Genomic DNA, 144,179 nt, shown 5'->3' with positions numbered 1-144,179 from the left:
TACATCAAAATTAAAGAAAATAATACACATTAGAAACAAAAGCAGAAAAAAATCCCATAGAACAATTTAAATACATCTAGAAAAGTCAAGTGTAGGGGCCAGTGTTGTGGCAAGGTGTGTAAAAGCCACCGCCTGTGACACAGGCATTCCACATGCACACTGATTCTAGTCCTGACTAGTCCATTTCTGATACAGTTCCCTGCTAATGTGCTTAGAAAACCAATAAAAAATGGCCAAGTCCTTGGGCCCCTGACAGCGAGGTGGGAGACCCAAAAGTTCCTGATTCCTGGCCATTGTGGCTCAAGTGCAGCCATTGTGGTCATTTGGGGAGTGAAGCAGTAGACCAAAGATCTCTGTCTCTCCTTCTCTCTGTAAACTCTGCCTTTCAAATAAAAAGAAAGCTTAAAAAAAATTAGGTGTACGGGTTGGTGCTGTGGTGTAGCAGGTCAAGCCACTGCCCACACTGCCAGCGTCTCATATGGGCATTGGTTTGAGTCCTGGCTGCTCCACTTCCAATCCAGCTCTCTGCTATGGCCTGGGAAAGCATCAGAAGATGACCCAAGTCCTTGGGTTCCTGCACTCACTTGGGAGACCTGGAAGAAGCTCCTGGCTCCTGGCTTCACATCAGCACAGCTCTGGCTGTTGTGGCCATCTGGGGAGTGAACCAGCAGATGGAAGACTTGTCTCTCTCTCTGCCTCTCCTCTCTCTGTATAACTCTGACTCAAATAAATAAATAAAGCTTTTTAAAAAATTAGGTGTAAAGATCAAGTACGCTTATTATCCCTAGTCTCCTAAGATAAATATTTCTCTTTTTTAAGATTAATTTATTTCCAAGGTAGAGTTACAGAGAGAGAGAGAAAAGTCTTCCATTGGCTAGTTCATTAGCCAAATGGCCACTACAACCAGGACTGGGCCAGGCAGAAGCCACTGCCAGGAGTCTCATCCAGGTCTCCTGCATAGGTGCAGGGTCCCAAGGACTTGGGCCAGCCTCTCCTGTTTTCCCAGGTGCATTAGCTAGGAGATGAATCAGAAGTGGGCCATGAGGAATCAAACCAGTGTCCGTATGGGTTGCTGCCATCTTAACCCGCTGTGCCACAATGTCAGCTGTAAGGACAAGCATTTCTCATGATAGGCCATAACTAAACAATAAAGGAGGAGAAAATAGCTTGTAAGAGATGGCTAGTTGTTGGAAAGGAGTCAATCAAATGGAAACTGTAAGAAGCTGCACTTGAGAAGATGGTTGAAAATGTTATTAGAGGGGCCAGGCACTGGCGCGTAGTAGGCTAATCCTAGGAAAGCAGAGCAAGATGTGCTTGAGAATGGGGGACCCACAAGAAGCTCCTGGCGCCTCTTGGATTGGCTCAGCTCCAGCCATTGTGGCCATTTGGGGAGTGAACCCATGGATGGAAGACAGTTCACTCTGCCTCTCCCTTGCTCTCTTTCTCAAAATTTTAGGCACTGTGGTATAGAAGGTTAAGCCTCCTCCTCAGTGCCAGCATCTCATATGGACTTCGGCTCAGTTGAGTCCCAGCTGCTCTACTTCTGATCCAGCTCTCTGCTAATGCACCTGGGAAAAGCAGAGGAAGGTGGCCTAAGTACTTGAGTCCCTGCACCTGTGTGGGAGACTCAGCAGGCGCTCCTAGCTCCTGCTTATGGGCTCCTGCCTGACCCAACCTGCACCCATTGAGGCCATTTGGGTAGTGAGTCATTGGATGGAAGATCTCTTTCTTTTCCTCTTTCTCACTTTGTATCTCTGCCTTTCAGATAAATAAATCTTTTTTAGAAAGTCATTAGACTTTAAAGTCAAATATTAAAAACCTCTAGCAAATACTTATCATTAATATTTATATTTTCTAAAAAAAACTTGATTTAACATAGGGGACTAAATCTTAGTTTTATTTATTTGAAAGACAGAGTTACAGAAAAATAAAGACAATGAGAAAGAGATTGTCTATCTGGTTCACTCCCCAACTGTCTACAACAGCCAGAGCTGGGACAGAAGCCAGAAGCCAGGAAAGTCCAAGTGGTTCTCCTACATGTGTGGCAGGGGTTCCAGCACGTGGACCATCTTCTGCTATTCCAGGCACATTAGCAGGGTGCTGGGTTAGAAGTGGAGCAGCTCGGACTCAAAGAAGCACTCATATGGGATGCAGGTATGATAGACTGCATTTAACCTATGATGCTGTCCCCACTTTGAAAATTTTTAATGTCAAGGCCAATGTTGTGATGTATGGGTAAGGCCACCACCTGTGATGCTGGCATCCCATATGGGTACTGGTTCATACTGCAGCTGCTCTCCTCAGATCAAGCTCCCTGCTAATGGCCTGGGAAGAGCAGAGGAAAATGGCACAAGTGTTTAGGCCCCTGCTACTGATGTAGGAGACCTGAATGGAGCTCCAGGCTCCTGCCTTCAGTCTGGCCCAGTGCTTGCTTATTGTAGACATCTGGGATTGAACCAGTAGATGGAAGATGTTGGTCTCTGTCTCTCTCACTCAGCCTTTCAAATACATAAATAAATCTTTCAAAAATTCTAAACTTTGGGATGTTGACTTAGAATTATTTCTTATTGGGGTTGGTGCTGTGGCATAGTAGGTTAAGCCTCCACCCGCAGTGCTGGAGTGCTGGCATCCCATAAGGGCACTGGTTCAAGTCCTGATTGCTCCACTCCAATCCAGCTCCTTGCTAGTGACCTAGGAAAGTAGTGGAAGGTGGCCCAAAGTCCTTTAGCCCCTGCACCCATGTGGGAGAGTGGGAGGAGGCTCCTGGCTTCTGGCTTGAGATCAGCAAGTTCCAGCCCTCTGGGGATTGAACCAGTGGATGGAAGACTTCTCTCTCTCTCTCTCTCTGTTATTCTGCTTTGCAAACATTTAAGTAAATAAATCTTTAAAAATTATTTCTTATCCTTGGTAACTTACTGTTTAGTGGAAACTTGGCAGGTAATTTTGAATAGTTATATGTTAACAACTTATGAAAATATTTACCAAAAGGCCCAATGCCTTCTATATAATTTAAGAAGCCAAGAGTACATGTATTTAGAAAAATCTATCTTTTACATTTAGCAATTCAAAAAAAGTCATCCTACTGCAGAGTAGCCCTTGGTCTCTCTAGCTGCTACACTGCTTTATCTCTCTTCAGCCACTGTAAGTCAAAGATGCTCTTATCCCTGGCAGGAAAACCTGAGGTTTATTACCTCATGTCAAATTGGATAGGGTCCCAAAATCATTATTCCATCCCATGATCACCTTGAGGAGAGGATCTGGGTTGTGCAAGGCACAAGCATCATGAGCCATCAGGGGTGGGATTCCCTTTGTACCCAGACATCCTCCCCACCTTGCACAGCTTGTACTGGGCATTCTCTTCAGTGTGTATTCAGTTTGTATACCACCTCCAACTCATGTCTGCCACCACGTGGCTTCTGCTGTGATGTAGTAAACGGCAAGATGGCCCCGTGGTGTCAAAGATCGGCAGAAATGCTCACCTGTCAGCTCGATGCTGATGTTTGCTCCATCTCACACATATCCATGAGTCCAGCAAGGCTTGCAGCATCAGTTTGAACCTTGCTGTGGATTCTGACCCAGCACTGCATACATTATCTTCTCTACCTCCTCTCCAGTCAGTGTATACTTGAGTCTTTCTCAGGAAGATGATGAGAGGGAGACATTCCTTAGGTTGTAGGGACCTGATGATGCACAAGGTGCCACAGCAAAGACCACCAATTCATTTTTTTAGCAATTATACTTACATTGCTTGAGAAACTAAAATATTAGAAAAGTATGGTTATTCTGTTAAGTCATGATCTTGCCAAAGAACAACTTTAAATTGGACTTCATAGGAAGCAATGAATACTGCATCATTCTTCTCATCTATTGTTTGTGCTTACGTGAAAATTACGTTTTGATTTTAAATAACACAAATAAGCACAACAAACTTACACATACAACAGTACACACATATAATGCATAGCATACATTATGACACATAAAAATATAGAGATCTCTGCAATGGTTTTTACATCTTTTAATCAGGCCCTATGGCTTGCCATGTGGGTAGCCAACTGCACAGGGATGAATGTTGATAAGAGGAAAGAAAGAGCTTATTTCTAGAAGCTGGCATCTTGGGAAAAGAAATTTCTCTCTTTTTTTAAGATTTTATTTATTCATTTGAGAGACAGAGCCACAGAGAGTGGGAGAGCCAGAGAGAAAGGTCCTCCACCAGCTGGACCACCCCCAAAATGGCCACAATGGCTGAGGATGGGCTGATCCAAAGCCAGGAGCCAGGGCCTTCCCCATATCTCCCACATGGGTACTGGGTTCCAAGCCCCTCTGGGCATCTCCCACCACATTCCCAGGCCACAGAGCAGAGAGCCAGATCAGGAGAGGACCAACAGGGACATGAAATGGTGCCCACATGGGATGGCGGCACTACAGGCGAAGGTCCAGCTCTATATGCCACAGTACAGCCCCAAGAGAGAGCTCTTGATATAAAATGTTCTATCTCTGTTAAAGGGTTGGGTTAACTTTTTTAAGATTTATCTATTTATTTGAAAGTCAGAGTTACACAGAGAGAGAAGGAGAGGTAGAGAGAGAGAGAGGTCTTCCATCCAAAGGTTCAGTCCTCAATTGGCTGCGACGGCCAGAGCTGTGTCAATCCGAGGCAAGGAGCCAGAGATTATTCTGGGTCTCCCACTTGGGTGCAGGAGCCCAAGGACTTGGGCCATCTTCTACTGCTGTCCCAGGCCATAACTGCTAAAGGGTCTCTTTTCTTTCTTTCTTTCTTTTTTTTTAGATAGGCAGAGTGGACAGTGAGAGAGAGAGACAGAGAGAAAGGTCTTTCTTTTTTGCCATTGGTTCACCCTCTAATGGCCACTGTGGCCAGCGCACCACGCTGATCCGAAGGCAGGAGCCAGGTGCTTATCCTGGTCTTCCATGGGGTGCAGGGCCCAAGCACTTGGGCAATCCTCCACTATACTCCTGGGCCACAGCAGAGAGCTGGCCTGGAAGAGGGGCAACCAGGACAGAATCTGGCACCCCAACCGGGACTAGAACCTGGTGTGCTGGTGCCACAAGGTGGAGGATTAGCCTATTGAGCCGCGGTGCCGGCCTAAAGAGTTTCTTAAAGGACAAGGGTAGCTTCAGGGGTTTGTAAATAAAACAATGAGTCACCTTAATTGACAATATGTAAATGTCCAAGCTTTTTTCTGATGAGACCTCTTAACCAGGGAGCTCAGCAGCAGTTGGGTGAAGGCTTCTTTGTTAGCTGGGTCAAAAGTCCACCATTATACAAATGTTATTATTCACCAGAGTACTTCAGGCAATATACAATATCAGTAATTGGTTTTTGCAATATAAAATGTGAAAAGGAAAAGGGAAGGAGGATGGCTTTAGTACGGTTAAAATTCCTTTTTAAAAGTTCCAATCAACTGAATATAATTACTTCCTGCTGTTAGTAACCTCACTTAACCCTATTGTTCCTCAGTTGAAACCTGAAAAATTTACTTGAGCATTGAACTCACAAAGCAACTCTAGTCCCAGTAATGGTACTGGACACTAACATACATAATTATATCCTCATTTCAGATTCAGTAGGCACTCTGTTGGAAAAACATCTTTTATTGCTTTATTAACTCTTGTTCCTCACAGTCAATTTTATCAGAGGCATTTGTGGAAATTTACAATAGATTTTTTTTAATTTTTAAAATTTATTTGACAGATAGTTGGTGAAAGAGACAGAGAAATGTCTTCTTTCCATTGGTTCACCCCCCAAATGGCCACTATGGCCAGCACTGTGCCAATCTGAAGCCAGGAACCAGGTGCTTCTTGTCTCTCATGTGGGTGCAGGTCCCAACCACTTGGGCCATCCTCCACTGTCTTCCTGGGCCACAGCAGAGAGCTAGACTGGAAGAGGGGCAACCAGGACTAGAACTTGGCACCCATATGGGATTCCAGTGCTGCAGGTGGAGGATTAACCAAGTGAGCCATGGTGCTGGCCCCTATGATAGATTTTTTAAGAGATCAGGGAGCCCCAGGGTCTCTGCTCTACCATTGGGCTGAGGCAGAGCTGAAGCTCCTGCTTTTTCTAAATTGACAAGGACTCCTAACCTGTCTCCTTGGGCATCAACAGCCACAGACACAGTTGCTGGAAGGTTTAAGGGATTTAAATGCTTACTCCATCCCATTTACCAGAATTCTCACAAAACCTCTACTGTTAGAAACACATTGATGCTGTGGCGTATTGGGTAAAGCAGCCACCTGCATGCAGTGAGTGCCAGCATCCCATGTGGGTGCCTGTTGGGGCTGGTCCTGGGTGCTCCAATTGTTATCCAGGTCTCTGATGTGGCCCTGGGGGAGCAATGGAGGATGGCTCAGGCCCTTGGGCCCTTGCATTGGGTGTGTGGAGGGGAACCCAGAGAAATCTCCTGGCTCCTGGATTCAAATCAGCCCAACTCTGGCCATTGCAGGATCTGAGAAGTAAACCAGTAGATGAAAGACCTGATGGAACAAGGACAAGGACATAAGCCTCAGCCATTCTCCTGCATTGAACAAAAGAGATAAACATTGGAATGTATTCTTTGCTCTAGAAACACAATTGGAGGGCCTGTGCTGTGGCATAGCAGGTAAAGCCGCTGTCTGCAGTGCAGGAATCTCTTATGGGAGCCGGTTTGAGTCCTGGCTGCTCCATTTCTAATCCAGCTCTCTGCCATGCCTGGGAAAGCAGTGGAAGACAGCCCAAGTCCTTGGGGCCCTGCATCCACGTGGGAGACCCAGAAGAAGCTCCTGGCTCCTGGCTTCAGATCGATGTATCCCTCTCTGGCCATTGTGGCCATCTGGGGAGTGAACCAGAGGGTGGAAGCCTTCTCCCTCCCTCTCTGCCTCTCCTCCTCTCTCGGCTTAACTCTGACTTTCAAGTAAATAAATAAATCTTAAAAAAACAAAACAAAACAAAACAAAAAACACCTCAATTGGGTCTCACACTCTGTTGTCTTCATATTCCACCCCTTACACCACCTGAAAGACCATTTCCAGGAATTCCCCTCTGCTTGCTGCCCCCTACCTCACCCCATCCCCAGCCTTCCCTGGGGGTCAGGGCCTTCTGTCAGGTCATGGGTACGTGGACAGTGGCAGTTGGTTACCCATCTCTATGGATTTATTTTCTCTGAATAAATTCGGTCTGGCTATAATTTCATACACTACCTCCTCTCTATTCTGTGCCTCTTTTCCTAACAGGACATCCCCCCCTCCCACCTCTGCCTCTCTAACTCTGCTTTTCAAATAAAATAAACATTTAAAAATTCCACTTAACAAGCACCTTCTCTTAAATTTAACACATACGCAGGCCATGCAATATTACACTAGAACACCATTTTTTCTTAGTCATAGGATTGTAACTATAAGCTGCCCAATCAGCCACGATGCAACTCAAGGTGATTTTGGATGGAAATTAAATTGAACCACTCATATTTCACCAAAGGGGAAGAAATTCCCATACAAACAACCAAGTGAGTACTCTTCCAAAAAATATCCAAATTTCCTCACAGGGAGACTGAAGTAAAAATCTTAGAATCCATCTCCCACACACCAGAACCACAAAAATGACCTAAACCAGGTCCAAATGCCATGAACCCAAAGAGCAGAGACAGAAATTTCAGGTATGCCCCTGGTTCAACTTACCCAGTCTCAGAGCTGTTGACTCCGTACACAAAGGGGAGCCATTGACTCCCCGCAAGGTAGCTAATGTCACAGCAGGAAGAGAAAGGAAAGTCCCAGAGAGAAAGTGCTCTCAGAAGCTGCTGGGATGTCCCCAGAGTCCCGCCAAAATGTTAGCTCAAAAGCAGCTCTGGGGTGGAGATACAAGTGACCATTGCCCTCCTTACTAATGTGAAAGGGTTAAGCCACTTGAAAAATATATTCCAGGGGCCAGCGCTGTGGCTCAGTGGGTTAATGCCCTGGCCTGAAGTGCCAGCATCCCATATGGGCACCGGTTCTAGTCCTGGCTGCTCTTCTTCCCATCCAGCTCTGTGCTATGGCCTGGGAAAGCAGTAGAAGATGGCCCAAGTCCTTGGGCCCCTAACCTGCGTGGGAGACCTGGAAGAAGCTCCTGGCTCCTGGCTTCAGATCGGTGCTGCTCCAGCTATTATGGCCAATTGAGGAGTGAATCATCAGATGGAAGGCCTCTCCTCTCTGTGTAACTCTGATTTTTGAATAAATAAAATTTAAAAAAAAGAAAAATACCTCGCAGACTTCTGGGCTAGCTCACCGATGTTGTTTGCAGACAATAATCTGGCTCCTGATGCTCACAGCTTTAATTCGCCAGAGCTGAGTGCTGGCCAGAGGAAAGGCTGTATTTCCAGAAGGCAGCTGCAGTCTCCGGAAAGAAAGTCCTCCCAACCCAAAGAAGCCTTTTGCTACCAAACCACACAGCACAGAGCGTGTTTAAAGGGACAGGGTAATTGGAGCACCAGGCTTCAAATAAAACAAAGAGTCTATTCAATTGACAGTTATGCAGATTTTCAGGCTTTGTTCTGAGGAAGGTCTCACCTGCCAGTCAGGGGAGTCCAGGGTGTCAGGTGGGAGGTGCTTTCTGCCTCAGCTGGGGGAGGGTTCTCTGTCAGCTGGGGCAAAAGCCTGCCCTTCCAAATCATCTCCTTTTTTTCAGTAGGCTTCTGAAATTCTTCTGCAAATATTACTCACAGGATTAGGGGAAGGTAGGGTGCCTTCATTAGGACTACCATGCTGTTGGAGGAGGGTGATTGGGGGTTTATAAAGAGGTTCTAAGGCAGGGGGTGCTGGTGTTAGGACTAATGGGGAGTCCTTGTAAGAGTAGACAAGATGCTTGCTTCTCCCCAGAACCTGTCTATTAGCAAGACAAAAGTAGCAATGCTCCACCCTTCTGAGCTTCTAGTTTTATCATGAGAATAGAAAGAATTGGCCTATCCTACTAATTGGCTGGATTTTTGTTTTAACAAGAGCAAGCTAGGCAGGATTATTGATGGGTTTTGTCCCCAGCCTCTGACTGATTGTTAGCTGGTATTATTCTGCTCATCCAAATTGCAGTTAAAAGACTCCACTCCATTTTTCAGGTCTCCCTCTCTTGGAGACCCCCTAATGGCTGCTGTGGCAAGAGGTTTCTGACTTAAATAAATCTTGCTTTGCTCACTGCGTGTCCACATGGAAATTCCTTGTGAGACAAGCACCCCAGGCACCTACCTTCATCACCATTTTCCCCCGTTACTTTGGTGTGGTGAAGTCATGGAAGAGTTGACGGTCTCTGGTTTCAGGTGTCATGGCTTGTCGCTAGACTGCTGACTAGGCTTAAGTTCTGTGATTCCTCCTGATGGTCAGCACCTGTGTCCTTCAGCTCTGCCTCAGCCTAATGGTAGAACAGAGACCTGGGGCTCCCCTGCTCTCTTAAAAACCTACTGTACATTTCCACAGATGCCCCTGATGAAGTTGATTGTGAGGAGCAAAAATTAACAATGGGATTTCTTTCTTTCTTTCTTTCTTTTTTTTTTTTTGACAGGCAGAGTTAGTGAGAGTGAGAGACTGAGAGAAAAGTCTTCCTTTTTCCATTGGTTCACCCCCAAGTGGCCGCTCCGGCTAGCATGTTGTGGCCAGTGTGTTGTGCCAATCCTTAAGCCAGGAGCCAGATGCTTCCTCCTGGTCTCCCATGTGGGTGCAGGGCCCAAGCACTTGGACCATCCTCCACTGCACTCCCTGGCCACAGCAGAGAGCTGGACTGGAAGAGGAGCAACTGGGACAGAATCTGGTGCCCTGACTGGGAGTAGAACCCGGGGTGCTGGTGCCACAGGTGGAGGATTAGCCTAGTGAGCCATGGCACTGGTCAATAATGGGATTTCTTTTTTTCTTTCTTCTTCTTTTTTTTTTTGACAGGTAGAGTGCACAGTTGTAAGACCCCTTAAGCAGGCGTCCCACAAATTGACCGGACCCCAGAAACACGACCTCCGCTCCAACCGCTGTAATAACAAGAGGAAGTTTATTTCATTTGCAAATGGGCTGTCTCAATAGCACCCCCTAGTGTAGTGCAGAGAGAGCAGCCCCGAACATCAGTTTTCCAGGGTATTTAAAGCTTTAAACCACAACATTAGCATATTTAGTCGTGTTACAATTTCATTGGATATGTTAATGGTTACTGGGTAAGGGGCTAAGGAAGGGGGCAGTTCGGGCAGTTTCCCAAGCAAGCAGGGCGGGGGCGTGCAGTAAATACCCTGCATACTTTTGCTGTCTGCCGGGACCTACAGATAAGGGGCGGTTGGGTGCTTCCCATGCCTTTATCTGGCGCCTTATCTCGAACTGCAGCTGCCTGCCCTTGACTCATGGTTTCGGCCCAATTTCCAGGAACTGTTTTACTAGAGTTCCCTAAGATCCTAGTTTTTTAGCAGGTAAATTTTCAGAAGTCCTTCATTCCCCCCTTTTTGTTTTTGGCCAATTTTAATCTTAAAATTTTAGGGATCCCCCTTAACCCCTGTCTCTGTTATATCCTCTGTTGAAGGTCTGAAACAAAGGAAGGGAGCGGGTTGTTTGAGATGCAGATGCATATAGTTGTCTTCTCTTTAGGCCTGTCACACACACATAAGCTCATGACTGACTTCCTACCTAACATTTCCCCTCAAGAGGAATACCCAAAATTTTTGGGATTATGGATGGAGTTCTGTCTTCTGTAACTTCTTCACAGCTGGCATGTGGGCGTCGAGGGAGATTTGGGTATTTCCCCTTGCTATCTGTCTTATGGTATGTGACAGTAGCCTTAGAAAGGCTGTGCTGCTCGGTCCAGGGGGCTGCTCAGGTCGTCCAGTGGGATGGGCTGGAAGCCTTATCTGACGACAATTTGGAGTTTAACAGCTCTTAGTCTGCTAGAGACAAAACGAACAAGGGCATTAAAAACACACAGTCCGAAGAGAAGCAGCAAGATTACAGAAGTTATTGGGCCAAGGAGAGGAAATAGCCAAGATTTCCATGACCAGATGTTAGGCCAGAAATCCCAGCCCTGCTTGGCCTGGTCCTGGAGCTGTTTGGAATTGTCCAGGAAAAGTACAAATTTGGGTTTGTACCTGTCCAGTCTGATTGACTCAGAGACAACATTTTTCCTGGAGCATGGCACAGATACCCCCTGGAGCAGTAGTTAGTATGTTTAACACTTTTTCTTTTTATAACCTTTTGTGACTTTCACACACCCTCTTTAACTTACTTTAAACATTTCACCATTTCCATTCCAGTCTAGAGTAAACTAGCCATCAGGATAAAGTCATTCTTACAAACCATGTCCTTTCCTTATTTAAAAAGCTCTTTCCTTTTTAGCCCTTCTTACCAACAACACTCTTTCCTTTTAGGCCTCTTTTACCAAGTACACACTTTTATACTTGATGTTTTCCATAGAGCCTGGTTGGCTCTTCTTACCTCACCAGAAGACTAAGGTTTCCATGCAGAGTGAAGATGCCTTAAAAATCCCTTGTGTGATCTAGAGCTCTGGTTAAGGCAATCAGTTCTGCTAGCTGAGCAAAAGTTCCTGGGGGCAGAGCATGTTCCAATAACGTGCCATGCTGTAACTGTTGCATACCCTGAGAAGCAGGTCCTGTCTGACAAAGCTGCTTCCATCTATAAACCAAACTTTATTTGCATTAGTCAGGGGGCTGTCTTTTAGGTCCCTTCTGTTGGCACAGATCAAGTCTATAGCCTCAGTGGAGGGGACCACTTTCCCCTGGAACTGGCATGAATTTGCTGCATGGCCCATATCCTCTCTGGGGCTGGTTTTCTCTCCCCAGGGGAGAGGATAAGGGTTAAATATTTAACACTTTAATGGACTACCAATGCTTTGTTTTCCTCCAGATACCTAGTAGCTAGTTTTGCTAGGAAGTTAAGACTCTAGACTAGAGTCTCAGACTGGGAAAGGAGACAGACTACAAATTATTTACATTTAATCATCTACATTATGGATTATTGTGCACCCCCCTCAAGAGATAGTCCCTTTAAGTCCTCAGTGAGGACCTGTCCGAATAGGTGCAGGACTGAGTTAGCTGTTACTGAAAGTCCTGTTTTTAGGAACTGGCAGGGAGGACTTTCTCTAAGCTTAATACTATTGGATAGATGTTTAAGGCCTGGCTGGGTGCATGAGGCCCAGACCTATACAGGGGATGCTGGAAGAGAATTGTAAGAGATGCGAATCTCCTTTAAGGGAGGCACCCTGTTGACTTGCATTACCTGGCTAGACTAGGAGGAGAGCTTTAATAGGAGGCTGGTACAAATAGGCAACTTGCGTTTCACTGACCCTAGGCCATCCCCTCAATAGCAGTGGCTGGAGCTAGAATCTAGGCAGAGGCTGGGCAGAGCTAAAGGCTTTTTAGCTCGGGGCCACAAGGTCTGCGGTTCTGAACCAGGAGTCCTTCGACACCCAGGGCAGTTCCGTGTCCAGTGGCTGTGCTCTTGGCAGAGCTGACAGAAGGCAGTTTCTGTCTCGACAGCTGCTTGCCCAATGCCCTGGCTCCTTATATCAGCAACAGGTGCTGTTTGGGGTGCACTGGCCTTGCTGGGTCTCCTTGACGGCAGATCACCGTGCAGAAAGCCATAGATTAGCCTGTTGCCTATCCTTATATTGCTCCTGCTGCTAGCTTGCTCCTCGTTCTCCTGGTCTCTAATGAAATAGACCAAGGAGGCAGCCTCTATGTCAGTCAAGGGGGTGCTCAACCCAACCCTGATTTTTTTTTAATATCAGGGTGAGCTAAAAAACTATGGTCATGGGCAAATTCTGACACTTAGTATTTTCCTGCGAGTTAAGACCGTGCCCATGAGGAGAACTATGACCTTTTAGGTAAGATCAACTGTGGTGACCTGCTTGCATACTTTAAGGTCATCAGTACAACTTTTTATTCATCCCTCAATTTGGTCTAAAAGGGGAGTCCTGCCCACTTACCACGTACACTGAAAAATTAATTTAGCTGTCACATTATTTTATAGTTTAACCTCTTATTTTGGCTATGCTGTTTGGTCCTCCATACTGTGGCCAGGCATTATTACAGAAAAGGTCAACCATTCCTTACATAAGGTCAGGGGATCAAACCGTACATCACAGTGGAGAGTCCTGCAGAACTGTAGTAACTTCCCTTCTGGAAGAGAAAAGAGGAGAAGTGAGGCAGCTGAGTCGGGTCTCCAGACTGACTTCCTGGGCTTCCGGGCTTTCACCGTGTAGCCTGTGGACACTAGAGTTTTCTTGGACTCCTGGAATCTGGTTCTCTAGCACCTGCCGCATAACCATCTCCCATCGTCTCCAAGTCTCTTTTGGAACACTCTCTCCCTTTTGGCTAGACCTCCCATTTGATCCACATTTAAACTAGTAATGCCTGGTTGTTCAGCATTAGCTGGACGGAGACTTCGTCAGTCCCTCTTTAAAGGATCTGGCTTCTGAGCCAGAGACTGGAGCAGCTAGAAAGAAACACGTTTATAGCTGAAGTTTAGCATCATTTCACATTTTGGCACCACTTTTAATCTAAACAGCCGATTGGTTATTATCTCTGCAAGATGAGAGATATCTCTTTTGACATGTCCAGGGGCCCTCTGGGGATGTCAAAAGTCTGGATAATTTAGAACTCTGATTTTCAGAAAGTCTGTTAAAGGTGCCAAGAGAACTTAAGAGTACCTGGTCGAAATAAAATTTCTTAACATCCTGAAATGATAGCCATTCATTAGTCAGGGTGATTTTTACACTTTTAAACCAGATCTGATCATAATACTTAACAATACTTTTCATTAATCTGAACTTAACAGAGACAGTAGAGTACACAATAGATTACTTTGGCAGAACATGAATTCTATGTTTCTTGTTTGTCGAATAAACCAGAAATAAAAACCTTAAACATAAGGGTTCACATAATTTAGAACTATTTAACAGAGTCAAAAAGAGCTTACAGGACCTAACTCTAGAAATGGCAGAGCAACCGATTAAGCAGACACTGTTAAAATAGACATTACAGTTTTTGCAAAAACAGATTCCAAGATTTATGACTTAGACCATTTCCCAATATTTACTAACATTAGTGCACAATTTTTTTTAAAAACCTCATTGTTGTAACAGAAGATCAGACTTTAACTTTAGGTCAATGTAATTTTGGCATTAGCACTTAACTTAAACAATTTTAAAGTTGTAAACCTTTTAAAACTTTTCATGACTTGCTCACACCTTCTGAAACTTTATACCTGTAGTTACTTTTACATAGTCTTGAATTGTCATGTATGGACAATCTATGAGAATACATGCTAACAAACTCAAACAGTCTCTCTTATCGAATTTAAGATGTGAAAAGTACAATATATTATTTTATTTTTCTTTACATTTTGCTTAGTATTGATGCCTAGATGGCTTAAGACACCGAGTTATTACTGAATACCACACCATTATCTGAATTAAAAGTCAAAATTACATTTCCATGCTCTTAAGAAACATAAGAATAACTCCTCCTGGACAGCAAACATGGACACAACTTTTGAAAAGATCTTCATCATTAAGAGAAACATGTTTAAAGCATATCAAAGACATGTGTAAAACCGAGCAAGTGAGCTACCAAGCAAACCGAAGGGCTTTGGCATTAACTTAATTCTCTGAACCAATGTTAACAACATAAAGGCTTGTATACACAGAATTTACTCTTATTTTTATAAGACCACTCTAGCTGGAAAGCAAAAACATGAATACAGCATAGGTCTGACACCATTTACAACACTTTAATACATTTCACATAATCTGAATTGACTCAAGCAGCTGTTACTTTAACAAATTTTAGAGTCTCATCCTTTGAGAGTTCCAGGGATCCGACTGGAAGCCCAAAGTTGGAAGACTCGGTTTAGAATTTAAGCTGTCAGAGTCAAGCGGTTTAGCCAACAATTAGTACACTTCTGATCAGTTGGGTAATCACTCAAACACTGAAAACAGATAAACAACATAAACAACTTTGCGTTGCAGTTTTCCCAATTAAGACTCATAATGGCAATAGAAAAACGTGAAACCTTCAAGGCACTTATCTCATCAGATAAGTCAGGGACAGCAGCACAGAAAAGAACTAGACATCAGCATATGAACCATTGCTTAGGCTTCCATTAACTGCAAAGAGAAAAACCCATCAGGTTGGAAAGGGTTAATGGCTTAAGGTTCTGGCCCCCTTAGGTAAGGCCAGCAGTAGTATTGAATTGGAAATTCCTCCAGGAGAGGAAAAAAAAGCAGCCCTGGGGGGGGGGCGCTTTCCATAGGGATATCTGGCTATGCCTGCCTGGGTGCAGCAGGCCACGTGGACTGGAATAGAGTGCAGAGAAAGGCTGTGGTCCCCCATTTACAGGGAAAACTGCGCACACCGGGGCCTGGCAGGACTGGCCGTGGGGTTGGGTAGGTGCGCCATTTCACCAAGAGTGCTGGGAACCTCCTATAATTTAGCCAAAGCCAGATCAATTAGGACTACTGCAAACAGTCAATTAAAACAGATAGTTAACTTGAGCTCCTTTCCAGATTCAGTCCTCAGACAATCAAAGCCTAGCAACAGTAATAGCTCACAAAAACTTTAAGATTTACCAAAGCTACCAAAAGCCTTCCTAATCGCCCTCCCGTTCCTTACAATCCCTCTGGAGTTTCGGCCGTAGCTAAGCCGTGGCCGGGGGGACTCCGCGTTCTCGGAGAGCTGTGGGGTGCCGGACACTCAACGGTCACTTCCACAGATCCGGTCCCGCTTGAGGGAAGGAATACTGACCTCCGATGTCTTCTCAAAGTTGCAGGGTTCTTGTCTTCGCGCAAGAAAGAATTCAGGCGTGAGACAGAGAGCAGCGGGAGGCAAAACAGCAAGGTTTATTAGGAAGGGACATCTGTAAGGATGGATGGGCACCTCTCCAGACAGAGCCTGAGAGACTCGGGGGAGGAGGAAGGAGGGAGGCTCGAGCGGAGAGGCCACACCCGACCAGGCCAGGCTGGCGGCCCAGCAAAGACGCAGAGAGCTGAGTGCGCAGTCCAGCCAAGGCTCAAAGTTAGTCCCTGTCCCATGTTAATGACAAAAGGCAAGTAAACCGTAACACAGAACACAATCACAAGATAAACAGAGACACTGCGCGCGACAACAGAACAGAACAAAACTGAAACAAAAACTTCAGATGGGGTCGGCCGCTCTATCAGCCTTTCCCGGGGGAGGAGGGAGACAAAGTCCTTCCCTTCCCCCCAATACACCGTTGGGGGCGTCCCCCCACGGCTGAAGCCAGGGGTCCGGACACGTCTGTCCTGCCTACTACCAGCTTCCCACTCTTTCGGCGCTCTATCGCCCGGACGCTCTATCGCCCGTACAGACAAACAATAAAACACACAAAAATACACGGAACAGAAAAGACTTACCTCCAGTTGGGAGATGGAGGGTGGATCTGGGGTTCCAAATCCCGGACGAGCCCCCAAGAAATGTAAGACCCCTTAAGCAGGCGTCCCACAAATTGACCGGACCCCAGAAACACGACCTCCGCTCCAACCGCTGTAATAACAAGAGGAAGTTTATTTCATTTGCAAATGGGCTGTCTCAATAGCACCCCCTAGTGTAGTGCAGAGAGAGCAGCCCCAAACATCAGTTTTCCAGGGTATTTAAAGCTTTAAACCACAACATTAGCATATTTAGTCGTGTTACAATTTCATTGGATATGTTAATGGTTACTGGGTAAGGGGCTAAGGAAGGGGGCAGTTCGGGCAGTTTCCCAAGCAAGCAGGGCGGGGGCGTGCAGTAAATACCCTGCATACTTTTGCTGTCTGCCGGGACCTACAGATAAGGGGCGGTTGGGTGCTTCCCATGCCTTTATCTGGCGCCTTATCTCGAACTGCAGCTGCCTGCCCTTGACTCATGGTTTCGGCCCAATTTCCAGGAACTGTTTTACTAGAGTTCCCTAAGATCCTAGTTTTTTAGCAGGTAAATTTTCAGAAGTCCTTCACAGTGAGAGAGAGAGATAGGAGAAAGGTCTTCCTTTGCTGTTGGTTCATCCTCCAATGGCTGCCATGGCCGGTATGCACACACACACACTCCTCTCCTGGACAAAAGATTTCCCAGGTACAAAATTAGATAATATTATCAGACTCAGTAGCCTTCTTTGCACCAAGCAAACAGTGTTTTCTGGGTGTGTGTTTATTGGAGGGGAAGATTAGGACCTCCTACGAAGTTATTGGGATAAGGCAGGACTTTGTAGGATAAAATACTGAGCTGTTTCCCAAGGCATGCTTCTGTAGGCAGCCCATAAGCAAGTCATCGACAAGTCAAGGTCCATCTCGGCTTGTGGAATTCCTGGGATAAAAAAAGTCACATACTCCCCTGTTGAAGGGGAATGATGAAACAAGAACACTCTGCTAAAATTAACTGTGTTATGACTGTGTTGCAGAAAGCCTGATAAGTTGCTTATGTATGCTGTTATCCTCTGTGTTGCCTTGAGCTATAGCTGGTTATGCATAAATATTGCTGAGACACGGGAATAAATAAGCCTTGTCTTGGCTCCATTCTCTGCACCCTCATCCCTCTTTTCATTCCCATGCCCCCCTTCAGGTTCTGTTTGGTGAGGCTGGCCTGCTCATGCTTCTAAGACTACTGCATTCCTTCTGCAGAGCACATGTTTTATTTCCCATGGCTGCTTTCATGCACATAGGCTAACTTCTACCTTCCTATCTAAAAATATTATTGAAGAACATGAAAGCCTTGGATAGAATACCCTTAGAAACAAAAGCTGAAGGAATTGTCTGATTACATCGGAAAAATTAAACACATTAAGGAAATGTCACTGGAGAAGAAGCTAAGGGTCCTTGTATTCATGCAATAAAGAATTCAGGTGTGAGACAGAGAGCAGTGGAAAGCAAAGTAGCAAAGTTTATTAGGGTTGGGACGTACATAAGAATGGATGGGCACCTCTCCAGACAAAGCAGAGAGAGTGCGTAGTTCACATTTAGGCTGGGGTTTTTAAGGGGCTGAGTCTTGCCTTTCCACCTTTTTGCTGTCTCCTTCTCCAGAACAAAGGACTTTTTGGGTGTAAATACAAAAAATTCCTTTCGGAGTTTCCCACTGAAGTCAGACAGGGGAAGCCTGGCTAGCTTGGCCAAGGGGCTTCTCTCTAGGGTGCCCACCTTAGAGGAAGGATGCTTATCAGGCCAGGTAGAAGGGGCAGGGCCCCCTGGAAGGTTGTCAGGGTCTGAGGGCAGGACTTGGAAGTGCAGACACTGGACAGCACCTGAATGTTTTTGGGTGACTTTGAAATGCGAATGCTGGACTGCTGTAGATGTCCCTTTCCTTAGGCCCTTGTCACACACACAGGTTAATTTCTGACTTCTTACCTAACAAAAAGACAGAAGAATCAAGTTATCCTATTGAAGTAGGCATAACCTTAGGTTTCTAAATAAAACAGTTTTAATGTCAGGTCACAACAGTCAGAACCAAGGAGGAAGAAATAACTTACAGGAGATGCCTAGAAATTTGACAAAGAAAATCATCAATTAAGTAGAAGCTACTAAAAGGGAAATTGCATTAAAAATAGATTTCAAAATGAAACATTAAGACTTATATGTATATATAAAGTATATATATATGACTTATTACAGATATGTATACATATATACACATATATGTATATATACATATATGTATCTTATTAAGTTTATTGCTTTAGCATGTTGCCCAAATCCATAGTTCTGTCTTTGTACTTATATAACATGAGAAACTCATAGAAATAATTTCCTTCGGAGATGCCAACATGGCAGCGGTTGCGGTTGGCGGTTCCACCGCGGCGGCAGGACCAGGGGCGGTCTCCACGGGGGCGTTGGCAGCTGGGACCGCGAGGGCGGCTCACAGACACCTCAAGTACATATCCCTAGCTGTGCTGGTGGTCCAGAACGCCTCCCTCATCCTCAGCATCCGCTATGCCCGCACGCTGCCTGGGGACTGCTTCTTTGCCACCACCGCTGTGGTCATGGCCGAAGGGCTCAAGGGCCTCACCTGCCTGCTGCTGCTCTTCGCCCAGAAGAGGGGTAATGTGAAACACCTGGTTCTCTTCCTCCACGAGGCTGTCCTGGTGCAGTACGTGCACACGCTCAAGCTTGCAGTGCCCTCCCTCATCTACACTTTGCAGAACAACCTCCAGTACGTTGCCATCTCCAATCTCCCAGCGGCCACTTTCCAGGTGCTGTACCAGCTGAAGATCCTGACCACGGCACTGTTCTCAGTGCTCATGCTGAACCGCAGCCTCTCCTGGCTGCAGCAGGCCTCCCTGCTGCTCCTCTTCACTGGGGTCGCCATTGTCCAGGCACAGCAAACTGGTGGGGGCGGCCCACGGCCCCTGGATCAGAACCCCGGGGCAGGCCTCGCAGCTGTTGTGGCCTCCTGTCTCTCCTCGGCTTTGCAGGCGTCTACTTTGAGAAGATCCTCAAAGGCAGCTCAGGTTCCGTGTGGCTGCGCAACCTGCAGCTGGGCCTCTTTGGCACAGCCCTGGGCCTGGTGGGGCTCTGGTGGGCTGAGGGCACTGCTGTGGCACACCGCGGCTTCTTCTTTGGGTATACACCTGCTGTCTGGGGTGTGGTGCTCAACCAGGCCTTCGGTGGGCTCCTGGTGGCTGTCGTTGTCAAGTATGCTGACAACATCCTCAAGGGCTTTGCCACCTCCCTGTCCATTGTGCTGTCCACTGTTGCCTCCATTCGCCTCTTTGGCTTCCAACTGGACCCATTATTTGCCCTTGGCGCTGGGCTCCTCATCGGTGCCGTCTACCTCTACAGTCCTCCCCGAGGTGCAGCCAAAGCCATAGCTTCTGCCTCCTCCTCTGCCTCTGCGTCCAGGCCCTGCACTCAGCAGCAGCCTTGTGGCAGCCACCACCGCCGCAGCCGTCTTCCCACCGTGGAGACCTCGTCACGGAGCCCTTTCTACCAAAGTCAGTGCTGGTGAAGTGAGGGCTGGAAGCAGCGGGGGGAGAGAGGGAGGGGGGCTGGGGCAGAGGGTGATGGGCATCTGCAGGACCCAAGTCACCTCCAGGGCCTGGCTCCTCTCGGGTTGGAACACCTTGGTCTTTTCTCCCAGGTCGTTGTGGCTTCCAGAGGGGTTGTGGGACTAGGGCCAGGTATCTTGTGAACCCTTCCTGGTAGGCTGAGCCCCCTCCCCTTGGCGGAGGCGGGGCCATGTTTAGAGCTGCCTTCTCTGCCCCAGTCTGGCCTTTTTGAAGGACAGGGCTGGGAATGTTGTCATTCAAGGCCTTTTTTCTCTGTTACCCTCTGCTGGAGGTGTCCTGTGGCCCGTGCCTGGGAGACACCCTCCCAGCAGTCCCTCCACATTTGTAAGGACAAACTGGCCAGAACTTGTGCAGCTCTTTGGTGATGACTAATGCCTATCCTGTGGGGTTCAGTTTCCCATTGTTCGAGGCCTTCTCTCCCTCCCCCCCACCCCTGCTGGATCATATTAGCAGCTCTGGCTTTTGTATGGCCTTCCCTGACACTGAGCACCTTTTTCGAGTATCCAGGGCATGAGAAAGAGGTGAAAGCTGAGACTTTGACATCAGGTTGTCTGGGGGAGGTCACATAGCAGCAGGGCCACCTTTGTTTTTGTTTTGTTTTGTTTTTTAGCAGGTTTGGGATTTGTGGTGTAACGAGGTCATTAACGATCCAGGTAGTGGGGAAAAGTGGGGAGGGGCAGTCCTGGAAGTGACTCACTCACTGAATTAAAGACACTGGCAGCTGCTGGATGCAGGGTTATTTGCGGAAGTCACCCAGAGGGCAAATAAAGCTGCCAAGGCATACTCTGGGTACCCCATTGGCTGCAGGAGATACCCTCACTCTGTGGGGGAAGGGGTCTTAGAACCAGAAGACCCATGGAACCCGTCTCCTGCACTGCCCAAAGCTTATTAACCCCTTAACCATGTCCTGGGGGGTGGGGGTATGAGTGCGCGCAGGGGAGATGCCCGGGTTGGCTCTGCTATTTGTAAATATGGCCATTGAATGTTTATTTTTGATTAATTGTTTTGATTTTTTTTGTTTTCTAAGGAACTATAATGAAAAAAAATGTCAGGATACCCAATGCCAAATAAAGATGTTGTATTTATTTAAAAAAAAAAAGAAAGAATTTCCTTCTAAACTCAGCCAAAGAAACCTCCCACAAAATTATCTGCTATAAATCTGTAACATTCTTATATTCCCTTATATTCCTTAAGTTATTTGTTCTGCTTTGTTCCTCTCTCTCCTTGCCAAACACCAGTTTTATTTCACGTTAGGACAAAGATCACTTGCATTCTTTGCACAAGGTGTCCAGTGTGTAAGAAATCTTCCTAGTCAAATGAATCAGTTTACAGGTTTTTATTGGGATTCCCCTCCTGGGCAAGGTGCACCAGTTCCAACAGAGTGGGGGCCAGGGAAGTCGCACTTCAGAGGTTGGGAGGGCTCCTTTTATAAATACAAGCATGGGGGTTGAAGGTTGAGGTGCCTCTGATCCTCATTGGTTGACCTTTAGGTGCATGCGGGACCTTGGCAAGGACTTTTTGTTCCTGGAAGAGTGGGCCTTCTCTCTTGTGGATCCCAAAGCTACCACTTTGTTATTTGTAACACATCTTGGGTGCCAAGACACATTCTCATTCTCATTTTTCCCTTCCCTATCTATTGGCTCCTTAATATGCATTTTGAAATAATCCCAAAAAGCCTCTAAAATAAGAGCAAAGTATTTTAATAAAAGAACATGTAGAATTTCAAATTATTTTAAAGTAGTCTAAAATGGTTTGTCTTATATCAATGATTTATGTAAACCAAAAAGTCCTTTGTCTTTTACAATTTTTAAAAAGCAAACAGTACAGGGGCCGGTGCTGTGGCACAGCAGATTAAAGCCCTGGCCTGAAGCGTCAGCATCCCATATGAGCACCGGTTTGAGACCTGGCTGCTCCACTTCTAATCCAGCTCTCTGCCCCAGGGTCAGCTCATATCCAGCAACCACAATATGAGAGCCTCACTCCCTTAGGAAGAGCTGTGCCAAGAGGACTGGGTTGTGGATTTAGTGACCTGTTTCCTAACTGAGGGGAATTACATTATCCAGGAGGAAAAACAAGGGACAGGGGATCCCACAAATCATGGGTTCTCCCCCAAATTTCATGCATGAAATCTGGTTTCTCCCTGAGAACCTGTGCATCCTAAACACACAATTTGGAAAAATGCAGAACTCTAGGGCTGAGCCAGTCACAACATTCAGGAATGAAAAGATATCCAGTGTCCCATGCCAGATACCATCCTGCAAGCAGGAGGCAACTAACTCCACAAACTCCCCATATTCCAGATTCCAGGCATCCTTCTGATGGTTTTTGTAGTGAGAGAACTTCACAGATGACAAAGACTGAGCCTCGTGGAACCCCTATAAGCAGCAGACTGGAGAAGCTGTATTTAGCAGCACGAAGAAAAAGACCCCATGTTGCTCTTCATTGTTGATCCAGTGTGTCTGATTGGACAGTTTGCTGAGCCAGTGAGAAGGCATCATGTCAGAGAAGATGCAGCCAATCAGAGTCACACCTACTAGATTTCTGTGAGGGGTGGGGAGAAGGGGTGCCATTCATCCAGGCTGTGGCTGATGGGGGTAGTGAGGGTTGAGTCTTGGGCTCAGGTCTGGAGGAGCTCACCCTCCTGGGGCCTCACTCTCCTAAGAGCAGGGGCTGCTGTCACCTTCCTGATGACTCAACCTCATGAGATTGGGGATCTCTCCCACCCTCCAATGTCTGTGATTCTGCTGGGATCTTATGACCTGGAGCTTCCAATAAACTCCTTTACAAGAGATGAAATTTACTCAAAATTTAATGAATTCTGAGCTTTTCATTTTCTTCATGTTTTTGACAGTTTTGTTTTAGGTCATTTTGCTTTTTTAATGATTTCAAAAATATTTAAAGATACTCTATAGAAGTTTTCTAGTCTGTATTTTGTCCTTTAAAATGGCTTTCTATTTTTTCCTGCTGCTACATGGAAAGCCACTTGATATATATTGATCTTATACTCACTAATATCACTTAATTCTCTTGTCAGTTGATAGTTTGTTTTGGATTACCTCTGTAGATTGTAGAGTCCACCACATATATTGAAAATTTTGTTGTTTAATTGGGTGTAGAAGGGACATTCCTCAAGACAATCAAGGCAATTTATGAAAAAGCCACAGGCAGCATCATAGCGAATGGGGAAAGGTTGGAAGCATTTCCACTTCTGAGAGGCCATAGCCATGCCATGACAGGCTTCTCACAAGACAAAAAAACTGACTAGGCCCAGGATGCCCCTGGTATGAAAAGATGAAACCTGACACCAGGCAGTCCTTTGTCCTGTCAACAGGACCAGTTGGAGGCAACCAATAAGGTGGGCCGTCCTTGCTTCTGCAGGGCCAAGGGAAGGAAGGAATGCAGATGTAATATTTGTTTGCCTGGGAACTATAAAAACCCTGAGAACAAAGAGAAGGGGGTCTTGGTCTCCCAGCACTGCATTTCATGGGAGGCTGGGGCCCCAGCATGCTGGAGCTACAAATAAAGTCCCTTCGTTCTTTGCATTACGGTGAGCCTCACTGGTTCTTTCTATCTGGGCAATCTGGAACACAACACACTGAGATCTGGTTCCAGACAGCAATGCCCACTCTCTCCATTGCGATTCAATATAGTACTGGAAGTTTTTGCCAGAGACATTTGGCAAGAAAAAGAAATTACAGGGATACAAATTGGGAAGGAAGAACTCAAACTATCCCTCTTTGCAGACAATATGATTCTTTATTTAGGGGATCCAAAGAACTCCACTAAGAGACTATTTGGAACTCATAGAAGAGTTTGGCAAAGAAGCAGGATATAAAATCAGTGCAAAAAATCAACAGCCTTTGTATACACAGGCAATGCCATGGCTGTGAAAGAACTTCTAAGATCAATACTATTCATGATAGCCACAAAAACAATCAAATACCTTGAAGTAAACTTAACCACGGATGTCAAAGATCTCTAGGATGAGAATTACAAAACTTTAAAGAAAGAAATAGAAGAGGATACCAAAAAATGAAAAAAATCTTCCATGTTCATGGATTAGAAGAATCAATATCTTCAAAATGTCCATTGTTCTCAGATCTGGAAAAAAAATGATGCTGAAATTTATATGGAGGCACAGGAGACCTCGAATAGCTAAAGCAATCTTGTACACAAAAACAGAGCTGGAGGCATCACAATACCAGATTTTAGGACATACTACAGGGCAGTTGTAATCAAAACAGCATGGTACTGGTACAGAAACACATGGATAAACCAGTGGAACAGAATAGAAACACCATAAATCAATCCAAACATGTACATCCAACTTATATTTGATCAGGGAGCTAAAACCAATTCCTGGAACAAGGACAGTTTGTTCAACAAATTGTGCTAGGAAAACTGGATTTCCACATGCAGAAGTATGAAGCAAAACCCCTACCTTACACAAAAATCCACTCAACTTAAAGATCTAAGCTTACTACCCAACACCATCAAATTATTAGAGAACATGGGAGGCACAGGCAGACTTCTTGGGAAAAACCCTAGAGGCACAGGCAGTCAATGCTAAAGTTAACAATTGGGATTACAGCAAATTGAGAAGTTTCTGTACTGCAAAAGAAACAGTCAGAAAATTAAAAAGGCAACCAAGAGAATGGGAAAAAATGTTTGCAAATTACACAACTGATAAAGGATTAATAACCAGAATCTATAAAGAGATCAAAAAACTCCACAACAACAAAACAAACAACCCACTTAAGAGATGGGCCAAGGACCTTAACAGACATTTTTCAAAAGAGGAAATCCAAATGGCCAACAAACACATGAAAAAATGTTCAGGATCACTAGCAATCAGAGAAATGCAATCAAAACCACAATGAGGTTTCTTTTTGCCCCAGTTAGAAAGGCTTTCATACAGACATCAATGAACAACAGATGCTCATGAGGATGTGGGGGGAAAGGCACACTAATCTATGGTTGGTGGAAATGCAAACTGGTAAAGCCATTATAAGACAGTTTGGAGATTCCTCAGAAATCTGAATATAGCCCTACCACATGACCCAGCCATCCCACTCCTTGGAATTTACCCAAGGGAAATTAAATTGGCAAATAAAAGAGCTATCTGTACCTCAGTATTTATTGCAGCTCAATTCACAATAGCTAAGACATGGAATCAACCAAAATGCCCATCAGAAGAAGACTGGATAAAGAAATTATGGGATATGCACTCTATAGAATACTATACAGCAATTAAAAAAAAATCTGGTCATTTGCAAAAAAAATGGAGGAATCTGGAAAACACCATGCTGAGTAAAATAAGCCAGTCCCAAAGGGACAAATTTCATATGTTCTCCCTCCCTAATCTGTGACAACTAACTGAGCACCTAAAAGGAAGCCTGTAGAAGTGAAACTGACATGATGAGAAACAATGACTTGATAAGCCCTTGTCCTGACTGTTGAGGAATAGCTTACTATTTTATTCTTTTTAGTATTTCATTTTTCTACTTAATACCATTGATTGAACTCTTTAATTAACATAGGTGTTTAAATTCAACTGAAAATTGATCCCTGTTAAAAACAAGAGTTGGAGTAAGAGAGGGAGGAGAGGTACAGTTTGGCACATGTTCACTCAGACTTATCCCTAATGGTAGAGCTAGAAACATGCCATGGGGCTCCAAATCCCATTAAGTTGGCAGGTACCAATGCCATCTTACTAGTCAAAATGATCAGTTTAAGTTCATAATTGATCATAAAGATAGGATTAATTGTCAAAGGGATCACATAAATAAGATCAGTGCCTGCTAATAATAATTGAAAAAATTAAAAAGGAGAGAATGATCCAACATGGGAAGCAGGATACACAGCAGACTCATAGAATCACAAATGCCCTAAACAGCACTCTGGCCTCAGAATCAGCCCTTAAGGCATTCAGATCTGGCTAAAAAGCCCATGAGAGTTTCTCAGGCATGGAAAGCCAAGAGACTGTGGCAAAAAAATGACCTAAATGAAAGATCTCTGTGAGTGAGATTCCTGTGGGAAGAAGGGACCATCAAAAAAAGGAGGTACCATTCTCTGAAGGGAGGAGGAAACTTCCACTTTGATTATAGCCTTGTCTAAATAAGGTCAGAGTTTGTGAACTCAAGAGATTTCCATAGCCTTGGCAGCTCATGATAAGAGGCTCGGGTGATAACTGACATCGTAAATAAGAGTTCCAATTGTTAAATCAACAACAGGAGTCGCCCTGCTCTTACTTCCAATGTAAGATCTGTGTCCTTAATGTTTTGTACTATGTGAATTAATGGTAAAACTAGTATTCAAACAATACTTTACACTTTGTGTGTCTGTGCAGGTGCAATCTGTTGAAATCTTTCCTTAGTATATACTAAGTTGACCTTCTGTATATAAAGATAATTAAAAATGAATCTTAATGAAGAATGGGATGGGAGAAGGAGTAGGAGATGGGATGTTTTGCAGGTGGGAGGGTGGTTATGGGGAGAAAAACTGCTATAATCCAAAAGTTGTATTTTCAAAATTTGTATTTATTAAATAAAATTTTTCTAAAAACAAAATAAAATTTTGTGGCTTAAAATTTGATCCATTTATCTAATGCTTCCATTTTGTTGTTTCCTTTTCCTGACTATACTTCTAGTACAATGTTGCAGAAATAGAATGGAAGGAGGTAGCTTTGTCAGGGCAAATTCCCAGGAAAAGAGCTTTCATTGTCTTATCTTAATGATACTGGTTGTTATAGGCTACTCAAAGACAATTTTAATTGTAATAAAAAATTCTGATATTTTACTTCTCTGCTAACAATTTCTTTAAAGCTTAGATGCTGAATTTAATCAAATGCTTTCTAGCATTAAGCTTAAATATTTATGCATTTTATTCTTTTATTTTTAATGATTTATTTGAAAGGTACACTGATAGAGAACTTTCATCCATTGGTTCACATCTCATATGATGACAACAACCAAGCTGGACTTAGCTGAAGCCATCAGACAGGAATACTAACTGGATCTCACACATGAGTGTCAGAGACTCAAGTATTTGGGCCATTTTCTGCTGCTTTCCCAGGTGGAACAGCAGGGAACTGGGCAAAATGTCAATCATTCAGGATTTAATCTAGCACTGTGATATGGGACTCCAGCATCACAGCTGGTGGGTTAACCCACTGTGCCACAAAGGTAGCCATTGATTTTGAGTGTTTTTCTTTTTCTTTTTTTTTAGGCAGTAGCTTGATGTACTATATATATACATACATACATATATATATTTGAAAGGCAGAGTTACAAACATACACACACACACACACACAGAACCTATCAGTGATGGCTAGGTCTGGGACAGATTATAGCAGGAGGCTTGAACTCCATCTGGGTCTTCCACAAGGGTGCAGAGGCCCAAAGCTTTGTGTCATCTTTCACTGCATTCTTAGGCCTATTAGCAGGGAACTAGATCAGAAGTGCAGAAGGGGCTGGCGCTGTGGTGTAGCAGGTAAAGCCACCACCTACAGTGCCAGCATCCATATGGATGCCAGTTTGAGTCCCGGTTGCTCCACTTCTGATCCCACTCTCTGACTGGGAAAGCAGTAGAAGATGGCCCAAGTCATCAGGCAGCTAGCCTTTAGTGGGAGATCCAGAGAGAGTTCCTAGCTCCTGGCTTCGGATCAGCTCAGCTCCATCCATTACAGCCATCTGGAGAGTGAATCAATGGATGGAAGACCTCTTTTTCTCTCTGTTTCTGCCTCTCTGTATGTCTGCCTTTCAAATAAGTAAATAAATCTTTAAAAAAAAAGAAAGAAGTGTAGCAGTTAGTACATGAAGCAGTCCCTATATAGGGTGTCATCATTGCAGACAGTGGACCCAAGAGACATTTTTAATAACTGTAATGCTTGAAATATTTTGTTATACAGAAATGGGGTTGGGCTTGTATGATCCTCAAGCTCTGATGCTTTTCCCTGGCACAAATCCATGTCTTCTACTGAGAGCATCATCCCAGGATTTCTTCAGGGAGTGATCCATCCCACCTGTCAGTGCAAGTGGTAAGTGAGGATAGAACTAGCTCCTGCTGCAGGGGCAAGGGTCATGCTTGTTCTTCCTGCTGTGGCATTGTTGGTGCATGAGGAGTTGGGGCTCAAGTGTGCACATTTTATGAGGAAATGCACAGGCCCCAGGATTTAGCCCTGGCTGTGAACAAATGGTCTCTCTGTTCAGCACAAGGCACACCTGCTTCCACCTAGTGTAAGATGCCAGGGGTGACCAAATTATGTTTCTCTCAAACACAGCCAGGAGGGAGGGGAGCCAGGCCTCACTCACATTAAGCATGGCTTCTGCTCTTTGTCATCAGTGTCTTTAGTGATGGAAGATGGCATCTGCTGATTCCTATTAAAAAAATCAACATAGCAGCTCATCAAAATGGAATCAGAAAGGTTGTGGAAATGGGCAAATATAAGAGATTGCACAAAATTAGTAAGTATTAACTGCACTTCTGAGAAAGCATAACATAACTTTTATGAGATGTGTATTTGACTTTTTTCACATCAACAGTTTTTTTTGTTGTTTTGTTTTAGAGATTTGTTTTGTTTATTTCAAACATAAAGTTAGAGAGGTAGAGACAGAGAGATCTTCCATCCACTGGTTCACTCCCCAAATGGCCACAATGGCCTGAGCTGGCCAATCTGAAGCCAAGAGACAGGGGTTTCTTCCAGGTTCCCCATGTGTGTGCCGGGGCCAAGTACTTGAGACATTTCCCACTGCTTTCGCAGGTACATTAGTGAAGAGTTGGATGGAAAGTGGAGCACCCAAGACTCAAACCAGGAGCCATATAAGATGTAGGCATCACAGGCTGGAGCTGTGCCATAGCTCCAGCCCCTATTTGAACACTTTTTAAATGTACTGTTAGTGTGGTACTGACAAAACAAAATATAGCTGATGAATTTTATTATTTAAGCATTTCTAAGTGTATGTTGAGTAGTGTTGAGTATAAGCATTGCTGTGTGACCAATATTCAGAACTGTTTTTCCTTATGAGAGTGAAACTCTGCCCAATGAATGAAAATTTCCTATAATTCCACTATCCCTAACTCCCAGTAACTGCCATTCTACTTGCCATTGCCCAGGCTACAGGGTCTTTAGGAGGGACAGTGATTTTTCAGGGTCACATAACAGCATTTAGAGAGAACCATGTTGGAACTCAGTTCTGTCTCTGCAAAGCTGGGTCCTGATTGTACCCAGCACTCCCTGGGGTTTTTGGATTCAGCTATGTGATTATGGACATGGCATGAGGCAGAAGGAGTATGAGACTTTGGAGAGTCTTTTCTGCTGGGGAATCCCATGAAATAGGATCCCAAGAAATGAAATCAATTTGTTGATGAAAGTCAACAATAGAACCTGGAACTCATTGTGTCAAGCTTTCTTTGCTGAAGCCCCACTGGAGAAAGCCATCTGTTCTGCTGCTCTGTCCTGACTTTCCAGGTGCCCAGACTCAAGAAAACCTGCAGATATTGGCTCAGCTCTCACTATTGATAACCCAGACATTTGGGCAGGAAGGACCCCATGGTGACATGGGTTGTCCCAAAGAAGGAAACTCTAGGTAAGGTCACCACGCTGATCCCACTTGGGCATTGCAACACTACTTCCCCTTTTCTGGGTATTTTTTGGGAGCCTCATGTAGGCTGTCCTGTCTCATATAGGAACAATTTATTGGAAGAGTTAAAATCTGGGTCAGCCTGTTAGGTCTACACTCTAGGTCATGGCAGACAGAATGGGAAGAAGAATGATGTGATGGTGCTCATCTTTTATGTGAATCGTAAGCTAGAGAAATGTTCAGATAGAAATATGTGCTTGACCTTGCTAACAGAAAATTACATGGAACAGAAGCGGTATTGATAGCCAGATGGGGTTATGATACCACCAGACCTACGTTTAGGACCATTGCACAGGGGCCGGCACTGTGGCACAGCGGGTTAACACCCTGGCTGTGAAGTGCTGGCATCCCATATGGATGCCGGTTTGAGTCTCAGCTGCTCAATTTCTCATCCAGCTCTCTGCTATGGCCTGGGAAAGCAGTAGAAGATGGCCAAAGTCCTTGGGCCCCTGCACCCATGTGGGAGACCTGGAGGAAGCTCCTGGCTCATGGCTTTGGATCGGTGCTGCTCTGGCCATTGGGGCCAATTGGGGAGTGAACCATCAGATGAAAGACCTCTCTCTCCCTCTCTGCTTCTCCTTTCTCTGTGTAACTCTGACTTTCAAATAAATAAATCTTAAAAAATAAAGAACCGTTGCACGAAGTTGAAAATATACTTAACAGGATCGTATACTTCTCCCTAGGTGAGGAGCAATTGCACCACACTGACAACGAAGCCCAATGCTGAATCACTTTGAGTGCAGATGCAAATAGATCTTCATAACCATGGCCTGGAAATGGCCAATAAGATCTCCTGCTCCTGTTCTTTAAAAAAATGGAACACCCAATTGTGTTGGTGAAGATACAAAGATTTTCAGCCACATGTGCATTGTTGGTGGTAACGTAAAATGGCACAACCACCACAGAAAACAGTGTCTCTTAATTACATTAAAAATAGAATTTTTATGTGATCTCATACTCTCACTTCTGAGTATACATCTAAAAGTATTGAACGTTCAACATAAGCAAAGTATAAATGTTATTCACCACAGCATAATTCACTGTAGCCAAGATTTCTAGTGTGGCCTGTACTCAGTGAAAAGTTACGCAGGCACAGAAGAAAAGGAAATCCTGTGACATGGATGAACCTTGAATATATTTTACTAAATGAAATTAGCCACAAGTATCAGTCCCCAAAGGAAAAATACTGCAAGATTCCAATCATATGAAATAAATAAAGTAGTCAGAGGGACTGGCACTGTGGGGCAGTGGGTTTAAACTCCTGCCTATAGTGCCAGCATCCCATATGGGTGCTCGTTCTAGTCCTGGATGCTCCACTTCTGATCCAGATCTCTGCTATGGCCTGGGAAAGCAGGAGAAGATGCTCCAAGTCCTTGGGTCCCTGCACCTGAGTGGAAGCCTGGAAGAAGCTCCTTCCTCCTGGCTTCAGATTGGCTCAGCTCTGGTTATCTTGGTGTTTTGGGGGGTGAACAAGTGGATGAAAGACCTCTCTCTCTGGCTCTACCACTCTCTGTAACTCTGATTTTCAAATAAATAAAATAAATCTTTAAAATAAATAAAATAGTCAGAATACTAGAAACAGAAAGTAGAAGAGTGGTTATGGATGGTAGGAAGGGTATGCAACTCAGTAGAAATGGAATTTTTAGATGAAAAAATCCTAGAGATCTGGTGTGTGTGTGTCGACACATGTATATCTTACTTACCTTAGAATGACAACTGTCCTTGTGAGATACAGTACTCAAGCCCTCTTCTACCTGACCCTGGATAAGAAAAGGGCTCCCTCTGTTGGTCATATGTCACTCTTCAGGTGCTTAAGGTAGGGCTGGTGGCACACTATTCCCAAGTGAGTAGAGTCATAACTGGTGTTACCTAGGAATGTTGGGAAGATTGCAATGATGTCTCCTTTCTCTCTCCAATTTGGTCCCCTTAGTTATCACACTCTCTTTGGGTGAGAATACAGGAAGATACACCAGTCTCTGCTGAGTTCATGATGATGCAACTTCAGTTGGGGCCTATGAATTCATCCTCCTTTGTAAGAAAATGGGCAGCCTCTCATCTTGGCCCGAGACTTTGAAATGCATCCAATAAATAAAGTTCTAGCTTTATTTTGGTAGGACCCTGGTTCAAGTTATAGCAGACCAGAGGATGATCAATAATATCTTTCCAACATTTACATTAACATTTCTTTCTCTATGAAGAATTTTCCTTTAGATAAAAAACATGAAAGACTGATTTTTCTCTTCTATATCATGGAGTTGCTAAGGAAATAATTCCCTCATTAACCATTGGAGTGATCGCAGTGAATTTAAGTGAGTGGTGAACACAGAAGATAGAGCTGAGTGAAGGCAGAAGTTCACAGTGCAGTGGGGAGACAGACACTCCTGCAGTGAGCTCAATCAATGCTAGAGGTCCTGGGAGAGGCTGAGCAGCATTGAGTGAGGGAGAAATGAGAGGGTTGGATAGAAGAGCAAGATGGAGTTATCCATTTGTGGTCACCAACTTAAACTTAAAAAATTTATGGGATATATGGGGACATTTGGATAAATTCTTTTTTCTCTTTCAATATTTCCTTTATTTTATTTGCAGTTTGTATTCAATGCAAATCAATTATATAACATGAGGAATTACTATGAATCAAAGCATAAGCATACAAACATATATGCAATCTAAAATAGAGGAACAGCATTTAGATATTAAGTAAAAAGTCACGTTCATTCACACACACAGTAAACTCAGATCTGGTCGACCTGGTTGTTTCCAGGCAGGTTTGTAAAGATGATAAAGAGTGACTATGGAGAATAAGATTTCTGCCAGAGCAGTCTTAGTGAAGACATTTTCTTCCTAGAACACAGAGTGTGACCTCAGATAATGATTAAGGATAGCTTATGACTACTAACAAGAAGAGCATTGAGCCCTTGTGAGAATGTAGGCTTCACAAGAACATGCAGCTGTTTTCTCAGACATGCTTGTTAGGGTTTGCAACCATGACTGAGAACTACAACCAAGACCATGCTTGTTCAGGCCTGCCACCTGGGAATGGAACCTGAAGGAGGGCGTGGGAATGAAAAGAGGGACAAGGGCTCAGAGAATGGAGCCAAGACAGCAAGGCTGATCAAGGCTCATTTATTCCAGTGTCTCAGAGATATTTATGCATAATCAGCTGCAGCTCAAGGCAACTCAGAAGTTAACAGCACATGCAAGCAACTTATCAGGGTTTCTACAACACAGTCAGAACATAGTTAATTTTAGCAGAGTGCTCCTGTTTAATCATCCTCCTTCAACATGGGAATACGTGACTTTCTCATCCCAGGAATTCCACAAGCCATGATTGACCTTGACTTGCCTATGGGCTGCCTACACATGCTGAGCAAAGAAAAAGTTTTATTAGAGTCAAGAACTGCCAGGAGTATCCTCAGAGGGAGAGGCTCTCTGGGCTCAGGTGTAGGGCTGGGGTGTTAGAGGGAACTTGTCCCAAGGGAGGTGGGAGATAGGTTGGAGAAGCCAAACAAAAGGATGTGGGATGTGGGCTGGAGCAGCTGGAGAAGGTACCTGATACCAGGAGGCACAGGATGTCAGCCTGATTTATAATAGGGGCAGTTGTGGGAACAGTGAGGCACAGAGAGTCTCTCAGGCCTGATTTTGGGAATGATGAGTTTCTCCATAAGCACAGCACCTCTGTGTTTTTGCTTTCCTGATGCCAGAAAAGACTGGTGGAGATGCCTCAGACCAGTGTGCATTCAGGACTCTCACAATGTTTATCTAATATGTCTTGCTAAATGTGTTTCAGAGAAACCTTAGTTCTATGAACACATGCACGTGCTCTACAATAGGCTGTTATAATCTTTATCAGTAAAGAAACCACACCGGGCTAGTCTGTGCACACTTTTTGGAGGAAGAGACCCCATGTCCTGTTTTTGCTTTCATTTGCACACCCCAACATGTGACCTTGGTTATCCAGACTACTGTGACCAAATTAGATACTGGAACATCTAAGCATCAGCGTGTGAGCATGCAAACTATAGATTTGAGCGCTGGTCTGGTTTTGAAAAGATTTCTGTGTATCAAGGTAGTTGTAAAAGATTTGTTGCAGAATAAAGGCAACTATTAGGCTTAAAGTTCCTTGTCACTGGTTCACTCCCCAAATATCTGCAATGGTCAAAACTGTGCCGATACTTAAGGTGGGGTCAAGAACTCTATATAGGTTTCCCAAATGGGTGGCAGGAACTCAGTTAGTTGAACCATCACCATTGCTTTCCGGGGTGTGCAGTAACAAGAAACTGGAGTATGGTTCTGGATGAAGATATCAAACTTATGCACTGTAATGTAGGATTCAGGCATGTAACTACTAGACCTGCCTGCTTCTCTTATTCATATTTTTAAAATACATATAATATATGAAGAGTAATTTTATTTACTTTTAGCTGTGGATTTAAGATTTTGTAAAATAATTATTTATTTATTTGAAAGTCAGAGTTACACAGAAAAAGGAAGAGAGAGAGAGCGAGTGCACAAGATCTCCTCTCCACTGTTTCACACCTCAAATGCCCACAATGCTCTGGCTGGAACCAGGAGTCAGGAGTTTCTTTCAGATCCCTCACATGGGTACAGGGGCCAAGCACATGGGCCATCCTCCACTGTATTTCCGGGGATGTTAGCAGGGAGATGAATTGGAATTGGAGCAGCTAGGTCTTGAACCAGCACCCATAGGGATGCTGGTGTCACAGGAAGTTTCTTTACCCACTATGCCACAATGCTGGCCCCCTGGCTGTAGATTTAAAAGGCATGTAACTATAAAAAATAATGTTACATGACAATTTTTGGAATGAATGTTGAGATGACATTAAATTGGAAATATTCTATTTCCCATTTAGCAGATAGGTTGGATTAAGAGACAAGAAAATGGGACTGGCACTATGGCATAGGAAGTTAATCCTCCTCCTGTGGTACTAGCATCTCATATGGGTGCTGGTTGATGTCCTGGTTGCTCCGCTTCTGATCCAGCTCCCTGATAATGGCCTGTAAAAGCAGTGGAGATGGCTCAGGTGCTTGGGCCCCTGCACTCATGGGAGACCCAGAGGAGATGCTGGCTCCTGGCTTGGGATTGGCCCAGCTCTGGCCATTGTGACCATTTGGGGAGTGGAACAGATGATGGAAGAGCTCTCTCTCTGTCTCTTATCTCTGTCTAAAATTCTGCCTCTCAAATAAATAATAATAGTAACATATACAAGGAAAATAATAACTGATGATTGGAAACCCCAGACAAGAGAGAATGGAGTCCTCACCACAGAAGAAATCAGGCTAAGATCATCATATTGCAGCAGTTCAGGAATCCGAGCCTGTCTGGAACTGCTTATATGTGACAATGAACACAATGGTGAGATAAAGGTGAAAGAGCTGCACCTGCTGAACCCCAGGTTTGTATTTAGACTGTTCAATCTGAATAGTTCTGGTCACTGTTTCATCATCCTCTCCACCTTAACACAAACAGACATAAATCCCATTTACTATTTGCTACATAAGAAACACCATATACTTTAGCTCTTCACCTCTTTCAATGTTCAGTCATTTTGTGGAGGAACCTAAGGTTCATATCAGAGCATAGTTAACTCATGGTCATAGTTGATATGTCAGAATTAATTCATGTTTAGCTGCCTCATAAGGAGTTAGGAGATGCATTTGAAACTGATAAGGAAATAGTCTTATAGTCTTAAGTTCAAAAATTTATAATCATGTATAATTTCCCACTTTACTCAGACATCTACAGGTTATTTCACAGCATAGCTGTGACACTCCCATATACTGAAATCACTGACTGTTCAGATTGTGTACATATCCCAGTGATTGTGTGGGAAAGACACATGGAAGGCCAGCACAGGGAAATACTTGAGGGTAATCCCAACCATGGTTCAAATTTTCTATCGGGGCCGGCACCACTGCTCACTTGGTTAATCCTTCACCTGGGGTGCTGGCATACCATATGGGCACTGGGTTCTGGTCCTAGCTACTCCTCTTCCAGTCCAGCTCTCTGCTGTCGCCCAGGGAAGCAGTGGAGGGTGGCCCAAGTGCTTGGTCCCTGCACCCACATGGGAGACCAGGAGGAAGCACGTGGCTCTTGGCTTCAGATCCACACAGCACGCCAGCCATGGCAGCCATTTGGGGTGTGAGCCAACAGAGGGAAGACTTTTCTCTGTCTCTCTCTCTCACTGTCTAACTCTTCCTGTCAAATAAAAAAATTTCTATCCATAGAGCCACCTGCTTGGTACAGTTATGACCTTCTCTCCTAACCATTGGTATAGATGGCCTTGGCTGAGCAAGGATGTCCATATTTTTGGAGTTAGTCACATTCAAGGATATGATTATGGATGTCACCACAGAAGCTCAGGCTCTGCTTGGGACTTCTGAGGGAAAGCTGTAGAGGATGTGATTCTGAAGAACATCTGCTTCATGAGTATTAAGACATATGGATTCTAATTCAACAAAGAGTTTTTAGGAAAAAAAATGTAGCATTCACTTATCTAACATTTTAACCCTCAGGTATTCACCCGAGGGAAGTGAAAATACATATTATAAAATATTTTCCCAAATCTGCCAGTAGGCAAGGAGACAAGATCAGAGAGTCCTGGATTATATAAAGCAAATGGTCATAAATGAGATTAAAATAAAATCAGAGAGGTTTTTCAGATGCAGAATAGGATTGCAAATTGGGAGACAGATTCAGTTTAAAGTGAACCGTGGTTCTTCTGAGGTGGAGCAGGACTGAGGCTTTTATAATAAGGAAAGGGAGGGGATGTCCAGCTTTGCAATCTTTGAATATATACAGGGTAGGATGAGTGCACTGGTTTGAATTGATGCCAGGACTAGCATGTGATTCAATAGGTCAAGCTGCTCTTCTGACATTGGCATCTCATAGAGGAGTGCAGGTTTGAGTCCTGGCAACTCCTCTTCCATTCTAGATTCTTGCTAGTTTGTCTGGAAAAGCAGTGGATAATGACCCAACCATTTCTGTCAACCATATGGAAGACCTGGATGAAGCTCCTGGCTCCTATCTTTCATCTAACTCAGTCCTGATTGTGGTGGGCATTGTGTAGTAAGCCAACAGATGAGTGATTTCTGCTGCTTGTCTTTCTCAGTCTCTCTGACTTTCAAATAAAAACTAAATTAAAAATTAAGGAGTGGCCATTTGACATAGTGGTGTGACCACTTCTCAGGATCCCTGCATCTCATGTCAGAGAGCCTGGGAAAAGTCCCAGCTCCACTTCTGGTCCCAGCTTCATGTTGGTGTGCATTCTGAGAGACAGTGATGAGGCTTAAAGGAGTTGAGTCCATGCGACCCTTGTAGAGACCCAGATTGTGTTTCAGGTTGCTGGTTTGGGCTTGGTCCTGCCCCAGCTGTGGCATAAAGTTGGGGAGTGAACCAACAGATTTGAGATATACCCCATGTCTACTTTTCAAGTACAAAAATAAAATAATTATTCTTAAAGAGCAACAGGGTTTTCAAAACCTTTAAAATAGAAAGATCAAGCTGTTTACAAATTATCACAAATATATTCACAACAAGATATGCATTGTGAATATTATTCTACTTTTTTGTGCAGTCTAAACACAGGCATGTAGATTCTTAGAAGGGAACAAGTTTTACAACTTTGGCCTTATAGGAATTGGGTAAGGTTTATCCTTCATAGTATTTGATGCTGTCCCTGCTTTACTAACATGATGTGGATATTGTCATCTTACAATTTGGTCATTTTAAGAGTAGTTAACTTTGGGCTGGCGCCGCAGCTCAATAGGCTAATCCTCCACATTGTGGCACTGCAACACCAGGTTCTAGTCCTGGATGGGGCTCCAGATTCTGTCCCGGTTGCCCCTCTTCCAGGTCAGCTCTCTGCTGTGGCCAGGGAGTGCAATGGAGGATGGCCCAAGTACTTGGGCCCTGCATCCCATGGGAGACCAGGATAAGCACCTGACTCCTGCCATCGGATCAGTGTGGTGAGCCGGCTGCAGCGCACCAGCCATGGCAGCCATTGGAGGGTGAACCAATGGCAAAGGAAGACCTTTCTTTCTGTTCTGTCTCTCTCTTTCACTGTCCACTCTGCCTGTCAAAAAAAAAAAATAGTAGTTAACTTTGAAATTATTTCAAACTTACAGAAATACCATGAGTGAGTCCCATTCATTGTGAATGCCCAGTTAGTATCCTTTTAGCACTTTTCCCCTGACCTAAGATGTTTCTGCTGACTATAGGGTGGTCCCCTGATAAAAAGCATATGAACCCCAATTTAGGAAACCAACATTAGTTCAATGTTATAGCCCAACCCACATAACTATCACATCTTTTTCCAACTGTGTCAAAATATCTTTTCTCCCATTGGGATTCAATGTTCTTTTTCTGGAATTCTCCTTGACACTTCCCTAATATGTAAGCCCTCAATAGATATCAAGAGCAGAGATGACTCAAGCTGGGCCCCTCCAGTGTTCCTTTCTGAGAAAACGTGGGCCCTGTGTTCTCATCAGAAACACTCTGGTCCGATGCTGGGCTCTGCTCAGTCTCCCATTCACTCTATGATGGATGCTACCAACTTAGTACTTAGTGAATTTCTGCCAGATTGATTCACATACAACCCTCTTGTTTTTTAAAGATTTATTTATTTATTTGAAAGTCAGAGTTACAAAGCAGAGAGAGGAGAGGCAGAGAGAGAGAGAGAGGTCTTCTATCCAATCGTTCACTCCCCAAATGACCACAACAGCCAGAGCTGGGCCAGAGCTGAGCTGATCTGAAGCCAGGAGCCAGGAGCTTCCTCCATGTTTCCCACATGGGTACAGAGGCCCAAGGACTTAGGCCATCCTCTACTGCTTTCCCAGGCCATCGCAGAGAGCTGGATCAGAAAAGAAACAGCCAGGACTAGAACCCATGCCCATATTGGATGCTGGCACTTCAGGCCAGGGCGTTAACCCACTATGCCACAGCACCAGCCCCACACATACAACCTTTTAAAGATTTATTTAGGTGTGTTCCCATGTGAAGGAAAGGAGTGTTGGGGATCTGGATTCTCGAGGTTGAGGCTTTTCAGCCCCAAAGGGGAAGAATCCACTTCCGCCGCTGCACCCGGCCCATGCCCGCCCTTCCTCCCTGCATGGGGCTGGCCCCACAGTGTCGCCTCTTCCTACAGTCTCCCTCCTCAGCTCTCCCCATGTGTTGCATGGTCGTCAGGCACTGGGGCTGGCAAGGAGCCCGCCAGAGGCCGGTCAGGTGGCTCTGGCAGCATTTGGAAGTTTACATTAAATTTTTCCCAGTGGAACCCATGACTTCTGGTCAGGATGCTAAAGTTGTGGTTGAACTGCAGGCACAGTGAGGCCAAGAGGGCAAGGACAGCTCTCATCTGATGAATGGTCCTATATCTCAAACCACTTCTCAAACAAGTTCCATCCCAGCTTTGAGTCAGGTACCATCAACTAAGGTTTCAGAGCTAAACCCTAATGCGAAAGTGTGGGGGACTCATGTTACATTTGGAAGCAAGTAGTGCAGCTGTCGGTTTGAGTGCTGCATGGGAGGAGACAGCCAGCCATGGTGCAGACTGCAGCCCACAGGGATTGGATGTCAATGGTGATGGTGACAAAAGTCGTGAGAATGCAGCATTACCAGATTTACCTGAGTCAAAACAGACATGAACACTTTGGCTATGGATCACGCAGAATACGAATCTCTACCTGAAAATAGTGAAACAGGAGGAAATGAATCTCAACCAGAAAGCCAGGAAGATCCTGGAGAAGTACTTAAAAAATTAGAATTCTGTTTATCTAGGGAGACTGTTGCTAGTGCCACATATCTTACATCACAGATGGATAGTGAGCAGTATGCTCTAATTACAATGGTAGCTGCTCTTGACCATATCAAGAAACTCAGTACTAGTGTGGATTTGATTGTTGAAGTGCTAAGATCTTTACCTTTAGTACAGGTGGATGAGAAGGGAGAAAAAGTGAGGCCAAATCAAAATCGTTGCATAGTAATATTGTGAGAAATATCTGAATCTACCCCTGGGGAAGAAGTAGAAGCACTATTTAAAGGAAATAATTTACTGAAATTTATAAACTGTGAATTTGCCTATAATGATAATTGATTTTTTACATTTGAAACAGAAGCTGATGCACAACAAGCTTACAAATACCTATGAAAAGTCAAAACTTTTCAAGGAAAACCAATTAAAGTGCAGCTAAAAGAAAGGCAATAGCTATAAACCCATTTTTGCAAAAGAATGGATTTAAATCTCTTGACAATGTCTTCTCCCAAAAGCAATTTATACATTCAATGCAATGCCAATCAAGATACCGAAGACATTCTTTTCAGATCTGGAAAAAATGATGCTGAAATTCATATGGAGACACAGGAGGCCTCAAATAGCCAAAGCAATCTTGTACAACAAAAACAAAGCCGGAGGCATCACAATACCAGATTTCAGGACATACTACAGGGCAGTTGTTATCAAAACAGCATGGTACTGGTACAGAAACAGATGGATAGACCAATGGAACAGAATAGAAACAGCAGAAATCAATCCAAACATGTACAGCCAACTTATATTTCATCAAAGATCCAAAACCAATCCTTGGAATAAGGATAGTCTATTCAATAAATGATGCTGGGAAAATTGGATTTCCACGTGCAGAAGCATGAAGCAAGACCCCTACCTTTCACCTTACACAAAAATTCACTCAACATGGATTAAAGACTTAAATATATGACCCCAAACCATCAAATTATTAGAGAGCATTGGAGAAACCCTGCAAGATATAGGTACAGGCAAAGACTTCTTGAAAAATACCCCAGAAGCACAGGCAGCCAAAGCCAAAATTAACATTTGGGATTGCATCAAATTGAGAAGTTTCTGTACGGCAAAAGAAACAGGAAAGTGAATAGGCAACTGACAGAATGGGAAAAAATATTTGCAAACTATGCAACAGATAAAGGGTTGATAACCAGAATCTACAAAGAAATCAAGAAACTCCACAACAACAAAACAAACAACCCACTTAAGAGATGGGCCAAGGACCTCAATTGACATTTTTCGAAAGAGGAAATCCAAATGGCCAACAGACACATGAAAAAATGTTCAAGATCACTAGCAATCAGAGAAATGCAAATCAAAACCACAATGAGGTTTCACCTCACTCCGGTGAGAATGGCTCACATTCAGAAATTTACCAACAATAGATGCTGGTGAGGATGTGGGGAAAAAGGGACACTAACCCACTGTTGGTGGGAATTCAAACTGGTTAAGCCACTATGGAAGTCAGTCTGGAGATTCCTCAGAAACCTGAATATAACCCTACCATTCAACCCAGCAATCCCACTCCTTGGAATTTACCCAAAGGAAATTAAATTGGCAAACAAAAAACCCATCTGCACATTAATGTTTATTGCAGCCCAATTCATGATAGCTAAGACCTGGAACCAACCCAAATGCCCATCAACAATAGACTGGATAAAGAAATAATGGGACATGTACTACATAGAATACTATACAGCAATCAAAAACAATGAAACCTGGTCATTTGCAGCAAGATGCAGGAATCTGGAAAACATGTTGAGTGAATTAAGCCAGTCACAAAGAGACAAATATTTGTTTTCCCTGATTGGCGACAACTGAGCACCAAAGGGAAAACCTGTTGAAATGAAATGGACACTATAAGAAACAATGACCTGATCAGCTCTTGTGCTGACTGTTGATGTACAATGTAATACTTTATCCTTTTTAGTATTTTGTTGTTGTTGTTCTAGTACTAGTGGTTGAACTCTGTAATTAACACACAATTATTCTTAGGTGTTTAAATTTTAACTGAAAAGTGATCCCTGTTAACTATAAGAGTGGGAAAAAGAGAGGGAGGAGATGTACAATTTTGGACATGCTTAATCGGACTTGCCCCAAATGGTGGAGTTAGAAACGTGCCAGGGGATTCCAATACAATCCCATCAAGGTGGCATGTACCAATGCCATCTCACTAGTCCAAGTGACCAATTTCAGTTCACAATTGATCACTCTGATAAGTCTAAGAGTCAAAGGGATCACACAAACAAGACTAGTGTCTGCTAATACTAACTGATAGAATCATAAAGGGAAAAACGATCCAACATGGGAAGCGGGATACACAGCAGACTCATAGAATGGCAGTTGTCCTAAATAGCACTCTGGCCTCAGAATCAGCCCTTAAGGCATTTGGATCTGGCTGAAGAGCCCATGAGAGTATTTTAGGCATGGAAAGCCAAGACACTCTGGAAAAAAAAAAAAAGAAGACCTAAATGAAAGATCTCTGTGAGTGAGATCCCAGTGGAAAGAATGGGGCCATTAAAGAAGGAGATACCTTTCTCTGAAGGGAGGAGAGAACTTCCACTTTGACTATGGCCCTATCAGAATAAAATCAAAGTCGGCGTACCCTAAAGGCTTCCATAGCCTTGGCAACTCAGGACTAGAGCCTAGGGAGATTACTGACGCCATAAACAAGAGTGTCAAATTGTTAAATCAAAAACAGGAGTCACTGTGTACTTATGTCTCATGTGGGATCTGTCCTTAATGTGTTGTCCAATGTGAAGTGAAGCTATAACTAGTACTGAAACAGTATTTTTACACTTTGTGTGTCTGTGTGGGTGCAAACTGATGAAATCTTTACTTAGCATATACTGAATCGATCTTCTGTATATAAAGATAATTGAAAATGAAAAAAAAACCTGGTGTTAATTTGGAAATGGCATAGAAAATTAATTGATTAAAAAATTATGTAGGATCTCTGTCTTTAATGTGCTGTACACTGTTATTTAATGCTATAACTAGTACTCCAACAGTATTTTTTCACTTTGTGTTACTATGTGGGGGCAAACTGTTGAAATCTTTACCTAATATATACTAAACTGATCTTCTCTATATAAAGAGAATTGAAAATGAATCTTGATGTGAATGGAAGGGAGAGGGAGCGGGAAAGGGGAGGGTTGCAGGTGGGAGGGAAGTTATGGGGTGGGGGAGCCATTGTAATCCATAAGCTGTACTTTGGAAATTTATATTCATTAAATAAAAGTTAAAAAAAATAAATCTCTCGACATGAACCTTTATACACAGCAGTGTTACACATCATTTATTTACCTCCACTATACAGTCCCCAACAACAGTTTCCTCTGCACAGTCTGACTGCCCCCCATTGTCAACAATGCATAACTATTTTTATCCACCCTTGGTAATTCTATTTCCAAATACTGGATTTATACATGAGTTTACGTCTCCAACCTTCAAGCTTGCAGCCTCTCCTCTGACTTCACTCAGACAGTATCCTCCTAGAAGCAGGAAAAATTCCTTGGGCTATAGGAAGAAAAGGGAGTAAAAGTTTACAAGCAGCCAAACTCAGTCTCCAACATGACCAAAGTCTCCATCAGAAACTTTGAACTGGGGCTGTCCAACTTCCCCCCATTGTCTGGAGCTGCAGGCAATTTGAAGACAGAGGATTTGTTTGAAAACAGGCCATCTAGCTTGATAATAGGATTATCAAAGGAAAGGAGCCTCCATGCAAATGCAAGTAGGAACACTATTCCTGTAGTGATCCCCAGAGAGTCCTCACTGCTGGCTTCTTGTGCTGTATCAGCAACATATGAATGATCCCCCCCAGCCCATTTGCCTGAGGATCCCAAGGTGTAGAAAAGCAGAGGGAAACCCACATTGTGGACAGACTCTCTCTGTCCTTACTACAACTGCGTGTAAATCAGTGCAGGTGAATGGAGCTGCCACAGAACTGTGAAAGCCCAGTTACGTGGAGATTTGTCAGAGAACGAGTAAAGAGCACCTTCTTCCCCCACTGCAACCCCAAAAATAACAAAAGTCAAACCCCGCAGTTGTAGGAAGGAGGAGAAGAAGCTTGCTGTGCCTGTGGAGCAATAGAGGGAGCCCTCGCCCTCAAGTCCACTCCCAGAGTCCCCAAAGACCAGGAGAAGCAGCCTGGGCACTGGCCCTCACCCTCAGCTGTTGGAAAGTGTCTTCACAGATGACAGAACACTGCCCCCAAGTCTCCTCAGTGAAAATCCTATGTCTGGGAGCGGTTGCATAGAGCTGTATTAGCCACAAGCGAAACACTCTTCCCACTCAGTATGAGAATGAGTCACTGCTTAGGCACTCGCAGTATCTGTGAGCCCCATGGACTGCTTGCAAGTTATTTTTCCTTCTGTGAGTCAGATTCTCCCCCTCTTGGAAAAAAATATAGTTTTCAGGATTTAATTAACCCTATTTTTGGTTGGTGCTTAACTGGAGGTGATGTGTAAGTCTGATTTTTTTCAGGATAGAAAATGCATTTATCCCAACACATTGGTGTTTTCTATTAAGCCTCTGTGTGGTTCTGAATGCAAGCTATATATAGTGATTTTTTCTAAATTAAGGGAACTATGCTACTTTATTTTTTAAATAATACTGATCTACAAGTGCGTATCTCAGATACTCCAGCAGATGGTGGCCTTGGCCTTGAGGTGGAAGGGGGTTGGCAGTGTCAGGTCTCTGACACACTGGCATGGGAGCTGTACTTTCATCTAACCTGTTAACAAGTGAGTCTAGCATTTAAAAATACATATAAATGTACATATAGGCCATTTTGGATCCAGTGGGCAGAAAGAACCTGCAGAGCGCACCCTAGAGAAACCTGGAAGCTTTGAGTTTTGACATCCTGCCAGCAAGTACCCAGCTTCTCCCCTCAATTACAAGTGACTATTAACTAAAATCAATTCAAAACATGTGAATAGAACCTAAATGAAAATATACGTTGTTGGCCACTGACACATTGCCAGGATGTTGTACCATGGAGTGGTTTTCATCCCTGTGAGCTGGCTGCTCTGGCTCTTGGCCTACTGCACCTGCTCCATGCACATTTCTGTCCATGTTCTCCCACCCCAAGGTACTCTCTAGGAGGAGTCCTCATCTTAACTCCATGGGTATGTCTTCCTGAACCTTGCATCAGCACATGGATTTAAAGTATGTAATGGTGAGAGAGTGGTATTTGTGGTTTTATTCCCCTCTTTGGCTGGTGGAGGACAAAAATTGTTGCTCTTTTTACCTCCAAGATGAGGGTCTCATTGATTCACTTCTAGAAGTGTTGCACTTCTGAAGAACAAGGATGCACTAAAGTTAACAAGTTTATAATAAATTTAAATATAAATTATTTTGTTTAAAAATGCCTAAAATTTTTCTTTAAGTATTCTAAGCAGCAGACATTAAATATTTCCTGCTACATGTAACCATACAGTTTATTACATGAAATGTTATTTAACAAGACTTCTTTTTAAAATTATTTCCATCCAATATTTAAAGACTTGAATTGTATTTAAACTTGAAAATGACTTTGCCTTAACTTTTGTATAAGGCAGCTTAGAGTTCATGGAGACTCACCTTGGGTTGGCATGAGTGGATCAGTTACTCAGTTACTGTGTGGATATTTTGTAACTAGTTTTACTGAGTAAGCATACCATAGTACAAGAACTAGCAGTAGTTTTTGTAATATACCTTAAAGATCTTAAACAGTTGATCTTTTTTCAGATTGTTGAAAAGTCCTGTAAATGCAAATAGTTGATACTGTATTAAATATGTGTACTTTGGGAGTGTGCTTTGCTTGTACAGTTGTAAATAATCAGAACATATTAAGAAAGGTTCCCAACAGAGAAAATCTGATAAAAACTATTGATATATTATAAATGGTGATGTTGAGCTGGATGTAGATATACTAAATGCTGTGGCTTGAATATTGTTTTTATTTGTTGAGGTTTTTTTTTTCCCCCCTCTCATAGTGGTGTGTTGAACTGATTTTGTCTCTTTGCTGCAAAAGGGAAATGGAAAGTCTTACTAAAAGCTGTGAGATGTTTTTATACTCTCTTTCAAAATATGGAAATGCATACTAGTCATATTTAATGTGAAAGAGTTCTGAAGTACAATGTAGTAAGCAGAAATTGGTAGAATCTTTTTTTTTTAAATTTATTTGACAGAGGTAGAAAGTGAGAGAGAGAGGCAGAGAGAAAAGTCTTCCTCTCCATTGGTTCACCCCCCAAATGGCTGCTATGGCCAGTACTATGCCAGTGTGAAGCCAAGAGGCAGGTGCTTCCTCCTAGTCTCCCATGCGGGTGCAGGGCCCAAGCACTTGGGCCATCCTCCACTGCCTTCCCAGGCCACAGCAGAGAGTTGGACTAGAAGAGGAGCAACCGGGACTAGAACTGGCACCCACATGGGATGCAAGCACTGCAGGCAGAGGATTAACCAAGTGAGCCACAGTGCCGGCCATGGTAGGATCTTTAAATCAAAATAAAAAATGATCTAATTTGAATCATATATTACTAAGTGTGATTTACCCTACCAGAGGAAAACCTGCCTAGTGTCTCTCACTGTTCCCGTCAGGGCAATAGTCATTATTCAAAGATGTAGAAATATGGCTGGTGCCATGGCTTAACAGGCTGATCCTCCACCTTGCGGTGCCGGCACACTGGGTTCTAGTCCCAGTTGGGGTGCCGGATTCTATCCCAGTTGCCCCTCTTCCAGGCCAGCTCTCTGCTATGGCCCGAGAAGGCAGTGGAGGATGGCTCAAGTCCTTGGGCCCTGCACCCGCATGGGAGACCAGGAGAAGCACCTGGCTCCTGGCTTTGGATCAGCTCGATGAGCCGGCCGCAGCGGCCATTGGAGGGTGAACCAATGGCAAAAAGGAAGACCTTTCTCTCTGTCTCTCTCTCTCACTATCCACTCTGCCTGTCAAAACAAAACAAAACAAAACAAAACAAAACACAAAGATGTAGAAATACACACAGTGCTAATAAGTTTCAAATGCCTGATTAAGGAATGGGAGAATTAATTTCTTGGTAGCTGTCAGGTTGCTGGACCGAAAACTCAGAAATAATTGACCTCTTCAAAACAAACCAAGAGATGCTGTAAACACTCAAAGGGCAAGCTCAGATCTGGGGTCCTTTGTGTCACTTCTTAGGAGCAGTAAGTCCTTTCTCAAATGTGTGAGATTTGCAGCATGATGTGGGTGTGATTAGAGCCAACTGTGGTTGGTTGGTTGCAAACTAAAAGTCTGGAGCTCAAGAGCAGCATGCAGGAGAGCAGTGGGCATGTGGAGTGATGTCATCACAGAGAAGGGTCTGTGCTGATGGGTTCTGCTGCCATCTGGATGAGGTCAGAACACTGTAGTTACTGCTTAGCCAATGACAGTCTGTTGCATCCAGAGCTGAAACTTTGCTCGGATGTGATTTTTATAGCAAAGGTTATATGTCAAATAACTTTTTAAAAAAATATTTATTTATTCAAAAGTCAGAGTAACACAGAATGAGGGGAGGCAGAGAGAGAGGTCTTTCATCTGATGGTTCACTCCCCAATTGGCCATAATGGTCGGAGCTGTGCCAATCTGAAGCCAAGAGCCAGGAGCTTCTTCTGTTTCTCCCTTGTGGATGCAGGGGCTCAAGAATTTGGGCCATCTTCTACTGCTTTCCCAGGCCATAGCAGAGAGCTGAATCAAAAGTGGAGCAGCCAGGTTTCAAACCCACACACATAAGTGATGCTGGCACTTCAGGCCAGGGTGTTAACCCACTGCACCACAGCACTGGCCCTGCCAAATAGCTATTTAATGTTGAAAAAAAACCTGTCTGATATTGCTTTTGAGATGTTACACTCATAAAAAAATGGGAGTTTCACAATAGGAAGCTGTGACAGCACATAGAGACTGTTGCTATTTCACATACAGCTAATGATATGTAGCTTTTGTACATTTTTTACAATTAAACTCAATCCTTTCCCCACCCCCAGAAATACCTGAAATTATAGAATCAGAGATGTAACAATCACAAATGACATTTTAACTTGTAAAATTGTGTGATGTTACTTACTGTTTGGAAATATAGAAATAAGAACCAGGCCCCATTTCACCAGATGTGAATTTCAAGTAGAGAAGTGGTTCTCTTGAGAATTGGTGTTATGATGTTTCTGAAAAGTCCTTCCTGTCATCGCATCACTGGTCACCACTAGCCAGTGGCGTGAATGTTTTATGTTGCTGTATTGGTCAGGATGTCTGCAGTTTACCTTTAAAATCTGGTTCAGTGTATTACAGCAGGTGACTAATGGTGCTTACTTGTCTTTGTATCACCTTCAGTGGGTTATAGTTGTGGGTTTTGGGGGCTTTATAGCCTGTTACACAGAAAGCAGCAATCAAAGATTTAAGGAGCAGTGAGAGTTGCCAGTTCAAAAAATGGGAGTGTAATTTGGAAGCTTTCTTGAGGGTTTTGTTTTTGTTTGTTCTACTTCTTTTCATTAAGACTGGAATCAAGCTTACATGTAAACTATTGGTAATTTAAGTTTCCTTTTGTGTCATTCAGTGTGAAACTGTATAATTTGAAAAAAAAAGTAGGTTGCAAAAAGTAGATTTAGGCACTGTTTAAAAAAGGATTTATTTATTTTCAAGGCATAATGACAGCGAGAGCGGGATCTATGTCTATGTCTAGGTCTAGGTCTAGGTCTAGGTCTAGGTCTAGGTCTATGTCTATCTACTGGTTCATTTCCAAAAGCACTTCAACAGTAATCTCTTTGTCAAGCTGAAGCTAGGAGGGAGGGACTATTTCGTGGTCTTTCACATGGGTGGCAGGTACTTGGACCATGTTCAGGGGCCTTCCCAGGTGCATTGACATTATGCTTGATCAAAAGCAGAGAACTGGCCAGTGCCACAGCTCAATAGGCTAATCCTCCACCTGCAGTGCCGGCACCCTGGGTTCTAGTCCCAGTTGCTCCTCTTCCAGTCCAGCTTTCTGCTGTGGCCAGGGAGTGCAGTGGAGGATAGCCCAAGTGCTTAGGCCCTGCACCTGCATGGGAGACCAGGAGAAGCACTTGGCTCCTGGCTTCAGATCAGCAGTGTGCCAGCCACAGTGCACCGGCCGCAGCGGCCATTGGGGGTGAACCAATGGAAAGGAAGACCTTTCTCTCTGTCTCTCTCTCTCACTGTCCACTCTGCCTATCAAAAAAAAAAAAAAAAGCAGAAAACTGGGACTTGAAACAGCACTCTGATATGGAATGCCAGTGTAGCAAGCAGTGGCAGAACTTGCTGCACCACAATGTTGGCCCTATATACAAATTTTTATTCCTCTTTGGAATGTGTGGATTTTTATTCAAAAATATTCTAATATTATGCCAGTATCCTATTTCCTATTAAATTTTCACCCAGTGCCTTTGATATTGAGTTCCTTATTTTTAATCATCAACACTATGAAAGGCTGGTGTTTTAATTCCCAATATTGTTTATTTGTTTATATTTTTTATCTAGCATCAAAGGGTTCACTTTTCTGTCCTAGTTATTGTGTCATTATATACTATATCATTATGAGTTCATAGATTCTTATCTTGTTAAATATGTTATAGTCTGAAATTATCTGTTCTGATGCTCAAGTTATCCCAGATCCTAGTGGAATCCTCTTCAACACACCAAATTAGGGCCTTAATACCTACAATTGGTGTAAGTACCATTCTAGGAGAAAAGATTCACTAATTCTTATCTCTCTTCCCTGAATTACATTTCCCTTAAAGGTGCCATTTCTTTCATCAAGTCTTGTTAATAGCTATCATTGAATATTTACAATTCAGCAGTACTCTCCTAAGTTTTCTCTGGAGATGTTCTTCAGTACTTAATTTAAAGACCATTTTATAAACCAAAATCTCATCAAGTCACACTCCTCTTCCTACTGTGTAGATGGTTTCCCACTGACAATGCTATGGGTTGTACCCTCTTAAGTCTTGTCTACCAGCTGTCTGCTCGCTATTCTCTTCTTACATGCTAGGACTCAGAAGGCTCCCAGTTGTATCACAGACTTTACAAATTTCCTCTCAACCCATCAAAATTACTAAAAGTTCCAAACATGAGGCTAAATTCTTCTTTTTAATTATTATTTTATTTGAGAAGTAAAGTTACAGAGAAGGAGAGACAAAAAGAAAGATCTTTTATCCAGTGGCTCACTCCTCAAATAGCCAACTTGACTGAGCTGGGCTGATCTGCAGCCAGGAGCTTCACTCTTCTCTCCCACGTGGATGCAGGAGCCCAAGCATTTGGGCCATCTTTGACTGCTTTTCCAGGCCAAAGCAGAGAGCTGGATTGGAAGAGGAACAGCTGGAACTCAAACTGGCACCACAGGCAGAGGCTAAGCCCACTACACCACAGTGCTGGACCCTAAGCTCTTTTAAATAAGATTTACTGATTTACTGTATTTTTGAAAAGGCAGAGATACAGAGAGAGAAGGTTGCAGGGAGAGAGAGATCTTCTGTCTGCTGGCTCATTCCCCCAAATAGATGCAGTAACAAGGAGATGGATCATAATGGAGCAGCTGGGACTCAAACCAGTGCTCACATGAGATGCTGGCATTACAGGCAGTGGTTCAACATGTCAGCTACTTCATTTCTTCTTTCAAAGGAGGGCTCATTTGTAATGATTCAGAATGATGTACCAAAGGATCTTTGAGGTGGTTATGCTAACTTATCTCTCTTAAACTTAAATTCAGAGTGGCCAGTGCTGTGGTGCAGTAGGTTAATCCTCCACCTGTGATGCTGGCATCCCATATGGGCACTGCTTCTAGTCCTGGCTACTCCTCTTCCAATCCAGCTCTCTGCTATGGCCTGGGAAAGCAGTAGAAGATGGCCCAAGTCCTTGGGCCCCTGCACCAGTGTGGGAAACCAGAGGAAGCTCCTGGCTCCCAACTTTAGATTGGCACAGCTCCAGCCATTGTGGCCATTTGGGAAGTGAACCAAAGGACAAAAGACCTTTCTCTCTGTCCATCCCTCTCACTGCCTGTAACTCTACTTCTCAAATAAATAAATAAAATCTTAAAAAAAAGTTAAATTCCACAGAACACACAATATAACTAAATTATTTACCAACACAACCTCATTCCTTGATACTTGCCTAACTCAGATGAGATATGTAATGGATACTAATCTCTGGGTAAAAAGTGATGATCATGACCATAAAGAAGATTGCAGTATAGCTCAGCTGAACAGGCAAAAGATAACATGATACTGTGAGTTTTCAACAGCAACACAAAAATGCAATAAGTGATTATTTAAAATGCATGATATTAAAATAATGCACTCAGAGAATTTCATCATGACAGCCTCCATTTTGGACTACATCTTCAGTGCTCTAAGTTTCTACAGCACCAGCGCAGTGTGGGCCATGAAGGATTCTTGATGGGAGAGATAAGAGGAAACTTTTAGCATCAGTGATAGCAAGACAGAATTTCTGCAAATAATTGAAATCCATAACCATCAGTTTTGGTCAAAACTTCATTTTATGTAACTGTGAAAGAAAAATTAAGGGAAGAGATTTGGGACAGAATTCTTAAAGATATGTGAAAGAAGGTTATTGAGTGGTACGTAACTTGGCAAACCCACAGCAGCAGGTTTTATTTAAGGAACAGATCACCCATAAACAGCTCACTCACACCATCAGAGTGCCCAATCTTGGCTTCTTTCTCTTCAGCTTAACCTCCACTATCAGCAATTTTATTCCTGTTTTAGAATTTAGGCTCTCTTTAGTTCAATTTGAAGGTATAATCAGAGGATAACATTACTCCAAATCCAGGTAATAGTAGCAAGCAAAACCACAGTGTCTTCAGTGTCAAACACCTTTCAGTATTAAGCCAAACTTATTAAAGAACATGATGCTGGCATTTTTACACTGATGAAATAATAAAAATTATTAGGGCAATTTATCAGGTTTATAATGTGCATCAAGAGAAAGTGCTGCCAGGTGTGCATATGTAGAGCACAGTGTGCAAATTGTTGAATATTATCAGGGAGAAGTGAGAAAATTAAGACAAATCATGCAGGGTAAAAATATAAGGGAACAAGATTTCAACAGGCAATGTTAAGCATAGAAGTACCACATAGAAGTATGGAATCATTGTTTAATCAATGGATGCCCTATTCTGGGTTCACAGCTGGGAGGTAGAAATACACCTGGAGATGCAGAGGTCCCTGATCCTCTTCATGATGACTTTTACCCAACCCAATCAAGACAGTATTCTCAGTCATTCTCACATGGATTCAAGTGTCTTTATGCCTTGACCTCAGCTGTGGGCTCTTTCAATTATCCTTCCTCCACTGCTGGACTTAAGTATTCTGCAAGTGGAGCACATTTTCTTCCCCAGAAGAGCAGCTGGAGACAACAGTGGGGAATCAGATGTCAATGATTGTGAAAATGTAATTGATGCTACAGAGCCCTCTAGTGGTGAATAGTCATATTCAACTGATTCATGATCCATTATTATAGCCCAATGAGGACCCCAGCAACACTCAGGCCTCCTAGAGTTAATTAAACCAAAGATGCTCTCCAGTTAGCACACCTTCTCTCACTTGTTATTGAAAGAGGCGCTTGAGGACTTAATCTAGGAGAGCTTCCTTGCCAGATGCTTTGACCCTCAAGAGGAGAGTTCTTGAACACAGTAATCATAAGCCTCTATCCCTGGTCCATGTCCTTGGATGCAATGTGCAAGCTTCATGACACAGAAAAATTAACAGAAAGAAAGAAGAAAGAAAGGAAGGAAGGAAGGAAGGAAGGAAGGAAGGAAGGAAGGAAGGAAGGGAGAGAGAGAGAGAGAGAGAGAGAGAGAGAGAGAGAGAGAAAGAAAGAAAGAAAGAAAGAAAGAAAGAAAGAAAGAAAGAAAGAAAGAAAGAAAATTGTATTGTGGTGCAACTCATGGGTGTACCATAAATTTAGATAAAGTGGGGGCTGGTGTTGTGCCATAATTGTTAAGCCTCTGCCTGTGGCACTGGTATGTCATACAGGTGCCAGTTCATGTCTCAGCTGCTCCACTTCCAATCCAGCTCTGTGCTAATGACCTGGGAAAGCAGTGGAAGGTGGCCCAACTGCTTGGACCCGTGAACCCATGTGAGAGACCCAGAAAAAGCTCCTGGATCCTGGCTTTGGATTGGCCCAGTTCTGACCATTGCGGCCATTGGTTAGTGAACCAGTGAATGGAAGACCCCTCTGTCTCTTTCCCATCTGTCAAATCAATAAATATTTTTTAAAATTAGATAAACTGAAATTTATCTGTGTAATTTCTCTTCTATAAAGTAAATCAGAGAGAGCGACAAGATGGTGGAATAGGATTGGAGCACACTGATAGTCCTGGAAGAGACAGTTTAATAAAAGTGGAGATACTGCAGGGTCAAGGAAGAGTAGGGGAAGAAACAGCAGAAGAAACTCTTCCGGAACTGGTGATTCACAGTGGACCTGCGTGGAGAGCGTGGGAGCCCAAGTTCGGGACACCAGCGGCAGACTCAACACACCAGCGCTGGAATGCGAGGTGAGCCGAACCTTAATAGCCCGAGACACCAGCGGGCAAGCAGAAAGAGGAGACTAGAGGGAACAAGGCTTAAAACTCCATGGGGAAAAGTTCACCAGGTTAACTAGAAGAGAGAGAGGGAAAAAAAAAGTGACCAATACAGAAACGAGTTTCTCTCTCTCTGCTCACCCCTCAAAGGCTAGCAAGACAAAGAGCAGGTGCCATTTTGGACATATGTCATAAGCAGGGTGAACTCAGGTCCGCACCAGCCCTGAGCCTAGCAGAAAAACCTGACTCTGGGGGGAGGGGTGAAATAACAGGAGATTAGGATCTAACTTGACAACCCAGTGGGAGATTGCAGGAGAATTGGAGCCCACACCGAGGGCAGCAGAGATTCCCTGTGTGGTCCTTGGGAAAGAGTTTCCAATCTCTGGCTCCTGTGGGTATATCATTTGCCTGCTAACTACCTCCAATTATGTTCAGCTGTGTGGAATTACGTCCCTTTTGAATCAAAAAAAAAAAAGAAAGAAAGAAAGAGATTTACCACGCCTAACCTGGGAGTGTCATCTTTGACACACCCTCAACCCTGAGGAACCAAACACAGCTCTCAGTCCACACTCATCTCAAGCCTCTAAGGCTCCATCAAAAGCAGACAGTCCACTATATATAGAGCCATAGGGTAACAAGAAAAAACACCACAGTGAAGAAACCAAATATCTCCAACATGCCAAACAACAAACGCAAAAACCAAGGTAAGAAGAATAAGGAAGACACTATGATGCCCCCAAATGAACAAGACACCCCAATGCAAGATTATGAAGATGATGAGATAGAAGCAATGCAAGAAGTGGATCTCAAAAAATTGATAAGAACATTAAGAAGTTCTCAAAAACAAATTCTTGAACTACAGAAATCCTTAATGGACAAGATAGAAAATCTCTCTCGGGAAAATGAAATATTAAGGAGGAATCAAAATGAAATGAAACAACTAGTAGAACAAGAAACTGTGATAGTGATGAGAAATCATAATGAAATGAAGAATTCAATAGATCAAATGACAAACACATTAGAGAGCCTTAAATACAGAATGGGCGAAGCAGAAGAGAGAATATCAGACTTAGAAGACAGAGAACAGGAAAGGAAATAGGCAAACCAAAGAAAAGAAGAAGAAATTAGAAATCTAAAAACTATTGTCGGGAATCTACAGGATACTATTAAAAAACCCAACATTCGGGTTCTAGGAGTTCCTGAAGGCATGGAGAGGGAGAAAGGATTAGAAGGTATTTTCAGTGAGATATTAGCAGAAAATTTCCCAGGTTTGGAGGACAGAGGCACCTTAGTACAGGAAGCTTATAGAACCCCTAATAAACATGACCAAAAGAGATCCTCACCATGACATGTTGTAATCAAACTCACCACAGTGAAACATAAAGAAAAGATTCTGAAATGTGCAAGAGAGAAATGCCAGATTACTCTTAGAGGATCTCCAATTAGACTCACAGCAGACTTCTCATCAGAAACCCTACAAGCTAGAAGGGAATGGCGAGACATAGCCCAGGTACTAAGAGAGAAAAACTGCCAGCCCAGAATATTGTATCCTGCAAAGCTCTCATTTGTGAATGAAGGTGAAATTAAGACTTTTCATAGCAAACAGAAATTGAAAGAATTTGTTGCCACTCATCCTGCCCTGCAAAAGATGCTTAAAGATGTGTTACACACAGAAACACAGAAACCTGGTCACCAATATGAAAGAAGGTAAAGGAAGGAAACCTCACAGCAAAAGATCACAGGAAGCTCAATTTCTCTTTGACATAGAATTAAACTCTGATGCTCTGTTAAAGCAATGTGTTAAAGTAATCTATTACTTTCTTCTTGATGTCTGTTAAATTCTAATTGTTCAAAAATAGCTGATTTTTTATTAAGAGCTAAGGGTTATTTAAATATATGCTTATTTTCAAAGATTTGAATAATCACCTTGTACCAATGATCAAATTTGGTCTATGTTATGTCATGATTTTAAGGAATCTTATTTCAACCAGATATTTTGGATTTTGAGCCTTCTTGGCATTCTTGACAGGCATTCAGAAAATCAAAGTTTCAAACAACCTGGACTCTAAAATTTCCAGTAAACCCTGGACTTTGGTTTTTCCAGTTTGGGCCCAACTGAAAAAATCGAAGGACCTATGTCTCTCATCTTATAGAGACACCAACTAATCAGGCTATTTGGATTATATTAGAAGTACTGTCAAGATGTGATGTGGTACCAAACTTTAAGTTTCTATAATGGAAAATGCTATTAATACAAATGTTTGAGAATTAAAAAGTCTAATGATCTTGTGTCACTAGACATGATAGTTATCTTAATGAGAAAGCCCCAGAGGCCTAAAGGGTTAAATACTTGTAAAATCCTACAGGTGCTTTCAAAAATACTGTGAAATAAGCAAGTGCCTCTTGTTGGCTGATGAGTTTATAATTTTAAACATGGCGACTTAAAGTCTTTTCTCATCCACAGTTATATATGATTTGCTGCTCATAAAACTAAAGCGTTGTTGGTTCTGTGTTTAGCTGTCCTCCTATAGGTTCCTATGGACTTTCCCCAGCCAGTTCTATTGTATTCAGTACTTTGGGATGGCTCTGTAAACAGATGAAGCCAATAATATATTAACAGTACCAACTGAGAGAAAGTATGGTCAACTGAGGTTACCAGAAACAAAAAGCAATTCAAATCAATTGGCAATCTACAAAAAGAGTTAAAGATTTTAAAAGCTATTATTAAAATTGCTATATTGGTCTACTATGCTATGTTATATGTGTGTACATATTGTATGTCCTCATGGGGAGATTTTATTAAGAGTTTTATTTTAAATGGCTTATAGATAAGATTGTCCATAAATTTAAGCTGCTAAAATCTATCAAAGATACATTTTAATTCATGTGACCTGAATCTGTGTATCATATGTTTTAAACGTGTTGGTAGAAAGAAACTAAAAACATTTTATATGGTTGTGCTTAAGTTTACTGGCTAAACAAACTACACCATGTTAGATATTTAAGAGGTGTTTTCAAATACATGATTCTTAAAATTTATAGAAGGCATTGGACCTTCTGGTAAATGTTTTCTTAAGTTGTTATCTAATGGTTGAAACTGTTTACTAAGTATTCATGTGATATTGCTATTGTCAGCAAGCGATCTAGGACTTGCTCCCTCATTTCTCTATTCTAAGCCCAACTTGTTCTTTCATTTCTCTATTCTCTTCAAGGTAGGGTACTAATTCTATTATGAAGGAATCTGTAGGACGCACAATTTAATCTTTAGACCTTATAAAAGAGATGGCTAACATTTTTCTGTAATAGCATAGCAAAATAAGAGCTTAAATTATAATCTCATAGCTAGATTCACTTCGCCATCAGCGAAGTATACAGTAAGTAGAAAAAAACCTCCCTTTCAGACCAAAGGGAAAGAAAGTCTTAAAGTGAGAATATAATTTTCCTCATGGGCATTGTCTACCTTAGAAAAACTACTACAGAACATGCCTGTGACTATAGACTTGTAGTTCAGGCCACTGAAGTTTAGAGATGGGACTTGGGCACTCCCTTGACTTGCATCCTCTGGTCTGCTTTAACAAAAACCAGGAGGAAAAGAAAGCTCAGCATCAGAAGCAATGGGTGGCAGGCCTATGAATGGCTGATCTGTACAGTGATCTGTCCTCAAGGAGACCCAACAGGCCAGTCCACTGCAGTGGCTTTCAATGTGGTAAGCCTGGGCTTCAGCAGAAGTCAGCTTGTGAAGAGCCCTGGCAGCTCTGCCAAGAGTTGGATCACTGGAAATGGACGTGCCCTGGAGTTGAAGGATGCCCAGGTCAGAGCCACAGATCTTATTGGCTCTAAGCTGAAAAGCTCTTCACTCAGCCCAACTTCCAAAGTGACCACTGCAGCTGAGGGGATGGTCAAGTAGGGTCAGCAACATTGCAGGCAGAACTGTAAATTTCTCATCAGAGATGCCACCTGCCTTTACCTGGCCATCTCTCTTCCCAGCCCAGCCAAGTAATGAAAGTCAACAGAGTGCCTTCCCCTAGGAGGTTCACACCTCCCTTAGGATATACCCCATGTAGAGATAGATAGGTCTGGGCCTCTTAACTTACAAGGCCTAAAGCCCACCAGATTATTATCAAGCCCCTTCTATCAGGTTCTATTTGCCTCTCAATCAGAAAACTTAATTGTAGCTTAGACAGCACCTTTCTTAGCTCCTCTAATAATGACTCTGTCCTTTGTTCTAGACCCTGCTTAGCACACTTGGGCCTCATTCCTTTGTAATCATAACCTCTACTCTACCACCATTGGCTCTACTCCCAACCTGTGTGTACTGATGGTCCTCTTGCCCACTTAATGCTGTATAATTGTTCAAACCTGGTAAATGCCACTCTTAGGATCATTGGTTACTATCCTCACTCTGTCTTTTATGACCTTGTCTAAATATGATCAGAGTCGGCGAACTTGGAAGGCTTCCATAGCCTTGGCAACTCATGACGAGAGCCTAGGGTGGTTACTGGCACCATAAACTAGAGTGTCAATTTGTTGGGTCAACAACAGGAGTCACTGTGCACTTGCTCCTCATGTGGGATCTCTGTCCTTAATGTGCTGTACATTGTGATTTAATGCTATAACTAGTACTCAAACAGTATGTTTCACTTTGTGTTTCTATGTGGGGCAAACTTTTGAAATCTTTATATTAAATTGATCTTCTGTATATAAAGAGAATTGATCCTGGACATTTTCAAATTCAATGATCAAATTAGAGTTTCATAAAAAACTTTAGACTGTAATAAACATATGAGTTTCATTGAATGAATCACTACAGCAGACCTAGAAATGTCTGATCAACTCTTCATAAAAGATGCCAGGACAACACGAAGAATTTTCAGTGAGTTCATTATTTCCCATGGGGGAAAAAAAAACCACAATGGCCACATATTCATAGTGTTAGGGTTGGCACAAGCTGTGATACTGATGGTATAGGAAAGCAATAGTAATTAGTACAAGACAAAGGTAAAAAAGACTCACATTCTCATAGATAACATATGATGTGATCACTGTCAGTAGCATTGAGTAATGTGGTAAGAGATATAGTAGAGTAAGTCCAAAGGCTCCACTTCTGGTCAAGCTCCCTACTAATGCACCTGGGAAAGAAGTGGAAGACAGCCTAAATGCTTGGGCTCCTGCACTCATGTGGGCGACCCAGAAGATGATTTTGGCCTGGTCTAGTTCTGACTATTGTGGCCATTTGGGGAGTGAGCTTGTAAGTTAGTGGATGGAATATTCTCTCTCTCTTTGGCTCTGCCTTTCAAATAAATAAATAAATAAATAAATAAATAAATTTTTAAAAAGAAACACAATTAAATTTTTATTTTATTTTTTAAAGATTTATTTATTGTCCTTGAAAGTCAGAGTTACACAGAGAGAGAAGGAGAGGCAGAGAGAGAGAGAGAGGTCTTCCATCCAATGGTTCACTCCCCAGATGGCTGCAATGGCTGGAGCTGCGCAAATCCAAAGCCAGGAGCCAGAAGCTTCTTCCAGGTCTCCCACGTGGGTGCAGGAGCCCAAGAACTTGGCCCATCTTCTGCTATTCCAGGCCAAAGCAGAGAGCTGGATCAGAAGAGGAGCAGCTGGGACTCGAACCAGCACTCATATGGGATGCCAGTGCTTCAGGCCAGGACATTAACCCACTGCACCACAGAGCCAGCCCCTAAATTCTTATTTAAGAATATTATAAAGCTTTGGCATTTGCAATCAAGGAAAATCACTATTTAATTCAATAGATAGCTATAAAACTAAGATAACTTTGTCCAGAATGACATTGTTGAATATGTCAAAACCAATGTTAAATTGAATCTCATCACAATCCAGATTCAGTGAAAGAAAAGAAACTTGAATGGGTGAAAGAATATATTGAACATGGACAGTACTGTAAAACTCCAATTGAAAATGGACAGGAAAGCTTAGAAATTTCCATTGAGTTGATAACCTCTCAATTAGCATAGTAAACAACAACCCAAACACTTGCTTACACTAGGCACTTATTATATACTCTGGTGACCATAATAAAATCATAGAAAAATAAATAACAAGTGATGTTATATCACCTTATAAATTGGGATTAGAGAAGAGTAGTTTGGAAGGAGTGATTACCAAGTGGCAAGTAAATACAAGGGGATTTTGTGAAAATAGTCCTTTAAAATTACATTTTAAACATGATTGCATATTACAGAATCTTAAATCAAGAGACAAAAATGTCACCTTATAGAAGAATATCTATGGAAAGATCTCCTCATGTAGAATGATACTATCAAAAATGTCAGCAGAAGTGATAAATTTGGAGTTCTCTAGAAACTCCCAAATGGCAAAATTATGTGATTTTTTTTTTTTATCTGCAGCCTGAGAGAGGCCCACGGTCAGGACAGTAGGCCTGGCTGCACTGGGCTTGGTCTGCTTCTTGCCTGCCCCAGGGCATGCAAGAGCCAGCCCAGCACTCCAAATGGGCCCCAAGTCCTACCTAGAGGCTGAGGCCAGCCTCTGGAGGCCTCAGGAACACCAATTATGTGATTCTGATACCATGAAGCTGTACATTGGTATTAGACCATTCAGAGATACTGGATATACAAAAGATTCCAAGGCAACTTAGAAGAATTTCAGGAAGCTGATAATCTTCCAATTAAAAAGCCAATGAATACATTTACATATTCATGGTGCTAGGACCAGGATACACTAAGAAAATGAAATATTTTATAGATGATAGCATTAAATCCAAAGGCAAAAGAAAACAGGAAATTAAATGCTATGACAACAATGATGTGATAACTTTGAGTGGATACATATTTTTGAAAAAACAATGATAGCCAAAAAATCTGAGCAAACGCAGTGAATAATTATTAATGCTATGTATAAAAATCCTATAAAATTTCTCAGAAACTAAAATTCAGAAGGGATTAATCCTTTTCATATTGATTTTAAAGGAACACCAGCATCTAGAACTACATTATTGAAAACTTCAACGTCAATGAAAAGTGCTGTCCCATAAAAATATATAAAGAGTAAAAAAAATCTTTGAAAGAGTAAGAATACCCTGACTCCAGATGGATTTGAGAAGTTTTGAAGATAAAAATTTTTTAGGTTACTTACAGAATTTTATGTGAATTGACAACACAATAGAAAAGCCAACATGAAAAGAAAGCTGCATGTTCACAGTGCTAGCACCGGTACATACTATGATCTGATGCTGTAATTGGGCAATATTCATAAAATCAAATACAAATTACAGATTAAAATCTTTATCTTATTAGGGTATAATATATTTTCATAACTGTGACTAGAACTGTTAATAGAAATGTTAATAAAAGAAACATGTAGGGGCCAGTGTTGTCACATAGTAGGTAAAGCTACCACCTTCAGTGCTAACATCCCATATGGGCACTGGTTCATGTTCTGGCTGCTCCACTTCCAATACAGCTCTCTTCTATGAAAGAGAGAAGGTAGTACCTATCTATGTGGGGGACCTGGAGGAAGCTCCTGGCTCCAAGCTTCAGATTGGCCCAGCTCCAGCTATTGTGGCCATTTGGGGAGTTAGCCAGTGGATGGAGGACTTTCTCTTTCTCTCTCTCTCTCTGCCTCTCTGTAATGCTGCCTTTCAAATAAATATTTTTTTAAAAAAATAAGCATTCATATTAGCATTTATTGAAAAATAGTCCATTTAATTATCTTTCAAATGGAAAATAAGGGAAAAATGAATGGCAAAAAGGAAAGATTTGGCAATTACAGAAAATCCTGAGGGAAATATATTTGTATCTATAGTTTTGAGAATTGAAAGTGAAAGTTTAATTTATAGTCCCCTAGAATTCCAGAAAAGATAAAACAACATATCATTTGGGAACTGAGAAAGATTGCATCAAGATGGCTTTGGGAATTTGGGGGCATGAAATAGTTGCAAAGAAAATTCAATAATTTTCACCACATTGATGTCACAAGGAAAAAGTCACCTAAGAACTAAGTTTGAGAGAAAAAAATTGAGGGCTAGAGAGCAACCTGCTATGCAGGGCTAAGAAGAAAAACTGCAGAGAATAGGATAGGAGGTACACGCTTGGCAGAGAAGAGAAGAGAAAACCACCTGGGAAGCCCCACAACAGGAGGGGAAATAGCTTGAAATTGCATGATGAGTGTTAATGCGCACCCGGAGAATAGAAGCCACAGACAGCCTGAGCTGGCAGCACTATTGAGACAGCGAGGGCAGATTTATCTACACCAATCCATGGACATAGAGCCAGAGAGAGCATGCAGTGGGTGCAGACTGCAGCCTCGGGAGCTAGCAGTTGCTGGCAGTCACCTGAGGTCCTAGTGGAAGTAGAGGGGACAGCTGATTCAAACCAATCTCTCCAATACAAAACTCATGACCCTACCAATAGAGGGAGTAGGCATACTTTTAAACCAGTGCTACAACTCAGAAGACTGCAGGCATGCACATAACAGTTCACTGAGATGGGACACCTGGACACAGAGCTGCCAGCAGCATCAGGCAGGCTTTAGACCAGGGACCCTAGTGTGCACATGTGATCCAGAGCTACCAATGGAGGGAATGGCCCACAGCCCTCACTGCCTCAGAGCTTGGCAAGAAGGTGGCTGGGCAATTATGAGAGACAGAGGAGAACCTGCACCAACAGCACCCTATAGTCTTGGCATCTGTGGGAGCCCTATATGCTAAGACATTGGAGCCTTTGTAGCTGCACAAAAAGGTGTAGGGCATAGCTGGCTTTGGAGTTTTACCATGCCCAATGTTGGTGTTACCCCTGAAACTAGCCCCACCCTAGATCATTAACCCAAGCCTCTGGGCCACACCCACCACATGCCTCCTGGTAGTCACTGAAAAGGCAGACATTCCATGAAGCCACAGAAGCATAACCCCAAAGATAAAAACCAACACAAGAAAAAATTAAAAATCAACTCCACAAATGCCAGAAAATAAGAGCTGAAATTTAAGAAACAAGAATAAGGAAATCACCATGACCCCCAGAGGAACACAACATTTAAATATTAGTATATTAAGATGAAAAGATTGAGGAAATGCTAGAAAAGTAATTTAGAAAATTAATCATAGAATTACTCAAAAAAATCAGAAGCAAATCTATGAACTAAAGAAAACAATACAAGACATGAATGAAAACTCCCAGGAAACTGAGAATATAAAGAGAAATCAAAATAAAATTTTAGAAATGAAAGAAAATGGATCACATAAAAACTGCAGTGGAAAGTCTTTACAGCAGACTTGAAGAGGCAGAAGAAAGAATATCTGAATTAGAAGATGAATATTTGAAAATCTTACTGACAGACAAAAAAAAAAAACAAGAAGAAATGTTGGAGGCCAGCGCCACTGCTCACTATACTAATCCTCTGCCTGCTGTGCCAGCACCCCAGCTTCTAGTCCTGGTTGCTCCTTTTACAGTTCAGCTCTCTGCTGTGGCCCGGGAGGGCAGTGGAAGATGGCCCAAGTGCTTGGGCTCTGCACCCACATGGGAGACCAGGAGGAAGCAACTGGCTCCTGGATTCAGATTAGTGCAGTGCCAGCTGTAGTGGCCATTTGGAGGGTGAACCAATGGAAGGAAAACCTTTCTCTCTCTCACTGTCTAACTCTGTCAAAAAGAAAGAAAGAAAGAAAGAAAGAAAGAAAGAAAGAAAGAAAGAAAGAAAGAAAGAAAGAAAGAAAGAAAGAAGTGTTGGAAATCTATGGGATACTATCAAATGACCCAACATACAAGTCTTAGGAGTTCCTGAAGGAGAGCAAAAAGAAAAGGGAATAGAAAACCAATTAAATGAAATATTTAGAGAAAATTTCCCCAATTTGAAGAAAGACAGAGATGTTCAAGTAGAGGAAGAATATAGAACTCCTAACATACATGGCTGGAAAAGATATTCACCAATACACATTGTAGTCAAACTTTCTACAGCAAAACATAATGAAAAAATTCTAAACTGAACAAGGGAAAAGTGACAAATCACTTTCAGTGTATCACTAATTAGACTCACAGCTGACTTATTAGGAACCCTACAGGCAAGAAAGGAATACTGAGATATAGTCCAAGTCTTAAAAGAAAAAAAAAACCTGTCAACCCAGAATACTGTACCCCACAAATCTTGCATTTATGAATAAAGGTGAAATAAAGACCTTCCATAACAAACAGAAATGAAAAGAATTCATCAAAACTTGTCTAGCCTTACAGAAGATGCTTAAGGATGTGCCATACACAGAAACACAGAAAGATAGCCATCATTATGAAAGAATGAGAAGGCAGAAAACCCCAATAGAAATACAAAATAAATCCAAAGTAAATGATAGGAATATTTATGGAAAAATGGAGGGTCAGGTCATTACTTATCGATGCTCACCTGGAATGTAAATGGCCTCAATTCTCCAGTTAAAAGATACAGACTGGCTGAATGGATTGATAATCAAGACCCATCTATTTGTTACTTGTAAGAAACACAGTTCATCAACAAAGATACATGCTAATGGAAAGTGAAAGGATGAAAAAGACAATCCATGCTAACAGAAACCAAAAATGAGCTGGTGTTGCGATTCTAATATAAGACAAAATAGACTTTAACATAACCACTGATAGAAAAGACAAAGAAGGGCACTATGTAATGATTAATGGATCAATCCAATAGGAAGATGTGACTATAATAAGTGTATATGTACCCAATTACAGGGCAGCTGGCTACTTAAAAAATGTTAGTAGACCTAAGGGAGACATGGACTTCAATACCCCACTTTCATCAATGGACAGATCAGCCAGATAACCAGCAAGGGAACAGAGTTAATTGACACTGTAGATGCAATGGACCTAAAGGATATCTACATAATCTTTCACCCCACAGTGGCAGAATACACATTCTTCTCATCACTACATGGAACATTATCTAAGATAGACCATAAGATAGGTCACAAAGCAAGTCTCAGCAAATTAAAAATAATTGAAATCATTCCATGTACCTTCTCAAACCACAGTGGAATAAAGCTAGAAACCAACTACTAAAGTATCTCTAGAACATAATTAAACATAGGGACTGAACAGCATGCTCCAGAATGAACAGTGGGTCATAAAAGAAATCAAAAGAGAAATCAAAAAATTTCTGGAAACATATGAAGATGGCAATATATTATATTGAAACCTATGAGATATAGCAAAAGTGTGTTAAGAAGGAAGTTCATAGCAATCAATGTCTACATGAAAAAACTGAAAAGGTACTAAATAAATGAGCTATCAATGCAACTCAAGGATATAGAATATCAACAACAAACCAATCACAAAAGTAGGAAGAAAGAAATAATTAAAATTAGAGAAGAAATAAATAAAACTGATACAAAAATTTGAATAATCCATGAAATGGAAAGCTAGTTTTTTTAAAAAATATATAAAATTGATACACCATTGGTGCAACTGACCAAGAAAAAAAAGGAAAAGTCAAATCAATGAAATCAGAGATGAAAAAGGAAATGTAATAATAGATACCATAGAAATAAGAATCATCAGAAATTATTGTGAAGAGCTGTATGCCAACAACTAGAAAACCTAGAAGAAATGGATAGATTCCTAGAAAGATACAATCTACCAAAATAAAGTCATGAACTTATAGAAAATGTAAACATGCCAATAACCAAAATAGAGATTGTATCAGTAATACTCTCCAAACTATAGATAAATATAGAAAAATATCTCTGATGAACATAGATGCAAAAATCCTTAACAAAATATTACCCAAAATATCATCAAAATATCCATTTTTCTGAAAGCAAATTACAGACTCTATGTGATACCAATCAAAATACCATGGACAGCAGGTTAATGCCCAGGCCTGAAGTGCTAGCATCCCATATGGGTGCTGGTTTGAGAACTGGCTGCTCTTCTTCTGATCCAGCTCTCTGCTATGGCCTGGGAAGGCAGTAGAGGATGGCCCAATTCCTTGAGCCTCTGCACCCACTTGGGAAACCCAGAAGAAGCACCTGGCTCCTGGCTTCAGATCACTGCAGCTCCAGCCATTTCGGCCATTTGGGGAGTGAACCAGTGGGTGGAAGACCTCTCTCTCTCTCTCTCCCTCTCTCTGCCTCTTCTCTCTCTGTGTAACTCTGACTTTCAAATAAATAAATAAACTTTTAAAAAAAATAAAATCAATCCCTGGAACAAGGAGTCTCTTCAACAAATGGATCTGAAAAAACTAGATCACCACATGCATTAATAGGAAGCAAGACCACTACCTTACACAAAAATCCACTCAAAATGGATTAAAGACATAAATCTATGACCTGATATCATAAAATCATTAGAGAACATTGGGGAACCTCTGCAAGACATTGGCATAGGAAAAGAGTTCCTGGAAAAGATTCCAGAGGCACAGGCAATGAAAGCCAAAATTGACATATGGGAACACATCAAATTGAGAAGCTTCTGAACTGCAAAAGAAACTTCAGCAAAGTAAAAAGGCAATGGACATAATGAAAGAAAATATTTGCAAACTTTTTTTTAAAAGATTTATTTATTTATTTATTTGAAAGCCAGAGTTACACAGAGAGAGAAGGAGAAGCAGAGAGGGAGAGAGAGAGAGAGAGAGAGAGAGAGAGGTCTTCCATCTGATGGTTCACTCTCCAATTGGCTGCAATGGCTGGAGCTGCACTGATGCAAAGCCAGGAGCCAGGAGTTTCTTCCAGTTCTCTCATGTGGGTTCAGGGACCCAGGGAGTTGGGACATCTTCTACTGCTTTCCCAGGCCATAGCAGAGAGCTGGATCAGAAGTGGAGCAGCCAGGTCTCGAACCAGCATCCATATGGGATGCTGGCACTGCAGGCAGTGGCTTTACCTGCTGAACACAGCACTGGCCCCAATATTTGCAAACTTTAAAACTGATAAAGGATTAATTATCAGAATATATAAAGAGATCAAGAAACTCAATAACAACAAAACTAACAACCCAATTAAGAAATGGGCAAATGACTTAAACAGGTGTTTTTCAAAAGAGGAAATCCAAATGGCCAACAGACACCTGAAAAAATGCTCAGGATCACTAGATGTCAGGGAAATGCAAAACAAAACCACAATAAGGTTTTACCTCAAACCGTTAGAATGGCTTTCATACAGAAATCAACAGACAACAAATGCAGGTGAGGGTAGGGGGGTAAATGTACCCTAATTCACTGTTGGTAGAAATGTAAACTGGTAAAGTCACTGTGCAAGACAGTATGGCAATAGCTCAGAAATCTGAATATAGACCCACCATATGACCCAGCCATCCCACTCCTGAGAATTTACTCAAGGAAAATGAAAACAGCATATGTAAGTTATCTGTATCCCCATATGTATTGCAGTTTAATTCACAATAGCTAAAACATGGAATCAATCCAAGTCCTGTCAACTGAATACTGTATAAAGAAATTATGGGATATGTATACCATAGAATATTACACAGTAGTAAAAAAAAGAAAAGAAATCCGGTCATTTGCAACAAAATAGATGAAACTGGAAAATATACTTCGTGAAATAAGCCAGTTCCAAAATGACAAATACAATACATTCTCCCTGACCCTTGATAAGTAGTAGAGAACCTAAAAGGCAATCTGTAGGATTGAAATTGACATTTTGAGAAGAAATAACTGAGCAGCTCCTATCATGAATGTTGAGGAATTTTTTTCTTACTATTTGTTGCACTCTTTATTTAAGAAAGGGTTGATTATATGTGCATAAAGTTAATTGAAAATAGATCATAATAAAAAATAAGATTGGGGATGAGAAAGGGAGGAGAAAGAGGGGTGGGAGTGTGGGTGAGAAGGTGGGCACAGTGGGAAGAAATGCCATGTTCCTAAAATTATAAGTATGATGTTTGGAACCGTAAAGCTGTATAATTCTGAATATATTCCTATGGACTTACATCTAAGGATAGAGTTTATTTTATTTATTCATTTTTAGAAATTTATTTATTTATTTGAAAGGCAGAGTGACAGAGAAGCAGAGGTAGAGAGAGAGAAGGTAGGAGGGAGGGAGAGAGAGAGGGAGAGAGAGAGAGGGAGAGGGAGAGAGAGAGAGAGAGAGAGAGAGAGAGAGAGAAAGAGAGAATCTTCCATCTGCTGATTCACTCCCCAGATGGCTGTAACAGCCAAAGCTATGTTGATCCAAAGTCAGGAGTTAGGATCTTCTTTTGGGCCTCCTGTGTGGGTGCAGGGGTCCAAGGACTTGGACTATCTTCTACTGTTTTCCCAGACCACAGGAGAGAGCTGGGTTGAAAGTAGAGCAACTGTGACTCAAACTGGCACTCAAATGGGATGCTAGTGCTGCCGACCAGGGTTTTAACCTGCTGCGCCACAGCACTGCCCCCTAAGGGTACACTTTAAAAACTTGCCATGGGACTCCAAATCCTCTTAAGTTGGGAGTAAAAATAGCATTTTAAGTGTTAAAGTGATATTATGGATATGATTAAGTGTTAAAATGATCATATAAATAGGATTCACTGTTTGGAAATAATACTAGAATTAAAAAGGAGTGAATGCTGCAACATGGGAAGCAGTCCATATAGCAGACTCATAGGATGAAAATCACCTTAAGAAGCACTCTGGCCTCAGAGCCAGCACCTAAGGCATTCGATTCTGGCTGAAAAGCCCATGAGAGCATTTCAGGCAAGGAAAGCAAGACACAGTGGCAAAATATTTCCTACATGAAGGACCTTTAAGTGTGAGACTCCAGGGGAAAGAAGTGGTCATCAAAGAAGGATGTACTTTCTTCTGAAGGGAGAAGAGAAATTCCACTTTGCTTACCACCTCATCTAAATACTGATGGAGCTTGTGGATTCAAAAGGCTTTCATAGCCTAGGTGGCTCATGTTAAGAGCCTTGGCTGATCACTGACATCATACATAGGAGTGTTAATTGTTAATTTAATTTTTTTGACAGGTAGAGTGGACAGTGAGAGAGAGAGACAGAGAGAAAGGTCTTCCTTTTGCCGTTGGTTCACCCTCCAATGGCCGCCGTGGTTGGCACGCTGCGGCCAGCGCACCGTGCTGATCCGATGGCAGGAGCCAGGGGCTTATCCTGGTCTCCCATGGGGTGCAGGACCCAAGCACTTGGGCCATCCTCCACTGCACTCCCTGGCCACAGCAGAGAGCTGGCCTGGAAGAGGGGCAACCGGGACAGAATCCAGTGCCCCGACTGGGACTAGAACCCTGTGTGCCGGCGCTGTAAGGCGGAGGATTAGCCTACTGAGCCGCGGCGCCGGCCTGTTAATTGTTAATTTAAAAACAAGAGACACTGCCCACTATCTTCCCCTGCAGGACCTCTGTCCTTAATGAATTGTACTGTAAAACTTATTCTCAGTTTTGTGTGTGTGTGTGTGTGCAAATCATTGAAATCTTTACTTATTTTAGAGTTTATCTTCTTTGTATAAAGCTAATTGAAAATGAATCTTGATGCAGAATGGGACTAGAAATGGTAGAAAGAGGAGGAGCAGGGATCAGAGTGTGGGTGAGAGGGTGGGTACAGTAGGAAGAATAACTATATTAATAAAGTTATACTTATGAAATTTGTATTCCTTAAATAAAAGGTTTCTTTGAGGAAAACTTCCACTTTGCTTATTGTCTTTTCTAAATTCTTACAGAACTTGTATATTCAAAAGGCTTCCATAGCCTAGGCAGCTCATGTCAAGAGCCTTCAGTGATCACTGATGCCATACATAAGAGTGTTAATTGTTAAAATAACAACAGTAGTCACTGTGCACTAACTTCACATGCAAGACCTCTGCCCTCAAAGAGTTGCGTCAGGAGAGTTAGCAGTAAAATTTTTTTCAAAGTATATTAAGTATATTTAGTATATTAAGTGGAGGATATTCTTATGTCTCATAAGTTTCAGTTACGTCAAAGTGTCCAACTTCATTGCTTATTTTCTTAGGTGCTTCTTTAATTAATGATAAAACTTGTTCCCAAAGACTTACTTTCTTTTAATGGATTATGTGCAGGATATCCTTATGTCTCATAAGCTAAAATTATGTCTAAGTGCTTGCAAAAGGTGTATCATTCTTGGGTGCTTCTTAAAGTAAATAAAGTTTCTTGGGGCTGGCACTGTGATGCAGCAGGTTAATGCCCTGGCCTGAAGCACCAGCATCCCATACAGGCGCTGGTTCAAGTCCCAGCCACTCCACTTCTGATCGAGCTCTCTGCTTTGGCCTGGGAAAGCAATAGAAGATGGCCCAAGTCTTTGGGCCCCTGTGACCAAGTGGGAGACCCAAAAGAAGCTCCTGGCTTCTGGCATTGGATTGGCACAGCTCTGAACATTGGAGCCAATTGGAGAGTGAACCATCAGATGGAAGACCTCTCTCTCTCTCTCTCTCTCTCTCTCTCTCTCTCTCTCTCTCTCTCTGCCTCTCCTCTTTCTGTGTTATTCTGACTTTCAAATAAATAAATAAAATCTTTTTAAAAAGATTTTTTTTGACAGGCAGAGTGGACAGTGAGAGAGAGACAGAGAGAAAGGTCTTCCTTTTGCCGTTGGTTCACCCTCCAATGGCCGCCGCGGTAGGCGTGCTGTGGCCGGTGCACCGCGCTGATCCGATGGCAGGAGCCAGGTGCTTCTCCTGGTCTCCCATGGGGTGCAGGGCCCAAGCACTTGGGCCATCCTCCACTGCACTCCCTGGCCACAGCAGAGAGCTGGCCTGGAAGAGGGGCAACCGGGACAGGATTGGTGCCCTGACCGGGACTAGAACCTGGTGTGCCGGCACCGCAAGGCGGAGGATTAGCCTAGTGAGCCGCGGCACCGGCCTTAAAAAGATTTTAAGGGTTAAAGTGTTAAACTGTCTTTCCAGTGAGGAAGAGAGACAGAGAGAAAGGTCTTCCATTGGCTGGTTCACTCCCAAAATGGCTGCAACAGCTGGAGCTGTGCCAATTCGAAGCCAGGAGCCAGGAGCTTCCTCAGGTATTCCATGTGGTTGCAAGGGCCCAAGGACTTGGGCCATCTTCTATGCTTTCCTAGGCCATAACAAAGATCTGGATTGGAAGAGGAGCAGCCAAGTTTGAACTGGAGCCATAAGCGATGCTGGCACCACAGATGGAGGATTAACCTACTGTGCCACAGTGCCAGCCCTCAAATAAATAAATCTTTAAAAAAAATTTCTCAAAAAACAAGAAAAGGAAATTAACCTGGGAAAAGCAATGATTTTGAACAGCCATTGTCTTCCTTTTTTTTTTTTTGTTTGTTGGACTCTTCACTTACTATAAATTAATCTTTGGTGTATAAAATTAATTGAATATAAAATTTAGTATAAAAGATGATGTGGAATAAGAGAGGGAAGAAGAGAGTGGGAAGGTGAGTGAGAGGTCATGCTCCATGGGAAGAATCACACTATTCTTCTTTTTTTTTTTTTTGACAGGCAGAGTGGATAGTGAGAGAGAGAGACAGAGAGAAAGGTCTTCCTTTTTGCCATTGGTTCACCCTCCAATGGCCGCTGTGGCCAGTGCATCATGCTGATCCGAAGCCAGGAGCCAGGTGCTTCTCCTGGTCTCCCATGCGGGTGCAGGGCCCAAGGACTTGGGCCATCCTCCACTGCACTCCCGGGCCACAGCAGAGAGCTGGCCTGGAAGAGGGGCAACCAGGATAGAATCTGGCACCCCAACTGGGACTAGAACCCAGTGTGCTGGCAACATAAGGTGGAGGATTAGCCTGTTAAGCCACGGTGCCGGCCAGAATCACTATGTTTTTAAAACTGTACTTATGAAATTCATGAAGTCTGTATTCCTTATATAAAAGAATTCTTTTGATAAAAAATGAAGGACTAAGTTTAATAGTAGTTAGATTGGCTTATAATTGGATATTGATCATATAAAGGGGTCATATTAGTGAATTAAGACAATAAAATGCAAATTTTATGACATAAATTGCATTTTGATCATTATAGTTAGAATTAGGATAATAAATAGAGTGATCAGTAGACATAAAAAAACTTGGTGAACAATAACCCAGAAAATTATTTTACTGTCAGAAAATTTTTAAATTCAAGGAATTTAAATCAAGGAACACTGAAAAGTAAACATAAAGAATTTTCATCAAATTGACAAAATCACAATGAAAAAGTTAGCCAGGAAAGGCTACAGTTCTCTGTACTAGGATTGATACACACTACATCCTGATGTGTATGTATCATAGAAATAAAAGATAAAAATTAAAAAATATGTGCATGTTAATATATAACCTATATTCTTATTACTGGAAGTGACAGGAAAAATACAGGAGCAATAATAGAATGACAAACATATACAACATATATTAAATGTGCATTAAATTTGAGAAATCAAAGAAAAAATCAACAATGATAAAGAGAATATCATACCATTTATCAAAAAAATCCTGACATGTAAGATACTGACATCTACAGTGACACTTAGGAAAATACTAATAATCAAAGATTTAAATACATTCTCATAAACCAGAGAAAGTTAAAGGTATATTACCTGGAAACAGAGAATGATAATATTGGCCAAAAGTGCTTCCAATGAACTGTATACATAAAAGTGGCAAAAATTCACAAAATTTGCCTTTGTTTATGATGTTCTAACATAAAATTTGAGCTGCATACTGATACTTTTAGTCCTAGGATGGACTTTCATTAAGCTACTAACAATTTACACAATTGACGAGTGTAAATTCAAAGAAAAACAAAATATACAAAGAGGTATACTAATTGGAATATAAATTATACTTTCATTAGTGTGAATGAAGTCAGATACTTGATAATATAAATAATAATGAGATAATCACATGTAAGGGATTTTTAAAAAATTTTTTATTTCATAAATGTGAATTTACAAAGTGCAACTTTTGTATTGTTGTGGCTTCCCCCTCAACCTCCCTCCCTCCCATGGCCCTCCCCTCTCCCTCTCCCATCCCGCCCTTTATTGAGTTTCATTTTCAATTACCTTCATATACTGAAGATCAGCTTAGTATATACTAAGCAAGGATTTCAACAGGCTGCATTCACACAACCGCACAAGGTATAGGGTATTGTTCCACTAGTAGTGTTTTTAAGTTTCATAGTAAAACACATTAAGGACAGAGATCCTACATGGGGAGCATGTACCCAGTGACTCCTGTTGTTGATTTAACAATTGGCACTTTTATTTATGACGTCAGCAATCACCCAAGACTCTTGCTATGAGCTGTCTAGGCTATGGAAGTCCCTTGAGTTCACCGACTCTGAACTTGTTTAGTCAAGGCTGTGTCACAGTGGAGGTTCCTTCCTCCCTTCAGAGAAAGGCGCCTCTCTCCTTGATGGCCTGTTCCTTCTGCTGGGGTCTTGTTCACCAGAATCTTTCATTTAGATTGTTTTTTGCCACCATGTCATGGCTTTCCATGCCTGTGAGACTCTCATGGACCTTTTAGCCAGATCCGAATGTCCCAAGGGTTGATTCTGAGGCAGGAGTGCTGTTTTGGGCATTTGCCATTCTATGAGTCTGCTGTGTGTCCTGCTTCCCCTGCAGGATCATTCTCTCCCTTTTAATTCTATCCTTCATTATTTGCTTACACTGGTTTTATTTGTGAAATCTCTTTGACACATACCCTATCTTTTTGATCGGTTGTGTATTTATACTTATCATTTTACCAAGTGCACTGGCATTGGTACCTGCCTCCTTGGTAAGATTGATTTGAAATCCCCTGGCACATTTCTAGTTCCACCATTGGAGGTATACTAATTGGAATATAAATTATACTTTCATTAGTGTGAATGAAGTCAGTTACTTGATAATATAAATAATAATGAGATAATCACATGTAAGGGATTTTTTTTAAGATAGCACATTATATCTACATTAAAAGCAGAAAATAAGGAAAACAAAGGAATGTAAACAAAAGTTACACCTTTGCCAAAGATAAGTTCATTGCAGATGCATGGATTGATTTCTGGAGTTTATATTCTGTTTGATTTGTCTACCATTTTTTTGCATGAGTACCAGGCTGTTTTGACTATAATTGCCTTGTACTATGTCTTGAAATTAGATATTGTGATGCATCCAGCTTTATTTCTCTTGTATAGGATTGGTTTAATTATGCAGGGTCCCTTGTGTTTCCAAATGAGTTTCAGAATCATTTCTTCTAGATATGCAAAAAATTGTGATTGGGATCACATTGAATCTATAAATTGCTTTTGGTAGTATGGACATTTTGATGAAATTGACTCTTCCTTTTTTAAAAATTTTTGACAGGCAGAGTGGACAGTGAGAGAAAGGTCGTCCTTTGTCGTTGGTTCACCCTCCAATGGCCACTGCGGCCAGCGCACTGCGGCCGGCACACCGCGCTGATCCAAAGGCAGGAGCCAGGTGCTTATCCTGGTCTCCCATGGGGTGCAGGGCCCAAGCACTTGGGCCACCCTCCACTGCACTCCTGGGCCATAGCAGAGAGCTGGCCTGGAAGAGGGGCAACCAGGACAGAATCCAGTGCCCCAACCAGGACTAGAACCCGGTGTGCCAGTGCCACTAGGTGGAGGATTAGCCTGTTGAGCCACAGTGCCAGTTGAAGTTGACTCTTCCAATCCATGAATATGGAAGATTTTTCAATTTTTTAATGTCTTCATATATTTCTTTTTTTAGTGTTTTGTAATTTTCATTCTCAGATGTAAAAAAAAAGATCCTAAAATTCATATGGAAAAACAAGAGACCCCAAATAGCTATATCACTCTTATACAACAACAACAAAGAGCTGGAGGCATCCCAAGCCAGATTTTAAGAGATAGTACAGGGCAGTTATAACCATAAGAGCCTGATACTGGCACAAAATAAAATTAGATGTATAGAACAATGTAACACAATAGAAACTCCAGAATATAATGTACATATCTACAACTAACTTCTCTTTGACAAAGAAGCTAAAATCAATCCCTGGAACAATAACAGTCTCTTCTACAAATAGTGCTAGCAACACTGGATCTCTGAATGCAGAAGTATGAAACAAGATCCATACCTTAAAATTTACACAAAAATCCACTCAAAATGGATCAGGGACCTAAATCTATGACCAATACCATCAACTTACTAGAGAACATTGAGTGAACCCTACTCTGCAAGACATTGGCATAGGCAAACACTTCCTGGGAAAGACCCCAGAAGCACAGGCAATCAAGTCCAAAATTGACAAATGGGATTACATCAAGCTGAGATGCTTTTGCACTGAAAAATAAACACTCAGTAAAGTGAACAGGTGACTGACAGAATGGGGAAAAGTATTTGCAAACCACACAACTGGTAAAGGATTGACAACAGAATCTATGAAGAGCTAAAGAAATTAAACAACAAAACAAACAATCCAGTGAAGAACTGGGAAAGGGATTTGAACCGGCATTTTGTGAGAGAAGAAATTCAAATGGCCATAAGACACTTGCAAAAATGTTCAAGATCACTAGCCATGAGGGAAATGCAAATCAAAACCACAATGAGGTTTCACAGTTAGAATGGCCTGCATATAGCAATCAACAAATGACAAAAGCTGGTGAGGATGTGGGGAAAAAGTTACCCTGGTCCACTGTTGGTGGGATTGTAAACTGGTGCAAGCCACTGTGAAAGACTGTATGGAGATATCTTACAAATCTGATTATAGACCTACCATATGATCCAGCCATCCCACTCCTTGGAATTTACCCAATCCAAATTAGCATATGAAAGAAAGAGTTATCCATAACCCCATGTTCATTGCAGCACAATCCACAACAGCTGAGATCTGGGAACAATCCAGATATCAATCAATTGTTGACTTGTTAAGAAAATTATGGTATATACACACTATGGCGTACTACTCAGTTATAAAAAAAAAAGAAGAAAGAATAAGAAACCCTGTCTTTTGCAACAAGATAGATGCAACTAGAAACCATTATACTTAGTGAAATAAGCCAGTCCCCAAAAGACAGATATCATATGTTTTCCCTGATCTGAGGTAGCTAATAGAGTACCTAAAATGTAATGTATTAGAATTAGATACACATTTTGAGATTTGATGATTGTTTACAGCCCTTGTCTCTTCCACTGAGGAACAGTAATTTTTTTAATTTATTTTTTTCTTCATACTATTTGCTGACTTGTTGAACTCTTACTTAGTGTAAACTATAAAATCATTAAGTAAACTGAAAACAGACTTTGTAAAAGTTAAGTGGGAATGTGAGAGGGAAGAGGAGAAAGGGTTGGAGTGTGTGTGGGAGGGAAGGTATTGAGGGAAGTGTCACTTACATTCATTAATCTGTATATATGAAATATATCAAACTTATATTACTTAAATAAAATTTAAAAAATAAGTAAATATTTAAAATTCAAAAAATTTATACCAATAACCAGAACTTTAAAGGTGTTTGTATATATAATCATATATATCTGTGTGTGTTTATGACATTACAATGTAAATGTACATATATATAATTTGTAATATAAATGTATATAGAGCAACACTTTGACATTTTTATAATGCATTTATCATCAGAAAAGAATAGCTCAGATTTCTGTAATAATCCAGTTTCTGATCATTACAAGAATGAAGAGTAAGCCACCAAGTTGTAGCTCATAATCTCTGTTTCTCTGTGTTTCCAAGTCTACCAACCTCTAAAATTAAATAAACATACATAATTCTGGGATAAAAATAACATTAAGATCCCACTATTTTCCCACATAAATTTCAGAAAATGTACTAGTATCTAGACACATAGTGGCAAATTTATATATGTATAAAATATATGTATGTTATATATGTTACATATATTCATAAATATATTACATTGAGGAGAAAGAATTATTATCCTTGGCTAAAATTGAAGGACCCTTATGGGGGAGAGGGACAAGAAACTAGGCCTGGGCAGATATCAGGGGCTTCTTAAGAGGTTAGATGTTCCCCAGAGTCCAGCGGGCAGGACGTTCTCTGGGAAGGAAAAGTCAATCCCCTTCAGAGAACCTCTAGGCATGCCCAGAGCAGAGCTGCCACTCCCCTTCAGAGAGTCTCTAGGCACTCTCCCTCAGCACTCTCCCTCAGCACGTTCCCTCAGCACGTTCCCTCAGCACGTTCCCTCAGCACTCTCCCTCAGCACTCTCCCTCAGCACGTTCCCTCAGCACTCTCCCTCAGCACTCTCCCTCAGCATTCTCCGGTATGCTAATTGTCCCTCTGAACTGACCAATCCTATGCATGCGCATTAGGAATATGCTAATTCGTTGCCTATATAACCTGTGTGAGACTGCCGCTCAGGGCTCCTCACTGCCTGAGGTGGGGGCCCGTTTGCACAAACGTTCAATAAAACCTCGTGCTTTTTTGCATCAACTGGTCTGGAGTCTGGATCTTTGGGCATCCTCCCAAGCAAGTGGGCATCTCTGCAACTGAGAGGTCCAACATTTGGTGGCCCGTACGGGGATTTTAGGTCGCCCTCAGACCCATTCCCTGAGGACCAGTTGGAGGTACGATTAAGTGTTTTCTGTTTGTTGTTCTTCGTCTTGAGTGTTCTGACTGGCCAGTACCTGACTCTGTGAGACCAGTGGGGGAGGCAGGCGTGCCCAGCAACCCCTGGTCCGTTCCCCGGAGGACGCTCCGGTTTGTGAGACCAGAAGGGGAAACCCTCGGTCCATTCCCCCGGAAGACGCTCCCGGGGTGGTCTGGAGGTGGGTCGGAGACCAAGTCTCCCTCCTTCCCGGGGAGGGCTGGTCAGGCAGTCGCTCCCAAAAATAGCGCAATAGCGTTCGATTTGTCCTAGCCATGTGGTTTGTCTTGCTTACTGTATGTGTCTGTGCATTGGCTGTTCTTTTTGTTTGGGCTGAAATCCTTTCACCCATGGGTCAACAAATAACCACCCCTTTAAGTCTCACTCTAGATCACTGGAAGGACGTTCAAGAACGCGCGCGCCACCTCTCAGTGGAGGTTAAAAGGAAACAATGGGCAAAATTCTGTTCCTCAGAGTGGCCGGCCTTCGAGGTCGGCTGGCCAAGGAACGGCACTTTTAACCTCGATATTATTTTACAGATTAAGGCGCGAGTCTTTCAGCCAGGATCCAATGGACACCCTGATCAGGTGCCCTACATTACCACGTGGGAGGATCTTTCACGTAACCCCCCTCCCTGGATAAAACCCTTCTCCTTCCCGACGGAGCCCATACGGACCCCGTTACCCCTTCCTCGGCCATCCCCAACTCCTTTAATACCTTCCTCCCCGATACCCCCTCCTCCTATCCCGGTTGTGCCAACCTCCTCCCTATACCCTCTGAAGGAGATTCGAGATCCAAAACCTGACAAGCCACCGGTTCTTCCGGCTGATCAGGACTTTCTGCTCTTTGACTCTCCCCCACCCTATCTTCCCGGCCAGCCTGCTCCCCCGCAGGAACCCCCACAACAACCAGAGCGGGATGTGCAACCTTCTGCACCATCCCCTGATTCCACGAGGGCAGGGGAAGAAGTCTCAGCGCCTTCCCTGCCCTCCAGCCGCCTGCGCCTCCGTCGGGGGCAGGCAGGGGGCTCGGGAAGTGTCTGGACTTCGCAGGCCTTTCCTCTTCGCTCGGTGGCTGGCCAGATGCAGTACTGGCCATTTTCTGCTTCCGATCTTTACAATTGGAAAACCCATAACCCCTCTTTCTCTCAGGACCCCCAGGCTCTGACTGGGCTGATCGAGTCAATTTTATTGACTCATCAGCCCACCTGGGATGATTGTCAGCAGCTTCTGCAGACCCTCCTCACTACTGAGGAAAAGCAGCGTGTCTACCTTGAGGCACGGAAAAACGTCCCTGGAGCAGATGGCCGACCGACCCTACTGCCAAACGAAATCGAGGAGGCGTTTCCCTTAACCCGTCCTGATTGGGACTACACCACCGTTGCTGGTAGGGAGCGACTTCGTCTTTACCGCCAGATTCTCCTTGCGGGTCTCAGAGGGGCTGGAAAGCGCCCCACCAATTTGGCCAAGGTACGTGCAGTAGTACAGGGGGCTGAGGAAACGCCGGCAGGCTTCCTAGAAAGATTAATGGAAGCCTACCGTATGTACACCCCGTTTGACCCCCTGGCAGAGGACTGGCAGGGAGATGTAATCATGTCCTTTATAGGACAGTCAGCGCCGGACATCCGCAATAAATTGCAGCGGCTAGAGGGGCTTCAGGGGTATACTATACAAGATTTAATGAAGGAGGCAGAAAAGATTTACAACAAAAGGGAGACCCGAGAGGAGAAGGAGGAAAGGATCCGCAAGGAGCAGGAGGAAAGGGAAGACAAAAGAGACAAAAGACGTAATCAAGAGCTTAGTAGAATTTTGGCCACCGTAGTGCAGGATACAGAAAGGAGTAGACCAGGACAGAATAGGGACTTGGGAGACAAACGAAAGCCTCGGGTGGAAAGAGATCAATGTGCCTATTGTAAAGAAAGAGGACACTGGGTCAAAGACTGCCCGAAGAAAACACAGGGACCAAAGAAGAGACCAGTTCCAATCCTGTCCCTGGAAGAAGACGACTAGGTGAGTCAGGGCCAGGAGCCCCCCCCTGAGCCCAGGATAACCCTTGAAGTGGGGGGCAGACCGGTAACCTTCCTGATTGACACGGGAGCCCAGCACTCGGTACTGACTTCAGAAAAAGGGCCTTTAAGCTCCAAGACTTCCTGGGTTCAGGGGGCAACTGGAGGGAAGTTATATCGCTGGACAACCAATCGAGAGGTCCAGTTAAGTACAGGACTTGTGACACACTCGTTCTTACTAGTGCCAGACTGCCCCTACCCCCTCCTGGGCAGGGATCTACTCTCGAAGGTAGGAGCCCAAATTCACTTCCATGAGAAAGGAGCTACCATCACAGACTCAGGAGGGCGGCCCCTCCAGGTATTAACACTACGCTTGGAGGACGAACACCGATTATTCGAGAGGCCCTCGTCCACCATGGCTCCCCTGGACCCCAAGTGGCTCACAGATTTTCCTCAGGCCTGGGCAGAGACTGCGGGAATAGGGCTGGCCGTCAACCGGCCTCCCTTGATCATAGATCTGAAGCCCACGGCCATTCCCGTGTCAGTTCGTCAATATCCGATGGGCAAGGAAGCTAAGGAAGGTATCCGGCCACATATCCAGAGACTGTTACACCTAGGCATTTTAAAACCTTGTCGTTCACCTTGGAACACCCCCCTACTACCAGTAAAGAAGCCTGGTACGGGTGACTACCGCCCGGTACAGGACTTGTGGGAGGTTAACAGGAGAACGGAGGATATGCATCCCACAGTGCCCAACCCCTACAATCTGCTAAGTACCTTGCCTCCGACCCACGTATGGTACACTGTGTTAGATCTAAAAGATGCATTCTTTTGTTTAAGACTGAGCCCTCAGAGCCAATCCATCTTTGCTTTTGAGTGGAAAGACCCAGAGACCGGGTTTTCAGGACAACTCACCTGGACAAGGTTGCCCCAAGGATTTAAAAACTCGCCTACCTTGTTTGACGAAGCTCTGCACCTAGATTTGGCCGACTTCCGAGTCAACCATCCGGACCTGGTCCTCCTGCAATATGTGGACGACCTCCTCCTTGCCGCTGAAACTGAGCAGGACTGCCTAAAAGGTACCGGGGCCCTGCTACAGAGACTGGGGGAATTGGGCTATCGAGCCTCCGCGAAAAAGGCCCAAATATGTCAGAAACAGGTGGCCTACCTAGGCTACCTCCTAGAAGGAGGGCAACGGTGGCTGACAGAGAGCCGAAAAAGGGTGGTTGCTCTAATTCCACCCCCCACCGATGCCAGAAAGATGCGGGAATTCCTCGGGAGTGCGGGATTCTGCCGCCTTTGGATTCCTGGGTTTGTGGAGCTGGCAGCCCCATTGTACCCCCTCACGAATTCCAGCGCTCCCTTTCAATGGAGAGAAGAGCAACAGCGGGCGTTTGACAACATAAAAAAGGCCCTATTGTCAGCTCCAGCCCTGAGCCTCCCTGATATGACCAAGCCCTTCACATTATACGTGGATGAGAACAAGGGAGTGGCGAAGGGAGTGCTAACACAAATGCTTGGACCCTGGAAAAAGCCGGTGGCATACTTTTCAAAAAAGCTAGACAATGTAGCGGCCGGCTGGCCTCCGTGCCTCCGCATGATAGCGGCCGTGGCAGTTCTGGTGAAAGACTCGGATAAATTGACTCTAGGCCAACCTCTCACCATAGTGGCACCTCATGCTGTGGAGACAGTTATCTGACAGCCACCAGATCGGTGGCTCTCAAATGCTCGGATAACTCATTACCAGACTATGTTATTAAACTCAGAGCGGGTCCGGTTTGGGACTGCCACCTCTTTAAACCCGGCCACCCTGCTCCCGGAACTGGGGCCCCAGGCCCAGGTAATCCATAACTGTCACCAAATCCTGGCTGAGGCCCACGGCACCCGAAAAGACCTAACCGACCAGCCTCTGCCGGATGCCGAAATGACCTGGTTCACGGATGGGAGCAGCTTTCTACAGAACGGTGAGCGGAGGGCTGGGGCAGTGGTGGTGGATGGAAAAACTGTTATCTGGTCAAGTGCCTTAAAGCCTGGAACTTCTGCTCAAAAAGCCGAGCTCATAGCCTTAACTCAAGCTTTAAAACTGGCACAAGACAAAAAGGTCAACATTTACACAGACAGTCGGTATGCTTTCGCCACTGCCCATGTACATGGGGAGATATACCGGCTAAGGGGCCTCTTAACCTCAGCAGGCAAGGACATTAAAAATAAGCAGGAAATCCTAGATCTTCTACAGGCCCTGTTCCTGCCCAAAATGTTGAGTATAATTCATTGCCCCGGGCACCAACGAGGAGATGACCCCGTAGCAAGGGGAAACAGGATGGCAGACGAGGCCGCTAGGGCGGCAGCCCTGAGCCAACAGGTGCTCCCGTTAAAGACAATTGAGCCCACCCAAGTATCGAGGGAACCACCTTTCCTCTATTCGGACCAAGACTTAGATACGATCCAGCGGCTCGGTGCAGAGTATGATGAACAAATAAGGGTTTGGAGGCTCGGAGAGAAAATAGTCCTGCCACACCAATTGGCTAAAGAAATAATTACCAGCCTCCATCAATGGACTCATTTGGGACACAAAAAGCTAAAAGCAGCCTTACAGGAAGATAGGCAGTCTTATTACATCCCCGGACTTGACTCTTTAGTCCAGCAGGTGACTGAATCCTGTGTTCCGTGTGCCAAGGTAAATGCCAGACACCTCAAGCTCCCGGAGGGAGCTAGGGTAAGAGGAGACCGACCAGGAATCAACTGGGAGGTCGATTTCACTGAGATAAGGCCGGGCAGTTATGGGAATAAGTATCTTCTAGTTTTTGTAGACACCTTCTCCGGATGGACTGAGGCATTCCCCACAAAACGGGAAACCGCCCGGGTGGTCGTCAAGAAGATCATAGAGGAGATCTTCCCCCGGTTCGGCTTGCCTAAGGTAATCGGGTCCGACAATGGCCCAGTGTTTGTCTCCCAGGTAAGTCAGTTGGTGGCCAAAGCATTAGGCATAAATTGGAAATTGCACTGTGCCTATAGACCCCAAAGTTCAGGACAGGTAGAAAGAATGAACAGAACAATTAAAGAGACCTTGACCAAATTAGCGTTGGAGACTGGTGTTAAAGACTCGGTCCAACTCCTCCCTATGGTGTTGTTCCGGGTCCGAAACACGCCCTCTCATTGCGGGCTGACACCATACGAAATCCTTTATGGAGGGCCCCCACCAGTAGCAGGCTTGCTTGACCTTGCCAGTGACTCCGTTGCCGATGCCCCTAAATTACAGGCCCGGTTGAGAGCGCTCCAGATCATCCAGAACCAGGTCTGGAAACCTCTTGCAGCAGCCTACCAACCCGAGACGACAACCATCCCACATCCTTTCCAAATCGGTGATGCTGTGTATGTCCGAAGGCACCAATCTAAGACTCTAGAGCCCCGGTGGAAAGGCCCCTTCACTGTGCTGTTGACAACTCCCACCGCTCTCAAGGTCGACGGAATCGCTGCTTGGGTCCACGCCTCACACGTGAAGTGAGCACCACCTCCCCAGGGCCCCGAGGATCCGGATAGACCAGCCAAATGGAAGCTCCAGCGCACTCAGAACCCACTCAAGCTAAGACTTTCAAAAACTGTTTAATATTTATGATGTTCCTGGCCTTTCCCCATTGTTTTTCCAATCCCCATGCTCCACAATTGTTAACGTGGAACCCAACCCAGTCCAGCAAGAACAGAGTTCCCTCCCTCCAGTGAGGCAGGCTCTCCCCAGGCCAGTCCAATAGATTTTAGGATTAAAATCTTTGCAAAAAGAAAAGGAGGGAATGAAGGACCCTTATGGGGGAGAGGGACAAGAAACTAGGCCTGGGCAGATATCAGGGGCTTCTTAAGAGGTTAGATGTTCCCCAGAGTCCAGCGGGCAGGACGTTCTCTGGGAAGGAAAAGTCAATCCCCTTCAGAGAACCTCTAGGCATGCCCAGAGCAGAGCTGCCACTCCCCTTCAGAGAGTCTCTAGGCACTCTCCCTCAGCACTCTCCCTCAGCACGTTCCCTCAGCACTCTCCCTCAGCACTCTCCCTCAGCATTCTCCGGTATGCTAATTGTCCCTCTGAACTGACCAATCCTATGCATGCGCATTAGGAATATGCTAATTCGTTGCCTATATAACCTGTGTGAGACTGCCGCTCAGGGCTCCTCACTGCCTGAGGTGGGGGCCCGTTTGCGCAAACGTTCAATAAAACCTCGTGCTTTTTTGGATCAACTGGTCTGGAGTCTGGATCTTTGGGCGTCCTCCCAAGCAAGTGGGCATCTCTGCAACTGAGAGGTCCAACAAAATGACCCTGAGACACTGTGTACCTGACAGTTTCCAGGGCAACTTATAGAATGTTGGGAGTGATGATGATCTTATAATAAAAGTTAAATCTCCATGGCCACAGATTCACAGGCTTATGATTGGCCTAGACTAAAATATTTGTGCAAAAGAGTGACTCCAGTGAATTTAAAAATTAACTTAAATTTTCATAATTAAAGGTTAATTTTAAGTTCCATGAATGTCTGTAAGGCTAAGAATGAAATCTCCTGCTAATGAGTGATGGAACTGGCCCTAAATTGTTCTCAAATACTATGAAAATAAAATTTGGATATCTTCCAGAATTTAGATAGTTGATGGCCTTACAATGATCAAATAAATCATGGTAGCCTGCAGTTCCATGCACTAGAATTGGCACAAATTAGGTTATTGACTATTTATTAAGGTGGTAATAATAAATTTAAATCAACATGAAAAATAGGAAAATAGAGAAATATTCATTTCAATATATGTTGTATATTGACAGTTGTGTGTACAAATGGTAAATTTAGTAGAAGCAGAAACAAGGTTACAAGGAGATGTAACATACATTAATAAAAATAGCCCTAAATACACATTTAAATACAGAAAATTTGTGCTCTCTTAAATCAAAGAAAGCTTATGCCATTTAATTCAGTAATTTTAAAACCAAGATAAAATTGTATCAATCTAATGCATGGAAATTTTAAAGAGAATGACAATTTTGATTCTATAAAAATAAAGAAGCTATAAGAAAGTGTCATTGAAAGTGTAAAAGAATGTAGCATTCAGCTGGTGCCATGGCTTACTAGGCTAATCCTCCACCTGTGGTGCCGGCACCCCGGGTTCTAGTCCTGGTCAGGGTGCTGGATTCTGTCCCGGTTGCCCCTCTTCCAGTCCAGCTCTCTGCTGTGGCCTGGGAAGGCAGTGGAGGATGGCCCAAGTCCTTGGGCCCTGCACCCACATGGGAGACCAGGAGAAGCACCTGGCTCCTGGTTTCAGATCAATGTGGTGCATTGGCCAAAGCTGCCACTGGGGGTGAACCAACGGCAAAGGAAGACCTTTCTCTCTGTCTCTCTCTCTCTCTCTATCCACTCTGCCTGTCCAAAAAAAAAAAAAAGAATGTAACATTCTAAAATTATTTGATAGTCCATAAAGATGGAGGTTGCTAAGACAACTTGAACATTATTTAGTGCATTCATGACATTAAAATGTAAGTGCCCCAAAGAATCATCACACCTTGGCAGTGCTAATATTGGTTTCCATGTGGATATTGACATACTCAGATGAAATTAATGAAAGACAAAATAAAAAATAGAAACCTGATGCACATGGAAGTTAAAACTTTGCTTTGCCCTTAGTAACAATGTGTATTTTAATGTGAGCCATAATTAAAAAACAAATATGTGGATGAGTATTTGGTGAAAAAACAGTCCAGAATAAACTGGAAAAATTACAGTATGATACAGACTTGTAGTTTGGAAAATTTTACACAATCAGAAAATAATTTACAGTTCCAGGAGCATCTAGAAACATTAAGAATGTATCCTATGCTGATGACCATGATGGTGCTGGCACTGCAATGTACTCAAATTCTATACACATAACAGTTGCTGGGACTTCCAGCATTTAGAGTGAGTTGATGACCACACAATTATAAACCAAACCATGGTGCCCATCATTTCCCTATGTTAGGACTGTCACAAATCAGGTTACTCATTACACATTCAGGTGACAGTAGTAAATGATAAAATAAATATGCATTCCATGGAAGGCATTTAATTTTGATTATATGGTGTATAAATTAGTAATTTGGCAGAAACAGTCATAATCATATAGAGATGGGCTAATAATTGGATGGCGGAGTAGGGAGGGAGCTTACTGTTCTTGCCCAGGAAAAGATAGTTTTAAAAAAGTGGAGATAGAGTAGTCTCAGGGAAGAGTTAGGGAAAAAATGGCAGAGGAAACTACTGACATTAGAGGGACTTGGTGGACCCCCATGGGTGGCATGGTGCCCATGGATCATGACTCCAACAACTGAGAGCCTATGCACCAGAACTGGAAGGTGAGGTGAGACAAGACCACAATAGCCCGAGCCACTGGCAAAAAAAGTGGCAGGAACCTAGAGGGAATGAGGTTTAAATCTCCGTGGGGGAAAGTGTGCCAGCCAAACTAGAGGGGAGGAAAAAAGGGACAATACAGACACATTTATCTCTCCAATCATCTCACAAATGTGTGCAAGCTGATAGAGCAGGAGCCACTTTGGACATACATAACAGCTGTGCCAACTTGTGTTTGCACCTGGTAACAGCTGAGTGGAGACTCCTGACTCTCATGGGGAGAAAAACAGGGAACTAGGAACTTGTGACTGTGTGAAGCTTCCAAAGCAGGACTGTGAAAAAATAAAAAACTGAGGGTGTGTGGGGAGACTCGCAGTGTGGCTAGGACTTTGAGCACTCTCGGTTTGAGATGCCACAAGTTGGGGGTTCCTGGTTACCTGATGAGACATTGCTGGAGAATCTGAACTTACACTGAGGACTACACAGATCCTTTGTGTGGTTCTTTGGACAGAGCAGATGAATATTACACCCACTGGGGCTAGTACTCAGGCATTGGTTTCCATTGAGGAGAAGAGTCCAGCTGGGCAGAATATTCTACTGATTAAAAAAAAAAGAGACAGGGCCGGTGCCGTGGCTCACTAGGCTAATCCTCCACCTTGCGGCGCTGGCACACCAGGTTCTAGTCCCGATCGGGGCACCGATCCTGTCCCAGTTGCCCCTCTTCTAGGCCAGCTCTCTGCTGTGGCCAGGGAGTGCAGTGGAGGACGGCCCAAGTACTTGGGCCCTGCACCCCATGGGAGACCAGGATAAGCACCTGGCTCCTGCCATAGGATCAGCGCAGTGCGCCGGTCGCAGCGTGCCTACCACGGCGGCCATTGGAGGGTGAACCAACGGCAAAAGGAAGACCTTTCTGTCTCTCTCTCACTGTCCACTCTGCCTGTCAAAAAAAAAAATAGAAATTAAAAAAAAAAAGAGAGACAGAAGATTTAACATGCCAAACTTGGGTATGTCACCTTAGGCACATCCTTAATCCTGGAGACTGAACAGAGCTCTCTGGCCATACCCATTACAAGCCTCTAGAGATTCAGTGAAAGTAGACAGTACACTTATCTACAGAGTCATAGTACAAAGATAAAAGCCATAGCAGTGGAAAAAAAAATAAGAAACCAATGAGTATCTTAAAAATGCTAAACAAATGCAAAAATATGAGAAACAAAAATAAGGAAGACATCATGACACTCCCAAAAGAACATGACACTTCAATACTAGATTATGAACATGATGATAGAAGAAATGTAAGAAATAGAGCTCAAAAATTTGATCATAAGATTACATAGAAGTAATCAAAAGAAAATGCACAAACTACTGAAATCCATGAAGGACACAAAAGAAAATTTCTCCCATGAAATTGAAATTATAAGGAGGGATCAAGATAACATGAATTCAGTAGGACATGAAATTGAGATATTAAAGAGAAATCAAAGTGAAATGAAGAATTCAATAGAACAAATAAAAAAATGCAGTAGAGAGCCTTAAAAATAGAATCAATGAGGTAGCAGAGAGAATATCTGACTTAGTAGACAGAGCACAGGAAAGCATACAGTCAAACCAAAGACAAGAAGTGGAAATTAGAAATCTAAAAACACTGTTGGGAATCTACAGGAAACTATTAAAAAAAAAAAAAACAAACCAACATTTGGGTTCTAGGAATTCCTGAAGGCATGGAGAGAGACATCATTAGAAGGCATTTTTAGTGAAATACTAGCAGAAAAAGAGAGAGATGTCCAAGTATAGGAAGCACACAGAACTTCAAATAGACATGATCAGAAAACATCCTTGCCATAACAAATTTTCTTTCACGTCCTTCATGGATTTCAGTAGTTTGTGCATTTGCTTTTGATTACTTCTATGTAATCTTATGATCAAATTTTTGAGTTCTATTTCTTGCATTTCTTCTATCTTATCATCTTTATATTCTAATATTGAAGTGTCATGTTCTTTTAGGAGCATCATGATGTTTTCCTTACTCTTGTTTCTTGGATTCTTGCATTTGTTCGGCATTTGTGGAGATACTCGCCTTTTTTTTTTTTTTTTTTCCTGCTGTGGTAGTTTTTATCATTGTACTATGACTATAGATAAATGGACATTCTGCTTTCAGTGAATCTCTAGAGGCTTGTAGTGGGTATGGCCAGAGAGCTTTGTTCAGTTCTCAAGGGTAAAGGGTATGCCTGAGGTGACACACCCAGGTTTGGCATGGTAAATCTTCTCCTTTTTTTTTTTTTTAATTGGAAGGGAGTTATATTCTGTTCAGCTGAGCTCTTATCTGTCAATGGAGCCCAGTGCCTGAGTACTAAATCAAATGGGTATAATATTTGCTCTGTCCAAGGACCACATAATGATCTGTGCTCCCCATGTGGGACTTCTGTCCTTAATGAGTTGTACCATGAGAATTAACAGTAAATCGAGTCTTCAAAACACCTGTTTAGCTGGGACCCTAGAAAAAGTGCTCAGGCAAGCAATATTGTGAAAAATTAGTTCTAAGTAATATGAAAGATAACCCAGACAAAACAGCAGTCCACCAAATCATACAACCTCACTGAAACTACCAGCAGCCACACCATTCATTTTCTATTAAATCTGTTTATAAGATTTAATTTGATAAACACTTGTAAGAAGCTGTGAGGACTTAAACAGAGATGAAGAGCTATTTCTAATGGAGGTGGAATGGATTACTTGCACAGCTATTATCTAGATGGGAAATAAAAGAGCTACTGAAGCTAGATGCATCCTAGCATTTGTAGCCCTGTTATCAAGGGATGGCCATGCAACCTAGGTAAAGTGTTCCTCCTGAGGGTATCTTGAGGAATTAACTGAATGTAAATCAGATTTATGTAAATCAAGTAAGGACTTTGTAAATTGGAAGGGATAAAAACACATTTTCAACAAAAATGAGGGCCACCTGTAGGAGCAGGGAGTAATACAATAAAAAAGGTTATAAAAATTATAGTAAAGTTAAATTAATACAAGTGTACTACAGGGGCCAGTGCTGTTGCACAGCAGGTTAATGCCCTGGCCTGAAGTGCCAGCTTCACATATGGGCACTGGTTGAGACCTAGCTGCTCCACTTCCAATCCAGATCTCAGCTATGGCCTGGGAAATAGTAGAAGGCCAAAGTGCTTGGGCCCCTGCACCTACATGGGAAATCTGGAGAAGCTCCTGGCTTTGGATCAGCACAGTTGCGGCTGTTGTGGCCAATTGGGGAGTGAACCATTGGATGGAAGATCTCTCTCTGCCTCTCCTCTTTCTGTTTAACTCTGACTTTCAAATAAATAAATAAATAAATCTTTTAAAAAAAGTGTACTACATTTATGCTCCTGCTTCTCTGTTGCAATGGGTACCACCTGGATAGACTTCATTCCATGTCTTTTCAAGGCAATTAGGAATTGAATGAAGTAGAGTGGAAAAGGGGGATCATGAATGAAAAAGGCATTATGCATTCAGTAATACAGGAAAATTCAGATAAGTGTTGCAACTTATAGGGTTTCAGATTGTCCCTTTAAAGAATGAGGGTGATGTGTGGGATAACATCTACTTGCATATTCAAATAGACCTTGGGTAGTGGAGTCTAATCCAGATGTGCACACAGATAAGTTGAAATTTCTCATGGGTATATAGGTCACCACAAACTCATTCCCTTGTGCTGCACACAACACTTATTTTCCAGGGCTGGAGTACCCATTATAGCTGGAACATATGTCACTTGAAATGCCTATGGTCACATCACTGGTTTGCACAATAATGTGGGGAAAGAATCCTGGGTGGCCAACAAAGCATCCATAAAACAAATAACTTTGTAATTGATGAAGATGGTGTTCCAAATAACTGTTGCAACAACTGTTACTCAACTTTTAGATATTTATTAACAAAATTTACATAAGAGAGTACAGTTCAGTTCATATACTTGATCCCACTCACAATAATGAGAAACCAAAACTACAGGTTGTATAAGAGAAAAAATTTCTGAAGAACGGTTAACCACTCTCTGTCACAATTCATCATGAAAACTGCTCCAATACTTACTAAGGTGTGATTCCACCAAAGAATTCTTTCAAACAAATTATACTTCAGGGACTTCTCTCTGTAATCTTGCTATGTTTTGTGGCAGTTTGCCTAATAATAAAGGTATTTCCCATTACAATACAGTCATAGGATTTTTTCTTTCTGTGAGTTGTCAGGTAACCATTGAGAGATGAGGTATGGTATATAACTTTTCTATGCATGTATGTTTTCTCATTTCTGAGTCTCTTCATGTGAATTGATTAATGGCAGAACAATTTTTTCACATTCATTAAATTGACATTTTGCTGTATGAATTCTGTGGCGTTCGTTGATGTTTAATTAATTTGATAGGTAGAGTTACAGACAGTGGGAGAGACAGAGATAAAGGTCTTCCTTCTGTTGGTTCACTCCCCAGATGGCCACAATGGCCAGAGCTGCCCTGATCCAAAGCCAGGAGCCAGGAGCTTATTCCTGGTCTCCACATGGGTACAGGGGCCCAAGCACTTTGGCCATCTTCCACTGCTTTCCTAGACCACAGCAGAGAGCTGGATTGGAAAAGCAGCAGCTGGGACTAGAACTGGATTATCTTACTGCACCATGGTGCGAGCCTGTTTAATTTCTGGTCATGGTTTTTCATATCTACTGCACTTGAAGGATATCACCTTTTTTGAGTTGCATATTTATGACAGCCTGAATACCATGAAAATATACTTCCACATTCATTACACTCCAAAGAAACCCTTTGTGTGAATTCTGATGTATAGTGATCAATTTCTGACAAATGGCTTTTTCTCACACTAATATTTCTAACCTTTCTTTCTTTTTTAACAATTTACTTTATTTATTTGAAAGACAGAGTTACAGAGAGAGGTAGAGAGAGAGAGAGGTCTTTCATTTGCTGGTTCACTCCCCAGATGGATGCAATGGCTGGAGCTGTAGCAATCAGAAGCCAGTAGCCAGGAGCTTCTTTTGTGTCTCCCATGTGGGTGCAGGGCCATCTTCTACTGCTTTCCCAGGCCATAGCAGAGAGCTGGATCAGAAGAGGAGCAGCCAGGACTAGAACCAGTGCCCACATGGTATGCCAGTGCTTCAGGCCAGGGCTTTAACCTACTGTGCCACAGCACTGGTCCCAATCTTTCTTCCTTATGGGAGTACCTATTGTATGGGATGTAATTTCCAGCAAAAGGCTCTGTCACATGGTTATGTTGATTTTGGAAAAAGTTCTCTCCCTTGTTTGAACTACATGTGTTATGAGGTATTACTTCTGACAAAAGGGTTTCCCACACTTATTACAAGATTTCTATTATGTAATAAATTTTCTGATGTTATATTGTGTGATAATGGCAGAGTTTTCCAACACTCATTCCATTCAGAAGGTTTCTCCCCCATGTGAATTCTGATGTTTTATGAGGTGTTAACTTATGGATAAAGGCTTTTCCATATGCATTAGATCCAAAGTGTTTTCCCCCATATGAATTAGATGATGTGCAATGAGGACTGCATTATGGGAAAAAGCTTTCCAAGTCATTATGTCCAAAAGGTTTCTCTTCATGTGAATTTTCTGACGCATTCTGAGATGTGACTTATTGCCAAGGGCTTTTCTACAGTCATTGCATTCATGAAGTTTCTCCCCAGTGTGAATTCTCTGCTGTGATATGAGCTATGATTTGTAACAAAAGGCTTTCCCACACTCATTAGATTCATAAGGTTTCTTCCCTGTGTGAATTATGTTTTGATATGAGGTATAATTTATAGAAAAAGGCTTTTCCACAGCCATTACATTTATAGTGTTATTGCCCTGTGTGAATCCTCTGATGCAGTTGGAGTTGGAACTTAAGACCAAAAGTTTTCCCATAGTCATGACACTCATGAAGTTTCAACACTGTGTGCATTCTCTGGTGCATTATGAGGTTTGACTTTTGTCCAAAGGCTTTGCCAGTCATTACATTCATAAGGTTTCTGCCCAGTGTGAATTCTCTGATGCATGATGAAGGTTGACTTATGGCTAAATGCTTTTCCACAGTTATTACAATCATGAGTTTTCTATCCTGTGTGAATTCTCTGCTATGATATGAGGTTTGTCTTTTGTCCAAAGGCTTTTTCAAAGTCATTACATTCATGAGGTTTCTCCCCTGTGTATTCTCTGATGTTTCCTAAAGACTGACTTTTGTCCAAATGCTTTCCCCCGCTCATTACATTCATGGGGTTTCTCCCCTGTGTGAATTCTTGTGTGGTATGAGGTGTGACTTTCATAAAAAGTCTTTTCCATAGTCATTACATTCATGAGGTTTCTGCCTTGTGTGAATTTGCTGATGTTTCATGAGGCCTGACTTATGGCCAAAAGCTTTTCCATAGTCATTACATTCATAGGGTTTCTCTCCTGTGTGAATTTGCTGATGTTTCATGAGGTCTGACATTTGCCCAAAGGCTTTTCCAGTCATTACATTTATGAGGTTTCTCCCCTGTGTGAATTTGCTGATGTTTCATGAGGACTGACTTTCGTCCAAAGGCTTTTCAACAGTCATTACATTTATGAGGTTTCTCCCCTGTGTGAATTCGCTGATGTTTCATGAGGTTTGACTTGTGTCCAAAGGCTTTTCCACAGTCATTACATTTATGAGGTTTCTCCCCTGTGTGAATTCGCTGGTGTATGATGAGGTATGACTTTCGTCCAAAGGCTTTTCCACAGTCATTACATTTATAAGGTTTCTCCCCTGTGTGAATTCGCTGATGTATGAGGAGGTATGACTTGTGTCCAAAGGCTTTTCCACAGTCATTACATTTATGAGGTTTCTCACCTGTGTGAATTTGCTGGTGTATGATGAGGTGTGACTTTTGCCCAAAGACTTTTCCACAGTCATTACATTTATGAGGTTTCTGCCCCATGTGAATTCTCTGGTGTGTGACGAGGACTGACTTGTGTCCAAAGGCTTTTCCACAGTCATTACATTTATGAGGTTTCTCTCCTGTGTGAATTCTCTGGTGTATGATGAGGTGTGACTTTCGTCCAAAGGCTTTTCCACAGTCATTACATTTATGAGGTTTCTCTCCTGTGTGAATTTGCTGATGTTTCATGAGGATTGACTTGTGTCCAAAGGCTTTTCCACAGTCATTACATTCATGGGGTTTCTCCCCTGTGTGAATTCGCTTATGTATGAGGAGGTATGACTTGTGCCCAAAGGCTTTTCCACAGTCATTACATTTATGAGGTTTCTCCCCTGTGTGAATTCTCTGGTGTATAATGAGGTGTGACTTTCGTCCAAAGGCTTTTCCACAGTCATTACATTTATGAGGTTTCTCCCCTGTGTGAATTCGCTGGTGTATGATGAGGTGTGACTTTCGTCCAAAGGCTTTTCCACAGTCATTACATTTATGAGGTTTCTCTCCTGTGTGAATTTGCTGGTGTATGATGAGGTCTGACTTGTGTCCATTACATTCATAAGGTGAATTAAAACTGAGTGAATTTTCACAAGGTTTACATGTAGAGAATTTTCCCCTTGTATTTAGTCTCTGATTTATTGCAAGATGTGATTGGTGAATGACAGGTTCAACATAGCTAATGTACTTATAAAATTTCTTTCCTGTGTGAGTTTGTTGATACATATTGAGGCTAGGATTTTCATGGATAGCTTTTTCTATTTGAGTTACTTTTCCAAAAGTGACAGTTGATTTATTACAGTTTTCTGCCATATGAACCCTCTCAGATTTACAGAGCATCTTTCTTGTGAAGAATTTTGCTTGTGCAGTGGTTCCAAATGGCTGCTTCATGATGTGAATCTTGTCATGCTGACCAAAAGGCTCACAGAACTGGAGAGAATTTCCAGGTATCTTAGTGTTATCAAATTTGTCTCCATCCTGTAGTTGATCAGGTCCACTGTAGAGATACACAGTGTGACATCTCGTGAATTCCTCGGGCTTCAATCGTGAATAGGTTCCCTTTTTAACAATCAGTGTTGGAATATGGCTTGAATTTAAACTAATGGTTTTTCTTAATTCAACTCTCTTGAGAGCTGATGTCTTGTTATTTTTCATAAAATCTTGATTCAGATTTTTGTCCTGACTTTCCTGGTTGATCCTAATCAGGTCATCCCTTTTCATGACCACTGAAATGAGAAAAAAGCAATCATGTCACTGAATCACATGTAACTGTTTCTCCTGGCATACTCATATAAAGGGAATGAAGTTACTTGTTATTCAAGTGGTACTAGATTTTGATAAAATCAGTATGAGGTACTTATTTATGACCATTATATGGTCTTTCTCCTGGCTGGTGCTGTGGCTCAATAGGCTAATTCTCCTCCTGCAGTGCTGGCACACTGGGTTCTAGTCCTGGTTGGGGTGCCAGATTCTATCCTGGTTGCCCTTCTTCCAGGCCATCTCTCTGCTGTGGGCCAGGAGTACAGTGGAGGATGGCCCAAGTACTTGGGCCCTGCACCTGCAAGGGAGACCAGGAGAAGCACCTGGCTCCTGGCTTTGGATCAGTGCAGTGTGCCAGCCGCGGTGGCCATTGGAGGGTGAACCAATGGCAAAGGAAGACTTTTCTCTCTGTCTCTCTCAGCCTGTTAAAAAAAAATAAAAAAATAAAAAATATGGTTTTTCTCCTTAATACATTAATATATTAAATTGTACCATGAGGTTTCCCAATGTTCAAACATGATCCTTTTTACCATGGGAAATTTTCAAGTATGGTAGGATGACTTTTGTGCTATGATGTATGGGATGCCTCCATCTCAAAACAGCGTCAGTGCGAGCCCTGGCTACTCTGCTTTCAGTACAGCTCTCTGTGTATGTAAACCGGGAGGAAGCAGATAATGGTTCATGTGCCTGGAAACCTGTGATACACCAGGATAGACTAGATGAATTCTAAAGTTTTTGGCTTCAGACTGGTTAGACCTAAGTGTTGCAGGCATCTGGGAAGTGAGCTAATAGAGGACCTCTTTCTCCTCTCACTATCACTGTGCCTTTCATAAAGATGAAATAACTATAAAATATTTTAAAGAATGAACAAATATTTAATAAAAATATTCACCCACTACCTAGCAACCATTTTTTCTCTGTCCTTTTTCTCCAGCTTATTTTTATAAAAATTGTTTTTTGCTTCTCTGATATTTCAACCATAAACATGAAAAAGTTTTATTGATCATTTACTTGCAGGTGGAGAAGAGTGAAATGTACCTGTACTTTAAGCAGGACAACATTTAAGGAGTATGATTTGAATCTATGATTGTCTTATGTTCAGTCTTTCTAGGTAAACATCATTTGTGGGATTTTTCAAATGAAAAACTACTTTGTCTCTACTCTATGACAGCTTCCCCAAATTCCTAAGGACATCCAACACCTTCAGCTTCTCAGAAGTACAACAGGTAGAGAAAAGTCCCAATCTACCACTTTAGTTAAACACTCCCTATCAGTTTGAAGAATTTGTTTCTGCAAACCGGGATGTGCTCATCTTTGAAAAGTGTTTTCTAGCTCATTCAGAAATCATCAGTGCTGGTTACCTCCTCTCAATTCTTTCCATAAACATTCTTGTGTGATAATTAGAATTTCTGGAGACTTTTGATCAGTTGTCTGCTATTTTCATAGAAAGCTTCATTTCCTATGCTTTATCTTTTTGTTTGCTTATTTTTCAATGATACTGAAAAATAAGAGAGAAATCATACTTCAAACTCCACCCTTAGTGAAATCTGAGCCACTCAACATAAACCCACAAGGCTACTTGACCTTGGGTCTCAAAATCTCATTACTTTTTTGGTGAGTCTAGGATCATTTATTTTTATGTTTTACACAAGTTCATGCTTAGTTTATAATTTCTTTTTTTCAAAGATTTACTTTATTTATTTGAAAGCTAGAATTATATAGAGAGACAGAGACAGAGAGAAGTCTTCCATCTGCTGGTTCACTCCCCACATGGACACAATGACCAATGCTGGACCAAGATAAAGTTAGGAGCCAGGAGTTTCTTTCTTGTCTTCCACATGGGTACAGGGGGCCAAGGACTTGGACCAACCTCTGCTCCTTTCTCAGGTGCATTAGCAGAGAGCTGGATTAGAAGAGGATCAGCTGGGACTTGAACTGGCACCCATATGCGATGCTAGTGCTGCAGGCTGGAGCTTTAACACACTGCACTACAGTGTCTTTCTTTCCTAGCTTCATAATTTCTAACATCACAGCACAGAGGCTTACTCATGACCACCTTTTGTTTTTTTTTTTTTAAAGATTTATTTATTTGAAAGTCAGAGTTACACAGAGAGAGGAGAGGCAAAGAGAGAGTAAGGTCTTCCATCCAATGGTTCACTCCCCAATTGGCCACAATGGCCAGAACTGTGCTGATCTGAAGCCAGGAGCCAGGAGCTTCTTCTGGGTCTCCCTCGGGTGCAGGGGCCCAAGGACTTGGACCATCTTCTACTGCTTCCCCAGGCCATAGCTGAGAGCTGGATTGGAAGTGGAGCAACTGGGTCTCGAACTGGTGCCCATATGGGATTTCAGTGCTTCAGGCCAGGGTGTTAACCCACTGCACCACAGCCCCAGCCACATGACCATCTTTTAACGTTTATTTATTTACTTACTTGAGAGTCAGAGAGACTGAAATAGGTTTGCCAGCTATAGCTCACTCCTCAAATGTTTCCAACAAACCATAATTTCTTATTTGAGAGGCATAGAGGAAAAAAAAAAAGAAAGAGACTAAGAAAGAGAAAGTTCACATTTATTGATTCAGTCCTGAGCAAGTTCTATGCCTGGGCAAAATCATGAGTGGGAACTCTGAGCAATGAGCTAGAAATAAGTTTCTGGGGGCCAGCATTGTGGCACAGCAGGTAAAGCCACCACCTGCGGTGCTGCCATCACTTATGGGCACCAGTTCAAGTCCTAGCTGCTCCTCTTCTGATCTAGCACTCTGCTATGGCCTTGGAAAGCAGTAAAAGATGGCCCAAGTCCTTGGGTTCCTGTACCCATGTGGGAGACCTGGAAGAAGCTCCTGGCTCCTGACTTTGTATTAGTGCAGCTCCAGCCATGACAGCCAATTGGGAAGTGAACCAGTGGATGGAAGATCTCTCTGTCTCTCTCTTTCTCTCTCTGCCTTTCTCTGCCTCTCCTTCTCTCTCTCTGACTTTCAAATAAATAAATAAATAAATCTTTAAAAATAAACAGAAAGAAACACTAATCTTAAAAAAAAAACTTTCTGTACATTACCTAGTTAACAAGCACTGAAGGAACTAATAAGTGCATGAAAGAAAAGGTATGAAAGTGTAGAGGACAAGTTAGAATTTGGGGAGTGTATCAAACCTAGATAAAAGCCTTAGTAACATCAGAAAATGACTGGGTTTTTTTAAATCAAAGAACATCTTCACTAAGAACAAAAGTTAGAAAGATACTGGTATCTCTAAATACTCTAGGATGCCTGTGTCTGATGCACAAAACCAGCTGTCATCAGGAGTAAGGCTTGAGAAAAATTCGTGGAAAGAGAACCAGTCAACATCTGCATACTTTCTGCCTTGGCCTTCCTGTGTCTTATGTGTAGACTGACCTGGAAGGCTCTGATTCAGGCATTCTTCCACCATCCATGGCTCTGCTCCTCGCTCCAACTTGAAGATCAAGTCAGGTTTGGTAATGCAGTGCCCTGTTAATGAAAACAATGTAAGAGTTTGTGAAATCACTATCTTGGGTTATTTAAAGGACTACAGCTTGGTCCAGGAGCTATGCAACAAATGTTCCAATTTGAATCTTTTGTTAGATGGTAGATATTCAGATTATTCATGGACTCAAATTCTATATCTGTGCAATATTAAACATTATAAAGTGTTCCCTTGTTTGTCAAATAGCAAGAAAATGTTATCACTGGGCATGTGATGGGTGTCACTCACCCAAGGAGAAGAGGCTGCTGTAGGTCTCCAGCATCACATCTCTGTATAGGGTTTTCTGAGCATTGTTCATGTTCTGCCATTCCTCCAAGCTAAAGTACACAGCCAGGTCTTCAAATGCTATCATCACCTGTAACATTATACTTCCAGTCAACTATTAACTCTGTCACAAAACAAACACTGACAGTTGTGTATGGATATGAAGGAAAAAGGAAGGATATGGTTTTACATTAGACTTGTTGAGTGTTTAGAAAGCCACACAGAAGTATTCAATAGAGTCAAACCCATGATCTACAGGCTGTGAAAAATGCCCAAGCTGGAGGGAAACAGGAGGCTCAAATCACAAAGGGCACATCTTCCAAGGGGAATTGCACAGCAGGCTAGAAGAGGGGTAATATTGACTTGTGAATGGGTAATGTTAAGGAGAAGTTTGTAGAAGCATTGAGAAAAAAAGGCAAAAAACCATCAGTGAAACTACGATGGGAATGAACAGAAAAGAATTTCCAGGAAAACACCATGCATGTCTCTTCCAATATGTCAGAGAAAAAATATATTAAAAGACAGGGCAGACATTTAGCTTAGCATTTATGATGCCACCTCAGAGTGCCTATGTTTGATTTCCAATGCCAGCTTCAGTTCTTAGCTCCCAGATAATGCAGACCTGGGGAAGCTGTGATGATGGCACCAATGAAGGAGGCCTAGATTCCATTCCTCAATCCTGGCTTCAGTTCTGCCCCAACTCTGTTTGGTATGGTTATCTAGGAAGTGAATTAATGTGTCAAAGCTCCCTATCTCAGTCCATCAACTTCTTTCTCTATTAAACTAATAAATATTTTTAAGTAAGAGAGAAAATACAAGTAAGACAAAGAATACAAATTAGCTTTTGCCCTTGTCTATGATTTTTCTACTGATAAAAAATTGAAATAACATTATACATAATTAAAGTGAAAGCAATAGAATTACTTGCCCAAAACATTCAAATGATAAACATTTGAAAGAACATTATATATAATTAAAGTGAAAGCAATGCAATTATTTGTCCAAAAAGAGAACCTGGGGATGTCTGCAATACAATCTCCCTGCTCAACATACAATTTAGCTCTCTGCTATGTCCTAAGAAAGCAGTGGAACATGGTCCAAGTCCTTGGGCCACTGCACCTGCATAGGAGACCCAGCAGCTGTTGGGTCTTGGCTTTGGACCGGCTCAGCTCCAGCCTTTGCAATAATTTGGAGGGTGAGCCAGCAGATGGAGGACTTTCTCTCTCTCTCTGCAACTCTTTCAAGTAAATAAATGAAATCTTAAAACAAAAACAAAAACAAAACCTCTGGTTTCCTTCTGAACTGAACAGTGGGGAAAAAAAAGAATATGATAGAATGAATAAAGAATAATAAATACATTAACCAAGAAAACATCAGCTTCACTGTGGAGGAATAAACCTGTAAAAGTTGAAATATATAGGAAAATGCACCCACCTATATTAAGTGGCAGAGATTAAACAGAAGTTATCACTGGTTTAACAAGGGGTCCAAGGACTTGAGACATCTTCTATTCCTTTCCCAGGCCATAGCAGAAAGCTGGATCAGAAGTGGAGTAGCTGGCAGCTTTACCTGCCAGGAACCAGGAGATTCTTCCAGGTCTCCCATGTGGGTGCAGGGTCCCAAGGACTTGGGCCATCTTCTACTGCCTTCCTAGGCCATAGCAAAGAAACCCTGGATTGGGGCTGGCACTGTGGCCTAGCAGGTAAAGCTGCTGCCTGCAGCACTGGCATCCCATATGGGCACTTGTTTGATTCCCAGCTACTCCACTTCTGATCCAGCTTTCTGCTATGGCCTGGGAAAGGAATAGAAGATGTCTCAAGTCCTTGGACCCCTGAACTTATGTGGGAGACCCAGAAGAAGCTCCTGGCTTTGGATTGGCACAACTCTGGCCATTGCAGCCAACTGGGGAGTGAACCAGTGGATGGAAGACCTCTCTCTCTCTGCCTCTCCCTCTCTCTGTGTGTAACTCTTTCAAATAAATCTTTTAAAAAAGACCTTGAATTTCACCATTTCACTTGATTTACCCCATGAGATACCAACAAATGTGATAGAAATAGACAATTTGTTAAAATATTTATTTATTTGAAAGAGTTACACAGAGAGAGAAGGAGAATCAGAGAGAGAGGGAGAAAGAGAGGTCTTTGAACCGCAGGTTCACTCCCCAGATGGCTGCAATGTCTGGAGCTGTGTAGATCCAAATATAGGAGCCAGGAGCTTCTTCCAGGTCTTCCACATGGGGGCAGGGGCCCAAGGACTTGGGCCATCTTCTGCTTTCCCAGGATGTAGTAAAGAGCTGGATCAGAAGTGGAGCAACCGAGTCTCAAACTGGCACCCATATGGGATGCTGGCACTGCAGGCGGTGGCTTTACCTGCTATGCCACACACCAGCCCCAGAAATAGACAATTTGTAAAGTATTTGCCTTCTCAGATTTTCTTTTTCTGACAGTTATCTTCTGAAAAACCTTCCTGTTGAAGAGATGGTATGTAGCCAAGATTCACCACAAACCCGAGACACTTAAGTGAAGTCTCAATCAGTTCCCCAAATGATGAAACTCTCATTTCTGCTCCCAGACTAATCATAGGAATTGTCCAGCTGAGTGAAGCCCATAACACAGAGTCAGAACTGCAAATCAAATGGCTGTTTGCTAAGCCATCATGTTTTCTGATTTGTCCTACATCAAATGCTGATACATACAAGTAAGTATGGCAGAAAGTTGAATTACATGCAAATTACAATGCATACAACTTCAAAATTTCATTTAGAAGTTCCCATAAAACAGGCCCAGCATTGTCACATAGCAAGAAAACCTGCCATCTGCAATGCAAGCACCCCATGTGGGCACTGGTTCAAGTTCTGGCTGTTCTGCTTTTGATCCAGCTTCCTGCTGTTGGCCTGAGAAAAGCAATGGAAGATGATCCAAGTACTTGGGCAAATGCTACCAATGTGGGAGACCCAGAAGAAGATCTTGGTTCCTGGCCTCATTCTGTCCCGGCCCTGCTCAATGCGGCCATCTGTGATGTGAACAAGCCGAAGGAAGATCTCTCTGGGTCTCTCCTCTATATACAATACTTTCAAATAAATTTTTAAAGAACTTAGAAAAAAGCTCCTATAAACACAATTTTGCCTCTCAATTAGACCTTAGAAAAGCTGCTGATACTAAAAAAAATAAAATAAAATAAAATAAAAGTCTTGAGATTCACACAAATAAATTATCTGGAGACCAGAAGATTGTTCTTCACATTTCGGCTTATATATGGTCATTGTGTTCTTTTGGTTTATATTTTAAGAAGCTTATTATCACATGAATCTGATTTAATATAATTTTACTATTTCAGAAAGCAGGATAAAGGTTCACAGTAATTTTCTATAGCTGCATGTATACTGTATATTGTTCAAGAATAAATTACTGAGAGGGGGAAATTTTTTATGATATGCTTTTTGTTTTTTTAAAACATTTATTTATTTATTTGAAAGTCAAAGTTACACAAAGAGAGGAGAGACAGAGAGAGAGAGGTCTTCCATCCAATGGCTCACTCTACAAATGGCTGCAATGGCTGGAGCTGCACCAATCTGAAGCCAGGAGCTTCTGGGTTTCCTACATGGGTGCAGGGACCCAAGGATTTGAGTCATCTTCTACTGCTTTCCCAGGTCATAGCTGGATCAGAAATGGAGCAGCCAAGTCTTGAACCCATGCCCATATGGGATATGGGTGCTTCAGGCCAGGGCATTAACCTGCTGTGCCACAGCACTGGCCTCATGATATGCTTTTTGAAGTCACACTCCAAACAGCATTAGGAGCAAAAGGGAAGACATGCTCAGGGAAATTTTCTAAAGCAGTATTATTTGAACTGGTGATAATTTCTGAAATGGATCTGGAAAATAAATGTTTTTTAATTAAATGTGGCAAGATAGAGAACATTAGACAGAAGTTAGGGTGCCAGGTATTTACAAATCATGTGACATTACTCAAACCACTTTTCTCCTGAAATACAATTTGTTTCATTTTTTTACAGAGATCCTAGCAAAATTTTTTGAGCTATCAGGAAGGACTATTAGAATACAGGGGGCAGCAGCATAGCCCAGGTACCAAGTATATGACAGACTAGGTTTTACACACCTCCATTTCTAGAGATCCTGGTAGTGGAATGAAGTAATGGGCATGTGGTAGGAAGCAGTGCAGATGGTGACTCTCAGATATGAGAGGTTATCCCTCCACCCCAGGCTACATCCTTAAGACCACTGTCTTCTAATCCATTCATGCCTCTCTTTTGAATGCTGGTCCAGAACTTCTATTACCACCAAGTCTTGAAAATAATGGATGAGGTAAGGTAATATCAAGTATATCTTGCTCACTCTGGTCAGTATGATCCATAACTGCTTGGACCATGCAACTAGGATCTTTACATTTCAATGACTCTTGTCTCTGCTCTGAGTCTTGAGGTGTTGTCTCAGAGAGCATTAAGTTGTATTCTGTTAGAAAAGATTCCTATGTGCGGAGCTCCCTTCTTCAAATACCATAACAATTACTAACTTCCAAAGGAAATGGGACTGTCCCCCAGTACCCAAACTTCCATGTTCCCAGAAACTAGGCATTATATAAGTTCAGTAACCTCAAATGAGTAACACTGGACAGGCTATACAGTGCAGGATACCGGAAACTTCATTTAAAGAAGATACACCAGAAACCCCATAAATGCAATTGCAACACAGTGTAAGTCAGCCTGCACACATCTCACAGTGAGGATATTTCATTAGTATTGCTGCTACGCTCATCTTAGAGATGAGTAAACAGTGACAGAGGTGCAACCTACATTCAGCTGCTACGCTCATCTTAGAGATGAGTAAACAGTGACAGAGGTGCAACCTACATTCAGCTCATATACAATTCAGCTCAAATGGTCTGAACACCCATCTCCAGCCCATGGCCATCTTGTATGAGACCAGTTGTCTACAGAAATTTTAGAACCCCTTTCTGTATACCTAGAGACCCACTGGACTTCTATCAGATACATCATCTTTTTTTTAAAAAAAAGATTTATTTTTATTTATTTGACAGGCAGAGTTACAGAGAGAGGTAGAGACAGAGAGAGAGGTCTTCCATCCACGGGTTCACTTCCTAGATGGCCACAAAGGAGCTGTGCCAATCTGAAGCCAGGAGCCAGGAGCTTCTTCTGGGTCTCCCATGTGGGTGCAGGGGCCCAAAGACTTAGGCTATCTTCTACTGCTATCCCAGGCCATAGTAGAGAGCTGGATCAGAAGAGGAGCAGCCGGGATTAGAACTGGTGCCCATATGGGATGCTGGCACTTCAGGCCAGGCCAGGGCATTAACCTGCTGAGCCACAGCGCTAGCCCCTCATCTTCTGACAAAAAAAAAAAAAGCTTGAAAATCCAACATTATTCATCCCTTCTATGGCTTTGGAACTGAGGATCTACCACTGGTATCCTTTCTTGAACCAGCCAAGGTCTATAAGGTTGTACCTGAATAAGAGATTATAATGTCTCCGATCTACAACTGCACCTATGCCACCAAGAGACCGGAACCGGTCCTTCTCTACAAAGTTTCTTTTACCCCCACACTAACATTCAGAGACACAGAAACCAATCACACAGTTCTTGAGCAATATGGGGACAGCTTCAGGACCAGAAAATCTCTAAAGATGGTGGGAGTGATTGCAATGGCATATGCTGAGAAGGACAACAAAGGAGACTTTCCATCATCTTTCCCTGTTGACATCATGGGCAGATGAAGCTACCTTCCCTGTAAAACAGTGCACACCTCCATTAGGAAGAAAACTGCTGGAAAATGAACCTCTTAGGATACAGTGGGCGTACCTAAAAACGTGTGTAACCACATGAAGTGCTCACATAATATTCCAATTCCTCATTAATTCCTGGCTTGGCAAATACATTTGAAAGAAACATACTATAAGTGGAGAAATTAAAATGTGGAAAGAATTTTTGGAAGTTGTCATTAAATATAGTATTTTTTTTCAATTCTCATAATTAAATTGTGGTTCTAAAACCCTCAAAATACTTCTACATATTTTTAGAAAAACCCTCCAAGGACTCTTTTTAACTTTAGCATTTAAAGAAGAAAATATTATCCCTGAATAAATCATTTTTAATCCTTTAAAATGATGCTTGATCTTACCTAGTAAAACAATTTGTAGACCATCAATGGATCATATTTCACAGTAAAATAGTAATAATTTGGTGGATTAATATTGTTTGAAAACAGCATGAATGCCTTGTAAAATCTTTGTGAATATTTAAAAATGCACTATCTAGTAATTCTTTACCCAAAACATCCTGAAATTCATCTACCCATCACATCCAGTTACCTGTATATTTTTTTTCTTTTTCTTTTTTTGGCAGGAAGAGTGGACAGTGAGAGAGAGAGACAGAGAGAAAGGTCTTCCTTTCCAATGGCTGCTGCAGCCGGTGCACCACGCTGATCCGAAGGCAGGAGCCAGGTGCTTCTCCTGGTCTCCCATGGGGTACAGGGCCCAACACTTGGGCCATCCTCCACTGCACTCCCGGACCACAGCAGAGAGCTGGCCTGGAAGAGGGGCAACCAGGACAGAATCCAGCACCCCGACCAGGACTAGAACCCAGTGTGCTGGCGCCACAAGGTGCAGGATTAGCCTATTGAGCCATGGCACCGGCCAATTATCTGTATATTTTTAACAAAGCTATATTAAAAAAAAAAAACAAAAACCTGCACTGAAGTAGTGGTTGCTGCCACAAATTAGGCAAGAGAAAAATATTAGGGTGTCATGGAGCTCCTGCTTTTACTTCTCTTCTTGTCTAAATGAAAGTTGGCATGAAATCATAGTCAAACTCTTGAGGATTTGTGTGATGGTCTCATGGGCCATTGACTGTTGCCCAAAGCTATTGGTCATTTTTTCTATAGATAGTGTATGAATTGTGCTATTCAAATGCCTATACCATCATTGATCTGGTAATTGCCTTTCAGTGACTTCATTCTACAAATTCAGGGACCTCAGTTTTGAACTTCTATCTTATTTAGCTTCATCTCAGACCCAGAAGAAAATTATTGCTTAGTTCCAAGCATCATACAATGGAAACAGAAAATGAAGTTGTAGGCATCAAACAAGAATAGTATAATGAAATAGTGGATTGCCTTGTCCTTTCTAAAAATTATTGCTCCCTATAGTGGTAGCCACACACTTCTGACAGCAGGAGTTGCTGATTTTAGAATTACGATTGTGAATTCTGTGGGGATTCCTGAGAAGAAAGTGGGAAGGCAGCATGCAACACTCAACTGTTGTTGATTGATCTTTTTTTTTTTTTTTTTTTTGACAGGAGGAGTGGATAGTGAGAGAGAGACAGAGAGAGAAAGGTCTTCCTTTTTGCCATTGGTTCACCCTCCAATGGCCACTGCGGCCGGCGCATCACACTGATCCGAAGCCAGGAGCCAGGTGCTTCTCCTGGTCTCCCATGTGGGTGCAGGGCCCAAGGACTTGGGCCATCCTCCACTGCCTTCCTGGGCCATAGCAGAGAGTTGGCCTGGAAGAGGGGCAACCGGGATAGAATCCGGCGCCCCGACTAGGACTAGAACCCGGTGTGCCGGCGCTGCAAGGTGGAGGATTAGTCTGTTAAGCCACGGTGCTGGCCTGTTGATTGATCTTTTACAATTCATTTCCTCTCACTGGTTTTAAATACCGTTTTTTTTTTTTTTTTGTGACAGGTAGCATTATAGTGAGAGAGAGAACAGAGAGAAAGATCTTTCTTCTGTTGGTTCATTCTCCAAATGGCCGCTATGGCCAGCACTGCGCTAATCCAAAGCCAGGAGCCAGGTGCTTCTTCCTGGTCTCCCATGTGGGTGCAGGGGACCAAGCACTTGGCCATCCTCCACCACCCTCCTGGGCCACAGCAGAGAACTGGACTGGAAGAGGGGCAACCAGGATTTGAACCCGGTGCTGATATGGGATGCTGGCACTGTAGGTGGAGGATTAACCAAGTGAGCCATGGTGCCAACCCCTATATACACCTTCTGAGTAATGACCAGCATTTATAATTTCAAGCACTTAGAAATAGGATCTCTAATACTTGATTTTACTGAATCAATAATGAAAAATATAGTCCCTAAGAAAAAAAGAGTGATGATCACAGAGTGAAACTAATTCAGGATCTGACAAGGACTAAATTTGAGGTCAAGCTTGAGCTTCTTATCACTAATAGAAATATCACTACTAGAAACAATCAGTGTTGTCTGATCAAGTTTTACTAGATGAGAATGGCATTCCATATTTGTGCCAGTTTGTGTCCCAATCTCTCCACTCCTGATCCAGCTCCCTGCTATTGAACCTGGGAAAATAGCAGCAAAAGATGGCCCAAGTATGTGGGCCTCTGCCCACACCACAGAGCCAGCCCTAATAAATCTTATTAAAAACCTAAAGAAGGAAAATGTAAAATGTATAAATTATAGTTGTATGTAGGTATAAATTTCTGAAAAAAAATATAATTTCATCCTTTAAGACATCTAAAATTTATTTTTAAATTATTTAATTAAAAAAGATAGAGACATTGTTTCTTATGTCTCTTCAGCGTAAGACATCAAATTTTCCAGGTTTTAGATACATTTATTCACAGTTTCATAGGTGTAATCAGTAATGTGGCTCAAATAACAGTCTTACCCAGGGGATCCCACTAAATTTAAACAGGGTACTCAATACCATTTTAGAAAAGTTCCAAAATATATATCAGAAGAAAAAATAATTTATTTGGTACATCTCATTTTAACTATAGTATTACCTAAATTTCCAATAGTCAGATGTACTCAGAAAATCCCACAGGTGGGAGAGAAGGCCTAACACAGCAATTATTAAAATAAAAATTTTATGCTACAACTTAACTAGGGAAAATAACACTCCACAGGTCCCAAACTTGAATAATTAAGATGACATAATAAAAGGAAACTCAATGTCTTCATGCATTAAAATTTATTACATTAGACTTAATTAACAAAAAGGTGATTATTCCAGCTCTTTCCCACTTGGCAGCCCAATTGTTCCTGTTGGATCTGGAAAAAAGTAAATGGCATCTCATGGTAGATTACTAAAATCTTAATGCTACATGCCATTGATTATGTCCACCACACTTTATATCTAATATCTCATATTAACATATCTGATGCCTCTTAATAGAAAAATGACCTGTCAACTATTACAAAAGTGGCAAATGTGTTTTTCAAAGCTTTTCCAACAGCCCCTTAGTCTAGTTTGCCTTCACTTTGAAAAGACACTTCTAGGGTATACACAAGCATCTCATTGACTTTGCCATCAAACACAATTTTTGCAAAGAGTTTAACTACCCACCTTTTATCAGGAGTACAGAATATATCACATTGATGACTTCCTCCCTCAATGACACACTTGTGCAGAACATACAATGCTAATACATTTTAGTCCTTCCTGGGTTTTGGTGCAATGCATGCCTCATTTAAAAAATTAATTGTCATGGATGCTACAAATCAGCCCAGCTTAAATGGCCCCTTTCCAATGAAAAGTGCTAAAATTCAGTCAAATTAAATTCTGTAGGCACTATCATTAGTGCTCTCAGTGACTTCTTCACTTGTGGAGCTCATACGCCTTCTAAATTCTTTGCATCATCTATGATATCCATTACTTCTCAAGGGCTGTGATGCAAGAAATAACCTCTCTTGGAACCCTGCTATGTGCCAGTAAAATTAAATTAGATGGCTATTAAGTGTGCTATACTGGAAAAACAGTCACCTACACACCTTGAGCCTGTGATTCAACAAACCTTGATGTCTAGTAGGACTTTGGCCATGGATATATAACAGTAAAATGTGAGGATGGCTACTAAGGCCTCCTTAATAAATGATAGACCCAAAACTTGGCATACTCCATTTGGCAAAGGGGACGGCTTCCAATGTCTACTGTCTATGTCCAGATGCCAGGGTACTGCAGGAGGTCACTATTCTAACAATAAAAAAGAAAAACCATTTAAGTTCAGCTGGACATCATTCTGCTGACTGTTGATCTCATTCCTGTTAATCTGGATGCCTTCACTGGTGACAATCCAGAGACCCAAAGTAGTCACAGCCATTATCTGCTAACAAAAGCTTAAACCAAGAATTATGGATTTATATCTGTTATAACACAATTCCTCAGAACCCATCTAGTCCAAACCTTGAGAGTTGGAAGCTGTTATACTTGGCTCACCCATAAACAGGACGTTAATTGTGCCAGATGTGCTCTATATCCTTGTACTGCAAGGAGGATGTCACAGATATTGATGCTCCAAACTTATCCAGCTCCCTGCTTATGTGTCTGGGAAAGCAGCAAAGGATTGCCCAAATGCTTGGGCCCCTGAACCCATGTGATATCTGGAAGAAGCTCCTATCTTATGAGATCAGCCTGGTGTAGCCCCAGTCATTGCAGCCATTTTGGAGAACAAACCAGAAGGAAGATCAGTCTCTCCCTTTCTCACTCTAACATTGCCTTTCAAATATATAAATAAATGTTTTAAAATGTAATCATTCCAATAGATGACTTTTACTATCTTAAGTACATTTTCATTTCTTTGTTGAAGATCTGTTTATTTGAAAGGCAGAGAGGGAGCTGGTGTTTTGCAGCAGTATGCAAAGCTGCCATCTGTTATATTGGCATCCCATATAGTCACCGGTTCAAGTCACACTTGTTTCACTTCTGATTTAGCTTTATGCTAATGGTCTGATAAAAAGTGGAAGATGGCCCACACAGAAATGGGGTCAACAATGGTATGGCCAAGAATCATGCCTCCCGTTGCTCAAAAATAAACGAAAAGGGGGAAAGGTAGTGGAATGAGAAGGCCATGCCAAGGTAGCCACTGGCAAGCGAGCGTCAGTTAGTCAGGAATGGCTTTGAAACTGCCTGGTGACAGGCTGTGATTGGATGGCTCTGGAAACTGCCTGGCGACAGGCTGTGATTGGATGGATTTGAAACTGCCTGGCGACAGGCTGTGATTGGATGGCTCTGGAAACTGCCTGGCAACAGGCTGTGATTGGTTGGGGTATAGACCGCCCCTTGACCAGATTGGCTGGTCTTGGCTATATAAGTGTTGTATCAACTGTAATAAATGAGTCTGCAGGCTGCTCGCCTCAAGCCTGCTTTCACCGGACTCCCGGGGTCTGTGTGTTGACTCCGCGCCTCTTGCCCCCACCACGCTGCTCTTCTCAGAAACGAACCCACTGCTACATTGTAGAGAATTCAATGGCTACATCTGGCGCGCCAACGTGACTGGGAAAGAGACAGTGTGTCGGACTCGGCGAGGTCCCCCCTGGATTTCGGCAAGTAGGCCCCTCGGTGTTTTGTGTGCTGTTCGGTTCTGTGAGGGTGAGCACAGAACCCCCTCCTACGCCCCTTTCCTTGTCCTTGTCCTCGGTCTAAGTGACCCCAGGTTAGCACACACCACCCTGAAGCGTACGTCGCTTCTCGGCTCCTCCTTTTACTTTCGGTTCGCCCGGCGAATTCACATAAGGGACTGATCATCCCAGAATTCGGAACCAAGTCATCTTCCCTCACTCGAGAGAGGTGACACTCCGGAGACACCGTGTGGGCATATGGCCTTGACCTAACAAATCAAGGAAGTCCCCCACTAAGCACAGGACATACGTACGATCTGATACACCACTGTCTGTTTGTCTAGCATAGGGAAACCTCCTACAAAATGCCATCCACAGCTGAGGTGCTAGGAATTTGCTTTGTTACAGTAGCAGTGCTGTATGTGTCTTTCCTCTGGCTAGAGTTGGCGTACCGTGCCGCTCTTAAGCGCTCAGACATGGGAAAGATATCCCCCTCTCAGAATCCTGTGCAGATTATCAAAGATAGTGAATCTGTGAGTGATAGGAGCCTGACACTCCAGGTCCCTGTCTCACAGACAATGGTTAATGACTTCGATAGAGAGAACTCCGACAGTGAAAAAAACAACGTAGCAAACAAGGTAGCAGTGCCTAGTCAGCTACCCCCCACATACCCGTGGGATGAACTAAGAGGACCTCTACACAATAACTCATGCGAGGTCATCCCATCCGCACCCAGTGAGGATCCCCACATTTGTGGCAGTACTCGGGCACCCCAAGCTCTCAGGGCAGCTGCTAGATCCCATGCCATCAGCATGTTTGCTGCTAATGTTGAAGTGTACGCAAAATTCAGACCCTGGATTCCAACGCCTATAAAAAGGCTTCTATTAACCAAGGGTCGAGGATATGCTTGTGTCTTTCCAGAGAATGCAGAACAGCCCATTTGGGTACCAGCCAGAAACATCAAGCCTGCAACTGACAGCCAACCAGAACCAGCTGAACAAGACCGAGACTCCGCCTTGTTAGCAGACGCACCTGCCCTATCATCCTACCCTGAGAAACTGCCCATAGCCACATCTGTTACCATTGTGTACCCCACTAGCTCTGGTCAGCCACTCCAATGGCCCACAGCCTGTGTGCGGTCATGCCATTCCTGATAACCATTATTCCTCATTCCTACCCCTATCTGAGCAAGCAATCCTGTGGTCTCTCGATTTGAGCGCTGGTTAGTCAATGACGGGTAAGATCCCCTGGGGGACAACCTAAGACAGGCACAGCTGCGTACAGAGACCACATAGAAACGGGGTCAACAATGGTATGGCCAAGAATCATGCCTCCCGTTGCTCAAAAATAAACGAAAAGGGGGAAAGGTAGTGGAATGAGAAGGCCATGCCAAGGTAGCCACTGGCAAGCGAGCGTCAGTTAGTCAGGAATGGCTTTGAAACTGCCTGGCGACAGGCTGTGATTGGATGGCTCTGGAAACTGCCTGGCGACAGGCTGTGATTGGATGGATTTGAAACTGCCTGGCGACAGGCTGTGATTGGATGGCTCTGGAAACTGCCTGGCAACAGGCTGTGATTGGTTGGGGTATAGACCGCCCCTTGACCAGATTGGCTGGTCTTGGCTATATAAGTGTTGTATCAACTGTAATAAATGAGTCTGCGGGCTGCTCGCCTCAAGCCTGCTCTCACCGGACTCCCGGGGTCTGTGTGTTGACTCCGCGCCTCTTGCCCCCACCACGCTGCTCTTCTCAGAAACGAACCCACTGCTACATTGTAGAGAAATCAACTGCAACACTTGGGCTCCTGCCACCCCCATTGGTGACTCAGAAGAAGCTCCTGGTTTCAACCTGGCCCTAAACTGGCCATTAGAGCCACCAGGGGAGTGAACCAGATGATGGAAGATCTCTCTATGTCTCTCTCTCTCTCTGTAACTGTGACTTTCAAATAAACAAATAGCTTTAAAAATGATTTTAAAAATGGCAGAAAAATACACAGAAAGTGGGTGGGGAGAGAGAAGCAGAGAGGTCTTTCATATGTTGGTTCACTCTCTAAATGTCTGCAACAGCTATGGCTGGACCAGGCTCTCAGGTCCCCTAATAAGTAGTAGATCTTGCACTTAGGTAAAGGAACTGAAGAATTTGAGCCACTACCCCATGATTCCCAGAGATATTAAGCAGGAACCTGGTTTGGAAGTGGAACACTGAAAACTTATATTAGCACTGTAATATAGAATGTGGGCATCACATACAATGATCAACAAATCAGAAAACCTAGAAGAAATCAAGAAACATACCAGATAACAAAATTGAGTCATGAAGACATATAGAAAACCTAAGCAAACCAAAAACCAAGACAGAGATTGAATCAGTAACAAAAACCCTCCAAAGAAAAGCCCAAGACCAGAAAGTATCACTGCTAAATTCTACCAGACTTTTAAAACAGAATCAATTCCAATTCTTCTTAAGCTATTCAAAACAATTGAAAGAGAAGAGTATTCCCAAACTCCTTCTATTTGGCCAGTGTCACCTTATTTTCTAAACCAGAAAATGATACAATAGAGAAAGAGAATTAAAGAACAATATCTCTGATAAGCACAGGTGCAAAAATTCTCAACAAATTGCTAGCTAATAAAATCCAACAACAGATCATAAAGATAATTTACCTGGACCAAGTGGAATGTACCCCTGGTAGGCAGGGATGGTTCAGCATATGCAAATCAATAAATGTGATATGTGACACTAGCAAACTAAAGAATAAAAACCACATGATGATCTCAATAAATGAAGAGAAAGTATTTGATAAAAAACAAGCTTTCAGGCTGGCGCCGTGGCTCACTAGGCTAATCCTCCGCCTTGCGGCGCCGGCACACCGGGTTCTAGTCCCGGTCAGGGCACCGATCCTGTCCCGGTTGCCCCTCTTCCAGGCCAGCTCTCTGCTGTGGCCAGGGAGTGCAGTGGAGGATGGCCCAAGTGCTTGGGCCCTGAACCTCATGGGAGACCAGGAGAAGCACCTGGCTCCTGCCATCGGAACAGCGTGGTGCGCCGGCCACAGCGTGCTACCGCAGCGGCCATTGGAGGGTGAACCAACGGCAAAAGGAAGACCTTTCTCTCTGTCTCTCTCTCACTGTCCATTCTGCCTGTCAAAAATAAAAACAAAAAAAAAAACAAAAAACAACAAGCTTTCATTACAAAAACCTTAAGCAAGTTGGGAATAGAAGGAACACTCCTTAACACAATCAAGGCAATATATGACAAATCTTCAACCAACATCATATTGAGTGGGAAATCATGGAAGCATTTCCACTAAGATCTGAAACCAAAGTTTCTCTCCATCACTACTGCTGTTCAATACACTACTAACAGTTTTAGCAATGGCAAGAATGCAAGAAAAAGGAAAACAAATTAGAAAGCATAAAGTCCAGTAATCTGTTTGCAGATGACATAATCCTAAATATTGGGAAACCAAAAGACTCCACCAAGAGATTATTGAAACTCATAAGAAAGCTTGGTAAAGTTGTAAGATATAAAATCAACACACAAAAATCAATAGCCATTATACACACAAAAATGCCATGGCTGGAACATAACTCATCAGATCAGTGCCATTCACGATAACCATAAAATTTTTTTACGGTTGGAATAAATTTAGTCAAGGGTGTGAAAGATCTTTACAAGAAAAATTACAAAACATTAAAGAAATATTAGAAAACACACAAAAAAGAAAAATCTTCCATGTCATAAATTGGAAGAATATCAAAATTTCCATACTACCAAAAGAAATTATTTTTAATTTTACTTTTATAATCATTTATTTGAGAGGCAGTTATAGACAGAGAGAGGGAGAGACAGAAAGCAATGCCTTCTAACTATTGGTTAATTCTCCAAATGGCTGTAATGGCTGGTGCTGGGCTGATCTGAACCCAGGAGCTAGGAGCTTCCTCCTCATCTCCCATATGGATACAGGGGACCAAGCACTTGGGACATCTTCTACTGCCTTCACAGGCCATGAGCAGAGAGCTGGATCAGAGGAGCAGCTGGGACCCAAACTGGCATCCATGTGATGCCAATGCCACAGACAGAGGCTCAACCTACTATTCTGCAGTGCCAGCCCCCCAAAAGCAATTTACAGATTCAATGTGATCTCAATCAAAATACCAACAACATTCTTCTCAGAGTTAGGAAAAAGATGATGTCAAAATTGGTATGAAATGCAAGGCAATCTTAACAAAAGCAAAGCTGGAGGCATCACAATTCCAGAATTCAAGATCTTCTATAGGGCAGTTATAATCAAAAGAGCTTGTTATTGGCATGCCAAAAGACATGTAGACCTATGAAACAGGAATAGAACCTCTGAAAATTAATCCACACATCTAAAACCAATTAGTTTGTGAGAAACAAATTTAAAGCAATTCTGGAGAAAGGACAATCTCTTCAAAAATGGTGCTGGAAAAATTGTTCTTCACAGTGTAGTAGGAAACAAGATCCCCATATTGCAACTTGTTTTTTTTTTTTTAACTTTTATTTAATGAATATAAATTTCCAGTGTACGGCTCATGGATTACAATGGCTTCCCCCTCCCACAACTTCCCTCCCACCCACAACCCTCCCCTCTCCCGATCCCTCTCCCCTCCCATATTGCAACTTGTACAAAAATTAGCTGTAATTAGATCAAATATCTAAATCTATGTGATACCATCAGATTACTAGGGGAAAATATCAGGGAAACTCTGCAAGACATTGTCATAGGCAAAGACTTTTGGAAAAAGACCCCCTGAAGCACAGGCAATAAAAGGAAAAATAGTCAAAGGAGATTATATCAAGCTAAGAAGCTTCTGAACTGCAACAAAGGAAGCAACTGACAGAATGGAAGCAAACATTCGCAAACTATTAGTAAAAATATCCAAAATCTCTAATGAGCTCAACAAATTCAACAACAAAACAAACAATCCAGTTCAAGAAATGGGCAACAGCCATTTTTCCTGTTATATTAACACGCAGTTTTAACAAGCATTTTTCCAAGGAAGAAATTCAAATGGCCAACAGACACATGAAAAAAATGTTCAGGATCACTAGCCATCAGGGAAATGCTAACAGAAACCACAATGAGATTTCTTCTCACCCCAGTTAGTATGGCTATCATACAGAAACCAAAAATCATTTTGGGGCAGGCACTGTGGCTTAGTGGGTTAAGCCACTGCCTGCAGTACTGGCATCCCATGAGTGCTGGTTTGAGTCCTGGCTGCTCCACTTTGATCCAGCTTTCTGTTAATGAGCCTGAGAAAGCAGTGGAGGATGGCTCTCATGCTTGGATCCCTGTACCCATGTGGCAGACCTGGATGAAGTTCCTGGCTCCTAGCTTCAATCTAGCCCTGCCTTGGCCATTGTGGTCATTTGGGGAGTGAACCAGCAGAGATGTCAATCAATCTCTCTCTCTCTCTCTGTAAATCTGCAATTCAAATACATAAATAAATCTTTAAAATCACAATTTTAAATGTTGTATGAGTAGACTTCTATAACCACTGAATTATTTTTACAACAGTCAGTCTGGTTTTAACTGTTTTTCTGTGAAGTAAGAATATGTACTTGAAAAAAGTATAGGCTTGAGAAAGTGGTGATATGCTAGAGTGGAGATGGCCGAGCTTGCTCCACTGCCCCTACTCTCCCCACAGTTTAAGAACATACAGCACCGCAGCTCACTAGGCTAATCCTCTGCCTGCAGCGCTGGCATCCTGGGTTCTAGTACCGGTTGAGGCACTGGTTCTGTCCCAGTTGCTCCTCTTCCAGTCCAGCTTTCTGCTGTGGCCCGGGAAGGCAGTGGAGGATGGCCCAGGTTCTTGGGCCCTGCACCCCTATGGGAGAGCAGGAGGAAGCACCTAGCTCCTGGCTTTGGATTGGCACAGTGCCAGCTGTAGCAGCCATTTAGGGGATGAACTAACAGAAGGAAGACCTTTCTCTCTGTCTCTCTCTCACTGTCTATAACTCTACCTGTCAAAATTTTAAAAAGTAAAAAAAATTAAAAAAATAAAAGAACATGCAGCATCACCTGATGGCTCAGGAGCATGACAAGTAGGGCTCTGTGGTGGCCTATTACTGAATAGTTGCTCAAGAATTGATCTGAGGGGTGGGTGTTGGCAGCCATTGCTGATCATTATGTATTTTACCAAGGGGGTCATTTATATGCCATGCAAACTAGAATGAATATTGATAATAAAACTCCTGAGTGTCATAAATTTTTATCAAAATTAACAGGTCAGTTAGGAGCTCTTAATAAATAGGTGGGGGGTTGACACTGTGGTACAGCAGGTTAAAACCCTGGCCTACAGTGATGGCATCCCATATGTGCTCCAGTTCAAGTCCCAGCTGCTCCACTTCTGACTCAGCTCTCTGCTCTGGCCTGGGAAAGAAGTAGAAAAATGGCCCAAGTCCTTGGGCCCCTGCACACATGTGGAAGACCTGGAAGAATCTCCTGGCTCCTGGCTTCAGATCAGCACAGCTCTGGCCATTGCAGCCATTTGGGGAGTGAACTAGAGGATGGCAGAGGCCAACTCTCCTTCCATCTCTCTGCCTTTCTGTAACTGCCTTTCAAATAAATAAATAAATCTTAACAATAACAACTGTTAGACCAGACTTGGATGGGATCATTATGTATTTTACCAAGGGGGTCATTTATATGCCATGCAAACTAGAATGAATATTGATAATAAAACTCCTGAGTGTCATAAATTTTTATCAAAATTAACAGGTCAGTTAGGAGCTCTTAATAAATAGGTGGGGGGTTGACACTGTGGTACAGCAGGTTAAAACCCTGGCCTACAGTGATGGCATCCCATATGTGCTCCAGTTCAAGTCCCAGCTGCTCCACTTCTGACTCAGCTCTCTGCTCTGGCCTGGGAAAGAAGTAGAAAAATGGCCCAAGTCCTTGGGCCCCTGCACACATGTGGAAGACCTGGAAGAATCTCCTGGCTCCTGGCTTCAGATCAGCACAGCTCTGGCCATTGCAGCCATTTGGGGAGTGAACTAGAGGATGGCAGAGGCCAACTCTCCTTCCATCTCTCTGCCTTTCTGTAACTGCCTTTCAAATAAATAAATAAATCTTAACAATAACAACTGTTAGACCAGACTTGGATGGGATCATTATGTATTTTACCAAGGGGGTCATTTATATGCCATGCAAACTAGAATGAATATTGATAATAAAACTCCTGAGTGTCATAAATTTTTATCAAAATTAACAGGTCAGTTAGGAGCTCTTAATAAATAGGTGGGGGGTTGACACTGTGGTACAGCAGGTTAAAACCCTGGCCTACAGTGATGGCATCCCATATGTGCTCCAGTTCAAGTCCCAGCTGCTCCACTTCTGACTCAGCTCTCTGCTCTGGCCTGGGAAAGAAGTAGAAAAATGGCCCAAGTCCTTGGGCCCCTGCACACATGTGGAAGACCTGGAAGAATCTCCTGGCTCCTGGCTTCAGATCAGCACAGCTCTGGCCATTGCAGCCATTTGGGGAGTGAACTAGAGGATGGCAGAGGCCAACTCTCCTTCCATCTCTCTGCCTTTCTGTAACTGCCTTTCAAATAAATAAATAAATCTTAACAATAACAACTGTTAGACCAGACTTGGATGGGATCATTATGTATTTTACCAAGGGGGTCATTTATATGCCATGCAAACTAGAATGAATATTGATAATAAAACTCCTGAGTGTCATAAATTTTTATCAAAATTAACAGGTCAGTTAGGAGCTCTTAATAAATAGGTGGGGGGTTGACACTGTGGTACAGCAGGTTAAAACCCTGGCCTACAGTGATGGCATCCCATATGTGCTCCAGTTCAAGTCCCAGCTGCTCCACTTCTGACTCAGCTCTCTGCTCTGGCCTGGGAAAGAAGTAGAAAAATGGCCCAAGTCCTTGGGCCCCTGCACACATGTGGAAGACCTGGAAGAATCTCCTGGCTCCTGGCTTCAGATCAGCACAGCTCTGGCCATTGCAGCCATTTGGGGAGTGAACTAGAGGATGGCAGAGGCCAACTCTCCTTCCATCTCTCTGCCTTTCTGTAACTGCCTTTCAAATAAATAAATAAATCTTAACAATAACAACTGTTAGACCAGACTTGGATGGGATCATTATGTATTTTACCAAGGGGGTCATTTATATGCCATGCAAACTAGAATGAATATTGATAATAAAACTCCTGAGTGTCATAAATTTTTATCAAAATTAACAGGTCAGTTAGGAGCTCTTAATAAATAGGTGGGGGGTTGACACTGTGGTACAGCAGGTTAAAACCCTGGCCTACAGTGATGGCATCCCATATGTGCTCCAGTTCAAGTCCCAGCTGCTCCACTTCTGACTCAGCTCTCTGCTCTGGCCTGGGAAAGAAGTAGAAAAATGGCCCAAGTCCTTGGGCCCCTGCACACATGTGGAAGACCTGGAAGAATCTCCTGGCTCCTGGCTTCAGATCAGCACAGCTCTGGCCATTGCAGCCATTTGGGGAGTGAACTAGAGGATGGCAGAGGCCAACTCTCCTTCCATCTCTCTGCCTTTCTGTAACTGCCTTTCAAATAAATAAATAAATCTTAACAATAACAACTGTTAGACCAGACTTGGATGGGACACAATTATCCCAATGAGAGACTTCAATGATGCAAAAGCAAAGAGGTTTATTGTTCTAACTCAAGCTAGGGTCCACTCCTCCAATCATCACAGCGTTCTTCTGATGAGGATCCATCCCATTTCCTTTGTGGGGTTTATATAGGGTTTTCAGAGACATTCTATACATTATAGCACCATTCAGCAAATCATCTCATTCTGTGAGAATTTAAAGAACATCTCTTAAAATTGATTAGTAAATCCAGTGTTGGGAATAGACTAGTAAAGGTGACTGGATGGCTTTGGGGTTGATGCTTTTTAAAATGACTGGCTAAAGTATAGGGTCTGAGCCGCTAGGGTGTACGTGCCAAACTGCAGGGATTTGGAATGTTATCAATCACCTTAACTGCCTGAAAAGACACCTGGATAGCAGGTATTTCCCTGCTATCTGCTGAATGGCTGTTGCTAGGGGAGTTTATCACAAGGGGAGTTTATTTTTCTTCTTTCAGGAGATTTTGCCTTAGGGTTCAGGGTCTGGTCAGTCCTGAGTTACAAGACGGAGGCCTAGTCTAAAATAGCTGTGCCTTGATCCAGGCTCAGGTTCTTCACAACAACAAAAAGAAACAGTTGGGTGATAATGAAGCTATTACCCAAGGAGCAGTTGGTTCTGCTCATTTGGGGAATTATTCTTGGAAAATGTTCATATATGCAGACAATGAACATTGTGCTGGGCTATTTCACAAAAAAACATGATCAAGTTCTTCTATACTGCAAGTCTTTTAATAGATGTCATAACCGTGTTTAACATAACACTGATGAAAATGTGAAACACAAAGTATGCAAGGTGGAAGGCAACATATATCCATAATTGCTTAAAGAATGAGGAGACTCCTCAAGCAGGCTCTATTGCAATTGAGGAAGATATTGATGGTGAAGAAAATGAAGATGCTGTAGTAGCATCTCTGCCCACTCAACACACCTCAGCCATCATCATCTTCAGCAGTTGACCCAGGCAGCATGCCATCAGACAGCTATAGTTGAATACAGATTCCTCTGGGTGCACATGCCCCAGCCAACACAACAGCAAAAGTGCCTCATAGCATCGGTGTAACAAGGAATACTATGCAACCTACTCTATAGAGTAGTCCAGCCATTGATCCTGCACTTTCAGTACAGTTTCCCAAGGCGATACCCACCTCACCCCTGAGGACTTTGTGAGAGCTCAGAAATACTGCAAATATGCTGCCAGTGCTTTGCAATATGAAGCTGTAAGCACTGCCATTCAGAATCTACAGAAAGACCTCAAGTTACTGATGATCAACAGAGAATGAAGCCTTTGTACAACAGATCCACGTATCTTTGGCATAAAGAATTAACTCCATTACTCTGTCTTCAGCCTATCAAGAGTACAGTTTCAAGAAAGACCTCAGTTGAATTCAATATGACAATAAAATCTATGTGTATCAGATTCCTTTTGAAGCATTCATCAGTAGCCTCAACCAGTTTTTATTGTCCATTTAATGGCTCCAATAATTTATAGGTACATAGGGCTGATGTTGGCAAGATCCTAAAAACACCCTTTGAACCCTGCTTCAGCAAATGAAAACACAGAAAATATATATTGGAAATAAGCTTTATTAATTTACATACATGAAGAGAAATTTTTTAAACACCATAATATTTGGACAAAGAGATCATATTACTTTGCTGTAAAATTCTAAATCTAATAAAAAATTCCAGAATTGTCTAGATGAAAGATTACCTTATTGTTTTCCTTAAGACTTATAAAACAAATGCCCTAAAGTGTTAGATTAACATGAAAAACTTATGTTCAAAACACAATTTTTATTCATTAGAGTTTAAAGTTGACAGAAGGAAAAATCATTCAGTAAAGAGGTAGAAAGGCTTTCAGAGTTAGTATTAATAATGTTGGTTTCCCAAATGCTTTTTTCTGAATTTGCTGTGTTAAAAAAATAAATACAAAGATTCTTTTTAAAGAAAACTTAAAAAAAAAGGCTTGTATTGAACAAGATATATCTAAACTTCATAAAATGCTGTTATTTTAATATAAAACATACATAAGCATATGTTTTAAACATAAATAATTGATTATAAAAGCTTGTGTTTCTACTCAAATACACCTATGAAATGAAATTACAATTTATCCACAAAATAATTTAGAATTTCCTAACAGTATCTAACTTAAATAATGAAGTAAAACATACTAAAACATCTCTTGTTTGTGTGAATTTAATTACAGCACCTTAAATTAGCATTTTACATACTAAAGATTTTTAAAAGTTTTGAAAAGGAGATAAACTCCATGAGGTTGGTAGATTTTCTGTTCTAAATTCTTCATGTACTTGGGGCTGGTGCTGCGGTGCAGAGGTTAATCCTCTGCCTGTGGTGCCGGCATCCTGTATGGGTGCCGGTTCTAGTCCTGGCTGCCCCTCTTCCAGTCCAGTTCTCTGCTTGGCCTGGAACAGCAGTGGAAGATGGCCCAAGTGCTTGGGCCCCTGCACCCACATGGGAGACCAAGAAGAAGCAGCTGGCTCCTGGCTTTAGATCCGTGCAGCTCTGGCCATTGCAGCCATCTGGAGAGTGAACCAACGGAAGGAAGACCTGTCTCTCTGTCTCTCCCTCTCTCTGTCTGTAATTCTACCTCTCAAATAAATAAATAAAATCTTAAAAATATATTCTTTTTTTTTTTTTTTTTGACAGGCAGAGTGGACAGTGAGAGAGACAGAGAGACAGGTCTTCCTTTTCTGTTGGTTCACCGCCCCCAATGGCCACTGTGGCTGGCATGCTGCAGCCGGCGCACCATGCTGCCAGGTGCCCCCTCCCAGTCTCCCATGCAGGTGCAGGGCCCAAGAACCTGGGCCATCCTCCACTGCACTCCCGGGCCAGAGCAGAGACCTGGACTGAAAGAGAAGCAACTGGGACAGAATTCAGTGCCCTGCCTGGGACAAGAACCCTGTATGCTGGTGCCACAGGCAGAGGATTAGCCTATTGAGCATGGCGCCATCCCAAAAAATATATTCTTTATATACTCATATTAATTACAACCTCTTATTTTAGAAAAATGAGGGTTAATGGTTTATGACTTCTGCTAGTCTGTGATTGTTACAAAGTAAAACTTCTAGTCAAGGTATGAATTTGTAAATTCCTTATCTGCAATCAACTTATGGTAATAAAAATTGTGGTATTAAGTCAATAGTCTTTAAATAAATACAAATTAGGAGAATATTTAGCAACTTAAAAATACCTGGCTATCACAATTATTCAGATGCAGACAAGGTAAGATTCCTTGTGGGATAACCACATGCTGAATTTCTATTTTTTTATTTACATGTCTCACTGTCACAGGCTGAACAGCGACAGAACACAGTATGAGAATGATGAGCACTCCTCTAATTCTAGAGACAAGTGCCCTGTCAGGACTTCATTGGCCTAACTGTAGATGTTAACAATGCAAGTCCTTTTAAGAAACTAGTCATAGAAAATAATCAAAGAACAAAAGAGAACTCCAAAAGAAATCAGACATCATCTCATAAATATATGAAGAGTAAAAGACTCAGGAATAAATGTCTCTGTTCTAAAGAGAATTGTGGGGCCAGCGCCATGGTGCAGTAGGTTAATCCTCCACCTCCAGCACCGGCATCCCGTATGGGCACCGGTTCTAGTTCCAGCTGCTCCTCTTTCAATCCAGCTCTCTGCTATGGCCTGGGAAAGCAGTAGAAGATGGCCCAAGTGCTTGAACCTCTGCACCCATGGGAGACTGGGAAGAAGCACCTGCCTCTTGGCTTTGGATAGAGCAGCTCTGGCTGTTCAGCCATTTGGGGAGTGAACCAATGGATGGAAGAACTTTCTCTGTCTCTACCTCTCACTGTCAGAAACTTTGCCTCTCAAATAAATAAATAAAATATTTCAAAAAATCTGTTAAAGTGAATTGCAACCACTATTGTATGTTTTCTTTTGCAACTTCAAGTGGACATAGTTCATAAAATAAAATGAATCATGGTTTCATAAACACTAAAGCTTATCATAGACAATTGGTAGCAATGAATAGCTTCTCTCATAGTCTCTCTTTATAAATAATTAATAAACCAATTATTTTCTTCCTACTCTGCAAAGCCAATTAATTGACTTCAAATTTAGAATTTTCCAATCACCCAGAAATGCACAATGTTAATGCTTTTGGAGCTTTATAAGAGCATAAAATAGCAATTTTTAATTCTTGCACTTTTTAACACTGGAGAGTTCTAAGACATTAAATGGTATTTTTCTTTCTAACCCATGTAAGACTAACAATGTGCAGAAAAAAATGAGGATTTTCATTATGCAGAAAAATAATTGTGCTTTGCCTAGAATCATACTTCAACTTTGGTTATTTTTCCTTTCCACTGAAGCCAGGAAGAAGAGAGTCCTGTGAAACTAATAAAATGCCCCTGGTGTTCTTAAATGATTACTTTTTGGACAGGAATTTCCAAGAAACAACACCACAGTCGTAGTGAACTTTTTCTGTGGTTGGAATCTTCTCTTTGCTTTCAGGAGACCAAGAGAAGCCACCTGGAGATCTCAGGGGAAGGCCACATGGGAATGGAGAGGCATGCATCTCCTCTGGAAGCAGTTGTGTCTGTGAAATTTTTTGCTCATGGCAAATTTGACAGGTCTCTATCCATTGATAAAGAAAAGACTCATCATAAAAATTAGTAATGCAGAAAAAAATCATTGAAATTTCATTTTTTTCTGCCACAGGCAAGTGGAACAACATCTCTCACAGTAAAACAGACTGTAAAGAGTCTATCCAATATCTCTGGCTCTCCTCACATCCTAAGGACAGACCTCGGAGAACTTCCAGCTGCCTCTTCCAGAAAGGTAAATCAATAATAAATTGTTAATAAAAAGAAAAAGGAGGTAACTTTTTTCTGTATTTCTGGATAGGATTCCTGTCATTGAATCAATATCATGATTTTTATTCATTTTTCCTTCTTTGGAATTGGGGTAGGAGTAGGCAAAAACATGCATGAAAGAAGGGGGAAAAAGCTTAAAGTACCAGATTGTAAAGTAGGAACAAATGGACAGGAAGGCTGGAGATGAAGGGGTAAAGACTAGGTTAGGGAAAAAAGCCAGCTTATTAAATCCTTAAAAAGAGAAAGGAAGAAAGGAGGAGGAAATAGAGAAGTATGGTTATGTTCTTCTGGAATTACATTCTTATGCAATCTGTTCTCTTTGTATTAATAAAAATAAAAATGTTTAACAATTGAAAATTTATTCCTTTATTGAATCACTACTGCCTCATTCCAACACTATAAAAACAGAATCCAAAGGCAGGCATAGGTTGCAGGGTGGGGCACAGTGCAAGTGGCAGTGACAGCCCTATTTCTCTAATATCAAATTCTGCACCCCAGCTTCTAATCCAGCAAAGTGCTACATATCACCCAAAATCAATTTCAGAAAATAAACCACTTAGGGCAAAAGCTCAGAGAAAATCAATGAATTCATTATTCTTTGCCTGTGAAGTACTCATAAAAATTAGCATGCTGCTAAAGAAAGTGAGATGATGGCCAAGCTATGCATAAAGAACACAGGGCTGCAAAGTCAGCAGGCAGTTTGGTGTTTTATGAGCACCCAAAGTGAACTGCAGATGATGGAAGGGGATGCATTACAGAATGGGAGCTGAGTAGGCAGCCCAGCCAGCAGTGATCAACAAACCTTTAACCTGAGATTGATGAGTATTTGTGAAGTGTACAAATGAGTTCTACCTGTAGCAACAGTAATTACTTTTTCCTTAGGACACAAGGAAAAACACATTTTTTCCCAATTTTTATCTGTTTTTCATTTTATTTGAAAGACAGGGGGAGATGGAGTGGGGGAGAGATTTCTTCCATTTTCTGGTACCCACCCAAATACTCACAACAGCAGGCAATGTTCAGCCTGAAGCAAGGATCCTGGAACTCCATCCAGGCCTGGGTGAGTTCAGTTAATTCTGAGGACACACAGTCTTCAGTGACACCTGTCTTTATAAAGACACATCTCAATACAAAATAAAACTCCCTACTCAGGACTTTTGAGATCCAAGAGAAAACTTTCAAATATTTTGCAGATGAATGCAAAACAGAAATCTGAGACTTCTGTGAGCCAACAAGTTCCCTGCCTACCTGAGAATCAGCCTGGTCACCAGGGAGATAAAGGGAAGAGGACCAAACAAACCACTTGAGACCTGTGCCCAGAGTCTTACCTCTTGAGTGAGCATAAAGGCAGCCCAGTCATTGGGCACTGGCAGTTTTGGACCACCTTAATCCTAAAGTGGGTACACAAACTAGTCAACTCCAATTTGGGCTGAGTTATCAGACTGGAAGTCTGGACAAAGATTGTCACCCATTAAGGAATCTGGACACAGGAATGGCCAAAAAAGAACCATCAGGAGATGCGCACAATAGGAGTCAGAGTACTAAGTGGGTAATAAATGCACAGATCCTAGACCAAGGCAACAGGCAATGCCAACCTTCTCTTTTGTTACAAAATTTTCTTATTTTATCTTAAAGGCCTTGAGAAACAGATCTGCAGACATCTCATGTGTAAGACAAACATGCATCATTCATAATTGGCCTATAAATATTAGCATTCTTGTCCTGATCAATGAGCCTCAAGAACTAGCTCAGGGAGGGGCAATTAAAGGGAATCACTTCAGTCTCATTACTAGGGGAGTACACATCCTCCATGAACTGCTTCTTACAAAACATTTCTCCAATTTTCCAGGAGAAATACATCAACTCTGAAGAGACTACTTTTTTTTTTTTTTTATTTGATAGAGCCCAATACCTGTCTTGGGAATCACCTGTGATGTGAAGTAGATGGATAAGAAAGCCAATTGGAATCATCTACTAGAAGATGAGATACTTTACCCAAATCACTATATTTCACTCTACAGAAAAACGCAAATTGAATCACAAAGAACTCCAGTCGATCAATCCCCTTGTTTAAGCAAAGGGCATATTTGCATTACTCCAGATATGCAGGCTGCTCTTTCTGTTGTACCTTCATGTGGATTATCTGCATAGGGATACAGAGTGAGGGGGAGGCTGCAGTAGTAAAAATGGTCAATGTTTCAATTATGAAACTGATTTTTAATTATCTCAAATGCAGTCATAAAAATTCTGCTCTAAGGAGCGGCAAGATGGCGGAATAGGAAGGGAGCACACTATTAGTCCGGGGAAGAGACAGGTTAATAAAAGTGGAGATATTGCAGGGTCAAGGAAGAGTAGGGGAAAAAACAGCAGAGGAAACTCTTCCGGAACTAGTGATTCACAGTGGACCTGCGTGGAGAGCGTGGGAGCCCAAGTTCGGGACACTAGCGGCAGACTCAATGCACCAGTGCTGGAACGCGAGGTGAGCCGAACCTCCATAGCCAGAGACACCAGCGGGCAAGTGGAAAGAGGAGACTAGAGGGAATGAGGCTTGAAACTCTGTGGGGAAAAGTTCACCAGGCTAACTAGAAGAGAGAGAGAGAGAAAAAAAAAAGTGACCGATACGGACACGAGTTTCTCTCTCTCCGCTCACCACTCAAGGGCTAGCAAGACAAAGAGCAGCTGCCATTTTGGACATACGTCATAAGCAGGGCGACCTCAGGTCTGCACTGGCCCAGAGCCTAGCAGAAAAACCTGACTCTGGGGGGAGGGGTGAAATAACAGGAGATTAGCATCTAACATGGCAACCCAGTGGGAGATTGCAGGAGAATTGGAGCCCACACCGAGGGCAGCACAGATTCCCTGTGTGGTCCTTGGGAAAGAGTTTCCAATCTCTGGCTCCTGTGGGTATATCATTTGCCTGCTAACTACCTCCAATTACATTCAGCTGTGCGGAATTACTTCACTTTTGAATCAAAAAAAGAAAGGAAGAGAGATTTACCACACCTAACCTGGGAGTGTCATCTTTGACACACCCTCAACCCTGAGGAACCAAACACAGCTCTCAGTCCACACTCATCTCAAGCCTCTAAGGCTCCACCGAAAGCAGACAGTCCACTTAATATAGAGCCATAGTGTAACAAGAAAAAACACCACAGTGAAGAAACCAAATATCTCCAACATGCCAAACAACAAACGCAAAAACCGAGGTAAGAAGAACAAGGAAGACACTATGACGCCCCCAAATGAAAAAACACCCCAATTCAAGATTATGAAGATGATGAGATAGAAGCAATGCAAGAAGTGGATCTCAAAAAATTGATAAGAACTAAGAAGTTCTCAAAAACAAATTCTTGAACTACAGAAATCCTTAATGGACAAGATAGAAAATTACTCTTGGGAAAATGAAATATTAAGGAGGAATCGAAATGAAACAACTAGTAGAACAAGAAACTGTGATAGTGATGAGAAATCATAATGAAATGAAGAATTCAATAGATCAAATGACAAACACATTAGAGAGCCTTAAAAACAGAATGGGCAAAGCAGAAGAGAGAATATCAGACTTAGAAGACAGAGAACAGGAAAGGAAACAGGCAAACCAAAGAAAAGAAGAAGAAATTAGAAATCTAAAAAATATTGTTGGGAATCTACAGGATACTATTAAAAAACCCAACATTCGGGTTCTACGAGTTCCTGAAGGCATGGAGAGGGAGAAAGGATTAGAAGGCATTTTCAGTGAGATACTAGCAGAAAATTTCCCAGGTTTGGAGAAGGATAGAGGCACCTTAGTACAGGAAGCTCATAGAACCCCTAATAAACATGACCAAAAGAGATCCTCACCACGACATGTTGTAATCAAACTCACCACAGTGAAACATAAAGAAAAGATCCTAAAATGTGCAAGAGAGAAACGTCAGATTACTCTTAGAGGATCTCCAATTAGACTCACAGCAGACTTCTCATCAGAAACCCTACAAGCTAGAAGGGAATGGCGAGACATAGCCCAGGTACTAAGAGAGAAAAACTGCCAGCCCAGAATATTATATCCTGCAAAGCTCTCATTTGTGAATGAAGGTGAAATTAAGACTTTTCATAGCAAACAGAAACTGAAAGAATTTGTTGCCACTCATCCTGCCCTGCAAAAGATGCTTAAAGATGTGTTACACACAGAAACACAGAAACATGGTCACCAATATGAAAGAAGGTAAAGGAAGGAAACCTCACAGCAAAAGATCACAGGAAGCTCAATTTCTCTTTGACATAGAATTAAACTCTGATGCTCTGTTAAAGCGATGTGTTAAAGTAATCTATTATGTTCTCTTGATGTCTGTTAAATTCTAATTGTTCAAAAACAGCTGAATTTTTATTAAGAGCTAAGGGTTATTTAAATATATGCTTATTTTCAAAGATTTGAATAATCACCTTGTAACAATGATCAAATTTGGTCTATGTTATGTCATGATTTTAAGGAATCTTATTTCAACCACATATTTTGGATTTTGAGCCTTCTTGGCATTCTTGACAGGCATTCAAAAAATCAAAGTTTCAAACAATCTGGTCTCTAAAATTTCCAGTAAATGCTGGACTTTGGTTTTTCCAGTTTGGCCCCAACTGAAAAAAATTGAAGAACCTATGTCACTCATCTTATAGAGACACCAACTAATCAGGCTATTTGGATTATATTAGAAGTACTGTCAAGATGTGATGTGGTACCAGACTTTAAGTTTGTATAATGGAAAATGCTATTAATACAAATGTTTGAGAATTAAAAAGTCTAATGATCTTGTGTCACTAGACATGATAGTTATCTTAATGAGAAAGCCCCAGAGGCCTAAAGGGTTAAATACTTGTAAAATCCTACAGGTGCTTTCAAAAATACTGTGAAGTAAGCAAGTGCCTCTTGTTGGCTGATGAGTTTATAATTTTAAACATGGCAACTTAAAGTCTTTTGTCATCCACAGTTGTATCTGATTTATTGCTCATAAAACTAAAGCGTTGTTGGTTCTGTGTTTAGCTTTCCTCCTATAGGTTCCTATGGACTTTCCCCAGCCACTTCTATTGTATTCAGTACTTTGAAAGGCTCTGTAAACAGATGAAGCCAATAATGTATTAACAGTACCAACTGAGAGAAAGTATGGTTAACTGAAGTTACTAAAAACAAAAAGCAATTCAAATCAATTGGCAATCTACAAAAAGAGTTAAAGATTTTAAAAGCTATTATTAAAATTGCTATATTGGTCTACTATGCTATGTTATATGTGTGTACATATTGTATGTCCTCATGGGGAAATTTTATTGAGTTTTATTTTAAATGGCTTATAGATAAGATTGTCCATAAATTTAAGCTGCTAAAATCAATCAAAGATATATTTTAATTTGTGTGACCTTAATCTCTGTATCATATGTTTTAAACTTGTTGGTAGAAATAAACTAAAAACATTTTATATGGTTGTGCTTAAGTTTACTGGTTAAACAAACTACACCATGTTAGATATTTAAGAGGTGTTTTGAAATACATGATTCTTAAAATTTATAGAAGGCATTGGACCTTCTGGTAAATGTTTTCTTAAGTTGTTATCTAATGGTTGAAACTGTTTACTAAGTATTCATGTGATATTGCTATTGTCAGCAAGCGATCCAGGACTTACTCCCTCATTTCTCTATTCTAAGCCCAACTTCTTTCATTTCTCTATTCTCTTCAAGGTAGGAAACTAATTCTATTATGAAGGAATCTGTAGGATGCACAATTTAATCTTTAGACCTTATAAAAGAGATGGCTAACATTTTTCTGTAATAGCATAGCCAAAATAAGAGCTTAAATTATAATCTCATAGCTAGATTCACTTTGCCATCAGTGTAGTATACAGTAAGTAGAAAAAGCCTCCCTTTCAGACCAAAGGGAAAGAAAGTTTTAAAGTGAGAATATAATTTTCCTCATGGGCATTGTCTACCTTAGAAAAACTACTACAGAACATGCCTGTGACTATAGACTTGTAGTTCAGGCCACCGAAGATTAGAGATGGGACTTGGGCACTCCCTTGACTTGCATCCTCTGGTCTGCTTTAACACAAACCAGGAGGAAAAGAAAGCTTGGCATCAGAAGCAATGGATGGCAGGCCTATTAATGGCTGATCTGTACAGTGATCTGCCCTCAAGGAGACCCAACAGGCCAGTCCACTGCAGTGGCTTTCAATGTGGTAAGCCTTGGCTTCAGCAGAAGTCAACTTATGAAGAGCCCTGGCAGCTCTGCCAAGAGTTGGATCACTGGAAATGGACCTGCCCTGGAGTCGAAGGATGCCCAGGTCAGAGCCACAGATCTTATTGGCTCTAAGCTGAAAAGCCCTTCACTCAGCCCAACTTCCAAAGTGACCACTGCAGCTGAGGGGACAGCCAAGTAGGGTTAGCAACATTGCAGGCAGAACTGTAAATTTCTTGTTAGAGATGCCCCCTGCGTTTAACTGGCCAGCTCTCCTCCCAGGCCAGCCAAGTAATGAAAGTCAACAGAGTGCCTTCCCCTAGGAGGTTCACACCTCCCTTAGGATGTACCCCATGCAAAGAGATAGATAGGTCTGGGCCTCTTAACTTACAAGGCCTAAAGCCCACCAGATTATTATCAAGCCCCTTCTGTCGGGTTCTATTTGCCTCTCAATCAGAAAACTTAATTGTAGCTTAGACAGCACCTTTCTTAGCTCCTCTAATAATGCCTCTGTCCTTTGTTCTAGACCCTGTCTAGTGCTCTTGGGCCTCATTCCTTTGTAATCATAACCTCTACTCTACCACCAATGGCTCTACTCCCAACCTGTGTGTACTGATGGTCCTCTTCCCCACTTAATGCTGTATAATTGTTCAAACCTGGTAAATGCCACTCTTAGGATCATTGGTTACTATCCTCACTCTGTCTTTTATGACCTTGTCTCAATATGATCAGAGTCGGCAAACTTGGAAGGCTTCCATAGCCTTGGCAACTCATGATGACAGCCTAGGGTGGTTACTGGCGCCATAAACTAGAGTGTCAATTTGTTGGGTCAACAACAGGAGCCACTCTGCACTTGCTCCTCATGTGGGATCTCTGTCCTTAATGTGCTGTACATTTTGATTTAATGCTATAACTAGTACTCAAACAGTATGTTTCACTTTGTGTTTCTATGTGGGTGCAAACTGTTGAAATCTTTATATTAAATTGATCTTCTGTATATAAGGAGAATTGAAAATGAATCTTGATGCAAATGGAAGGGGAGAGGGAGCGGGAGAGGGGAGGGTTGCGGGTGGGAGGGAAGCTATGGGAGGGGGAAGCCATTGTAATCCATAAGCTGTACACTGGAAATTTATATTCATTAAATAAAAGTTTTAAAAAAAAATTCTGCTCTAAGCAAGACACACATAAAGCCAAGCTCATCCCTTTCTCAACAAAAATTTAATGCTAACTGCACATTTAGGAGTGTACTATTGCATTTAATTCCAGTACTTCTCTACATCTTATAAGATTTTAATTATTTGAGAGGTTGAATTAGACAGTGAGAGGAAGAGACAGAGATAAAAGTCTTCTATCTGCTGGTTCACTCCCCAAATGGCTATAACAGATAGAGTTACACTGATCTGAAGCCAGGAGCCAGGAGCTTCTTCTGTCCCCTACTTGGGTACAGGGGCCTAAGTACTTGAACCATCTTCTACTGTTTTTTCAGGTCATAGTCATAGCTGAGAGATGGATCAGAAAAGGAGCAGCTGGGACTAGAACCCGTGCCCATATGGGATGCCAGTGCCACAGGCAGAGGATTAAACTACAGTACCAGCCCCTCTATATCTTATAAGCACATCTTATCTGTAAGAAGAAAACTGAAAAGTGAGTCAAGTATATCAAAAATTATGTTAGAAATTATCTCTAATTAAAAAAAAAAAAAGGAACACCCTATAATAGAAATCTGCACAAATGTCCTGTGTCCTATTACTTTATCCTTCAGAATACTTTTCAAGATGTCTTCTGGCCTTCACATCTTCCCTTGTTCCTCATACCCTTTCTACATCACTGCCTCTCTGTCCCTGCAGCTCTCTCCCTTTGGAAGCAGTCTTCTGGACTGTCAATCATTATTTCAAAATGTTTTGTAAGGAGGGCCTGAATGGCCTTCTAATATTCCTTAAATATATATTTCCATAAAAGAGACAATAGAGGGGCTGGTACTGTGTCCCAGCAGGGAAAGCTGCTGCCTGCACTGCTGGCATCCCATGTGGGCACTGCTTTGAGTCTCGGCTGCTTCATTTCTGATCCAGCTCTCTTCTAAAGTCTGGGGAAGCAGTAGAAGATGGCCCAAGTCCTTGGGCCCCTGCACCCATGTGAGATAACTGGAAGAGACTCCAAGCTCTTGGCTTCAGTTCAGGGTAGCTCCAGCCATTGCAGCCATCTGGGGAGTAAACCAGAAGATGGAAGGCCTTTCTCCCCCCCCCCCCCCGCCTCTGCTTCTCTCTAACTCTGCCTTTCAAATAAAAATAGTAATAATAAAAACAGACAGTAGAGCATAGTGGGAAAGCCATTGCCTGTGATGCTGGTATTCCATATTGTGCATGAGTTCATGTCCCAGCTGCTGCTCTACTTCTGATCCAGCTCCTTCATGTGCCTAGGAAAGCTACAAAAGATGGTGCTTGTGCTCCTACTCCCAAATGGGAAATGTAGAAGATACTGGCTCCTGACTTTAATCCAGTCCAACTGCAGCTATTGTGGCCAATAGGGGTGTGAACCAATGGATAAATGATTATGTCTCTCTCTCTTTGTAACTCTGCCTTTCAAATAAATATTTTTAATTTTTTAAAAAATTTAACAAATGGCCCTAAATATTCTGACTCATCTTGACATGTAACAGGATCCAAGAAAGTTGCTGCTGACTTTATGTAGTGCCTCCTCAATCCATTCTATAAGAAAAAAAAATATGTATTTCTTTTGCTATCCAAGCACTCAAATCTAAAAGAAACAATATTACCCAGTACAGCTCTATTTAAGGCTGCTCCTGCACTGAAGAAAAGTAAAGGAGCAAGGGGCCCAAACCCTGTGTGGCAGGCTGGCAGTCCCCTCCTCTCTCTGCATCTGAGTTTCTGGTTAGAGATGGAGACAAAGGCAACTCCAGATACTGCAGTGGTACACAAACAGCCTCAATCACAGACACGCCTTGTGCATGTGCAACAATACATTGAACAAAAAGGAAAGGATGTGAATGGACATAGCTAAGAATTTCCCCACTCTGCTGATCATGATCTCAAGGATGTCCAGGCCAGAATTCCATTTCACTTTGGAAAACACACTCCATAAAGTTTTCTCCACCTGGGTGTATTCTTCTGTGAGGAATCTGTCTTCCTGTGAGAGAGGGCACCACCACAGACTGAGAACCAGTCAAAAAGCAGAGTGATGGCTTTAATTCTCAGAGGTGAATGGACTACCACAACTATGAATTCTGCCTTAAAAAATAAGCCTCCTTCTGCTCTATGAATCTGATATAGGTTTGGGCTAAAATGAGAAACACAGAGACCAGCTGGGTCTGTTAGGTGAGAAGAAAGGAAGCTTGATTTCCAGTTGTTACTTTGTAGCATGTTAGTCTTAAGAGGATTTCATTTTCCACTTCTATTTGAAGAAATGGAAAGGTAGAATCAGTGCCAGCCTAACACATGGCAGCTTTAGCCACTGATGACATCACAGCTTGCTACCCAAAAGTGGCAGCCAAAATAAACTCAACAAATGAGAACCAAAATAAAACAGAAGAGTCTAACAATACCAACAGTTGTTCAGCAGATATCACCAAGATCATGACACACAAGTCATCAGAAGGATAAAGGGTGGGTCTGGCTTTGTGGTACAGTGGATTAAGCCACCACAAAATAAAATGCTGGGATCCAATATGTGTGTCCACCCTTTAAAAAAGATTGATTTATTTGAAGGTCGGAGTTTTGGGGGCCAGTGCTGTGGCATAGCTGGTTGAGGCATCCCTGCATCCCATATGGTCCCTGGTTCCGGTCTTGGCTGCTCCACTTCCAATCCAGCTGCCTGCTAATGTGCTTTGGAAAGTGACACAGTATGGCCTAAGTCCTTGGCCATTTGTCCACATGGAGATCTGGAAGAAGCTACTGGCTTCTGCCTTCAGATCAGCTCAGATCTGGCCATTGCAGCCATTTGGGAAGTGAACCAGCAGACTAAAGACCTCTCTATCTGTCTCTATATTTATCAGTAACTCTGTCAAATAAATAAAATAAATCTTAAAAAAAAAATGTCAGAGTTATAGAGAGGAGGGAGAGTCAGATGTGGATTAGCAGGTAAAGCTGCTGCCTGCAGTGCTGGCATCTGGTATAGGCACAAGTTCATGTCCTGGCTGCTCCACTTCTTAACCAATTCTCTGCTAGTGGCCCTGGAAAAGTAGAAGATGGTCCAATACCTGGGTCCTTGCCACCCAAGTGGGAGACCTGAATGAAACTCTTGGTGCCTGGCTTGGGCCTGGCCCAGTCTTGGCCATTGCAGCCATCTAGGGAGTAGACCAGCAGATGGAAAATCTCTTTCTCATTCTCTCCCTTTCTCTATCTCTGCCTTGCAAATAAATAAATAAATGCTATAAAAGAGAGAGATCTTCCATCTGACATGGCTGCAATGGCCAGGGCTGAAGCACACAGAAACCAGGAGCCAGGCACTTCATCTGGGTCTCCCACATGGGTTACAATGGCCCAAACACTTGAGTCATCCTCTGCTGCTTTTCTCAGGCCAACAGCAGGGAGCTAGGTTAGAAGTGGAGCAACTGGAACATGAACTGCTGCTCATCTGGGAAGCTGGTATTGCAGATGGTGGCTTTCCCCATTGTGCCACAATGTCAGCCCCATGAGTGCCAGTTTGAGTCACAGCTGTTCCACTTCTGATCCAGCTCCCTGCTAACACAACTGGGGAAGCAGAAACAGATGGCACAAGTACTTGGGTCCTTGCACCAATGTGGAACACTGGGTTGGACTTCCAGGCTGAGTCAGCATTATTCATTGCAGTCTCTTGAGTGAACCAGCAGATGCAAGATCCCCATCCTTCTGTCTCTGCCTCTTTCTCTGTAACTCTGCTTTAAAATAAAATTTTTAAATCTTAATAAAATAAAGAGAAAGTGTGAGAGAGTAGCCACAGTAAAGTAACAGAGCAAAGCTACAGTTGTGCTGTCCCTCAGCAGCCTTCTGCCTCAAGTGGGAAGTCTCTGGCTTACAGACACTGACATAAGACACATTCACAACACATTTCAAAACAAAAGATGAGAGGTTTACAAGGCACATTGATTTTATGATGACTTTCATTCAATAGGTACACTGGGTTTAGGTATATGCCTTTTGTGCAGCCAAGTTAACCCAGGGACTAATTCAAAGAGAAACATTGAGGAAGATGTGCTGCCAGGGGAGAGAATTGCAATGTCCCATTGCTCTTATAGCATCATAAAGAGAATGAAAAGGGCTACTTATGTCTATGGTTATAAGAAGGACAAACACTTCAGAAACACTTCAGCACAAACACTTCAGAAGGGGGGAGCAAATTACAAATATAGTTATTTTAAGAAAATAAAATGAAGTAAATTTCAGAATATAATGTGGGGTAGAAAAACACCATCAGTTCACCAATTCGCACGGGATCCAGGAAAACTGCCCTGCCTACTCATAAACCAAATGTTTCAAAACACATTTTCTGATTAAATTCAGAAGATTACAGGAATCAGCACTCTGGGTGTTCAAATGCCAAATTAAGTTTTAGTTTCCACTATGGGCAGATGTAGCCAACTACTCAGATCATGAGAAAAACTTTTCCATAAGAAGGAACATGAAATATTCAGTCACACAGAATAACTATGCTTAGTGCTCAAAGTGAACCCCAGGATAAGCACCCAGAAAACCTGTTAGGTCTTGGGGCCAGCTCCATGGTGTAGCATGTAAAAATTTATTTATTTAAAAGGCAGAGTTACAGAGAGGCAGGGCACAGAGAGAGGTCTTCCATGCACTGATTCACTCTGAAAATGGCTGCAACGGCCAGAGCTGGATCTATCTGAAGCCAGGAGCCAGAAGCTTCTGTCAGGTCTCCCATGCAGTGCAGAACCCAAAAACTTGGGCAATCTTCCACTGCTTTCCCAGGCCACGGCAGGAAGCTGGATCTCAAACAAGCACCCATAAGGGATGCCAGCACTGTAGGTGGCAGCCTCACCTGCCATGTCACAGTGCCAGCCCTCAAAATAAACCTATTTTAAAAAGCATTTTAAATGAGGGATGGGAGAGAGTTTGTTTATCCAAAGCAAGGATGACATAACATAACATAACTACTACACAGAAGGAGCTCCTGGCTCCTGGCTTTGGATCGGCACAGCTCCGACCACTGTAGCCAATTGGGGAGTGAACCAGCAGATGAAGACTTATCTCTCTCTGCCTCTCCTCTCTGTAGCTCTGACTTTCAAGTAAAATAAATAAATCTTTTAAAAAAATAAGGTAACTACTAGTACTCATTAACTTAAAAAATATAGAAATTTAATGAAACTCAAAATATAACCAAAATCATCATCTAGTACAAATTATAATCTTTATTCTGAATCATATTAGACAAAATTTAACCCCTCTCCCCCTTTGAAAAATGCACATGGGACTGGTGTAGTAGGTTAAGCAGACTCTGGCAGTGCCAGCACCCCACATGGGCACTGGTTCAAGACCTGGCTGCTCCATTTCCAATATAGCTCCCTAATTCACCTGGGAAAGCAAAGGATGATGGCCCAAGTGTTTGGGCCCCTGAAATCAAGTGTGAGAACCAGAAGAAGCTCCTAGCTTCTCGTTTTAGCCTGGCCCAGCCCAAGTCACTGTGGCCATTTGAGGAGTGAATCAATGGATGGAAGACCTCTCTCTGTCTCTCCATCTCTCTGTAAATCTGCTGTTCAAGTAAATAAAATGAATAAAAAAAAAAAACCTATACAATGTAGTATTTTGGTTATTCCCTCATACAAGGAAAGCTCAGATAAACTGTAGATGAATCCTCCTGGCTTGATGCAATTCAGAAGGAGGATTGCTTCTGCCACCCTGTGCTAGACATCAATGAGAGTTATTAATGGGAAGATGAGTGGACACATCAGACAGCTTCCTCACATGGCATCTTTTCTTAAAGACATCACTGCTACATTATCAGATTATGTCTCTCATATGAAACATGTCTCTCCTAAAAATTTTAAAGAACTTGCCGGAAACTTATAGCAGAGCAGGGGATGATGTGCCAAGAACAGTGAGTTAGCCTGAGTAGTCCAGGAAGCCTGTTCTTGGCTGTTTTCAAGTTCGTATTAATGTACACACAACATAGTTGCTGAGAAAGTGTCTTACAGTTGCTTCCTGTGTGTGAAGCAACTCTTTTCAGCAGAAACACATAACTGCTTGTCCACTCACAAGCACTGTGATAGGGAGTACATGGGAGAAAAGGTCAAAAACACACTGGGTTTCAGAGGAAGAATGCTGTTACCCTAGCAACCTCTATCCAGGATTCCCTTTCTATTTTTACTTCCTAGGTAACCTCACTATGCTAAATGAGTTTCACAGATTAGTAATCTGGTGACAACAGGACTCTAACAGAATCTATGAATCACTGAGTTAATCAAGTGAAAACTTCATTATACTGAAAGTCTATAGCACTACTTTTCAGGGCCACATTGCTCTTTTTTTAAAAGATGTTTTATTTATTTATTTGAGAGGTAGAATTACAGATAGTGAGATGGATAGAGAGAAAGGTCTTCCTTCTGCTGGTTCACTCCCCAGTTGGCCAAAATGGCCAGAAGAGCTGCACTGATCTAAATCCAGGAGCCAGGAGCTTCTTCTGGGTCTCCCACATGGGTGTAGAGGCCCAAGGACTTGGTTCATCTTCTACTGCCTTCCCAGGCCATAGCAGAGAGCTGGGTCAGAGGAGCAGCTGGGACTGAAACTGGTGCCCATATGGGATGCTGGCACCACAGGCAGAGGATTAACCTACTGAGTTACAGTGCCAGCCCAAAGCCACATCTTTTACAGTACTGTGTGGGCATCTCTGTGCAGGGAGAGGGGCACATTTTCTCTTTTCTTCCTTACCCCTCTTCACATTAACACCTTGTACAAAGGCTTCCACAGACCAGTCATTTTGAAAATCTACCACTAATATCCTCTCATGTTTAAAATGTCATGGGGTTAAACACAGAACCCAGAATAAGAAAAGTAACTTGAATCTGGTGTTGTGTCTGAGCGGGTAAAACCATATGGGTGCCGGTTCAAGACCTGGCTGCTCCACTTCTGATCCAGCTCTCTGCTATTGGCCTGGGAAAGCAGTGGAAGATGGCCCAAGTGCTTGGGCCCCTGTGCCTGTGTGGGAGACCTGGAAGAAGGTCCTGGCTTCTGGCTTCAGATCCATGCAGTTCTGGCCATTGTGACCATCTGGGGAATGAACCAGCAGATGGGAGATCTCTCTCTATCTCTCTCTCTCTCTCTGTCTTTGCCTCTCTGTAACTCTGCCTTTCAAACAAATAAATAAATAATTAAAAAAAAAAAAAAGTAATGGGCCAGCGCCACGGCGCACTTGGTTAATCCTCTGCCTGCAGTGCCAGCATCCCATATGTGCACCAGATTCTGTCCCGGTTGCTCCACTTCCAGTCCAGCTCTCTGCTGTGGCCTGGAAGGGCAGTGGAGGGTGGCCCAAGTGCTTGGGCCCCTGCACCCACATGAGAGACCAGGAGGAATCACCTGGCTCCTGGCTTCGGATCAGCATAGTGCACCAGCCATAGTGGCCATTTGGGGGGTGAACCAACGGAAGGAAGACTTTCCTCTCTGTCTCTCTCTCTCACTGTCCAACTCTGCCTGTCAAATTAAAAAAAAAAATTAACTGGCCCTCTTAATTAAAACCATGTGGACTGTAAGATAATCAGCTCGGTGGAGCATTGAGTGACTGTAAAGAACTAGACAAGAAAAATTGATACTTTTCTGTATTTATGTTTTCGTAGCTCTCCACTATGAAAATCCAGATTGAAGTAGCTCATTATTAACTCACACGGTAGACTTGCATTAATTTCAGTTCACTACTCACTTTGCAAAGGGGTTAGCAGCAGGTAATAAAAGTTGACATCCCTAATAACATGAGAAGAAAGAAGGGTTGAAGACAGAAATCAAAAAGCAGGAAAATAAATCAGCTATGTTTCCATGGCCTCAAGCTCCAGATTGAAAAAGAGTCTGTTAATTAAACACGGAAGAGCGATCAATCCACAAAGCTACTGCACAAGCTTCACGTGCTGCTGGGAAAGTCAGCCAAACACAGAGCGCCCCAGCTGTCAGATGTGTCCACAGGGTCCAGCATGGGGGCCAGGAGCCAGACCCTACTCTGATCTTCCATCCCCACCTCTCCACTGCCTCAGGCTCCAGCTGAGGGCCACCGAGCCCCACCCAGCTGGAACTACCAGGGGATATAGCCAGAGGCCCAGCCACAAGGCATTCTCTGACCCACCCAAAGTGAGAACCCGGCTTATTTAAATATAGGGAATGGGACTCCTTCCTTCCCCTGCTCTCAACTGCCCTGCTTGTGCCATTGCTCATCCAGTGTACTTTAAGACTTTGAGCGAGGCAGCCCGTGGGACCGGCCAAGTGTTGGGAGACCGGGAAGCGGCAGTGGGAGACACAACACCTGGGCCCCAGCCTTGACTCTGCCGGAGAAGCTCCCAGGATCACTGAGAAGCAAGTGATTGAGGTCTGGGAGCCGCCACCCGCCATCCCACCCACCGCTCTCCCACACACGCATAGATGCCCCCTCCTGTTCTCCATACTTGCCGTGGAAAATCTCGGGAGCAGGTCCCCTTTCTTCAGGACACACGGGGAGCAAAGCGGGGAGTGTGGGACAGGAGTCGCTGGAACTTGGGACCCACGGTGGCAGATGCAGAGGCACAGAAGCGGCGGGCGGCAGGTCTGGGGCGTGTGCTCCCGAACTGCCTGCAACTGCACTTGCAGAGCAAGACTGCCCAGTGAATGCAGGAGAAGGAGCAGCGCGGCCTCTCAGGGCCCTCTCTGATCAGTAAATGAACTTCCGTTCCCAACTCCGAGCCACTTGGAAAGGCACGCGCATGCGCACGTTCTTCCGCATGCACACGCACAGGCGTTCAGAGCAGGAAAACGTTAGAGCACCGGGTGACTCTGGGAAATGGAGTCCAGGCCAGGGCATTCCTGGATAGACTTACTGGCCCTCTCCTAGGACTTCAGTGTGGGGTGGGCGGAGACAGGCTGGGAACCAGAGGGCATTTGCTTTTGTTTACATCCCGCCTTCCCTTCCTTCCCACCCCAGATCTCAAGGGTCAGCTGCTGTTCTTCCTTTCTTGAACAAAATCTTAAGAAGTGACAGCCACTGCTGCTGAGTCCCAAATCCCGGTTGCCTCACACACGCTGTTTCCCTCAGAAAAATCCTACTGGCTGCTTTATTCCTGGACAGCTTCTCTCAACTAATGAATGACAAGGATTTCAATGTAACTCTTAGCACAGGTGTACACAGCATAGTTTAACATCTAGATTTGAGAATACAATTTTTATTTGTGTCTTTTATTTGTGGTTCTTTTCAAAGCATTTTACACCACCCTCTAATTCACCAAGTACAAAAAAAAAAAAAAAAAAAAAAAAGAGAGAGAGAGAGAGAGAGAGCGAACTGGATACAGGACTAACATTGCCAAGTATCTTCTAGGGGCCAGATTACCAGAGTAAATGCCTTCCTTCGTATCAATTATACCTTAGGTTAATTCTGGAGACAGTATTCTCAATTTACAAAGAGAAAGCTGAGGTGGAAAGAGATTAGAATTAAATTTGCCCATGGAAGTATGGTAAAAAAGTCTAGGTTAAAGGCCAACCAAAGTGAAATATTGGTTTAAGAAATCTTTCGGGACCAGCACTGTGGCATAGTGGGCTAAGCCTCCTCCTTCAGCACCGACATTCTATATGGGAGCTGGTTGAAGTCCCTGTGCTCCACTTCCAATCCAGCTTTCTGGTCTAGCCTGGGAAAGCAGTAGAAGATGGCCCAAATGCCTGGGACCCTGCATCCACATCAGAGACCCAGAATTTCCTGGCTCCTGGCTTTGGATCAGCTTAACTATGGCTATTGCAGCCATTTGGGGAGTGAACAAGTGGATGGAAGACTTCTCTCTCTCTCTGCCTCTGCCTCTCTGTAACTCTGCCTTTCAAATAAAAAAAAAATCTTCTTTAAAAAAAGAAATATTTCTTTTATCTTGGGGCCCAGTTTCTAAAACCCAGATTTCTCAACTCTAAAATAAAAAGTGAGGAAGAGGAAGAGTATCTACAATCCTAATCTTCACTGTAGAGAAACACATAGGATCATAACTTCTCTAAAAAAGAAAGGAGATTCAAAGTTGCTATTGCTATATGGTTATTTTTCTCATGTTTAATATCAAGATAGCATATAAATATTATGCATTCTTAGGTATATGTGTGGTGTTTGATTTTTAAGATTTTAAGTAGAAATGTAAATGGAAGCAGGATGACATGGAGTTCTGTTTGTGATTACTTCTGTCAATTATAATTCATGGGATTAGAATTGCTGGATGAGGAATGCTTAAATGTATCTATTCATTTCACACTAATGTTTATTATTATTATTATAATTATTTGACAGGCAGAGTGAACAGTGAGAAAGAGAGAGACAGAAAGAAAGGTCTTCCTTTTGCCATTGGTTCACCCTCCAATGGCCGCCGCGGTAGGTGCGCTGTGGCTGGCGCACCACGCTGATCCGATGGCAGGAGCCAGGTGCTTCTCCTGGTCTCCCATGGGGTGCAGGGCCCAAGCACTTGGGCCATCCTCCACTGCATTCCCTGGCCACAGCAGAGAGCTGGCCTGGAAGAGGGGCAACCGGGACAGGATCGGTGCCCTGACCGGGACTAGAACCCGGTGTGCCGGCGCCGCAAGGTGGAGGATTAGCCTAGTGAGCCGCGGCGCCGGCCTTCACACTAATGTTTATTATGTCAGGAAATATTCTTTGTGTAGACTGCTTTTTCTTGCCAGAATGAAAATTCAGGAGGGCAAGAAACATGTTTGCTTTGACATTAAAACTCAGCATCTTGATAGAGTCATTCTTTTAGTTGAATGAATAAATGAGGCTATAAAAATTAAACAAATACAATCTCTTATCCCCAAGAACTACATAGTTGAAGAGACAATGAAATAGATATCTATTTGATGACTGCCACAATTAGAGAAATGTATAATTTGTTGCTCAGAGACAACTTTGATAATAAAAGAAACATATTAATAATGACACAGGGCTGAAATGTATAAACAGAAACCATCCAGGGCCAAGCAGGTTAAATGTTCACCCTAGCTTTGTAAGGCTTTCCATTCACTATTTAGTAAGCATTTACTGAGCATTCTTTTGTGTGGTGTGTTGAAAGAACTACCAGCCACATGATTTTCCTAGATATTGGAATAAGAGATCCTGAGCAATCAGAAAAGGTTGGGATGAACTAAGAGGCTTTTGACACAAAGGTAAGAAAAACAAAAAGCAGAGAGTTCAATTAAAAAATATATCAATGGTAATTTAGTAGGATCTGAACCAAGGTATGGTGGTAGTGGGAATGAAGAACAGGCAACAAATTACAGGGAGATCCAAAAGGCAGAAACAACAGGATTTCAGTGGTAGATGAGGCAGGAGGGAACTCACGTGTAAACCTTCATTTGGATTTTATTATTTAATGGACAAGGTGTTCTCAGTACATTCATGTTCATCAGTAATAAAAGGCTACCTCCAACTGACTTATAAACTTCCCCTAAATCCAGGACACAATCTCATGGGTAGCTACTTATCTATAAGCCTTATGTTGATCATCAAGCCAAATATTTTTAACTGCTACAATCTACAATGGTCCTCATTATGATGCAGTTACTTAGAAACTAAAACACATAATCCATGTCTATAAGAAAGGTCTAAATAAAAAAGTAAAATTCAGGGGCTGGTGTTGTGGCACAGCAGGTTAACTCCCAGGCCTGAAGTACCAGCATCTGATATGGGCCCCTGTTTGAGACCCTGCTGCTCCACATTCAATCCAGCTCTCTGGTATGGCCTGGGAAAGCAGTAGAGGATACTTGGTCCCCTGCACCCACATGGGAGACCCAGAGGAAGCTCCTGGCTGCTGGCTTCAAATCGGCACACCTCTGGCCATTGTGGCCAATTGGGGAGTGAACCATAATATGGAAGACCTTTCTCTCTGTGTAACTCTGATTTTCAAATACATAAATAAATGAATGAATAAATACACCCACAAAATCATGTAATTCAAAGCTAAATTTGGAATACCTCATTAATTCACAATTTATATATTTACCAACCTTAGGTAACTAAAGCACAATTAAGCAGAAAAGAAGTAAAAAAATTTTCCCTGGGGAGGGGCCAGCACTATGGCATAGTGGGTAAAGCTGCCACCTGCAGTGCCAGCATCCCATATGGGCATCGGTTCAAGTCCTGGCTGCTCCACTTCTGATCCAGCTCCCTGCTATGGCCTGGGAAAGCAGTAGAAGATGACCCAAGGCCTTGGGCCCCTGTACCCATGTGGGAGACCTGGAAGAGGCTCCTAGCTCCTGGCTTCAGATTGACACAGCTCCGGCCATTGCAGCCAATTGGGAATGAACCAACAGATGGAGGACCTTTCCCTCTCTTTCTTCCTCTCCTCTCTCTGTGTAACTACTTCAAATAAATAAACAAATCTTTAAAAAACAATTTCCTGGAATAACCAAAATACACATTATAAAGTCCATGTAAGGTGTCTAGCCACTGGCTCACCATCCTGACTCATAAAAACTCACTCTGTCCTGGCTACTCTGATACAAGTGGATGGACACAAAGCAGGAAATAAAGCAATAGGTTTGAGCAGTGAATAAACGGAAAGGGCTCCAACAACAATGCTGCAGAGCTCTGTGGCTCCTAACTGAATGTGATATGCAGGCAGGCATCTCCTTAATTTCTGCCATGCTCTCAGTTTTCATAGGACCATAGAACTGAGCACGACAATCAGAGCTTTCAAGGCCAAGATCAACAATTCACTTAGTGATAGTGGAGCACTGTTTCTTTGCTTCATGAGTACAACTAAACTTCCATACTTGATATGTCATCCCATTTGGATCCATTGGAACTGGAGAGCATATGGGGTCAGAGGGAGTAGAGGAGCAGGGTGTGTGAGGGTCTCATGGTGATGGTAGCTGTGCAGAGGGAGGGGTGGAGGAGGAGGAGAAGAGCAAGAGCCCCTAGCACTGTGGGAACGAGGAGCAGAGGATGAATGGAGACGGGGTGACTTGTCTGTATTATGCCTGGTACTCTCCTGGGTATAATTGATGCAACATGAATAATGTGAATATCATGATTACCCTAAAGGCAATTTCAGTCCTGGTGGATGGATGACAAGGACATAGATAATTAAAAACAATGTGAGAAAAGTTGTAGGTGCACAATACAATCACCTACATCATTTGTGGATGCCATGCCCATCAGGCAGAAACCACCAGGTTAAGGTCAGATCTCAGGGCTGGCATTGTGGTGTAGAGGGTAAAGCCACCCCCAGCAGTGCCAGCATCCCATATGGGCACTGGTTCAATTCTCAGCTGCTCCACTTCTGATCCAGCTCTCTGCTGTGGACTGGGAAAGCAGATGGCACCAGTCCTTGTGCCCCTGCACCCTCATGGGATGACCTGAAGGAACCTCCTGGCTCCTGGGTTCTGAGCAGTGCAGCTCTGGCTATAGCAGCCATCAATTGTGAAGTGAACCAGTGTAAAGAAGACCCCTTCTCTCTCTGCCTCTATCTCTGACTTTCAAATAAATAAATAAATAAATTTTTCTTTTAAAAAAGGGTCAGATCTCAGAGGTAGCAGAGCCCAGAAATGACACCATTGTATGAAATGAAAATAGGAAGATGGTAGGTAGAAGCTTGGTAACTGAAGCTGGGATCAGCACATGGATCTTGACTGGCAGGCTGTCAAACCAATCATTAACCTGGACAAGGCTGGGATCTCCCAACTTCTATCCTAGTGTCCATGTCTTTGCAGAGAGGCATAACCAAGAAAGAGAAAATCATCTCTGGCTTTGGCTGAGGGGACTGTGGGAGCTCCCCACATTTGAAGCCAGAATCTTTTTAACCCTGAGATTCCCTCTTTCATAGGAAGGCTCTTTTCTGGCCTTGTCTTCTTAGCATAAACCTCTCAAGCCACCAGACCTCCCATAGCCCCACATCACAGGGCACATGTGAATGTGAATGGCTGAATGAACAGAATCTTGAGGTATCATGTAAATGGAAGACTCATGAATCTATTCTCACCTTATGGGTGTACTTGAAGGGGAGAAAACTGAGGCAGAGGACTTTGGTCATGCTCAACCATAGAGTCCTCCTTACAAAGCAGAAAAAATAAATAGAAAATCCTGTTCACACTTCAGAAGTGCCCAGTCTCCCACCCCTGAGTACATGCTCTAGCAATGACAAATCCCCTAAGACCAGAGTTGGGCAGGCACTGTCTTGACAGTGTAGAAAACATTTGGGGAGGGAAAGCCCTGCCCCTCTAGAGCCCATTGGTCAAAGGGTCCAGCAGAAGACTCAGAGGCTTGCCGCATCACACATCTGCCCACAGAGTAGGATGCTCACAGAAGGCCTGAAGACGTGTTGTGAGCTGTGGCCTCGTGGTACTGGCTGCCGCTGTTGACACATCAGGGATGACTGGTGGCAGTGGTTTGAGCTAATCCTGCCTCTGCCTGGCCAGCACTGCAGTATGCATGGAGCGAGTCTGCTCCTGGACTGCCTGATGAGGCCAAGGGATGTGTGTAGACCTACAGTCAGAAGAAGTATGAAGCACTGGCCTCAAGGTTGGAAAGTTGCCATAGCAACAATATTTTCAGAAGTTGATGTGGCAGGGGTAGCCCTGCAAGGCAGTGTGGCCTCCTGACTGCATGCTCTTCCCCTTATGCTCCTCTGAACTTAGATGAGCCTGAATTGAGTGCAGCAACCTGGGTGGGTGATGCTGAGAGACCACCAGATGAGATTCTGGTTAATGTATGCAGGTTGTGGGTCATAATGACAACCGTATGTGCAATGTTGGGTGCTGTCCCATGTGTTCACCCACATGCCTAATATGAATGGGGGTCAGACAAAGGGAGAGTGGGCCATGGGATTTTCAAGAAGGACTTTGGTGATTGAAGATGAAAAGCTCATTAACAATTCTTGCTCAAAGATGCTAAAAATAATCAGATATCTAGATCATAGAACTTGGATAAATGTTCTCTCTCCAACTTGAAATTCCTTTCCTTTCCTTTCCTTTCCTTTCCTTTCCTTTCCTTTCCTTTCCTTTCCTTTCCTTTCCTTTCCTTTCTCTTCTTTTTTATTTGACAGGTAGAGTTATAGACAGTGAGAGAGAGAGACAGAGAGAAAGGTCATCCTTCTGTTGGTTCACTCCCTAAATGGCCACAATGGCCGGACCTGCACCAATCTGAAGCCAGGAGCCAGGTGCTTCTTCCTGGTCTCCCATGCAGGTTCAGGGCCCAAGCACTTAGGCCATCCTCCACTGCTTTCCCGGGCCACAGCAGAGCTGAACTGGAAGGGGAGCAGCTGGGACTAG

General features: G+C 42.6%; 1 protein-coding gene and 4 pseudogenes across 1 annotated transcript; 3 read left to right on the top strand and 2 right to left on the bottom strand.

Moving 5' to 3' along the window:
- Positions 1-18,744: 18,744 nt before the first annotated feature.
- On the top strand, positions 18,745-19,930 carry LOC133754817 (UDP-galactose translocator-like; annotated as a pseudogene).
- Positions 19,931-38,926: 18,996 nt separating this feature from the next.
- LOC133754789 (la-related protein 4B-like) lies at positions 38,927-43,677 on the top strand (annotated as a pseudogene).
- Positions 43,678-88,690: 45,013 nt separating this feature from the next.
- LOC133754839 (zinc finger protein 717-like) lies at positions 88,691-137,649 on the bottom strand. The gene is made up of 4 exons (XM_062185224.1): positions 137,370-137,649; positions 96,712-96,838; positions 96,375-96,467; positions 88,691-92,955 (listed from the first exon to the last, which is right to left on the bottom strand). Exons 2-4 carry the CDS (start codon positions 96,833-96,835, stop codon positions 91,367-91,369), a joined length of 1,806 nt encoding a protein of 601 aa, XP_062041208.1. The 5' UTR covers positions 96,836-96,838; positions 137,370-137,649; the 3' UTR covers positions 88,691-91,366.
- LOC133754852 (vacuolar protein sorting-associated protein VTA1 homolog) lies at positions 113,709-117,995 on the top strand (annotated as a pseudogene).
- Positions 121,099-121,407, bottom strand: LOC133754810 (apelin receptor early endogenous ligand-like; annotated as a pseudogene).
- Positions 137,650-144,179: the final 6,530 nt, after the last annotated feature.

Source organism: Lepus europaeus, unplaced genomic scaffold (genome assembly GCF_033115175.1).
Source record: "Lepus europaeus isolate LE1 unplaced genomic scaffold, mLepTim1.pri SCAFFOLD_29, whole genome shotgun sequence".
NCBI classification, from domain to species: Eukaryota; Metazoa; Chordata; class Mammalia; order Lagomorpha; family Leporidae; genus Lepus; species Lepus europaeus.
The sequence above is the reverse complement of the archived record's forward strand: the minus strand, read 5'-3'. Positions and strand labels throughout refer to the sequence as shown.

What these genes read in the sequence shown, in the direction of transcription:
- LOC133754839 (XM_062185224.1), bottom strand. Translation starts at nt 96,835, where the DNA reads ATGATAGCATTTGAAGACCTGGCTGTGTACTTTAGCTTGGAGGAATGG. An exon ending in CAGCAGCCTCTTCTCCTTGG is followed by an intron (nt 96,468 to 96,711) that starts GTGAGTGACACC and finishes TTTCATTAACAG; the next exon opens with GGCACTGCATTACCAAACCT. An exon ending in CCTGAATCAGAGCCTTCCAG is followed by an intron (nt 92,956 to 96,374) that starts GTCAGTCTACAC and finishes TTCTCATTTCAG; the next exon opens with TGGTCATGAAAAGGGATGAC.